A 144,179-nucleotide genomic window follows, 5' to 3' on the forward strand; every position below is an offset into this window, starting at 1 on the left:
GGAAATTTTTTTTTCAGTACCCTCAGAGGTTTTGATTTGTTATAGGAACATGGACGACTTTGCAACTCGATAGATTTAACTTGCATCAGTCACCATTTACTACACGGGCAGTCTTCGTCCGGCTGTGGATGAACTCACGAACTCTTGGGCATGGGTTCAGTGCCCTACTATCCAGGCCTATAATAGATAGATTTTATTTTATTTTATATCCGTCGTAGAACAGCTGATCCAATTTTTGGGTTTACGACCACTAATGTTCAACTCCGTAGTTTTGTAATTTTATAATTAAAAACTGGAAAGTTCCGCCCCTTGTTTACGTTGCTGATCAACCCTCATGGTTGCTTCTCATTAATCATTGCGGATTAAGAGAAAAAAACCGTTTATTTCCTTAAATTACGATCGAATTGCTATCTACATTTTGAAGATGACTAAATTTAGACAAAACAATAAAATTGGTACCAATCAATAAAATTGGAACATCCTGTAGAGTTAATACTCAGTGAAGATGGAACCAAGGGAAAGAGTATTCGCCTCCGAATGAGGTGAACCAGATTCGAATCCCAATAATGGCTGGTCGATACGAATTCCGCACCCGGCTTGCACCTACTACAGTGCTGATGCAAAATATCCTCCACGGTAGACGGATTATAGGATTTCGTGGTTTTTTTCTTCGTGTAACGCAAACGCGGGTTAGTTTCAATAAAAAAAATTTCCCAACACTTGATCCAAGAGTTCCCTTGTCTTCTGGATTGGGTACAAAATTACAAGGCGACGTTGTTGAACATTGGTAACAGTAAACCCAAAATTGGGTTGGCTGTTGAACGACGATTATGAAATAAAATAAAAACCACGCGCTCCAATCACAATATTTTTCAGTAATATCCCGATTTTTTTTTTTTTTTGAGAGTCAGATTTAAAGCTCTTAAATATCATTACTTAAACTGCATAACATATTTGAGTTTGGATGGAGTTGGATGACTGCATTCAAATCATCCTATTACAATCATTGTTGTCGAAACTGGTTGTCGTAATAATTTCATTTAAAAACAATAAAAGGTTTCAACTTAAACAGGGCATTTCATAAAGTTCAACCTTAATGTATATTTTTAAAATCCTTGATGAAATTTAAGTAAAAAAACGAGTACACACATTAAGGGTCATAAATTAATATTTAGGCAAGGAAAAAAAATCAAAATTTAATGAATCACGACTGATGAAGGTGGGATTGACTAGAAACTTGTGATTACTAGAGAAAACAAAACTTAGAAGGCGATTAAAACTTAACACGTTCGTGTGTCATCGGCCATTCAAACTGGTTTTCTATTTTTCATACCGCCTATTTACCAATTAATTTAACTGATACGATGAAGTTGTCATTTTTTCTCCTCTATGAAATATCAATTTGCAGCTTTCACAACGTGTTAGATGTAATTACAGAACACCCTGTATGATATACAGTATTTTACGTGATTATTAATTAGGTAATTTTCACAATCAAATTTAAATTTTAATAAGATAAATAGCTTTTCTAATACCTAAAATTTAAAAATATCATTTTTTAACTTCTTGTAATTACTACGTCTCTTCAAAATTATGTTGAAAAATTATGATGTTAAAATGTTTCATACCTTTTAAAATACACTTCTTTTTATAATCATTAATGAATAAAATACAAATAATCTTTAATTCTTAAAGGAACTTCAACATTAGTTTTGGCCAAATAAATTTTACTGTAATGTGAAAATATTTTTAAATTCTTGAATTTAACTTCATAGATACGACGGAAATGCGAATTGCCATAGCATTTGTGCTCATATTTTCGACCGCTCTTTAGAATGAGCTATTGTAAAAAGTTGCATAGATTTTACGAAAAAAAGAACAACTTAGTGTTCAAACGATATTGAGGAGCATTTAGAATGTCGAAGGCACTCTGGAAAAAAAAAAGTAAATAAATAAAATTCTGCTGCTTTTATCCTTGTGTTTCATACTAGGTTTATCAGGCATGTTGCAAATATTGATGAGCTTTCTTTAATATCATTGATGTTTGGAACAGTGTAGTCGATTCTGGTAATGCTGTCATTAAACTATAACTGAAATTTCATCTAGAAAGAGTCAGTCCAGTTTGAGCTTTATCCTAAGCACACTTCTCTTCAAATACAATTAATCCATATATAAAACGTAGCAAATCAAAATTGAAACATTATTTATTGATTACCAGTTAACCTCACTATTTTCCTTAGTAATAAGCAATGAAAACTCACCACTCATGCTCTAAGGAAAATCTTTTTCAATGGTGCATTAGAGTTAAAACAGCGATTTTACAAATAAACAATTAAAAATAAATAATAAAAAGTACTGTTAAATTAATGGGGTATGCCTTTTTATTCTATACATGAATCATGGGGATAAGTATAGGCTTACTGTTTGCGGGTTGCAGCCCAAGGATAGTCAAAGGGTCATCTAAGAAATGACAAAAATAAATAAAATAAAAAAAGCTATATTCAATAATTTTTTTGAAAAAAATGTCAAAATTCCAAAACTGCTAAACAGTATGAGAAAGAGCCTTAGTGCAGATTATACATAAAAGGCCAATTCTATACATGCAAATAAAATAAAAATTATATATATATATATTTTTCATGAGTAAAAAATTAACTAAATATTTAACAAATCTCATTTTCTGTATTAAATTTATGAAAATTTATTTTAGCCATGATAAAAAAATGAAAAAAAAAATATATATATATATGTGTAACATGTTATGAAAAAATGAAACTTTACTTGTAGCTTTTTTTTAAGACTATGTACAAAAGCAGCTTCTTTTTTATATTAGGTTTTATTTCATACCAAACTTTGAGTACATTAACATTGATACAAATGGTAAATAAATTAAGAATTAAATATACTTTTTATGACCATTTAAACTGTAGTTGATTTAGACTAAGAAGAAATAATACACTTCTCCATTTGATTACAAAACAAGAAATTATTATTTTAGGCTATAAAGTAGCAGTAACCATGTAAGCATAAACAAATACTGTTAATTCAAATAATAAAAAACAATTTAATTCTATTTACTTAAGCTGATTTGAAATGAGATCCACAATCCCTTAAGATGTTCTTTGGTCTCTTTATGTTTCTAAACAAAGCATAAAAAATAAATGCCCTTTTAACATAAAACGATAGTTGTACTGTAAAAAAAATTTCTTCCTTCATGTTTCAGCATTCATACATAACTTTTTCAGAAAAAAAATCTCTCTCTCTCTCTCTCTCTCTCTCTATATATATATATATATATATATATATATATATATATATATATATATATATATATATATATATATATATATATATATATATATATATATATATATATATATATATATTCTAGCAACATTTAGACCAATTTAAATTAGATATTCATTCAACACAAAACAATCCTATAAAAATTTTTAAAAAGAACTTTGATGAAATAAAAATTAGAGTAAATTATTTACACTTTTTAATATTGTGTTCAATAAACAAATTTTGTGTATTATAAAATCATATTATAATTGTGAGAAATAGAGACACTTTTTTGAAAAGCCACACAATCTCCGGTACACAAAAAAATATATGAAAACAGACACGAAAGCCACACATCAATTAAAACGAAAATGTATTAAAATTCATCTGAAAGTAAGATCCAGTCAGTGGTGTTACATCCTTTAGAACTGCTCTTAGAAGATATTAGAGGGTATGTTGTAATTTTGCAGTACAGCCAATGGTGGATACGATGTATTTTAGATGTAAATATAAACTACGAAGAAGTTAAGATACGTTTTCTACAGCCTCATGGACCCTCACTGTCATACTCGTACCCACAGAAGCCTTTGATATTGAAAGTAAATAAATCACAGATCATTTAGAAGGTTGAAGTACTAACAACAACAGGTTAAGATTTTTTCATACCGTCTAATGAGATAAAAATAATTAACAAAAAAATAGCACTACATCATTCCTAACTATTTCATAAAATTTTATAATGCTTATATGTTTAAAAAATTACTAATTCTGTTCATAACATATTGTAACAGAGTTAATAATCATAATTTTAAAAAATATTTTCTATGAAATAAATGTTATTCATATCTTGTAACTATTTCACATATTTTTTGCATATCAAAAGGTAAACCATTTTTTAATAAGAAAAATATAATACACTTGCTAAAAATAAAAATGTTATTTTCGATACATTTTAGGAGACAAAAGTATGGGATAAATACTACTTTTGGTATGAATGATCATTGATTTATATATTGGTTTAAGAATTTTAGGCTTTTTACTCAGTTTTCCATGTATATTGTATGAAATGTCTTAAAGGGGAAAAAAGTTGTACAGCATACCACTTTCAATTAATAAAAATTTTAGTTTGCAATAATTAATGTTTTTTTTTTTTTTTTTTTTTTTTTTAAATTTCTATGCTACAAATTTGAAAGGCGTAGAAGAATGTTGTAGCTAAAAAAAAATATTTCTTTCATAATTCTTTGAGACCACATATCACAGGTCAAATCAGGTTGCTTTGAAAGTTGACCTAGCCTCAGAAAGTCATAAAGTCATATAAGGTATCAAATGAAAGGTTTATTGCAATGGTGTTTCAAATCTTTTTTTAAACACCATTTACTTTCTTCTAAAGTAAAAAAAAAGTAACTTATAAAATAAAAGTTCTTAAAGTAACTTTTTTTAAGTAAAAAAAAAAATACAGTTATTTATATGTATGCAAGTTAGTGGTTTTTTCAGTGAAAATTTTATTTTTTCAAGTGTTTATAACTTGGACAAATTTCAAATTAAAAATTATTCGAATTGTTTACTTTATCATGTGTGCATGTTCCACCAAATTTCATTAAAATAGTAGGAGGGTCAGTTCAAAAGTGATTGATATATTGTTCAATGACTCATTATGAAATTTTTCCTTTGCTAATATTTCTTTCTACTTATTATATAAATATAATTCAAATTTTAAAGGATCTTTTTGATTGATAGTTTCTAAATCAAAAAATAAAAATTTTTACTCTTATATGCTTCAAATATAGATTTTTATATATTTATTATTTGATTGTTACAAAATTGTTTTTCTAATAAAGCAGTGGTAAGTTTAAAAAAAGCAACATTTTTATACTGCCACTTGATGCACATTTGACCTAACTCTTAATACACAGCAGTAAATAATATGTAATCAAAAATCTAATCTATCATCATGAAAGTAAGTAGTCAACTATTCGAAAATAAATTTCATGTAACATGAATTTTTTTCATTTCCAATATTATTGTTATTTCCACAGAATTTTTATCATTTCAATATTATTGCTTATCATGATGTGCTTAGATTCACAAATATATTATTACTTTTCATTACTTCCAAATAAATATATAATAATTGATAACCACATAAAAATTTTACCGATAATTTTTCTCTTGCCATAGTTTTATTAACTAGCGATAATTTTATTTTATTAAAACTGCGGGTTACAAATTCATTTATAAAATGTTAGAAGTAGAAACACTTTTAATGTCGAATAAACATAATATATAAACACTTAAACATCAATTTGAACTTTACTCCAGAATTATTTTTTATGTTACAATTATAATGCTTAATAATTAAGTACAAATGTTAGGAAATATGCATAGGATGATTAGACATTACATGGCATAATTATTCTTTTAATTTAGATCCGAATTTTCTTTTCCTTACAACAGAATGTAAGAAAATTATATAAATATTGCAGCTAAGCTTTTATAAGAGAATACTTAATTTAAAAGTATTAAGAGCAAAGTATTAAGAACATACTCTTAATATCAAAATGACATACTTTTATTTAAAAACAAATAATAAACATAGCAAAGAAAACATTCATTTTTATTGTTACATTTATAAATATCTAAAAATTCGAAAACATTTTCGCCTAATTTCTTTTTTAAACACAAATCTCCTCTTTTCCAGTGTCTGTTTACGAAATAAATGTAAACACAATCCATCAATGAACCAATTGTTTCATCAACTAGCCCTTGATTCCCACATTGACTCTGATTGAGACTGGATCATTCCATTTATTTCAAAGGTGGGAAAAGTAGAAATTGCTGCGCATCATTTCGGCGCACGTGCTATACAGTAAATCCGATTGCAATATCTTCTTTGAAGACACATAGGCTCCTATTCTTTCTGTAAGCAGATTTTTAAAATTAAAATGACGGCGCCATTTACCAATTTCGGACTTAAATATATATTAACTTATACATTTCTGATAAGTTTTAAATTAATCTGATGTTTTTAAATATCATATTTTTTACACTCTGATTACATTTTTTAAAATCGTAACTAATTTTATATAGTGTCTGAAATATTATTTTATATATCTTCTTGTATTTTTATGAAGTTGAGGTAAGAAAATCTAAGTAAAATATAGAAAGAGCTTAATGAAATTAAAGATTCATCATAATATAGAATTTTTTAAAAATAAAGATGATAAAAACGCATGGGCGGAAATTATTTTATTTTATAAGCATATTTGTATATTTCTCTGTTTGCAAAAGATGTATTTTATTTTTTTATATATATTCCAATCTCTATGAATGGATAATCGTGACTATTCTACAAAAAATAAATAAATAATCAAAATTTATTCTTTAAAATTTAATTTCTTATGCAATTAACAGATATATTTAATTACATAAAAATGCTAAATTAAACGTTATTTCTATCTTCATTTTGTTCAAAAGAAGTTTTAAATACATATTATTGCATTGCCATGTGCTAATAATGTAGAGAACCACCAACAGGAATAAGATGAATAAAACATGAAATCCCATTATCCTTATGCGCATACAAAGTGTAAAGCCCAAAAGTGATTTTGGTACTAATTGATTTTAGGAGCTATGTGTTGGCGACTTTTTTTTCACATATTTAATTACATATATATATATATATATATATATATATATATATATATATATATATATATATATATATATATATATATATATATATATATATATATATATATATATATATATATATATATATATATATATATATATATATATATATATATATATATATATATATATTATATATATATATATATATATATGGAAAACATCACAGCTGTTCAGTTTGTGAGGAAACAAAAATTTAAAAATGCAGAATAGTTCTTGTTCTTTAATTTTAAGAATAAAAAAATTATTTTTCCCACCTTCTATTAAATATCTGCTAAAATATTATTTTTTAAAAACACCTTTTAGTTAGCTATTAAATATCCCAATTTCTATTTAGAGGGAAATAAAACCACACACACCGTGATGGCGAACATGGCTACATGGTCCCTTTAATTGATAAGTACCTTTATAAAATAATAATTTTATCTTATGAAAGAAATTATACTTTTATATTATAATTTTATTTTATGAAAGAAAAATATCAAAAGAGTTCAAATACATTTATTTAGTGAGATTACCTCAAGAAAATGAAAATAACGCCACAAAAGTTTATAAATGGATAATTTTCACCAACAATCTGAAATGATATAGTAAATATGAAGAATATTATAATTTTCCAATAGAAACAATAAGTAATTTGTTTGACACACAGATTAAAGATGGCACTATCACATTAAATTATGAATTTGAAGCGTAAGTAAAATAAATATTTTTACTTGTAACTAAAATACATAACATATACCTTTCTTATCTAAGTTTTAAAATTTGAAGTTTTCACTTAATTATTCTAATGCACCAAGTTTTGAAAAAAAAGATCAGGAAAAAAAATCATCACCATTCATGGAATATCTGAGTTTTAAAACCTATTAAAATTATTTCACCAGCAGCAAAAAAGAGCCATAATTACTTTTATGCATTATCCGCCTACGATTTTCGCCAATTTAAAAAAATAATTTTGTCTGTCGTTCAAATTTAAATATTTTCTCATTTTTTGTATGAATAAGTTATATTTGTATTTTCTTTATGATCAATTACTATGAAAAATAAATTTGAAAGATACCAAATAACTTAACGAAATAATGGCGAATAAGTATCTTTTTTTGACAGAATTCCCCCAATAGCACTGATACTAAAATGGCTGGCTGTTTCCTATTGTCAACAGCTGAACCGTGTCATGTTAGAAACTAAAAAAATAATCACAAAAATTGGTTAACTTAAAGCCTACAAGGAGGAAACAGCTATTTTTTATTTTTAAATTAATTGCCAGTACAAAAACCGTGCAGTTTCGCTTGGTTATTGGCCAATTTCACTGACTTACTGAAATAGATACTGAAATTATATATTTCATATTATATGAATGAAAATCATAAATACCGAAATGAAAATATTCTCATCTTTTGTTTGAAAGATGAAAGTAATAGGCTATGTGCTAAATGAAAAAAAAAAATTATTGCAAGAAATAAGCCAAGAATAAAAAAGATTAAGCATGAATGCTACTTTAAATTTGCATAAAAAATTTCGAACCAAAATATTTACTTCAAAAATTGAGAAATTTGTGTAATGATTTCATTTCTTTTTACTATCATAAGAAAATAGCCTATTTGCAGAAAATTCGGGGAGAGTTTCATCAGGATACAAGCTTGAAGAAATTAAGGTTTAAGATTAAGGTCATACAATTGTTTAATGATGAGTATTATAAAAGTAGTTTAAATGTATGCAAATAAAATTAAGCATATAGTAGAAAGGAATTGCGTTAAAAATATTGAATTCTGAGTTCATTTATCCTTTTATCTATTTTTTTTTTTGTTGTTGTTTTCTTTTGGGAATTTTGAATTTCCTTTGAGGATATATTTTTTTATTGGAAGGAATAGCTTTCCATTCTTCAGAAGTGGGCAATTCTGAATTGTTAAACGCTTGCATTAGAGCACGAATATTTTTTAAACCATCTTCAATTTGCTGTAAATTTTCAAATGACTGAATGGATTGGGCATCACTAGATATATCCTTGCAATATTGTTCTATAGCTAATTTTTTCTCATTCATGTCTTTCCGAGGTTTTTTATTCATCTGCTTTAAAATAATGTTCTTTTCAGTATTCTTAGAAATTTCGTCATCGTCAATAACCAGCATATTCTCCTCGGATGTAGTAGGGCAAATATCCTCTTCGACTTTTTTACACACGTTTTTAAATTTTTGTCATACAAAGTGAATATGCTTGCAGATTACGTATCTTATACTAAAGTCTACACAGCTGCACGACATGGTGTGAATGCATATATTGCAATCTATGCATGCAGTAGTGCAACTACAGCTACTGCTCTCTTTTTCGACTTCATATGTAAAAATTTTTCCATCTTCCTCTTTTGATACGATATATTGTCCCTCATTCATCTGCATAGCTGAATACATACTGGCATCCATTTTAGTGCTTTCCAAATGGCGTTTCATTATAAGTTTGACGCGATTCGTCAGCTTACCGCGTTCAATGGCGATAACCCTAAGTTTTTTTGCCATTGCCTTCATTACTGTCTGTAAGGATTTGTCCAGTCTTTTCATAACTACACCGCCAGATTCCTCATATTTGATTTGGCGGTGCCACCGTTCTAACTTCATATTCGTATTTATTTTTAAACCCTTTCTGAAGCAATATGCCCATTTTTCTGCTCTGGACATGTAATACTCCTGAAAATAGCTGAGAAAAGATTCTTCCTCTTTGTATTGTACAAAGAAGTTTTCAGCTAACTTTGAAAAAGTAATTTCATCCAATTCATGTATTATCAGCTTCATGTCTTTTTTCATGTTTTCTCGAACCACTTCATTTTTTACTTTGGAGTTGAGGTTTTTATTTAAACTTTTCATAACATGCCAGGAACATAGCAAATGTCGCGGTTCATCTTTGAAAGATTTCACCCAGGCATTCAAAAATGTTGTGTCATCGGTCATCATGACACGGGTTACAAAACTTGACAATCTTTGTTTAATAGCATCAAAAAATGGTTCTAAACTCTCAGAAGCAATTCTCTTAGAGAAGAAAATTGCTACTGGCAAACCCTCGTGGTTTTCATCATGGACTAAAATTGTAGTTAGGTGAAACCCATACTGGTTAGTGCCATGGGTGTCATCTAACATGATGCACTCTTTTCCATAAAAATCCATTAACTCAATTTGAGATTCAGTGGCTATTCCTAGCAAAAATTCTTCTTCTTCAATTCCTGGATATTGATTTAGTTTTTCACCGATCGGCTTGTATATTAGAACAGGATTACTTTCTTCCTGCATCATTTTCTTCACAGTTATATCAACTGCCATAGCATCATCGTTATGCATAATATTGCTAACATTAAAACCTTGAGCAACATTGTAAATATCCTGACGTGTAGTAAGTCCTAATCGCTTCGTTGGCGAGAACTTGGCTTGAATTTTGTCCATCACAACACTTATTGGTATCCCAACACCAAGCATATTAGCCAACGTTGCACGGTCTTCTTTTTGCAAGGGAAGTTTTCCTACTTCGCATTTATGACCTGCATGAGTTGATTGATATTGCACAGTAATTTGAGTAGCTTCGTGAACAGTTTCTTTAGTAGCAGTGATCATTGCTGGACAAGTGATGCTAGTTTTTATAGATCCTGTATATTTCGAACGTCTTTTCCTTTCTATTTCACAAGGTTTGTAAATACCACTTCTGTGACATCTGTAATACCGAGTTTCTGAATTTTCCTTTAGTAATGAGTTTTTTAAGATAAAAGAAGAGACAGTTTGCTGCTCGATGTCACTTTTCCACTGTTCAAAATCAGATTGACAAAAAAATACCTTATCATGAAAAGTTAATTTAATTTCAGGATGTTCCGTTTTTATATGATTATGGAGATCTATAATTGTTCGGGTTTTTAAACTGCATAGACCGCAAACTTGGTTGCAAGTTGCATTGCTTATAGAGTGAACATTTCTTTCATGCCGGCGTAGATTACTGTTTTTGGAAAAAGTTTGAACACAATGTGCACAGGAAAATTTATTCACTTTTTGCGAGTTCATGTTGTCAATATTATTTTCGGAAGGCAATATTTTATCTTTATCCATGTGATCATTAACCAAGTTCTGTTCCGAGTCGTCAACATTATTTTCCAAAATCAATACTTTATCCTTATCCATGTTATCATTAACCAAGTTCTGTTCCGAGTCGTCAACATTATTTTCCAAAATCAATACTTTATCCGTATCCATAAATTCATTACCTAAGTTCTGTTCCGTGTCGTCAACATAGTTTTCCGAAGGTGGCCCTAAAAAGAGCCTTTTTGTTTTAAAATCATTGGACATAGCACAATGTTAGCAATCAAACCAACGCGTTATGTATAAACTTGATAGCCAAGGATGAGAACATGAGAGTCAGGGTTGCCAGACTTTGAAATTAAAAAGTACTACAACTTTATCTGAAAAAATACCATAAAATACTACATATTTTTGAACGCCATCTGCTGCAGTAATTTGGAAGTATAAATAATATTAAAAGGATAAAATGCTATTAAATTGATAATAATACTATTAGAAAGATAAAATAAAAGGATATATTACTAAGAATAAAATAATTTTAAAATAGAAAAACAATTATATTTTCCCTTTTGTGCACTTTAACTTCAGGTGAACGCGTAGTAACAAAGATTCAAATCAACAATTTTGTCTAAAAATAATTGTGTGTATCATAAATGTCTCTTGTGCATTGTAAATGATTTATAACAAATTTATAGAAAATCAAACATTAAAAAAAAATCCCATTTTCATAACATATTCTACATAGGAAGAAAAAGCGTAAAGTCTGTTTTGGTTGCACAAAAAGCAAGTTATATTACATTATAATCTACAAACTAGGAATAAATCAACTTTTATTTCTTACAATCATCACTAGATAAAGTGACTAGTACAAAACGAACGGTTAGTGGTACAGCTTGATTTCCACGGCGACTGCTATTTAAAACATCGCCAGGCTTGAATAATTTGCATTTAGTTTGTGGCTTCCATATCTAACAGTTTATCATGGTCACTGTAAAAATCGAGATGTATCCAGTAGTCTTATTTCAAAAAACTAGAGTGGCACTTCTCTTTGATATAAAAATTAATTAAAAAAAAAAACATTTGTACAACACTTTTTAAAAAAAATACTATATAGAAATGTTATTTTATATTTTATTATTAAAATTATTTATCTTTAATTTTTAGTGAAACAATACTTACCATACGTATTATTGAAAATACTACTTATGGCAACCCTGGTGAGAGTAAATCCGGCGCATGCGCAGCAATTTCTACTTTTCCCACCTTTGAAATAAATGGAATGATCCAGTCTCAATCAGAGTCAATGTGGGAATCAAGGGCTAGTGTTTCATCACACCAAATACGAGATTACGCGAGAACACAGACAGGCGTGCACAAAATTATTGAAATTTTTATTTTAATTCACAATAAACGCGATAACTCCCAAATTCTTGCAACCATGAGTGATAGTCAACAGCCAATCACAATGCGAAAAGCCCATTGATCCGACGTTATCATTTCCTTGTTGCCATTCTGTAGTAGAAACTATGGTTTAAAATTAGTTACCAATTCCTTAAAAGATAGAGACCCGCCACACCCAGACTCTTTTTGTATAACGTAAATAATTTTTGAGTCAAATACTCTTAAATATCTATTACCAAAAGTGTGCACTTTCTCAAAACTCTAAATAAATTATCGTTTCCTTCAGACAATAAAAGAAATTAAAAGTTAAATGAGTCCGTTCGAACATAACGATATTTGGTCAATTTAGGAATTGGTAACTGGGCGGAGTGAGCTTGACGCTAGCTTTTATCCATCAATCTTCTTATAACCCTATATTGATTGTGTGACCAAACTTTTTCGCCAAAGCAATTGGCGTTGTTTAAACAAAAGCTATTGTTAGAGGAAGCCATTTTCTGTATTTGGCTGCGCGGGATTTCATATTTTATCATCATGAAAGTTTTAATTACAGGTAATTCTTATTAATTAAAGATTTATAATATTAGTGTACGTTTCATAGCAGTATATAAAAAAATTACATGAAATTTTTAAAAAGATTAATGAATTTTATTAAATATCTGTGAATACCACGCGTTAGATTTTAAAGTAAATAGTTTGTAAAATGTATGTATTTTAAGAAAATCGTTATAAAAATTCATTTATCAAAGTTTTTCTCTGCTTCCTTAGAAATCCTTTGTTTGATCTGCCGAAATTGTGTGAAGCAGTTTAGTAATGAAATTTCATTTAGTTGAATTACTTGATTTATGTTTATTTTAGTGACATAATATAGAGGTATCTTTTTTTTCTATGAAATATATTGCTAATTAAAATTTATTATATATAGAAAGATTAATATTGAATTTTCTTAAAAATAGTGAAGAGGGTTTTGATCATGTCTAAAATAATTTGTTTCAATTTTATTGTAAACTAATCTAAAAAAAAATTCTGAGAGAAATGGAACAAATTTAGATAATATTTATCATTTTCATTCACAGTTACTGCATTCATTATTATTCTTTTAGGTTGTCTTAACTATTGAATAAATTATGAGCATGCATACTTTCAAAAAAAAATTTTATTCTATAGGTGTATCACAATTATGTGCAAAACAATTTGTACTCAATAATTTGTTTTATTTAAAATACATAATACAAGTACTATAATAAATTAGAAGATAATTCAGATTAGCAAGTTATCTTAAATTTAAGTTATCTTTATTGGATATTAATATGAAATTGAATTTTTTCAATTATTTAACTTCTCAAACTATATCTATATTTGTATTTTTTTCATTACCCTAAGATTTTTGACAGTTTACGTGGACAATGTAAAGCAAACTTTTCATATTTCTTCTTTCTCTTCATAAAATACTTTTTTACTAGGTGATTCCTTGGAGAAGTATTTGGCTAATTACTTAAATGCTGAATGAAAATGGGATATCGATGTTTGCACACCCTGGAATCGGTGTGGACAAATTAAGTGTGCAGTTGTGAAGGGACGATTGTGTTTTTGTCTTAATTCATGTTGGTAAGTTGAAATGTAATTTATTTACATATTTAATGATTATGTATCTAAACCATTTGTTGGCATTGTTAGTATCTTGTGTAACTATTCTAATTCAGATACTTATTTATTTTTTTATTAATATTACTTATGGTTGTGCTATAAAATAATAATTTATTTTGCTTTTCTTAAAAATAAAGCAACTAATGATGTGCAATTGGGTACAATGCCCAACTTTAAAAAACTGGCTTGTGTGGTTAATAAAATTTGTGGGGTTATTGGGGAGATTTTGTTTGGTTATCTGTGGAAGAATAATTCTGGGTAGCCAGCCGCCAGGAACTAATAAAAAGAGAAGGGAACTCAGAAGGTATAACTCGTAACCACCCCCGGACAACTATCTACATGTGTTTTTTTTTTGTTATAAAATTTACAAGTTTAAAATCTGTTTAGCACCTTGGCGATTGTAGTTGGCACGACAGATCACAATACAGAAATATTTCCGAGTGGTTTTTCTCGAACGAAGAGTTTAGAAATTTCTCTTGCTGAAAGATCAGCGTATGCATCAACATTTTGTTAATCTTGAAAACGTCACTATAAAGCGATTCAATGAAGTAATTAAAACTTTGTGAATTTTACTTGGGCTAATGTTCTGTGAATCAGCTTTATCTGTGGATGAATGTATTGGTTAAGATCACATACATTTAAACTGCCAGGGCCATATTCAACTGGCAAACATCTTTGAAGAATGCATAGCAAAGTTGCTAAAAAAGAAGTGTATTTATACACAACTTTATATACTAATAATATAAAAATATTGTAATCTTGTCTTGACATTTAGCCAGATAACCAGAACTCATCCCATACAAATAAGAAAGAGTAGTCACAGTCAGATATCAGAGATTTGGGTCCGTTAACGAACTATTCACAAAATATCTTTTCATAAAAACGGACATTTCACAAAATAATTTATCCTTTACTCAGACCCTTCACAAATTCGTTTATTTTCATTATTGTTTTGTTAATCGAATAAGCCCTTCCCAGGGGGGGGGGAGAACGACAGATGTAATCTAAATAAATTTTGTCTTCGACAGACACTTCTTCCTTTATTCGTCCGAAATGAATATTCTGCGTTCAGCAGTATAGGCAAAATACCAAATATTTGTATGTAGCATCTCTAATTTAGTAGCAGCTATTGCTGTTTATTTTTTAAATTTTAATTTTTTTAATTATAATTTTACAGTGTTGGACATAATCTTGTAAGTCTTTACAATTTAAAAACTCCTTGAAAAAGTTTTTTTTTTTTTTTTTTTGCAATAACAGACCCTATTTGCACAAATTCACAAAAGCAGGACCCTGGTTGAAAGAATGTGACTTAACGTTTATTTTATATTCACAAATTACAAGTAATTTTTTTCCAATTTTACAAATACGGACCTTTTACAGAATGTCTGGACAGATCCCTGACAGTACTTGAACAGATTTAGTACTATGATGCTGTAAAGAAAAATATTCAGTAGAGAGTGTTTTTTTCTAATATTCTTATCTGTGCTACTTTACACAATGCAGAAAATTTTTTAGATGCAATAGAATATTTTATGACTAGTTCTCTCTCTCAATGATTCTGGTTCTACCCTTAAAGGACAGAGGGAAGATTGTTTAGAGCATTGTACCTGAATTATAAATACTCTTCCACTTTAAATGCCTTTGGTAAAATATACTAAATGAATAATGCTAATAACGCTAATGAATAATGCCAATTGCTATTTCTAAATAGCAATGGGTATATGTTCAACACTAAAAGAGATTATAAAAAATTTTAGATTGCACGGAGATTGATCTAATTCTATTCTTTGTTAGCTTAAATGAGATCTAGACTTAACAGAAGCTAATATGAGTGTCTCAGTTAGTATCTTTCTCTTTTATTACTATAATGTTTTGATTATTCGGAGAATTGTATATTTTTAACAGTGGCATTATACCTTAATCGTTGTGATTCTTTTTTCCCCAACTGTATTGTTATAGTATGGATTGTTTACTGTTAGTACAGCACTGTTTATAAATTATTACAGTATTAATAAAATAATTAAAGTCAGAATGAATTAAATGATCTTTTAATGTTTATCAGTATTTGTCTTTAATCACACCGTGGTTAAGGAAAAGACAGTGCCCTACCAGTTAGTATATTCCTCTTTTATTAATAATATATATTCTTTAACTTTGATTATTTCAAAAATATTTATTACTTTTGTTTTTATCAGTGGCATTTATTGCATTCTAAATAAAAGCTAATTTAATGTTTGATCTAGATACTAAAAAGTTTAGAAAATTAATTTATGATTTTATTTTTTATTCTTGTAAAAGGTTTAGAAAATAATATTCATTAAGGAACTGGTGATGTCGACAGAATTTAGATGATTAGATACTAAAAAACTGAGAACAGTGCAATCAAACCTGAACAATGGACAAACACATCAACATGTACTGGCTCATCATTAAAAGTCAGCGTGGGGATAACACAACATGCACATTCCATGATCCATCATGAACTCGTGCCTTTAAGAAGCCTACGTGGCTGTCTCTAGGGTAAACGGTGACTCAACAGTGCACACACCAACTGAACAATTGGCTGTGGGGTCATTTATGTTGTGTAAAGAAAATATAAAAAAATCTATGCTGTGACTAACTATTAAATGCTGTGATGTAATGTCCTGTGGTTGTCTTGTTCTTAAAGCCATTAGTCTTTATATGTAAACCCTGATTGATGCTGCAATAGAAATATTAAATAATATTAATCAGACACTTTCCCTCTCTTTCAGATGTAAGTAACCTGACTAAATTGGGGATCTGCAAAAAGAAAGAATTGAGCAACAAAGCTAATGTTGCAATAATTTACACTCCTTTTTTATGTCTTGATTTTAAAGTGACAGATGTGTCAAATCCCCGAGTATGAGTTTGAGTGATGCTTCCTCCCAAAAGAGTTGTGAGACCACTCTGAAAGTGTCGCAAGTATGCCATATGCGTGGAGAAAGATGGATATGCCAGATTTAATAATAATAAAAAAATTTCTGTTAATCTGTGCTTATAACTTAAAACTTATACTTCTGTGCTAAAAGTTCTTTCACTCTGTAATTCAAATTGATTCAAACTAATGTATGCAATCCTTTATTAGATTCACAATTTGAAGAGTTGTGCTTTTATCTATATACTTAACCATTGGTTGAAATCTTAACAAGGTATCTTGATTACAATATTAATTTGAAGCAACTTGTTCTCTTCTAGCTTTTGCGTGGATTCTGCTGATGATTCATGTTTGTCCCGGGGAATGGTCTCACAGCATTGTCTGCTTAAAGCTTTTCTGTGAGATATATTTACCAGGACTTGATTTTCTACAATGGTTTATGCAGAGTCTCATTTAGTTTGAAGAATATCTCTGTACCGTAACAAGATAACATTTCAGTCATTGATTTTGCTATATGTATTAAATATAATTGTATATTTTTTAAATTCATAAAAATAATTAAGCTCTTTATTTTCCGGCACGGTTGTCAGTTATTAATATAACTGAAGTCTTTGATTGGATTCTGATCCACTGTAGAATTTTAAAGTAACATGATTTCTATTTTGTTATCTAGAAAAATGCTTTTATTTTACAGCTGACTAAGCAGACAATAGCATAGCTGCCAACTGTTCAGAATTTTTCGGATTTGTTCCTACTTTTTAAATCCAATCTGATATTTTTATAAAAATTCTGAATTTTCATAAAATTTTTGATTTTAAACCAATCCTTTTTTCTGATCGCCACAAGCATGCATCCTGCGATTATTGTGCTAAAGTAATTTTTAGTAGCTTTTTATTGGAAAATATTATTCCAATAGCTGTCTGTTGCTGATTATTTCACTAAATTATTATTTTTGGAAATTTTTTTTTTGTAGTATTTAAACACTTACATCAGAAATATTTGTTTATGATGTAGATTATTATTTACCAGTGTTTTATAATTTGGAGATAAATAATTATATATTAATAGGTAATGTTTGTTTTTAATATATTATACCGGTATTCCTAATTATAAAACATTAATATTATAAGTTTCCCACAAAAGATAGTGTTTATAGTTTTGTTTTACTAATTTACATATTTAAATGTATGTCTATTAATGTTATGATTTAATAATTAAATTTTTATCTTACTCTCGTAATTAGTGCGTATAATTTTGTCGCATATAGTGTTCCTCATTTTTGATTCATAAGGTTGGCAGCTATGCAATAGTTATAAAGAAAGACTTAGCTGCTCTTTTTCTCAGGATGATGCCACTGATAGTGGTCATAGACCTTATATGATTGCATCTGCAAGCACCTTCATAGAGTCAAGCTAGCTACCATACTCTGTCTATTGTGTAAGAACAAAAACAAATATACGTGCTTCAAATTCTCAGATCCAACTTGAATAATTTTTTTTTCTTCCTTTTTTATACTTTTTACATATGTTGTACTCTTACCACTAAAAATAAATATATTCAAAAGAAAATTTATCTCATTTATTTATTCTTTCTTGAAGATGTATATCAAGAGAAAGATACTATTTTATAGTACATATGTATCCAAGGTGCTACTACTATAACACTGCAACTATTTCAGTTTAAATGAATCTCAAGTTAGAATTTAATGCTACTATATTTAATTAAAATTTTGAAAATACGTCCAATAGTACGTTTAGAAGTTATTTGACTAAAATATTGTACAAGGGCTAGCTCTTGACCTGAGAAAAAAACAAGAGTTTCGGGAAACGAAAAGCGTTAGTTAACTTATTTTTAACGAACTGTAATTCAACTTTTTTTTATTTTCAACTAGCTAAATATCCACTCTTCGAACAGGATTAATAAAATCAAAAAAACAATAACTCGTTACTGAACAACCCAATGAAATCGTGGACAAAACTGAACGGTATATACTGACAAAATTAATAAGCAAAAACATAACAAAACCTGTTTTTTGTTGTTCAGCCCATTAAAATTGAGATTAACTGTATTCAACATTACTAGGCATAATATCGAAATTAACCATTAACTTGGAATTTTTGTAAATAAGTAATTTTTTTAATTTATATAATAGGAATTACCCATATTAATTAAGCATCATTGGCGACAATAATAGTATGGCGCTTGTTTACGATTAATCTATACGAATAAGTACCTGAACTCCATAAATGTTGCTTATTACATAATGGCTTACTTTTTAGTATTTCAATATGCATCTATTACATTACTTAAATGAACTGAGCGTCAGCATTAACACTTTGACTCAGAATTTTCATTAAATATATTTTTTTTTCATTATTTCTTTGTATTTATTCATGTCAGGATAGGTGAGAAATAAATTTAGAAGTTTAATAATATTTGGTGAGATGAAATATAACGTGAAACACCATGTCTTTTCCTGCATAAAAAGTCAAATATTTCAAACGCGGTTCACTTCCAAACAATTTAACTAATATGCAGTTATTTAAATCTTAGCGAAACAGTTATTTATAATTGAAACTTCTTTAATTTACAAAATCATTAATACATTTTTGAATATGAATCAAAAAAAGATTTTTCCAAACTAATTATTTTGAATTTTATATTTCAGTAAAATATATAATTCCGTAATCTAACAAATATTTATTATCAGCTGTTTGACTTTTTATTTTTAAAGAGAGAATACCAAAAAAAATATATATATTCTTACTAGGAATTAAAAGGCCAGAGAAAAAGAAAAGAGGGACAGCTGTTAATAAAACTGAAGTAATTTTCTACGTTTTTCCTAAGCAAATTAGTACCACTTTCCCATTAATTTTGCCTTTCATTGCAAAAGAATTTTTTTTTAATTTTAATTACCGCTGTTTTTAAATTATTTACTTATACCGAAACACATTTTGACAGACGTGTAAAATTAAATACGTGATTTCAGATAACTTCAGAGATAATTTGGTGACATAGTGCTACCACGTAAATTTTTTTTTTTTCATTGTTGTTGTTTACGTCGCACTAAAGCTGCTCAATGGGCTATTGGTAACGGTCTGGTAAACATTCCTGACAATCATCTGAAGACATGCCATCACAATTTTGAACTCTGCCGAGGTGAGGCTCCCTTCGCTTCGATAGACAGACGACATGCGCGTGAAGTCAAGTACTTACGTATAACATTTTAACGAGAACCAATACCTCACACCCTCGGTCCCTTCACAGATTGATCCAAGTAGTTTTTCACCCGCACGCTGACAGCAGCCAGTTATGCTCGACTTCGGTGATCTGCTGAGAACGTGTCAACAATCAGTCAATTGCGGAACTGTTGTTGATTGAAATTATGACGTAGCGAGAAGAAAAAACTAAATAAAGTACAAGCAATAACTCTTTTTTATTGTTATTAAATAGAGCTATAAAGTATCAATGTTATGTTTAAGATTTTTGAGGAAACAACGGCTAAGGTTTAACCAGTCAACCCCGCTTAAAGGAATATCATCAGTTCCAGCCAAATCTATGCAATTGAGCGGGTTATTCGATTAAAAGGATAGTGCAATATTCTATCCTAAATTTCTGCGAAATTTTATTTTTAATGGTATTTAATGCAAATTATAGTGTTTTGATTAAATAAACTTAGTTTTATGATCAATAAACAATTTTGATTAATAGTATCTGTGTTAGTATCATAAAATATAAATGTCATTTAAAGTTATATAAAAATAAATCAATATTAGTGAATAGTATAATATATAGGTACTAAAATATTATTTGATCCCTTCCGAAAAAATCTATAATTGAAGACTATTTTTATACCCGTTTAATTTGTCAATTTATCAAAATTAGATTTTCCCTTTCAGTTTCTATTAAGACTTTCATGAATAATTGCGTATTCCTCTCAAACGTATAGTCAGATTATTTATTTTAAATTTTTTTTTTCTAACCTCGTCTTGAGAATTTCCAAATTAATGAGCTGTTTTAGTTTGGAATTTTTTTTAATATATCGTTTCCCAGATTCATTGCCCCCCCCTCTATTAATTCAAATCCATCCTTTTCTCGCTGAACTTGCAATCATTCTCAGAGTTATTCTCTGGATTAAGCAATAATTATTCTTACTTAAGAGAAAGACACACTGTATACTGATTTGTTACGTTTTTGAAATTTTTTCTTATGAAAGCTAATAGCGCACCAGGAGGGGACCACAAATCTTGACTACAAAACAAATCACTCTGTACCTTTTTAAAATTCTAAATGATGTGTAAGTAAGTACAATTTGTCTAAAGTAAGAACTCCCCTATTCGTCTGGACCTGTGGGGGTGACTATGGTAACAAGGTATAACTATTTCAAATAGGGGTGTGGGTCACTATTTAGGATATATTTTGTCTCGGGTGGGGGAGAGAAAGGGAATCATTTTTCTTCATATTGCCCTAAAGCAGTGTTTCCCAAAGTGTGGTACGCGTACCCCCAGGGGTACGGGACCAGTTTAGCGAGGGTACGCGTCCTTATGCGAAATATCTTGCAATAAACGAAAATTTCAAACAAACTTATTTAAAAACAAAGCTAGCCATGAAAATTTACGATTACGTATTTTTCTATTTTCTATTTTTTGCGGAGTTTGCAGTTAATAATTAGTGGTGTCAACAGCCAGTTGTGATTTGTAACTTTTGTGCAATTTTTTTTATAGTAAAAAATACACTCATTTTTTTATTAGTGGTACACAGCATTACGAAAAATTTAGAAAGGGTACACAAAAGTCATAAGTTTGGGAAACACTGCCCTAAAGTAAAGAGAAGCTACCCTCCCTGAAATTCGCTATTCTTGTTTCCTTAGCAGCAGACGGCCTCAGATTTAGTGGCGGGGGGAGTTCTTACCGTAAACAAACTATAATTCAAAGAGGGGTAAAACACTCGTCGCTCACTTCAATGTATAACTAGCAGCAAGATTAGATTTTTTTTTTTCAATTTTACCCCTAAACACCTGTTTAGACCAACTAATGAACAGGACCCTTTTGAAGTGACCACCTATTGTATCCTTATCTTAACTGAAAAACGAAAATTTCATTTTAGTTAGTGAAGCATTTCTCCAAAATAAACAAATTTTTTTCATTTCAGTACCTCTTCTTCATGCAATTAGGCGGGGACAAAAAACAAAGAATGTCAGTTTAAACGGGGAAGTTTAACATTAGTTGCATACAAAATGATTTGGTTCCATTCGTGTAAGCTTGTTATTCGATTATCCGACATGTAATTAAGTGGACATGACGCAAGAAAGTTCCAATCCGTTTTTCGCTCGAACGGTTTGTAATATAATGTTTTAATGTGAACAGTAACCTTCGTGCGACGAACTATTAGTATGCCAAATTTCATTGCCCTCTGTCGGATGGTTTAGTCCAGGGGTGGCAAACCTTTATGTCTCAACGTGCAATTTTTTCTAAAAAAATGTTTAATGAACTAGTTAATGTATAGTTTGTCTAAAGTAAAAACTCGCCTAGCCATTTGTCAAGACCCTTGGCGGTGACTATGGTAACGAGGTCTAAATATTTCAAGGGATGTGGGGTCATTGCTTAGGACAGATTTTAGCTAAGATTCAGCGAGAGTAAGAGGACTTTTTTTCCAGTCTATTGTGTTAGCCCTAGAGTGAAGAGAAGCTACCTTCCCTCCCCCCCAATGCCCTGCTGTGTTAACATTGTTCGTCAATTCGGACATTAACAGGGCAGATTTGTTGGCCTCTCTTACAAGGGCACCATATTAGGTGGGCCAACGTTGCTCCCACAGTAAGGACAGATAGTACAGAGAAGAAAAGAACATCCATGCCTTGCCCGGGATTCGATCCCAGAACCTTTCTGGTGCAAAGGCAGTTCCCTAACCCCTCCACAGGCCGGTCGGCTAGCTACCTTCCCTGGAATACGCTATTCTTGTATCCATAGCAGCAGACGGCCTCAGACCATGTGGCGGGGGGAGTTCTTAGCTTAGACAAACTATAAATACTCTGTTAAATTCTGCATCCATTTATAATTACATTCATGTTTTTAAAATATAGGAAAAAACAAGTGAGTGCGAGCGAAAAGGACACATAGCCTCTAACATAATTGGATATAAATAGGAGAACAGATTTTAAATTATCTTAAGTTAAAGCTAGACGCCCGGTGGCTGAGTGGTAGTGCTTTGCGCTCCCGTGCCACCGGTCCTGGGTTCGATCCTCAGGCCGGGCAAGGTTGACTCAGCCTTTCATCCCTTAAGTGGGTAGACAAATGAGTACCAAGCATGCTTGGGAACTAAACACTTGGGGTTCCGCGTTCGGCTGACCACCTAACTGGAACATCTGCTCCTGTACCCCAGAGCCCAATGTCAAGAAAACTGAGATGGGCCCAGTAGGCCTTGGCCCCCTAGAGGCTGTCGCGCCACTGAGTTTAGTTTAAGTGAAAGCTACATTTTTTTCCTTCGGCTTAATTTAGTTAAGCTAAGATTATAAGAAGTAAAATTATGACCGCGGCAGTAACTATAGAGTGGGGGGAGTCTCTCCCCCCTCCCTATATATATATGTGTGTGTGTAACATAAAGCGCTTCAACTAATCTTTTTATGTTATTCCTTTGTCAAAGTCTTTTTCTTAATTTACTATTCTAAACTAAACGCTCTTGCACTTTAATATTCACATCCTGTCTTGTAATCTACTTTTGGTTACTCGAGTAACAGTTTTGATTTTTCCCCTTATTTGAACTGTGAGAAAGACTTTTTCACTCGTCTTATTTAAAATATAGATTTTGTTTTATAACCATCGTTGAACAGCCGACCCAATTTTAGGTTTACGACTCCTAATGTTCAACTCTGTAACCTTGTAATTTTGAACAAATTCAGAAGACAAGGAAATTTTTGTTTCAGTACCCTCAGAGGTATTGAATTGTTATAGGAACATGGAGGACTTTGCAACTCGATAGATTTAACTTGCATCAGTCACCATTTACTACACGGGCAGTCCTCGGCCGGCTGTGGATGAACCCACGAACTCTTGGGCATGGGTTCAGTGCCCTACTATCCAGGCCTATAATAGATAGATTTTATTTTATTTTATATCCGTCGTAGAACAGCTGATCCAATTTTTGGGTTTACGACCACTAATGTTCAACTCCGTAGTTTTGTAATTTTATAATTAAAAACTGGAAAGTTCCGCCCCTTGTTTACGTTGCTGATCAACCCTCATGGTTGCTTCTCATTAATCATTGCGGATTAAGAGAAAAAAACCGTTTATTTCCTTAAATTACGATCGCATTGCTATTTACATTTTGAAGATGACTAAATTTAGACAAAACAATAAAATTGGTACCAATCAATAAAATTAGAACATCCTGTAGAGTTAATACTCAGTGAAGATGGAACCAAGGGAAAGAGTATTCGCCTCCGAATGAGGTGAACCAGATTCGAATCCCAATAATGGCTGGTCGATACGAATTCCGCACCCGGCTTGCACCTACTACAGTGCTGATGCAAAATATCCTCCACGGTAGACGGATTATAGGATTTCGTGGTTTTTTTCTTCGTGTAACGCAAATGCGGGTTAGTTTCAATAAAAAAAAAATTCCCGACACTTGATCCAAGAGTTCCCTTGTCTTCTGGATTGGGTACAAAATTACAAGGCGACGTTGTTGAACATTGGTAACAGTAAACCCAAAATTGGGTCGGCTGTTGAACGACGATTATGAAGTAAAATAAAAACCACGCGCTCCAATCACAATATTTTTCAGTAATATCCCGATTTTTTTTTTTTTTTTTTGAGAGTAGATTTAAAGCTCTTAAATATCATTACTTAAACTGCATAACATATTTGAGTTTGGATGGAGTTGGATGACTGCATTCAAATCATCCTATTACAATCATTGTTGTCGAAACTGGTTGTCGTAATAATTTCATTTAAAAACAATAAAAGGTTTCAACTTAAACAGGGCATTTCATAAAGTTCAACCTTAATGTATATTTTTAAAATCCTTGATGAAATTTAATTAAAAAAAAGGGGAACACACTATAAGGATCATAAATTAATATTTAGGCAAGGAAAAAAAAATCAAAATTTAATGAATCACGACTGATGAAGGTGGGATTGACTAAAAACTTGTGATTACTAGAGAAAACAAAACTTAGAAGGCGATTAAAACTTAACACGTTCGTGTGTCATCGGCCATTCAAACTGGTTTTCTATTTTTCATACCGCCTATTTACCAATTAATTTAACTGATACGATGAAGTTGTCATTTTTTCTCTTCTATGAAATATCAATTTGCAGCTTTCACAACGTGTTAGATGTAATTACAGAACACCCTGTATGATATACAGTATTTTACGTGATTATTAATTAGGTAATTTTCACAATCAAATTTAAATTTTAATAAGATAAATAGCTTTTCTAATACCTAAAATTTAAAAATATCATTTTTTAACTTCTTGTAATTACTACGTCTCTTCAAAATTATGTTGAAAAATTATGATGTTAAGAATGATATAAAATGTTTCATACCTCTTAAAATACACTTCTTTTTATAATCATTAATGAATAAAATACAAATAATATTTAATTCTTAAAGGAACTTCAACATTAGTTTCGGACAAATAAATTTTACTGTAATGTGAAAATATTTTTAAATTCTTGAATTTAACTTCATAGATACGACGGAAATGCGAATTGCCATAGCATTTGTGCTCATATTTTCGACCGCTCTTTAGAATGAGCTATTGTAAAAAGTTGCATAGATTTTACGAAAAAAAGAACAACTTAGTGTTCAAACGATATTGAGGAGCATTTAGAATGTCGAAGGCACTCTGGGAAAAAAAAAAGTAAATAAATAAAATTCTGCTGCTTTTATCCTTGTGTTTCATACTAGGTTTATCAGGCATGTTGCAAATATTGATGAGCTTTCTTTAATATCATTGATGTTTGGAACAGTGTAGTCGATTCTGGTAATGCTGTCATTAAACTATAACTGAAATTTCATCTAGAAAGAGTCAGTCCAGTTTGAGCTTTATCCTAAGCACACTTCTCTTCAAATACAATTAATCCATATATAAAACGTAGCAAATCAAAATTGAAACATTATTTATTGATTACCAGTTAACATCACTATTTTCCTTAGTAATAATCAATGAAAACTCACCACTCATGCTCTAAGGAAATTCTTTTTCAATGGTGCATTAGAGTTCAAACAGCGATTTTACAAATAAACAATTAAAAATAAATAATAAAAAGTACTGTTAAATTAATGGGGTATGCCTTTTTATTCTATGCATAAATCATGGGGATAAGTATAGGCTTACTGTTTGCGGGTTGCAGCCCAAGGATAGTCAAAGGGTCATCTAAGAAATGACAAAAATAAATAAAATAAAAAAAGCTATATTCAATAATTTTTTTGAAAAAAATGTCAAAATTCCAAAACTGCTAAACAGTATGAGAAAGAGCCTTAGTGCAGATTATACATAAAAGGCCAATTCTATACATGCAAATAAAATAAAAATTATATATATATATTTTTTTCATGAGTAAAAAATTAACTAAATATTTAACAAATCTCATTTTCTGTATTAAATTTATGAAAATTTATTTTAGCCATGATAAAAAATTATATATGTGTAACATGTTATGAAAAAATGAAACTTTACTTTACTTGTAGCTTTTTTTTAAGACTATGTACAAAAGCAGCTTCTTTTTTATATTAGGTTTTATTTCATACCAAACTTTGAGTACATTAACATTGATACAAATGGTAAATAAATTAAGAATTAAATATACTTTTTATGACCATTTAAACTGTAGTTGATTTAGACTAAGAAGAAATAATACACTTCTCCATTTGATTACAAAACAAGAAATTATTATTTTAGGCTATAAAGTAGTAGTAACCATGTAAGCATAAACAAATACTGTTAATTCAAATAATAAAAAACAATTTAATTCTATTTACTTAAGCTGATTTGAAATGAGATCCACAATCCCTTAAGATGTTCTTTGGTCTCTTTATGTTTCTGAACAAAGCATAAAAAATAAATGCCCTTTTAACATAAAACGATAGTTGTACTGTAAAAAAAATTTCTTCCTTCATGTTTCAGCATTCATACATAACTTTTTCAGAAAAAAAAATCTCTATATATATATATTCTAGCAACATTTAGACCAATTTAAATTAGATATTCATTCAACACAAAACAATCCTATAAAAAATTTTAAAAAAAACTAGAGTAAAAATTAAATTAAAATTAGAGTAAATTATTTACACTTTTTAATATTGTGTTCAATAAACAAATTTTGTGTATTATAAAATCATATTATGATTGTGAGAAATAGAGACACTTTTTTGAAAAGCCACACAATCTCCGGTACACAAAAAAATATATGAAAACAGACACGAAAGCCACACATCAATTAAAACGAAAATGTATTAAAATTCATCTGAAAGTAAGATCCAGTCAGTGGTGTTACATCCTTTAGAACTGCTCTTAGAAGATATTAGAGGGTATGTTGTAATTTTGCAGTACAGACAATGGTGGATACGATGTATTTTAGATGTAAATATAAACTACGAAGAAGTTAAGATACGTTTTCTACAGCCTCATGGACCCTCACTGTCATACTCGTACCCACAGAAGCCTTTGATATTGAAAGTAAATAAATCACAGATCATTTAGAAGGTAACAACAACAGGTTAAGATTTTTTCATACCGTCTAATGAGATAAAATAATTAACAAAAAAATAGCACTACATCATTCCTAACTATTTCATAAAATTTTATAATGCTTATATGTTTAAAAAATTACTAATTCTGTTCATAACATATTGTAACAGAGTTAATAATCATAATTTAAAAAAATATTTTCTATGAAATAAATGTTATTCATATCTTGTAACTATTTCACATATTTTTTGCATATCAAAAGGTAAACCATTTTTTAATAAGAAAAATATAATACACTTGCTAAAAATAAAAATGTTATTTTCGATACATTTTAGGAGACAAAAGTATGGGATAAATACTACTTTTGGTATGAATGATCATTGATTTATATATTGGTTTAAGAATTTTAGGCTTTTTACTCAGTTTTCCATGTATATTGTATGAAATGTCTTAAAGGGGAAAAAAGTTGTACAGCATACCACTTTCAATTAATAAAAATTTTGGTTTGCAATAATTAATGTTTTTTTTTTTTTTTAAGTTTCAATTTCTATACTACAAATTTGAAAGGTGTAGAAGAATGTTGTAGTCAAAAAAAAAAATATTTCTTTCATAATTCTTTGAGACCACATATCACAGGTCAAATCAGGTTGCTTTGAAAGTTGACCTAGCCTCAGAAAGTCATATAAGGTATCAAATGAAAGGTTTATTGCAATGGTGTTTCAAATCTTTTTTTAAACACCATTTACTTTCTTCTAAAGTAAAAAAAAAGTAACTTATAAAATAAAAGTTCTTAAAGTAACTTTTTTTAAGTAAAAAAAAAATACAGTTATTTATATGTATGCAAGTTAGTGGTTTTTTCAGTGAAAATTTTATTTTTTCAAGTGTTTATAACTTGGGCAAATTTCAAATTAAAAACTGTTCGAATTGTTTACTTTATCATGTGTGCATGTTCCACCAAATTTCATTAAAATAGTAGGGGGGTCAGTTCAAAAGTGATTGATATATTGTTCAATGACTCATTATGAAATTTTTCCTTTGCTAATATTTCTTTCTACTTATTATATAAATATAATTCAAATTTTAAAGGATCTTTTTGATTGATAGTTTCTAAATCAAAAAATAAAAAATTTTACTCTTATATGCTTCAAATATAGATTTTTATATATTTATTATTTGATTGTTACAAAATTGTTTTTCTAATAAAGCAGTGGTAAGTTTAAAAAAAGCAACATTTTTATACTGCCACTTGATGCACATTTGACCTAACTCTTAATACACAGCAGTAAATAATATGTAATCAAAAATCTAATCTATCATCATGAAAGTAAGTAGTCAACTATTCGAAAATAAATTTCATGTAACATGAATTTTTTTCATTTCCAATATTATTGTTATTTCCACAGAATTTTTATCATTTCAATATTATTGCTTATCATGATGTGCTTAGATTCACAAATATATTATTACTTTTCATTACTTCCAAATAAATATATAATAATTGATAACCACATAAAAATTTTACCGATAATTTTTCTCTTGCCATAGTTTTATTAACTAGCGATAATTTTATTAAAACTGCGAGTTACAAATTCATTTATAAAATGTTAGAAGTAGAAACACTTTTAATGTCGAATAAACATAATATATAAACACTTAAACATCAATTTGAACTTTACTCCAGAATTATTTTTTATGTTACAATTATAATGCTTAATAATTAAGTACAAATGTTAGGAAATATGCATAGGATGATTAGACATTACATGGCATAATTATTCTTTTAATTTAGATCCGAATTTTCTTTTCCTTACAACAGAATGTAAGAAAATTATATAAATATTGCAGCTAAGCTTTTATAAGAGAATACTTAATTTAAAAGTATTAAGAGCAAAGTATTAAGAACATACTCTTAATATCAAAATGACATACTTTTATTTAAAAACAAATAATAAACATAGCAAAGAAAACATTCATTTTTATTGTTACATTTATAAATATCTAAAAATTCGAAAACATTTTCGCCTAATTTCTTTTTTAAACACAAATCTCCTCTTTTCCAGTGTCTGTTTACGAAATAAATGTAAACACAATCCATCAATGAACCAATTGTTTCATCACACCAAATACGAGATTACGCGAGAACACAGACAGGCGTGCACAAAATTAATGAAATTTTTATTTTAATTCACAATAAACGCGATAACTTCCCAAATTCTTGCAACCATGAGTGATAGTCAACAGCCAATCACAATGCGAAAAGCCCATTGATCCGACGTTATCATTTCCTTGTTGCCATTCTGTAGTAGAAACTATGGTTTAAAATTAGTTACCAATTCCTTAAAAGATAGAGACCCGAACATAACGAGCACACAGTGATGGAATTATTTCGTATTTTCGTTTAAACATATTTTAAACTTATAATTTATCTTCTTAAATTTCTTAAATATTTTAAACTTATAATTTATTTCTTAAATATCTACCTCGTAAGTAATTTTTTATATTTATAAAATTTATAATTAATTTAGTTTATAAGTAACATTTCAAATTTTCATGAAGAATTGTAAAATCGTTTTCCATTAAATTTTTTTGTTATCATATAGCTTATATAATTTTAGCTCAAATCACTCATTATTTTTAATCTTGCATGATGAACAATCTTAACATACACATTCCTTTTAAACGCAATCTTATACATTTTGTTCGAGTGAAAAAAAAAATTTAAAACAGATATGTTTTCATTTCAAAGCACTCGTGAGTAGCATTGATTATTTTAACAAATTTGATGATTTTGTTAACAAAATCAATCATCTCTTAGTAAGATAATTATCTTACTAAGAGCTGGTGCACACACTACACATTAATATGCTAAAGGGAAAATAATTTAAAAAATTGCTTCTTTGAAAAAATAAATAATGAAAATTTTTATGTAATAATTTTTAAAACTTATGAAAAAAAATTTAAAAATCCTTGACCTATATTTTTGCACTAAGTCTGCTTAATTTGTTCTTTGTTTACTTTGTGTCATGTAACGGAAGCTTTATGAATTTTATAAAAAATTTTGCACTACAGGATTCATTTTAAATTCATTTGACATGAAAGATGAGCTATTGTATATGTATTCCAGAAACCCAAGTAACACCTAATATTAGGTAACATCAGAAAATCGGTAAAATTTAACGTTATCTTGTACAACTTCTAATCTTAGAAAGATACAAGAGGTCGCTGTTTGCTCTGCCTTACATAATATTAGATTCTATGTAAACTAATATTATCTAGCTTTCACCATAATATTATTTGCATTAGTTTTGATGCTATATAATATTAGAATATATATTTTCTGATATTATCTTGCGGTGCTTTTTATTTTTTGGAGTAAGTAAGAGCAAGATATGGATGGTAGTAGAATAATTGGGCGACATAATTTTACTTAATTTTCTGTATTGCTGCGAAACAGTAAAGCATAGAACAATAGTTTTATAATGTCATTCCAAGCATTATTTTCTTAGCGATACAGAAATACTAAATGAAATTATATTAGTGAATTCTGCAAACCATCCATTTTCCTCCTTCTTACCCCAAAGTATATTTTATGTTCAGCTGATTTTTTTAAATATTTCAAATTTAATTAAGAAATACTATATTGCAACTTTTATTGCTATTAATAATTTTGAAATCATTAATTTAAAAATATATTCTTAATTTTTTTTTAGAAATGAGCCTTTCTTATCAAAATTTTAATTTAACTTGTTTATAAAAGCTGTAACTTAAGCCATTTTTAATTTTACAATTAACATTCATTACTTATATTCTGAAATTATGTAATAAAAACCACACTACATAATTATAAAGTTATATATTTACATTTGAACTGAGTGGAAATTTAAACTTAAATTTTCCTTTCTTATAATATTAAATTAAAATTATTCAATTTTTAAGTGGTCATTTCTTGTAATAATTGACACAATAAAGAATAAAATTTAAAAATATTCAAATTACTTACTTCAACAAATTTACACATTTTCTGCCCCTTATTTTACAGAAATTAAATGTAGAAATACTTACATAGCTTTATTCTTTTAGTATCTGAAATTTTATATAACAAAACGCCTGAAACAAAACCCAAATGCAACGTAGAAATTTTTCCAGGGAGTGAAACCAGGAAAGCAACTAATACTATGAAAATCGTTAATATTTTTTTATAATGTAAAAATAACTTTCATGGGCACATCAGAAATTTTCATCAATTCGATAATTATTTAAAGGTGTCATGTACTAAACCAACAATCTTTGCAAACAATTTACATAACATTTTAATTTCAAAACTGCCAGTAAATATTATATTTTACCTAAATTAAATTACATATACTACATGTAAAAAAATTTTAAAAATATATTTTAGATCAAAACAAGGAAAATCGTGATCATGGCTGTTGTTGACATCGCCATCCATAAAAATGTATTTCAGGATGGTATGTATTTTCATATTAGCCTAAAATAAAATTTTAAAATGCCATTCCTTTACCATGCTTGTCCAGGTTAATGGCAACTAATTTAAAAGTATTCAAAAATTTTAAGTTATTGTAAATTATAATTTTCTGATAAAGTAATTGCAATAATTAATTTGTAAAATTAATTGAATACCGATAAAGTAACTGAAATGATTGTAATTGTGTGGTGTTAGAAAAAAATTCAAAATTTCAAGAAAATTATTTTTAGAAAAGCTTCTTTTCTTATTTTTAATACACATTTATAATTTTTTTTTCTTCCATTTAGCCCGTTTCTAGAGATTTAAAGTACTAATCCATAATTATTGTAACTTTAGGTATTATAATTCAGCAAATTAATCAGCATATTGTTCGATTTTGTGCTTACATTTGTATATTTGTTGGCAGGGGCCTCAGAACCATGGGTGTTCGGTCCTACCAAATAATAGGATAGCCATCATCCATTATTTCACGGAAATATTTTTCTTTTCTTTGTCTTTAGGTTCTATATCTTTTTCTCTCTTTTTTATATCTCTCTCCTTTTTTTTTTTACATAGTGAAATTTATTATATAATAAAAAGAAAATTAATTGAAAATAAAATTCACTGCATAAAAAAATAAAATAAGTGTTTAGAGAACTAAGAATCGTCCCTGTTGCCATTTCCTTCAATAAGTAATAAAACGCTCTTTGCACCATATTTTTTCTCCATGCTCTTAACTGATAACTATTTATACATACTATGAAGCATCCCTTGTTCTTCAACACCATCCACAAAGAACCACAAAAATAGCCGCCTCAGTTTACGCTATGAGAAAATGTCCTTTACATTCAGAAATCGTCTTAATGGTATTCACCATAATTTTTTTTAATATTCACTTGAGTGAATGTGAATACTAGGTGACCCCACTTCTAAGGTCATGTTTTTTCTCTTATAACAAATTTAGAAACTTGTGTAAGAGTTGTTTTTCCGAATTACTTTACTATTCTAGATTTCATCGCAGAAATGAGTTTTTGACAAAGTTAGGAGTCTGTTTTATCTCATTGGAATCACATGAGGACATAACTTCCTCTTTTGGCATCCTTCTTCACCGTTACCATAATTAAGGTTTTCCTCTCCGCGTAATGCAAATGCGGTTAGTTCCATCAAAACGTCCTCCCTGAAGATAAATTTCTCCCAATACTATACTTGATCCAAGAGTTCACTTGTCTTTCGGATTGGGTTATGGAGGTAAACCCCAAAACTGGGTCGGCTATTCAACAATGGTTAAAAAATAAAATCTAATTGGTTTTAAAGTTTTTAATTACATTTGTCTTAAGAGTGATTCTTAAGATTTCAATACCGTTTTTTCCCGCTTTAAAATATTAATTTGCGAATTCCTAACATGTATATAATTTAAACTTAATTCTAAAAGATGATTCTATAATTATATATGAGGACGTAGATTACGGAACACTCTGCATGATATTAAAATGTTTCAGTTTTCATAATTATGTATTGAATGTTAGTAAAAGATATTGTGAAACATAATTATTTCATGTTTTTGTCATACATTAAGTAAAAAGTTATAGATGTATTTCGATTTATATATATATATATATATATATATTGACTTAAGTACGCTCCCCCAAATAAATTTTATCTGACAACACCAATGTCTGGGGGAAAGACTAAGCATATAACTTTGAAAGACTTCTTGCAAGTTCTATTTCAGCTCTTTTTGTTGACTACTATTACAGCAGCCATATTATTTTTATAATTGTAAATAGTTTGTAATATTTTCCGTGAATAAATACAGGGTGCTCCAAAAAATCGAATATACACTTTGAACTATCGTAGGCAATTTATTTCCTGTTCTACAAGGTTAAATTTCTGGTAACTTTCTTTACCAACAGTTTATATTACTTATGCCACTTCACAACCAAAATCACTGTGCAGACACGATTACTTTTGCAATTGCAAGGCTCGAACCAAAGAATATAGAGGGGCTCTCTCGGCTGGACTTGCATAGTTTTACATCACACATTGCCTTCTGAAGCAGTTTTATTAGCAGAACATTATGAACTCCTTCACAAATTCCTTTAATGTGCTCCTTTATAGGAAACTGAGGACCTGGATCAATCTTTACAGATAGTAGTATCCAATAATTGATTTATAGATCTATATAAAAATGTTCCTTCACAAATTCTTTTAATGTGCTCCTTTATAGGAAACTGAGGACCTGGATCGATCTTTGCAGATAGTAGTATCCAATAATTGATTTATAGATCTATATAAAAATGTTCCATTAAACACAAGAGGTTTTAATTACTGAAAGATTTTACTTGCAGAAAATCCGACATCAAAAAGTTGTTTAGCCATCAATCTTTTCTATTCCATCTTTAAATTGATTCCGAATATTTTGCTTTAAAGAAAAATCATCTGCACTTAGAGAAAGTGCCACTCACAGGAATAGTAAGAAAGTTTACAAGACAATTAAAATTAATTCCTATTTTTTGTTTTTTGGAGTGTTACAATATTTAGTAGCCACCCTGTATATAAATATACACATTCTCAATGTACAAGAACGCTTCATAATAATTTTTTTTAAAACCAATACAATTACAAAAATAAAGTTATAATAAGCTCAGTGGGAACATAATATCTAAAAAGAAATGTTATTTCCAAAAAAATATCTACCGAAGATGGATAAAAAAAAGTTAAATGTATTTTGTGCTTAAAAAATAGGCGCATTTTTAGAATCCTTGTAAATAAAAAAAACGGTCAGGTAAATACACACCAAGTCACTAGAATGGAATGAAAAACATCAAAACCACTTTGAATGCCTCATGATTAGAAAATATTACTAATAATCTCCTTAACAACTCCTCTCAGTTTCCTATGAGGATTAAGTATTTTCCCCTCTCCCTTTTCTCAAAATGAATTTCGATAGTATTTTTGTTCTTAACTCACTTCAATATTATTAATTTACGATTTCTTAAAATGCCTACTCTTTCGACTTCATTTTTTAAAAAAAATTCTAAGAACATATATTAGGGGTGATAATTATGGAAAATCGTGTATGAGGAATTCTCGTTTTATTTGGAAAAATAATCTTTTCACTTCTTCAAAATAAAGAGCTAGATCTTAGATGTAAAATCATACAACTCTGGATAAATATTCTTTGTTATTCTTACAACTCTGAATAAATATTCTTTGTGAATTAAAAACGCAAAATCAAAATCTTGATCAGCATACTTTGACACTGATTAATACTAATCATTGTAGAAGCACACTCTAGTTTATCAATTATAATAGTGGGTAGAAATAGTTTTAGAAAATTGAATTTAAATCCTACATACTAAAAATGATATGGATTAATTACAGACACATTGAACACAGATAATCCAAAAAGGTGAATAATACAACAATTCAGTGAGTTATGTAGCCTATGCTTGCTACTGTCTAGAAAAGCAATTAATAGAAATGATCTGATATGGTTGTGAATCTCTTAAATTTAAATGATGCACTGAGTATATTTTTCTTCATTTCACACTGATTTGAAAACACAAAAAAAGCTAATTTAAACTTCAAAACCATATTTTATTTCACCCTCTAACTACGTACATGGAATTGAAAAATTAGATACTATTCTATGTAAAAGGTAAACATATCACAGCAATTAATATCCTTTTACATAGTTGATGGAATCAGGAAATATATGCCACAATAAAATTTATTAGACAAACACTTCCATATAAAAATCATATAACTATCATTCAGACTGGTCACTATCAGATTCACTCAGCTTCAAATCCTCACCTAAGAATTACACAAAAAGAGAAAAAAAATTACTTTTGCTTATGACAACATGGTAATATTTTTTCATGAGAGCATGCAAATTTAATGACAAACTGATTAGAAAATGTTAAGATAAGATTTAAAATCAGTAATATCAATATTTCTCTAATTAAACAACTAAGAAAAAGAATTTCAATGACTTACCAGAAAATATAAAGCGTCAAAATAATTATGGTCCCTTGATTTACCACTTTGATTATTTTATGCTCATTGAATTAATAATTTCAACTGCTTTTAAATAAAATAATAAAAAAATTAATTAAACTTTGAAATCATAAATCTAAATAATATAAGATTTGTAACTGTATATTTAAATTAATAATATGTATTAGATAAGTGACGGGCCATTCACTTAGCAATTTTTTTTATAAATCTTACATTATAGAAAATATTGAATCTTTTTCCCTTCACAAATCAAATAAAGAGAAGGGAAAATTTTTAAAACAGCAAAATCTACTAAGATAAATAGGATGCCTTAGTACTTTGTACAGTTAGAGAACAGTTGAATGTATAGTTTGTGATTTTAGTGATTTTAAGCTATTTCCCCTGATTTTTCCAAAAATAGGAGGAAGTTGGTATCCCTGCATAATAATTACAAAAATGTTTAAAAATTTTCATGAGTTATCAGAAAACAATTATGACAGTAATATTCCCATTTAAAGTAATGAAATTCTTTATTTCTATCCCAATATAGCTGCCAACACAAAAATAAAGTATACTATTGTCACTAAGTATATTATTGTCATAAAATATATCTTATACTTAATTCTCCACAGTGAATTACTTATTTAAATAAGTTAAAAAATTTTGTTTTAAATATTAACAAGTTATATGCATCTTTTGGTCCAGATTACAGTATCATAAGATACTATACCTAATAACTGTTTCAGAAATTTCGTAAGCAACGAGTCTGTTCTTGGTACAAGTAACAGCTTTTATATGAGATTGATTTAAATTAATCCATTAGTAATATTTTCAAAGTAAACAATTTCAAAGTAAACAATAAGCCAAATAAATGCATTTTGATAGAGAAATCCTTCTCAGGAACTTTCTCAATTTCAGCGAATGTTTTTGAAAGACATAAGAGAATTTCCGATTACGCAAAGAGACTGGGAGAAACTGGAAAATTTCATTACAGTGTTAGAAGCTGAGATATATGTTCATCTCATACATTATTCAGAAAAAAAAACTGAAAAAAAATAATGATTTAAAATGTAATAATTTTTGGTAAATTTCATAGAAATACTTACTCAGCAGATTGAACTTTGGCATGCTGGGTAAGGAGTTGGAAGAAGACATACTGGGCATAGAAATACCAGATGGCATACTCTTACTAGGCATGGAATTAGCTGAAGGCATACTAAGAGTGTTGGAAGAAGAATATGCACTCGATCTTTCTTTCTTATGGTGAGATTCAGCAGCACCATTAGATAGATCTAAAAAAATTTCATCATAACCTATGTAACATATTTTTTTGACTTTTTTTAAAACTATAAAATTTAGTTAAATTCACACAAAATATAAAAATGGCTTGGGACAATATAAAAAGCCAAATTTTCATACTGTTCAGGACAGTTTTTATTGTGAAAAACACAACAACTTACATGCAGGTAATAATTTTTTTTTTTCTGTATGGCGATGTTATCAAGTGGAAATTCTACAATTTAGTAATGTGTCTAAAAATAACCTTTAAATAAAATATGCTTTTTAACAAAATCGCTCCAAACCCTTCATGATCAAATAAGACTTTTAAAAAAATAAACACAAACAACTTATTAAAATTCTGCAACTGTATTAAGTTAACATATGCAATAATCAGAAACTTAAACCTCTTAGTAAAATTTACTTTTTGTAATAATTACTGCAGTACAGACCGTAAAAATTTTACACAGTTTTCAGTAGTTTTACAATAAAAAAATGACAAATTTAATTAATTAAACAATATTCTTATTAAACAACACACATCACACACTAAAGACCAAAATATTACTAAAAGAAAATTAAATAAAATAAAATTACAAGAATTCAGCACTTTTTCTTTAATCTTTTTGAAAATTTTTGCAATGGCAGAGTTAGTAGTTAAAAGATAAAAGATAGAAAGGGGAAAAATGGAAATTATATTGTAGGGGAAATCTATCACAATTGATAAGTTTTACTGAACTAAAGTATAAAGAAAATAAAATAGAATTAAAGGGTTATAAAATAAATGAATTGCACTTTAACTAACTTACTTTTTCCTTCAAATCTTAGTATGACTTTTGATGCAAGATTTTAAAAAAAAATGGACAATGAGTGTTGAAGGGAGAAAAATAAGACTTTGCTTTTTAAAAATAATAATAAATACAAATTAAATTTTTTTAATAGATGAAATAAATTCTGCAGAACTCGTATCTTAATTTGTTAAATTCTTTTTACACTTAAAACTTCCATGATATTAAACAAAATTGAATAAATAAGTAAAAATTATAATTCTTATTTATTATCTTTGTAATTAAAATTTTATTACAAGATCAAGGTGAATTTTAAAATGCTTATAATAATCTTGCTTAATAAAGTTTTATTAAAATTTTAAAAAATGCTCTAAATAGTGAGTGGAAAAAACATAACATTAATTAAAATTATTTATTAAAATGGTACTGGTGTAGTATCTGAATATGTAGTAAAATAGTACCTAGCACCACTAGATTAGATTGATTGATTGATTATCTAAATCAGTTTTCATGTCTAATAATGGGTATAAACACACGAGAGTTAAAATTATGCGTGATCATTTTATCAATCGCTAATATTTTTAGAATTTCCAAAGTTGATTGTGATTTTCCCAGAGAATTCTAGGTTTTCCCATGGTATTTTCAAATTCTCTGAGAATTACAGGTTTTTCCTATTTCCCGAGTTAGTGGTCACTCTTTTTTTTGCAGCTGTAATAAAAGAAATGCGGTGGAGGTAGCGATCAATCGTGATGCCTATTAGTTAATTTTTAGTAGAGAAAGATTCAGTATTTTTGTCACATATTACATTAAAATCTGTGAAAAACATCAAAATTAGACTTTTTTCCTAAGACAATAATTTGCATAGCTCATAGCAAGAGGTAAAATCGTGTAGATAATTGTAAAATTGAGAAATAATTGTAATGGTTAGAGTTTTTAAATACTAAAAAAGTAATAAAAAAAATAACGATCATTTTCCTTAAGAATAATTTTAAAAATGAGCAAAAAACATTTAGCAGCATACATGTACAACTAAACATTTTTCTAAAATTTGTAAGAGAATACTTTCAAATTACCATGTTTGTGAGATTTCTGATTCATAGACATCTCTTCATGATCACTAGATTCAGAGTCACTAGATTCCCCACTACTACTTGATTCACTAGAGCTACTAGATGAAAGAACTCCGACTTCTGGAGCATCTGAAAAATAAGTCGACTCAAATTTTTGCTTGGATACTTATATAACCAAAGAGTTTATTAATAAAATTTCAATGGTTCAGAGAAGGGAAAAATTTAAACAAACAAGTATATGGCTTTCTTATGGAAATAGTTTAATTTTAATTAGAACTTATTTATGAGAAAAACTTTATTGAAACACCTTTAGACAACAGCGCAAATAAAAATTTCTGTAACTTTCATATTTTTTTTTATTTAAACATTTAGTTCAGATTCGCTAAAAGAAAGCTATATTAAATACTTTTTGTAATAGCAAAATTGTTACTCGATTTAATGATCAACAGAATTGATAAAATATATGAGCATGATTGTTAAAGAAATTTTGAAAATTAAAATTATGAGAATTAAAATTTTAAGAGCCTGAATACAATCTGGAATTTTACAACTTATTATTAAATATGTGAAATTAGAAAGCATTCAAATCTTATAATTTATGAATTTATATACCTTATTTACATTTAAAAAAATGAAGACATATTTTGTAGAGATAATCATGGACCTTACGGACATATTTAATATTTTTAAATTTAAACTTATAAAATTTGTCCCACCTGAATAGAGCGTCATTGATTTAAATTAATAGTTAGTATAAATCAAGATTTTAACTAGTTGATATGTGGGTACTTACATATTATACTGAGCTTATATTTTTGCCCAAGTCTGAAAATAAATTTAGAAATAATTCATATTTAAAAATTATCTCACTTTTAGCATGTGATAAGTTGCATTTGTATTTTGTCAATTTCTTTATAATCAAAAATTATACTAAAATAAATTTGAAAGATATCAGAATGATTTTGTCATGATGGCAAAAATGGTTGACAGGATAATAGGTAAGTACCTTGATTTTTAGAGAAAACAAAAGGCATTAATTTAAATCATTAAAAAAAATTAAGAAAATTTGTTTTATTTTTTCAGGTATTTAGGGAAGTGAGAGCAAAACTGAAATATTTTTAAAGTGTAAAAGAATTTAATATATTATAAAAGCCTAGCCCTTACACAATTACAAACAAACAAATATATATATATATAATTATAACATTTTGAAACATATCATTATACACTGGTGTGCAAAACTTAAGCAACAAGTGGTTTTTAGGCCACAGCTCCCCAACAAAGTATAAGATAGCCATGAAATTGCAGTTTAATATGCACGTAATTCAGTAGAAAGATTATTTGTATGCAAATTTTAGAAATAAAACGTCGTAGGTGACGTAAGTGTACGTTAACCTTGAGGGTCGGCGCACGCAGGTCAAAACTGTGATAAAAGGATGAAGAGCACCGTAGTTAAAGACATTCGCTGCAAATGCAAGTGATTTGTTTTGTGAAACATGTCTTCAAGAAATCATTTAGACGACTTTACTCGAGGAAGAATGATTGGGAAGCTTGAGAAGGGGCGTAGTGTGACCAGTGTCGCCGAAGAGTTTGGGATCAACAAAAGTGTTGTTTCTCATGCTTGGAATGCCTTTAAAACTACTGGTACAGCTGTTCGGAAGGTTGGTGGTGGCCGTCCAAGGCAAACAACACCAAGATATGACCGTTACATTGTCCTCCAGGCAAAAAGAAACCGTTTTCGGTCAGCGAGCGCCAAATCTCAGCAACTGTGCACAGCCACAGGACGACAAGTATCAAGATTTACAGTGGCCAGACGCCTCCACAAAGGTGGCTTATTTGCGAGACGTCCTGAACGCTGCATACCTTTAAAAGTTAGCCATCGGCGGCACCGTTTAGAGTGGTGCAGAGAACACGAAACCTGGACACCTCATCAATGGAGTCGTGTCCTCTTCACAGATGAGAGTCGTTTTAGTGCTGCAAGCGATTCTCAACGTCAGTTGATCTGGAGAGAGGTTGGAGCTCGATTTCATCCCAATAACATCACGGAAAGAGATCGTTACGGTAGTCCTGGAGTTGTCGTATGGGGTGGCATTATGTTGAACGGGCGGACTGAGCTTCAGATCTTCGACCGAGGTTCTGTAACTGGAGACCGCTACTGCAATGAGGTAATCCTACCCCATGTGCGTTTGTTCCGAGGGGCCATTGGACCAGACTTCATTTTTATGGATGACAATGCCCGGCCACACCGTACTGCTAATGTTCAAGAGCTACTGGAAAGTGAAGATATCACACGAATGGATTGGCCAGCTTGATCTCCAGATCTAAATCCCATAGAGCATGTGTGGGATGCATTAGGGAGATGTCTTGCAACACGACAGTATCCTCCTGGTAACCCCCCATCAGCTGAAAGATGCGTTAAAGGAGGAATGGAGACATTTACCCCAAGAACTCCTGGATAATCTGGTGCTTAGCATGGAGAGACGATGCCAAGCAACAATTACAGTAAGGGGAGGGCATATCCCATACTAGGGAACATCTGCCAGTTGTACTTACGCTTCTTCAGGCAATCATGTGTAATGCCACTATATGTCAAATAAAGCCTTTTTTTGTTCCATACCCTACTTTAAGCTTTATATTCATTTCTGCGCCATTATTCTTTTACCATCGTTTAAGTACAAAATAATGTACATCATATTCAAATTTCATGTCAATCGGATGATTTCTTGTAGAGTTATGACAAAAAAACGCACTTGTTGCTTAAGTTTTGCACACAAGTGTATATAATGAAATATAACATTAACTTATTACATAAAATTTCTAACAAAAAAAATTATAGAATATATTACGAGCAGCAGCAGGTTCTTCGCAGGAAAGAGAATGGCTGGGAACTTCTGGAATGGCTGGTGGCTTATAAGAAGACAGTGCATTCAGGCAAGGCATAGAAGAATTTGAATTTCCGTTTGGACTTGGGTGATTGCCAATTGGGCTTTTAGGAAGAGGTGAGCATTTCTGATTAGGAGATGATCGTCCAAAAGTTGAATTGGGTTTTTGGTGAGGAGATAACTTATGAGAAGGAGGCGACTTCTTACTGACGTAATTGCCTTCTACAGGTGTACTTGATCTTATTTTACTACTTCCTTCAGCCCTAAATAAAAGATATTAAACAATATTAAACATTGCAAAAAATATTAAACAATTTCAGCAATGAATATTATTTTTAAGTTCAGAATAAAGATAAGCAATGAAGGGTTTTAGTTTGAGGATTGGGGTATTTTACCTACCTTATTTGACTACTTTCTTCGGCCTCAATGAATAGTTTTAATTTTACAAAGGGGAATTTTAGATTTACTATTACCTACCTTTATTTATTTTATTTTACTACTTTCTTCAGTCCTAAATAAATTTAAAATAGAAAATGTTAAAAGATATTTTAAAAACTTATTTTTAGGCATAAGGAGATTTAAAAACTTATTTTTAGGCATAAAGATTTCCGAAATAGCGATAATACCCCAACACAAATTAGCAGTAAAGTTGAGAAAAGTGGAATTTTTGAACTTTCTAGACTAGAGTAAGAACAATTATTATTATATTCTTTAAATTAATAAATCTTATGGATTTGTAATCATAAAATCAATAAGATTTTAAAATGTATTTATAGAAAAATTTTTCATGAATCGTAGAGGGTTACTAAATGATAGCATTAAACATTGACAATTTTTAATTTTGATACAATACTTTGAGTATGCAAACAATAAAATGTATTTAAGAGCTTTAAACTTTTATTTTAAAATATCTTTCAGTTTTTCATAAAATTTTAATAATTTATATTATTAATTTTCAAAAGCAATAATTTTAAACAAGATGGATTTTTACAATGCTATTTTATTTTATGAAAGGTGACAACACTAAAAAATGTAAAAGTTAAAGTGTTTTAGTGGTCGGCAACACTGGAGACCCGCTGAAATAACAAATAATTTTTTTTTTCTCCTAAGAAATTATTTTAATGCTGATTTAAATAAATTAATGAAAAAAAAAATATTGTCATGTGGGGAAAAAAAAACACTTGGATGCTTGAAATAGGAAAAAACTATAAGAAAAAGTTTTAAAATTACAAAAATGATTTTGTGAATGGGAGACTGGCAACATAAGTTAGATATATAAAATGAAGAACACATTATAGTTTTCCATGTGTTGGTAATGCGCATGATATTATGAATAAATCTTTAAGATAAAATAAAAAATAATAAACAAAACAAAAAAAAGAAAAATTTAACATAATGTTATGAACGAGCTTTGTTTTTCAGCATTAGTTAAAAATTGTGATTTAAAGTTTTCTTTACATTTTGAGCAAAAGTATTACTCAAAAATATAATATACTTAAAAATAAGCATAATAGGGAATTTAATGAATACATTTCTTTTTTTAAGAAAAAATAAAGCATTGAATGTTTAAATTTTCTTCAATAATTATGAAAAAACAACAATAGTTCATCATTCAGATTTTAATTACAAGAAAATTCTCAACCTTTAACAGAAGTTTAGTAACTTTGATGCAAATATAAATATTTTAGTTAAATAAGTAAAGTATTTTACTGCTTTAAGAAAGAAAATTACTTTTCGAATGAGCAACAGGCCTGTTGGTCATAATTTTTTTTCTTCATAATAATAATAAAAAAACTAGGAAATAAAAAATTAATGCACAGAAATATCATGAAACCTAAATATCTACATCCATATCGATATCAAGCGTCTTTGAAGTGATTGATAATATGAAAGCTCAATTAAAAAATAACAATAAATATTATTATATGTTTTATAGTCTCTTTCCAGTCAGCAGTGTTGAAGAATTTGGTAACTTAGTTTGAAATTTGGTTAGAAAAAAAAGTCCTACTTTTTTTAAAGTGTAGCTTACTCCTTCATTTTTATTTTCTTACATTTTACCTTAATCAAAATCAGTTTCTTAGTGTTTTTTGCTTTTAATATTTATGATCCAAAAAATTATTCAGAGTTAGTTAAATGAAATGTGGTAATAGATTATTATATATTTTGAATACGCTTACCTTGTCTTTTTAAGTTGAACATTATAACTCAACTTTTCAAGAGTTATCTCTCCAGTGGTATGATCAATAATCAGAACACATTCTTTTTGGTAAGGTTTCTTGGAACCTTTAAATACAGTATTGGCAGTACCAGATCCCTATAAATCAAACCATAGTGATAAAAAAACAAGCATAAAAACTATATTTCTAATGAAAGAAATCATAATTCATGGAAAAATTAAAACAAATCATTAAGATTAACAAATAGTAACAGAAAAAAGATAAGAAACTAAGAAATCAGCAAAAGTGAGCCTAAGAAACCATCAAAACGGAATGAAAAGAGAATAAAAAATCAGCAACAAAAATCTACTTTTTAACTACTAACTTTAATCTGATACTGTTGAAGTTATATTGGTTAACAAAAAAATAAATAAATAAATAGATAAAATAAAAATAATAAAAAGTAAATCTAAAAATTTTTGCATCCAATTAAAGAAAGTTTTGTAAATTTTAGCGCAACAAATATAAATCTTCAACAAAAAACTCATCTCCTGATCTAACCAAAAACACAGTAAAATTGATGATTTTATTGATTTCTTATAACATTAAGTAAAAAAAAAAGTCACTTTCTTTTTCCTTTAGCTCTTTTTATCTAGAATTAAAGAAAATATTTCACGTTTTATTTAATTTTATTTTTGCACAAATTTTGCAAAAACTCGAATATAACAAATATTCTAAAACAAATATTTTGAGATGAAAGAGTGGGCTAAATTTTAGAATTTATCACATTCCTGTGCTTTTAGTTACCTTTAAAATGATTTATAACATCAAAAAAAATGTTTTAAAAAGAGCATGACTTAAGAATAAAACTATTTATTCTATTATTATTTAAAATAGAACATAAAAAAAAACATAAATCAAACTGAATGTTTTAACATAATATGCTTAATAAAAATTGTTTAAAATATTGCAAAACTCTTTAAAGTTTGGAGTTATTAAGAGAATAGAAACTTATAAGTAGCAAAATTGATTTCCCCCCCCCCCAAAAAAAAAAAACTTATTAAAATCACCATTATATATTTCTTATTCTTTCGTCTTCAACCTTTGTAGTCAGTATTATCAAAGCACTATAATAAAATAAAGAAAAATCAGATCATTATTTTGCTTCCAATTTTGAAAATCTTGGCTAACAAAATTTCTTCAACCTTATTTATGTTGTACTAGAACTGCACAATGAGCTATTGGCGATGGTCTGGGAGACATCCCTGAGGATGATCCAAAGACATGCCACCACAATTTTCATCCTCTGGAGATGGGATGGCTCCCCCGTCTTGGTTGTCCCTTGACCTGCTCCTAAGTCGAGATAGAACAGTTTAACAAGCACCGATACTATGCCTCTTCTGTCTCTTTGCAGGCTGATCAAAGTCGTCATACACTAGAGATAAGTTTGAGCTCGCTTTTGGAGGTCCGAGCCTGAAGAAATTTAATCTGGTTCGAGATAAATGGGATTACTAAAATCCAGAGTCCGTCAGAGATAAATATCAGATGCAGGCCAAATTTATCAGTCTCACTAGTAGTCTTTTGCTGCCTAAACAAGGAAATAAGTCATTAAAACCTTTTTAATATTTTTTTTTACACTTCATAACTGTCGACCAGACTGTGTAGGGGTCAGGGAACTGGATTTGTATATGCAAGGTTCTGGGTTCGAATACCGGACAAGGCATAGATGTTCTTTTTTTCTCTGTACTATCTGTCCTTACTAAGGGAGCAACCTTGGCCCACCTAATATGGTGCCTCTGAAAGAGTACCCCACAAATCTAACCTAATACGCCTGAATTCACGAATGTCAACCCAGGTGGGAATTGAACAATATTACTTAATAACTGTAACAAATGTTTTTCTTTAAAGTAGTAAAAAAGTTCATGAAAATTTTATCATAAGTCTGTACCCGCCCAAGCCTGAAAACTTTTTCAGTAACGGAGCCCTGAAGCGACCCCGGGTTTTAGGGCTGAGTCCGTCTCATCCATATCATAAATTCGTTCAGTGATGTTCAATTATGGTGATCTACTGGGAATCGAGTCTTACGATCAGTTTAATGCAAAACTGACAACCATTCAATAAAATATTCAGTGCTTACCTCAATGTGAGGAACAGTCACGGTAACCTGATGACCATCACCAATGTCCACTGTTGCTCTTTTAGATGTATCAACAGATGCTGGCATAAAATCATCTAAAATAAAATGTGTTATTGTTTAATAATAAATTCAGTATTTAACACTCTTGAGAACACTCATGAGCAAAGACGTTGATGAATCTTAAAAGAGCGTGACACAGTAAATTAGAAACAAATTAAAGAGATCAAAAAATTAAAAGAAAAAAAAATATCATCAATCATATATGATTTAAATTAATATCTTTAAGAATAAAAAAAACAATTTTTTCCTCTTTAATAAAAAAAAATATTGCAATCATATTTCTAAACAAAAATGGAAGTAATAGGTCTTCGACATTTTTGGTTGATCCTGTGAATTTTGTTCCATTCAATAAAAAGCACAGAGCACTTAAAGTTTAAATTTCAAATAAAATACAGTTTACTTTATTTTTAAATTTAATATCAACATTTTTAATATATCATAACACAAATAATATTTATGCATGGAATAACAAACTAAATTATTTTGATGTCCATTAATGTTCTTTTAATGAAATCGTTAATCACAGTTCCTTGTGTAAAAATCTTAAGTACTATTGATATAAACTTAAAACTTCAAAACGTTAAAAAAATAATAATAATAAATAAACGTTAACTTGGTGGCTAATGGGTTTATTCTTTTAACTTAACAGATGATTACTAAAAAAACATATATCAAACCTTTAGCCTAAAATTCCCACCAAACAGTTACACACAATTAGCAGACTAGTTGATCTGGATGCAAATAACATGATTTTTTATTTTTTAATACGTTTTTTACGATAAAATAAAAATGTTGGTTATACTATCAAAAATAAAAAATCAATAACGTGCGAACAAATGAAATAAAAAAAATAATAAATCAAATAAAAACAATAAATGCATATTGTAAAAAATAATGAATAAAATAAAAACAATAAATAAATGCATATTGAAAAAAAATAATAAATATGTACAATAAAAAATAATAAGTAAAGAATAATAACTATTTAGGATTCTAACTTCCAGCAGAATATTTCATTCAAGATCAAATTTTCGAAATATTTATATCAAACTTTTACAAACAAATAGTTAAATTTTTTTTTTGTATGTATATATACAATTTTAACCAGGATAACTTCACTTTTTTTTCATCGGGGGGGGGGGTAGCCTACCCGAATAAGAGAAAGAACTGCGAGAGGCGGAAGGTAGATCCTATGACGAGAAGAACCAAATATGGAGTATATGAAGGCGGCATGGTCAATGCAGAGCCGTGAAGATAGCAGTTTTTTGAAGGTGAGTCAAAAGAAGCAAGTTTTCCCGAATGTAATTATTAATTTAACATAATGTGAATTAAAACATATCCTAGATTTCAGAAAGTTCATTGAACTTAGTATTGGACACTTGTCATGTCAAAAACCATTTTTTAAGATCAAAAAAGTAATTAATTTTTAATTAAAAAAAATAGTGAAAGGCGAGAGAAAAACGTGATTTCTTGAGTATATTCATTCAGAGATGTTTATTTAGAGGAAGTACGTTTTTGTGTCTGATTTCATAACTTAAAATATCGTCTGCACTTATTAATTAGTATAAATGAGGCCATCACCTCAAACCATGAAGATTGGGTCCCAAAACGTGTAAATCCGATCATTAGATCAAAAGTTATTCAGGGTGATCCATTTTTTTGAGCACTGTACATTACAAATAAGGAATATGTGCAATGTGCAAAATAAAAAACTGAGCACTCTGAATAACTTTTGATCTAATAAGCATATCTTCATATTCTAGGTTTTAGGTCAATCTTAAAAGTTCGAAGGGGTGTTCTCAAATAAGAGCAGATGATATTTTAAGTTACAAAATCAGAAACAAAAACCGAATTTCTCTAAACAAATATTCCTATTTTCGATGGATTCGGATCGTTGACCTCCAATATGTAGGGGGTAGCCGCAATCTGAAAAATATGGTCCCAATAACATACGACTTTTTCAAAATTTAATTTCTCAGAACTATAATACTGATATCGCTTACATTTCGTATTGTCATTGCAGTTTTTACAATAATGCTTAAAAAAAAAAAAAAAAAAAAAAAAAAGTATATTTTATAATCCAAAAGTTTTTCGACTATTATTAAATAAAATTATAAATATTTACTAAAAGTTCTATTTTGTAAGGAATTATCTTTGGATAAACGAATTTTATAATTGTGTGCTAAAATTTTTCCATTCGCTTAATAAGTTTTAGAGTTAAGGAAAAATACGCGAAAAGTAGAGTTAACATTATATGGGGGCCAAACTTTGGGCCGCTCTCCTGACCAAACTATAGGGAACATGTTTCCCAGATAGCAGCTATCCACTATACTTTGGGGAAGGAAATCTTAAATACGCCGGAGAGAAAAAAAAAGTATGTTTATTCAGAAAAAGTGCGTTTTCGTGTCTGATTTCGTAATTTGAAATAACGTCTGCACGAATTTTATCATATTTGAGGTCACCCACTCAAACCATTAAGATAATCCTAGAACGTGAAAATCCGATCATTATACCAAAAGTATTTCAGGGTTGTCCGTTTATTTTTTCACGCTATGTACATTGCATATAACAATATTTATATTTTAATTCATTTTATAAACTTTGAAACTCCTCGAGGAAATTTTTTTAAACATTTTCTTACTTTTTCTGCATTGAAAAATAAAAAATAAGGAAATTACAGGGTACGACATTTGCATGCTCACGCCCCTTCTTTCTCTTGTAACAAAAATAAGCAGGTCACAACCTTCTCCCCTCCCTTTCTTTCAAAGTTTAAGTAATCCTTGCACAACCCCTCTGCAAAACAAAAAAAAATTGCCATTCTAAAAATTTTTTTAAGTGATCGTAATAGTACTTCAATTTTGTTTCATTGAAATAGTTACGTTCGAATCGTAACATTACATAATTAATACTATATTTATTTTATTAAATTATATTATTTTCGTCAAATTACCTTTTAAACGTTTTAAATTTTTCATAATTATAAATGCTTTTGGGGGGTTTAAGAAAAGAAATGACATTGAAAATTTCCTCTAATCACTACTCCGGGCGCTTACGCCTAGGCGCCATGAGCTACATAATTTATACTATATATATTTTATTAAATTATATTATTTTCGTTAAATTACCTTTTAAACGTTTTAAATTTTTCATAATTATAAATGCTTCTTGGGGGCTTAAGAAATGAAATGACATTGAAAATTTCCTCTAATCACTACTCCGGACGCTTACGCCAAAGGCACCATGAGCTACATAATTTATACTATATTTTATTAAATTATATTATTTTTGTAATTACCTTTTAAACGTCTTAAATTTTTCATAATTATAAATGCTTTTCGGGGGCTTAAGAAAAGAAATGACATTGAAAATTTCCTCTAATCACTACTCTGGACGCTTAAGCCTAAGGCGCCATGAGCTATGGATACACTTTAGGTCAGTAGAACTAATAAGGTTTTGATAACGGCCAATTCATCCAGGACGCTGGCGTAATTTCCTGCAACGCTGAAGTTTGATGAAATAGATGTGGGCCATTGATCCACATATATATCTCGAGATAGACCACAAGGAAAACACTTTTCTTTTCCTCCAATCGCGATGAGAATTTTATTGTCATTCAAAAAGGATTCAAGGGAAATAAGATTAGACATTTGTTGAAAGGAAACATTATTATTTTCATTTCAAACAAACGAGATTTTTTTTCCCCCACTAAAAATAAGAGAAGATTTAGTTTCTCATTTTCTTTTTGACGGTTGAGAAAAGTAAAGAGGTTATAATAGTAATGAGAATTTGCACAGGTTTAAAAAAAAAGTTTGAAATTTAGTGCTATTTCTTTTATTAAGAAATGTTTAAAAAATATTCAATATAGGATTTGAGTATCATAATATGTCTAATGTTACATTAAAATCGCTCAGTAAATTAGAAAGTTTAAATTTGAATAACAGGAAAATGCTGTATTTTTTAATGTTACGTCGATTTTTTTTTCTTCCCTTGAATAATGATTAATTTTAATCGGAAAGGTAGATAACATTTCCCATTCTTCGGGAGAAAAAAAAGCAAAAAATCACCATTTTTTTTATTTCATTAATAAATACAAGGAATTAAAACAAAACATGATACACAAGTTTTAAATTGAAATGTTAAAGGAAATGACAGGCTTAAACGACTACTTATTAGAGATGTAACGAATAGTAGTTTGATAGAGAAATAAAAAATATTTGGCCAAATAGTATATAAAAATAGTAGTATGTAAAAAAGAAAAAAACAAAATAATATTTTTTATTTGAAAATAAGTTGCCATTTTAATAAAATATTTAATATAAATAAATTTTTTAAAAAAAACAAGCAACTATTAAATAATAACAAAAAATAAAAAAAAGTTTTGAAGTTGAAAAAATAGAGAAATTAAAAAAAATATTGTTAATTCTTAAAACAAAACTTTAATGCTAAATATAGTATTTTCTGGGAAAAAGCATCCATAAAACATCATTAAAAGAAATATAGTCTGTCAGAAACGCATTTAAAAAAGCTGCGCTATCATAAAAATGTCCATAAAAACATACAAAAGCGAAACAGAAGAAAATAAAAATCACTCTTAATTCTAGAAAGAAAATTTTAAAGTTGGACATTTTAGTTTTCCAATTACCGTATGCCCAAGAAAAAGGGAAGAAAAAAAATCTAATAGAAACTCTCTTAAATGATGCATCATAAAAGAAACGTCAATAAAACTTCAATTTTCTCTTTTCCATGTCTTCCAGGATATAAATTTGCAAGCAGTGTGCAAGTTTCAGAAATTAACAATTGTGTGCAAAAGCTGTTACTAACTATCTAGAGTTAAGAACACGATTTAAGATTATTCTTTATTAAGTCTATTCAAATTCTATATATATATATATAAAAAAAAAAAAGGTCAAAAAATATTTTTATAAGAAATATTTTGCCGAATAATTGATCGAATTTTCGGTAAAAGGGCCGAATACGGAATAAAAGCCAAATATTCGAAAGAAACGGAAGCTAAAAGAACTCCACAAAAAGAAGCATAAGATTGAAAATAAAAAGAAGAGCTAAAAAAAAATCTGTTCACTATCAAAATAATGTAATAGCGTAAAAAAGAAATGACAAGCACATAATTAAAAATTGCAATGTTACTGTCATCGCTTTTGAGTTATCCCGTTCCTTATAGTTTCGACATAATGAAAAAATAAATGAAAATGAAAAAAAGAACCTCAATCTAAATTGATTTTGCACGCTTTCACCAAATCTAACAAACACAAAACGAAATTCCTTTCACTTGTGGTCAATATTACACGTTAATTAGTATATTCTCCATTTTATTCTCGTTTTTAAAAGTGAAAGGTTTAAAAAACAAAAAGTTAAGTAAAAGCTAAAGAGGAAAGAAATGGAGCAAAGCTAGTTCCGTCAAAACATGACCTCTTTTTTATCTAAGTATTACATTCAACCTTCTCTTTTGAGATCTAACTAGCTGGCTGGTCCACACTTACGACCCTTTACGGCTCTACATTGCTACTCGTGGTGGTGCCGCTTCCCGCCCCCTCATCTCAGACTTCTAATTTTTTAAAAATAATAATAATAAACATTACTCATTTAAATTTAAATAAGCGCTTAAGAAGTAACGAAAAAAACCAGAAAACAGAGAAAAATAGTGGAGATACAATTCCAAAATGTAAACTCAATTTAAAAAAAAAAAAGAAGAAAAAAATTAAGTTTTTAGACATAAAATATTTCCAAAACTACCATCACGACGAAGAATTTTGCTACTGAGATGTTGTAACACGTTACTTTAAGAGCAACATTTATTTCATATTTAAAACACAAATATTCAGAAACTAATAAATCGTAGATTTTTCTTTTATTTATTACTACTGGTTGAATTATTTACTACTAGCGTTCTTACTAGCGCAGCGAAGAAAAATAGTAAATGATCAACATGTGTTTAGAAGTTCATTTCTTCAAAATAAAGACTAATAATATCCAGTATCGTTTTGGCATAATGCTGTTGCTTCTGGTTAACTCAAGATAGTAAAAAATTATCATAATCAACACTTTTTCCCCGCACATAGTTCTTTCGGTGGGCCGTAAAAACTTACTTCCACAGAGGTATCTTAGTACTAATATTAGTATCTTTATAACTTATTAAAAACCACTATTTAACACAACACTAGTAGTAACCATTACTAAAAGGAATTAAGCATCATTGGCTTCAATAATAATAAGGTATTTGTTTTTTAAGTTTTCTGGAAGCAGATGTACCCTTACTAAATTACTTTAGCTTTTCAATACAAACTTATTTTTTAATTTCAACTTGTGACTATTACCAAAATTAATTAAACAATTAATTGGCAACAATAACAATATGACAATTTTTTTCGAATAAGTAGATTTTCTCCATTAATTTAGCACTTCAAAACAAAATTTTTTAAATTTCAGTTTGATCCTATTACCAAAATTAATTAATTATAATTCTCGAAAATAATTAATAACGACATTAATATTTTTAAAATCATTTTCAGCGAACAAACTATTAAATATCGAAGGTCGTAAAAATTCGCCTTACTATTATTGACCCCATTAATGTTTAGTTAAATGTAGTATTAAATACTTCTGGTATTGCTGTTTTAAGTACTGCCGTAATGAAAACCTATTGTAATATAGGTACTGCGGAATTACATTCTTTCTGCTCTCCAAAACAAATTAGTACCTTAATATCACCATCCTACACATTCATGGCACCTAACATACAACCTTTATTTATTTATTATTTTTTTAATAATTATTTGTTGCATAATCTATAACCTAGTGATCTTCATACTATTAAACTTACCATAATTTGAGTTGGAATTTCAATTCGCTGCAGATTTTTGAGGCTAGGTCAATCAATTCGTTAGTTGTGCATCCATAAATTGATAGAAACTAAATAAACTCAGAAATTGAAGTTTTTGGGACATATCATCAATGTCTCTTAACCCCTAAGACTCTATTTGTTCCTTCTTTTTCAACTTGCTAAGCTCAACAAGTTATTCATTGTGATAGGGTTAATGAAATCAAAAATTAGATAAAACATTTAATTTTGTATTTGTATTGCATGCTTGTATAAAATGGAATTCTTAGAACAATTAAAGTTTAGCATATAACATACACTACAATAAATTGTGTTTTGTATTTATATACACAAATTATCAAGAAATAAAGCATGCATTATTATTAAAAGTAAAATTAATTTTTTTTTTTATCACAAGCATGATCTTTTTCAGTGAAAGAAAATTTACCAAATCCTTCATTCCAGAAAGATTAGTAGGTTCTTTATTGGTCAATAGCGCAGCTAAATTGAAAGTGATAAAGCAAGACATGAGTTTATTTCAGATTTTACTTTCTTTAATTTTCTTCTCACCAACTCGTTACTGGATCGAAAGACTTCTATTGCCAGTATTTTATGATTTACTGACATCTAGGGACTGGACATTGACATCATATTTCTTTCAGCAATGGACCAAAAATTAACAGAACATTCTAGTTTACTAGTTGCTTGAAAGGCGAGTGTTATGGAGAGCTTTACACGTGCCCATATGGCATTAAAAGGTTTCCTCTAAAGAAGAAGACATGTGCCGTCACCCAGACAGTGTGTTTTAAATCCTCATTAAGATTCAAATTTGAAGACAGTAAAAGATAATTATAAGTTAGAGTGTCTTTTTAGATTATGCATGAGGCTTTATATCTCTAAACATATGCCGAAATTCTGGACAGACAGTGGGAAGTTGGAGGCTTCAGTTAATCAAAATACAGCTGATATCGGGAAATTAATTAAAAGTAAAAATGCAAATCTAGTTTAAATAAATGAGTCATGGTAGTTCAGGGGACAGAGTGCTCTCCTGCCAATGAGGTGAATCGGGTTTGAATCCCAGCAATGACTGGTCTATGCGAATTCTGAACCTGGGTCACACCCACCACAGTGCTAACATAAACTATCGTCAGTGGTAGACAGATCATGGGTCAGAGTCCCCTTGCCGTCAGGCTTACAGTAAGAGGTTTTTCTGTCCATGTAACACAAATGCTATTTAGTTCAATCAAAAAGTCCTCCACGAAAGCAAATTTCTCCCAATACTTGATCCAGGAGTTCCCTTGTCTTCTAGATTGAGTTTAAAATTACAAGACTAGAAAGTTGAAAATTAGTAATCGTAAAGTCAAAACTGTGTCGTCTGTTCAGCGACGGTTATCAGGGGTCTGTCTAGGTTTTTCTGAGAGGTAGGGTGACCTGGGGTAATTCCTGATCAAAAAATGCAAACATCTATTTTGTGAAAAAACTATTCAGGATAGAATTTTAATATTTATTGGAAATTTGAGGCTATATGAGATGAGTCCTATGCTACCTTCTTTTGTTTGAAAATCTAATTAGAATTTAAAAGATTTTAAGTTTTTAGTGATCAGGAATTACCCCTTCTCTTGATCATTCCTGGGGTAATTCCTGATCACTTCTGGGGTAATTACTGATCACCAGTTTTTATTGTAAAGGGGCTGTTTAAAAATAATTATACAATGGTAATTAACAAACAAGACATCAAGATCAAACAAATAAAACAAAAAGATATGTTTAAGCAGCTAATAAAACGATTTATTCAAAAGCAAGAACAAAGATTAACACTTTAAATTTTCCAAAAATTTTTGCATCCTGCCATACATTTTGCCATACCAACTCATTCTCATGTTCTGTTGGAATATAAGAAAAAGTTCCCACATGGGTTGCTTTTGCTAGATTTTTTAACTTCATTAAGTGAGAGTGTAAAGTTAAGTAAGGTATGTCAACAGCTCTGGCAGCAGCTCTCACACTGAAATTTTCATTTTTAATCATTAAAAGAAATTCACTAATTTTGCTTTCTAGAAGCTTAGTATACTTTTTAGGCTTATAATTTCACACCATATTTTTATTAGGCTAATTTATAAACTTAAAAATTATTCTTACACTGTACACACATAAAATTAAGATAGAAGCAAGGTAAGACAAAACAGAAATGGAGCAAATCTGAACACATTTGTCTTGTATACAGTTAAAAACAAATTTTGTAATTACAGTTAAAATATATTTTATAGTTGTTCCACTTAATAAATGTAAACTGTTATTTAGGGGCCGTTCAAAAAGTACGTACACAAAAATGGAGACATTTTAACCCCCTCCGTACGTACATTTTATTAGTCTACCCCCCTATTTTCATAAAAATTAAAATAATTATGTTTTAAATAAAATTAAATATTTATTTAAAATAATTTATTCATTTAAATTATTTAAACAATAACTCCGAACTTTGTCTTTGAATCAATAAATGAAATAATCTTATCTGATCAATATAATAATTTCCTACAATCAATACAATTAATCTACAGTATTTTCCCAAGGACATTCCAAATGCTTCTCGAGAGACACCAATTCAGCGTTACTCTTGTCTGCGACTGATGAAAAAGTTAGATTATCTTCATCAACAAGATCATCTTCGATCTACTCTGCATCATCTTAGTTTTCCTGATTTCGGAGGATAACCAAAAGTTTTTTCTGTCGACGAGCTGCTACACGAACTGGTCTTACTTTGTTGATTTGCAAAGAAAATTTGCATATTTTCTTGTGATCTTTCAAATAAGTTAAAGATGCAAAATATGTACCACAAGAAGGGCAAATTTTGCGTTTAATATCACCTTCTACCGATGGGCATGCTGCATCAAATGGTATTTCTGTGATGGAGTTCAAATCTATTTTGTGATTAACAGCAGCTTTTACAATTGGCACCAACGTTTGAAAAAATACAAGAACAAACATATGTATAATACATGTGCAGGAAAAAGTCAAATTTAAATTTGGTATATGCTTATAATGTACGTACTTTGTATAATGCCTCCCCCCTCCCCATCATACAAAATAGCAAATCCCCCCTCTTTCGAGATGTATGTATCTTTTGAACGGCCCCTTTAAGACAGGACAATTAGCTATTTTTTATACTATTTATAAGAAGAAGTGACAATGATCAGGAAATACCCCAGTGATCAATAATTACCCCATCTGTAGGAGGCAACATTTGATATAGTTTCCTATAATCAATTATAATGTTTACAGTAGATGTGAAACAATTAAACAAAAGCTTACACTATTTTAATATCAATGAAAAAGAAAGTATCTCAAAATATTTATTATTCAGAGAAAGAGGGGGATCTTTGCAGAAATGTGCCCGTTTTGAAACCCATCTTTGAAGTGGAAAATACTGAAAGCAGTTTTAAAAATACTTATTTTGCTAGATTAAACAGAAAACTATTATTAAGTAAATGTAGTTATACTTTAGTAAAGTGTACAAACATTCTTGTCCATGTCTCAAATTTAAAAAAAAAAAAAAAAAATTTTTGAATAAAACTTAGGTGATCATTATTTACCCCTGAAACAGAGTGATCGTGAATTACCCCCGGGTCACCCTACCTATTTTGTGAAAATTTAGACATAATTTGTGAAAATTAAAAATTATACTTAAAAAAAATCAACACAAAAATATGGATTTATCGTTTTTTACGAGACACAAAAATAAAATTTTAAGAAAAAGTATTTTGTGAAACTACTGTTTTTCCTAAATTTAATTTGTGAAGGTACCGCTAAACGGTAGCAAATTTGGCTTGGGCAGACCCCTGGTTATAAAATATAAAATTAAGTTTAAATAAATAAAAAGGAAAAAACTAAGTCGACTTGAACAAGGAAGTTTACTTTTCAGACGTAAAACTATGAAACTGCATTATCACAGTCAAGCTGTCGAAATATTGATGCAAGTGTGATGCAGTAACATCACAGCCACTGTGTTATAGTTAAAATCATATTTAAACAGCTTTTTTTTTCATGTTTGTCGAATTTTCAAACAAATGGCTGACCAGCACCATAACTAATGAAATGTCCTAAAAAATTAATATCAGCATCGCTGATTAAGGATTGTGAGGCTACGATGCTTTTTGTTCTTAGACACTGAACCACAGAATAAACCAGCTGATTATGACTCATAGAAATCGAAGTGTTTTTATTTTATTTTAAAAGATGAATTCTTAATTTATTTTTCTAATTTTGGAAATACAGATAATAAGATTTAACTACAACATTGCATTCTATATATTTAATTTTTAAATGTTCGGTAATTATGGGCTCTTGCAATTTATGTTCAACTTGCTTCAAAACAAACTAAATTTACGCAATTTTTTTAGAGCACAATTTAATTTTAATGTGTGCAGTAGTTAACAGTGTTAATTTAAATATACAAATTAAAATCTGTAACTGATTTTAATACCAAACTTTTCCATTCAGTTAAAACAAAACACGAGACAAATGTTAATTTTACTAATTTAATTATTTTTAATTTTACACAGTAAATTACTAAACAATAATTCATTTTTGGTAGAAATATTTGGGAAGATTCCCGTAGTAGTATTTATATGCTGCATTTTGGGAACAATAGGGCAGTAGGTCATGATAAACAACAACAAAAAAAATCACAAAAGTGTCAAAGGGATTACTGTCAATTGGCTTACCCCTTAGGTAAATCACTTTTAAAACTTTTTGCAAGAACAAGAACTTAAAACACCTTGGTTATGGTGGAAGGTGTAAACAGGTATATATATGTAAATATCCCCAAATTATACTGTTTTATAACAGGTATATCATTCAAAACAACAAAATAAAATGTTGTGAATTGTATCTGCACTAAAACAAAGGAATAGTAACTTATTACTATAAATTTACAAAATCAGAATAACTTTCAAAACATAATTAGACTTAACTAAAACAATATGAAAACAATCACAAAATGTGATTTCAACATTATTTCATATATAAAGTGTGGATTTAATATGACATAAAAAATTTCATAATTTGTTTAATGAGAATAGAATAAAGGAAATTAGAATTAAGGGGAAGAAAATTAAAATTAGTCTTCATAGTCTACTCTTTTTAATAGAGATGATTTAAATTTTTAAGGTAAAATTAATTCTCTCTTCATCTTGACACGACTTTTTGACTTCTTTATACTTACTTTATGTATCAGCTCCGAAGTCAACTTAAAAGTTTTTATGTTGAATAATTTTGTAAAGGTTGTCTTTAAGGGATTTTGTAAGCCCATGAATTGATAGTAAATAAATCTTAATACACATTTTCAAAAAATGAAACTCTGGATAAATAAGCAACTACAGTAGAGTCCCGATAATCCGAGCCCTGGTTATCCGAGTTTCCGCTTTAACCGAGTTATCAAATATTTTAAGTTTTTTTTTTGTTCTAGTTTATTTTTTATTTTTAAAAATACCGCCGAAAAATAAATCTGAATTTTATCTTCCAAATATTCGGGAAAACAAAATTTAACAACTTGATCCCATGAAATGATCATTAATATCGTCAATAATGAAAATGAACCTAGCGAAGATGATGAAGACAGTGACAATGAAAATCCACATATAAAAATCTCTCACACAGATGAACTTAAAGCTGTCGAAAATGCTACTGAATGCATAGAACAAAAAAAAAAAGAGGCAACACCAGCCTTCCTGTTATCCCTAAAAAATGACGAAACATTGCTACAGAAAAGCACCAAACTTATGTAAAACAAAAAACGATTAAGGACTTTTTTCAAATAAAAACTCTTTAATTCTCGCAAAATAGACTTTTTAAGTTTTTTCAAGTAAGCTTTTTAATAATAATAGGAATTGTATGTGGTATACTCGTATAAATTTTATATTTCTTAAATATATTACATTTATACCAACTCTTTTTCTTTCTTTTTTTATACTCTTCGTTTTAACTGAGTTTTTCAGTTATCCGAGTTAGTCGTGGTTCACATTAACTCGGATAATCGGGACTCTACTGTATTTAATAATAATAAAAATCATACTACAGTCAATTCGCTATAACTCGAAGTACGATCACTCGAATTCGAGTTATCGTACTTCGAGGTCCCGACCCTTTTATATTCAATTTCATGTTAATTATTCTTGATTACTCGAATTTTACTCCCTTTAACTGGATTTTTTTTGGATCTTTCAAAGCAAGAAAAAAAAATAGGAGCTGATATCTTTCCCCTTCCTTTGCACACACAATGTCTTTCGCACTTTTCATGGAGAAGCTAAATCTGTCCCTCTAGAAGTATGTGAACAGTGGTTAAATGAAACATTACCAAATTTACTTCAAGGATACAGTTAAAATGATGTTTTTAATATTGATGAAATGGGTTTATTTTTTAAATGTCTTCCAAATAAGACTATGATGTTTAAGGATGAAAACTGCTCAGGGGGTAAAATGAGCAAGGTACGTTTGACTGTCCTAGTTGGAGGAAATGCGTCTGGGACAGAGAAATTGCCCTTACTTGTTATCGGAAAATACCGAAATCCCCGATGTTTCAAGAATGTAAAAACGTATCTGTTGGATTACTAGTCTAACACAAAGTTTTGGATGACATCAGTTTTATTTGAAGACTATGTAAGAAAAAATTCTTCGCTAAAAAAAGAAAAGTGATACTCTTTATGGATAAATGCACAGCGCATAGTGATCTACCTAATTTAAAAGCAGTAAACTTGCAGTTTCTCCCGCCAAACACAACACCAAAGTTGCAGCCGATGGACCAGGGTATCATAAAGTGCTTCAAACAGTCTTATCGTAAAAGGCTTGTCAGAAAATTGATCTTAAATATTGTAAGCATTTAGAAGATTTGTAATTAATAAGCATTAATGAAATAATCCGACAATATTTTGAAAGTCCAAAACCAAAACTAACGGTAAGTCGAACTTTCGATAGGTCAAAGTTTTTCGTCAGTCCTATCAGATTCGAGTAATCGTGAATTCACTGTTACCTAATAGTTTTTTTAAAAAATGAAAAAAAAATCAATATTACATTCAAACAGCTTTGAAATCAATCTCAATTGGGGATATTTCCATATAGTGATCTGTTGAGACAACTACAATCACCAAGGGGCAAAATGGATTATAAACTTGCAAATTGAATTTTTTTTTTTTTTAAACAAAAAAACATGTAGAGGTTTGCTTGAGGAGAAGATTTCCGTATCCTGATCTGTGGCAGAATAATTGCCAAGGCTTGGAAACTTTCGGGCATCGACCCGAGAGAAACTAAAAAAAAAATCACAGAAAGGGACCAACTCGAAAGATATAACTCGTAACCAGCCCCAGGGCCAACATCCACGTTTTTTTTTAAATTTGCAAGTTTAAAATCCATTTGGCACCTTGACGATTGTAGTTGGCGCGACAGATCACGATACAGAAATATCCCCTGCTTGAGGGTGGCTACGAGTTATACCCTTTGAGTTGGTTTCTTTTTGTGTGAATTTTTTTTCTTTTGTTACTTGTAGGTCAAGCCCAGTTGCTGCGAAGACCTGGTGATTATTCTGACGCAGAACATGATATGGAAATCTTCCCTTTTACTCAAACTTAAAAGCACAGGAATGTCTGAATAGGGTTTGGATAAGTGAGAAAAGTCAAGTTTAAAATACTACATATCTTGAAATAATGAGTAACAAATGTGAAATATTGATCATACCCAATATATTCAGACTACATATGTTTGCACATGAACTTTTAATAAAAATAAACAAAATTAATGTGAGAATGGTGACTAAATTAAATGTAAAATGCTCTCACACGTAAACAATCATAATCAAATATCAATCATTTTTCATAATTAATTTATTCAATTAATGAACATTTACCTGATAATAACAAAAATTATAGGCAAAAACCAGCACTTAACCAATCGAGAAAATATGTAAACATCTGAATATACAAAATCAAAGTAAACATTTCCTAGTGTAAAAGAACTGTAAATATTTTGAATGTGTTCGAACTATTAATAGGTTTCAACGATGGGAAGACCAGCAAAAGCATTTATTATCCATATTTATATAAATAAACTAATTATTAAAAAAATTGATGCAATTTATAGCTAAAATAAGCCAATCAACTTACATCTGAAAGTATGGAAATTCTCTCCCTTTCCAAAACTTTTGCCCAGCTTAAGCTCCTTCTTTACATTTGATAATCCTAATTTATTGGCCATAGTTACAGGCAAGGAGAGAAAAACAATATTTAAAACTTCAGAAAACACATATCCACATTACCTACATAATTTTAAAAATAATAATTTTTTTTTATTTTGACACCAGAATTGCCACAAATAATTTTATGATACATATGATTACAATCACAGTGATAATAACTGGAAGAGGAGCAGACAACTTCCGTTTTCGAAATAAAAACTTCTTTAAAAGGCTTAGCATTCAGCTCTATAACATATTTTAATTTGCTTAAAGAAAATTCTCACTGCATTTAATTTTTACGCTTGTGCGTAGTAGATCTGTTCCTTCTTGTCTTGTTCCCCCCCCTTCCCTTCTCATTAATTCCATGGGAATGAACTGCTGTATTTTCTCATTACATATCATTTTTCCGTACTTAATTGCCAAAGGCATTTTCTAAGATTTTCACGAAATTTTTGTAAGAGTGTGTATGGTGTTTTATATGGTGTAGTGTATATTTTGTTTTATATTTGTTTGTTAGTAGGTTTATATTTTGTTTTGTATGGTGTTTTATACACTAGGGAACGCTGCAAGTTCGGTACCGCCTACATTTCCGGGTTACTGTTTCCGTTGTATTTTAAAGCCATTTGGCATCATTGTGTTTTGAGATTCTTGCAAACAATGTATTATTTGATTACTTATGCTTACAATACTTTGTGTTTACAATGCTAAAAGTGTTAACACTAACGTAAGATGGTGCACAGCTTGCAGCAAGAACAAACAGTAATAAACTTATGGAAAGAGGCCATATCAAGACTGTCAAAACAGCGAGTTATTCAAAATCCAGCAACCATGTCCCCTTTTTTAACGATATATCTCTAAGTAACTAAAACAAATTTTTACTTCTAACTCACCAGAATTGCATAATAACATTAATATCTTATGAAATACGGCAGATTTGAGCTCAGAAATTATCTAATTTATTTATTTTATTGAAAACAAAATTATCCGTTTGAAAATATCGCATCGCAGAATAACATGTAGTAAGCAACTGCAAACTTTCTAACCGGAACTAGAGCAGGCAAACAGCTCGAGATTGTTTACATTTCTACTGAAAACACCATCCATAGTTTCCTAACTTAATTTTTTTTTAAAAAATCTATTTGAAAGTTAAGACAGAAACTAGCGTATTTCCTTCTCCTACGACTGGCCAAACACTAATGGTGAAAGCGTGCGAAATATTGCTATAGATAAAGAGTTCTGTTTGGTATCACCCGTAGCACGGATAGTTAACAACTGGAACAGCTTTGTGACAAGAACAGAGTGAAAAAACTTTCTAAATAAGAATCGAAAGAAGCAGAAATACTCCCTAATGTATCACAGCTCCTCAAAAAAAAAATTGCACGTCGTAAAATTCCTAGTCAGTGGCGTGCCAGCCGGGGGGGCAGAAGGGGCAGTCGCCCCCTCTGAAATTTTAGTGAGGGGGCAAACAATATATTTCGCCCCTCCTGAAATTTAAACATTCGAGAAAATAAAATCAAGTAAAATTCCGAGTAAAAAATAGTCAAAAAATAAAATTTTAGAAAAAAGTAACTTTTTAGTTGAACTTTGTAGCTATTTTCCAAGTAAAAAACCTAATTTTCCTCTGAAATTAAAGTAAGAGGTTATAATAAATATGAAGGCAAGAAATAAATTTAGGTAAAATTGGTAATTTTAGGAAAAAACAATTTTTTTTTTTTCAATTTTGAAGCTATTTTTCAAATAGAAAACCTTATTGTCTTCTGAAATTTAATAAAAGGGCCTATATTGCGTTTCGCCCCTTCTGAAATTTAGACATTCACAAAAATAAAGTCAATTTAAATTAGTAAACTTAATGGAAGAAAAAAACTTTTTTCAACTTTGAAGCGATTTTCTAAAGAGAAAACTTTATTTAACTCTGAAATTTAAATGAAGGGTGTGTAATGTACTTCGCCCCTCTTGAAATTTTGCCATTCGTGATAATAATGTCAAGTTAAATTGATAACTTTAGAAAAAAATAACAATTTCTTTTTCTACTTTAAGGTTATTTTCGAAATCAAAAATTACTTATTTTACTGTGAATTTAAATTGAGGGGGCGAATAACGTGCTTCGCCCCTTCTGAAATTTAGTCATTCTTGAAAACATAGTTAAGTTCAATTGGTAATTTCAGAAGACGAAAAAGAACTTTTTCTCAACTTTGAAGTTTTTATAAAAAAAATGTAAGAAAAAAAACACTATTTTCTTTTGAAATTCAATTGAGGGGGCGAATAGTGTGCTTCGCCCCTTCTAAAATTAAGCCATTCGTGAAAATAAAATTAAGTTGGTAATTTGGAAGAAAAAAAAAGAACTTTTTTAAAAAAAAAAAAAAAAAAAAAAAAAAAAAAAACCATTTTTTTTTGTCTTAAATTTAATTGAAGAGGCGAATAGTGTACTTAGCCCTTTATAAAATTTAGATATTAGTGAGAATGAAGTCAAGTTCAATTGGTAACTTTAGAAAAAAAGATCCATTTCTTTTTCTACTTTAAAGCTATTTTCGAAATTAAAGACTTTATTTTACTGTGAATTGAAATTGAGGGGGCGAATAATGTGCTTCACCCCTTCTGAAATTCTGCCATTCGTGAAAATAAAGTTAAGTTAAATTGGCAATTTTAGAAAGAAAAAAAAGAACCCTTTTTCAACTTTAGTTGTTGTTGTTTTTTTTTTTTAAAGCACTATTTTCTTCTGAAGTTTAATTGAGTGATATTTAGACATTAGACCCCTTTTCATATTTAGACATTCATGAGAATGAAGTCAAGTTAAATTGATAACTTTAGGAAAAAAGCACTATTTTTTCCCCTTTAAAGTTATTTTCTAAGTAAAAAACTTTATTTACCTCTGAAATTTAATTGAAGGGAGAAAAATGTGCCTCACCCCTTCTGAAATTTAGCCATTCGTGAAAATAATGTCAAGTTAAATTGATAACTTTAGAAAAAAAGCCCTATTTTTTTTTCTACTTTAAAGTTATTTTCGAAATCAAAAACTTTATTTTACTGGGAATTTAAATTAAGGGAGCGAAAAATGTGCTTCGCCCCTTCTGAAATTTAGCCTTTCGTGAAAATAAAGTTAAATTGGTAATTTTAGAAGAAAAAAAATTTCAACTTTAAAGTTTTTTTTTAAAAAATTTTTTCCTCTGAAATTTAATTGAGGGGGCGAATAGTGTTCTTAGCCACTTCTGAAATTCGGAAATTCGTGAGAATGAAGTCAAGTTAAATTGGTAACTTTTGAAAAAAAGTACTGTTTTTTTTCTACTTAAAAGCTATTTTTGAAATTAAAACTTTTATTTTCCTCAGAAATTTGATTAAAAGGCGAATAATTTGCTTTGCCCTTATTGAAATTTAAACATTCGTGAAAATAAAATTAAGTTAAATTGGTAATTTCAGAAAAAAAAACTGTCTAAAAAAACTTTCTTAAGACAAAGACTTTTTTTTCACGTATAACTTTCTATATAATTAAAAGAAAATCTCATCCCAACTTCATCTCTTTTGCCCTTCCCTGGCGGAAAGAGTAATAAAATGCAACCTTCACTGATAAAAATTGGTTTCAAAGCCACCCCTGACTTTCAACAATTTCCTTTCCACCCACTTTGGCATATAATTCTGGTGGCCAAACCCCCCACAAAGACAGTTATTTGACTCCTCAAACACAGCCACCTCATGTTACACACTGTGGGTAAAAGTACTTTGCTTCTTAAATTTTCATTTTTATGGCCTTTTGCTCCTTTGTCCTCTTTTTAAAATGTAAGATATCCACAGAAACATATCTTATTTGGATATCTCTTCGTAAATCGTCGCAAACTAGCAATTATCTAGATTTTCTGAGAAAACAGGTGTTTTAAGCTTTTAAGGGATCTAAACTGGGGAGGACTTGTTGACATTTTCTCTGGTCTGGTCTTTTTGTGATGAGACATTTCTTAGACTAACGTAAATAAACGCTCTCTGCTAAAAAGATTTTTTAGCTCTTTTAATTACATAATTTAAGTTATCAATTTCAAAAGAAAGCATATTTTTTTATTTTGTTTAATTGTTTTAAATTATTTGGTTGTTTTTTTTGTTGTTGTCGTTATTTTTTTTACACCAGTTTGATAAATTAAATAACAAGGAAACGTAAAATAGATATCGAAGGAGGTAAGCAAATGTTTTCATTTCATTAAATTATTTAATGCTTTAATAATTATGCATTTATGTACTATTTGAATTGTTTCAGATAGTTGTTCGTATATCAAATACATTTAAATAGTACATTAGTTCATGATTTTACCGCTTGTTGTTGGTGTATGGATTAGTTTATGTTACGAATTTAAGTTTTTTTAATTGTTAAATAATATTTTGAATTCTTTTTACTTTTAAAAACTTTGTTTTTATTCGAAAATGAAATTCAACCTTTAATTTTTTAAGAAAATCCTAGTCAATAAAAAAATAATAAATAAAATACCTTGAAATAAAAAATTAGTTTTCGTATTTTCGATTATTCTTTCAACTTTTAGAAGGTACATTTTAATATCGGTTCCTTAAGATCATCAATGTCATTATTTTATTGAAATTAATTTTCTTCTGCTCTTTTGGCACAAAAGTGATATTCATTGCAGATTAATATACTAAAAATAAATAAATAAAAATGACCGAAAAACTATTGATTCTAAAAACAGGAAAATAACACGATTGAGAATGCATCATATCAGCTCTGAAAGGTGTTTTTCTTTTTCCTTCTTCTAATTTTTTAAATTTACTATTTTATTTTTATCTTATATGATAACTATTATTATATTATGTATATCATATGATTACGTACAGCAGAACTCTAACACCAAATCTGTTATACATTTACTCTCTCTCATGTGAAATAAACCAATTAAAAAAAAAACATTATACACCAACAATAATGTATAAATAAGGATAATTCGTTTAAATAATGATAATTTTTATTTTAATACAAACAAATTAACTACCTTTTTTATTTTTAACAATGAAAATGTTGAAAAATTATTCTCTAAGAAAGGTTCATTAAAAATTTTCATAATATTTTATTATTTTCAGTAATAAAAACTTTAATTAAACAAAAAAACTTATTTTTAAGAATGGGGCAATATTGGAGGGTAAAACACATTCCGTAACATTGGAGGGGAAAAAATTATCCGCGTAATTTTTGTAGTCTTTTTTTTTTTTAATCATGATTTCATAGGATGCTAAAATTGTGTTAATTAACTTTGCGAAAGCTTTTTTCATGAATATTTCTTCTGAATTTAAAGTATTAATTTTCAAAAATTTTAATGCTGAAATTATAAATGCTGTTGATGGAGATTAAAAAATTAATGCGATCAATACTATTGTAATTCATCATTTCTTAAAAATGTGAATATTTCTCTTTATCAATTGAATATTTTTATTTTCCGTTTTAAACATGACAATTACGACTTAAATCCAGATAAATTAAACTGGAACAATATGAGAAAAATACTACACATAAAACTACTTAAATTTCATTTATTTTTCCGCATTTTGTGTTATATTATATGTTATATATGTATTATGTGTTATATATGTTATATATATGTTATTGTGTTATATTTTTGTTTATTTTATTTTTCTCTTTAAAAATCCGAAGCAAATAAAATTCATTGTCAAGACAAGCCATTAAAAAGAATTTTTTATTTAGGAAAAAAGCTGTATAACCTTTTTCTTTGGTATTATATTTGCTTTGGAATTTCAAATAAATAAATAGTTCCCTGTCATGATTGTTTACTCATATATGACATCGCGAATATATATATTTGCATGCCTTTCTGATCAGATGTTTCAATAGGCAAATTATTCAAAAAGGAATCTTCTTTAAAATATAGCCATATTTTTAGGTCCCTGTACACACTGGAGTAACGTAACTTTATTTTTAGCTCGATGTTAATTATATAACTGCTGAATATTTTTTTTTATAGTGGCTTTTTAAAAGGAGAGCATATGTGATACATAAAACCGTAAAATTCCATCCAATTTCTATAAAACATGTTGAAAATTTTTAATTTGAAATCAATAAGTAATTTCATTTTTTATAACTATATATTAAACAGATTCAAGAAGTTTTATGAAATTGACACTTCATGACTTGCATTATAATTAGCTTGTTGACTAGTGATACTTTATTTAAGACTTTTTATGATTACTTTATTTATTTAATTTTAAGTTATGAGCTTCCATTGCCCATAAGTGATATATGCGCCAGTTTTAAAAACTTAATTTATACAACAATACAGATATTTACTAAAATTGTCTGAAAAATTAAGTTTAAAAATAATAATAAAGTAATAACTTAGTTAATTAAATTAGCTCCAACTGTTATTATTCTTTTTTTAATTTTACAATATCATTTAATCTAATACATCATATGGTAACCATATTATATATAGACAGAGCTATACTTTCTTCAAAGTTTACATTTTATATTAAATCCACTTTTTGATTTTATAAAACCTTCGAAATACAATTTTCAGTGTCTGACCTGTTAATTCCATAATACCTGTCTTTCTGTATACCGGATAATAATAATAATCTGAATCAAAATATTTTGGTTTTATTTGATGGCCTATAGCCTTAATAGCTTTGTTTAAAAAAAATGTCTTTGATAGACAATATCAATGAAACTTTGGCGTTAAGATTGTTGTTGTTATAAGATTGTTGTTTCATCAATTAACATAAATAACGCACGTCGCATGTCGTTTTTATCATCAGTTCTCAAATTCATTTTATCCAATTTTAAAAGTTCTATAACTAATTTGTTTTTCGTTTAGTTTGCGTAACATAATAAAACTATAACCTATAGTTCAATTAAAAATTAACTTCAGAAATTTTTTTAGAATTTTGAAATTTATGTACAAAAAAAAAGTTATTTCTTATAAAATAATTTCAGAAAGCTAAAAATATGCAAAAATGAATATAGAAGTATGCACCAAAGAAAAAAATGGGATAATTTATTTTAAGATTTCGTCTGAAAGAGAAAAAAGAAGTCCCTGGGCAAAGTAGAAATCGGGAGCCATCACCGATTTTATAGTTAATACCTTGCCCACCTTGGTTTGCCAAGGTTAATACATTCAATGTCAATTTCTCTTCTACTAATCAATTTTCAGGATCTCTTAAAACGAAAATCTTCGCTTAAGTTCCAATTGTTCATGCGATTTCCTGACAATTTTGAGGAATCTCAACTAAAATTATTAATTGTAGCATTTAGAAGAAGCAAACACATATTCATCGTCGACATTGACGCCCAAATCTTAAAAAAAAAGTTTAAAACATTGCTCAATTTTATAAAGAATTATTAAAATAATTGAATATCCATTTAGTAGTAAATTATATTTAGGTTTTTTTGCATCACATTATTTTTACTAGAAAAGCGATAAAAACAAAGATAAAAGAAAGCTATTGTCTTTTCACATTCTAATTGGTCAGTTAAATGTGAAAATTTAAGGAACATGTACAGAAACGGCTAAACCGTGCAAACACAAATTATTATTTTGTTCAAATTTAGAAGTTATTTCGTTACTTTAGTGGTGAGGTTTAGCACTTTCTTGTAATATCTCGCATGCTCACGCACTTTTAATTTTTGATTCTGTGCAGTGCAGGTAATAATTATTTATGTACGTGAACTAGCAAGAGGCTATAAAGTTGTCTATTTTGTAGCAAAATCAAACAATGTATTGAGCGTAAATAAGTAAATAAACAAAGCGAGCACTCTTAGATCAAACAATCGCATTTTCATTGGACTCAATTCGGATAGTTCGGGAATCTGACTTTAAATATGCGAAATAATTAGTGAAAGGGTAGACGATTTTAAGAGTCAAGAAATTTCCCCCACGAAAACGTACTTGCTTTGAATAAACTTTTTCAATCAACGTATGCAGATTCTTGACCCTTAAAATAATGGGATAGCTGTAATCTGGAAGGAAAAAAAACAGTTCGACAATTTAATCAGAGCAGTTAGAGCCTTCTTATGTTTGCGATTTGAATATTTTTGTTATACACAGGGCTGACGATTCTAAGGTTGTTCAGTGATGATCAGTAATCTCTTAATTTATTCCTTTTTTTTGTGAGTCAGACATAGTTTAATGCATTTTTTGCAGGTATCAGTAATTACGATTTTTGTCTCACATTATTTACTTTCTATATTTAGTCATGTATTATTGAAATGCTTTTTCCGAACATTTTAATTTTCAAACTTCGTAGTTTTTGATTATTTGTCAGTTATTTTTAAAAAAAATTTTTTTCGGATTTTTATTTTCTCTATAATAATTTCTATTCCTCTGTCCTTGTTATTTTTCAAACATTTTTAAGCTAAATGGGAATTTTTGTGATTAATTTTGTGACCAGTAACTCTTTATTCTCATTAATAAAATAATAAGTCTTAATAAAAACTATGTTATAATACAACAAATTTTTAATAAGTACAGCAAAATTTTCAGATTTAGTCTTTGTTTAGTTGTAATATTTTTTTTAGATTTCATTTTTATCGGATTTTTGCCTTTACGCTTATGTTAATGATATTTTTGTTAATTGCTTTTCTATATTTTGTTAGAACATTGTAAATTCTTTAAATATATTTCATTCAATTTATACTTGAAAAATTTTAAATATTTTAAAAGTATATAACATAATTTCCCAATATCATTTGGTTTTTCGAAAGATTCTTTTAAATTTCCATTAGTCTTTTTCGCTCTACAATTTTGTTTCGAATAGCTATAATTCAAAAAATGATATTGCATTGTTAAGTTAAAAAAGCACGTAGCCTCTAATATACAATAAAATTTTTGGTTATAATTTTATAATGTGTTTAGATTATACTTCTGTAAATAAGAAACATATTTAAATATGGCGAGCTGGAAATTAATTCCTTCATTTGTTTTAATTTTTTCATCCCTAGTCCTTTATCAGGAAAACTTAATATGATAAAGTTAATTCTACTTCATTAAATTACTGCATATTTATATGTTCAAAATTGTATTTTTTTTTCTTTGTATACATTTTAAGCTTTACCTTGGAATTAACCAGAAAAATCAGAAGACTTGTTACAATTCAAAGTCATTTTAAAATAAGATTTAATTTAAGAAATCAATCTCTTTTACTCCTTCATTTATTTTAATGTTTTTATACCTTGTGCTTATCATTAAAATTATGATAAAGTTAATTTTCCATTTTTTTGTAAACTGAAAATTTATATTCTTGATTAAATTCAAATCTATGCTAGAATCAAAATTTAAATAACAAGTTATTTTTAATTCAATATGTTTTTGAGGAGCGAAAAACCATTCTATGTCATTATGATTAAAATGTATCGACAAAATGTATTGCTCAGCATTAACAAGTTTAAAGGAGTAAAATTACAAAATTCATTAATTAAATTTTTTACATTTTAATACACTTTTTTTCTTTTTAATTAGCTTCGGATTGATAAATCATTTTTTGTTAACTAAATTGGTGTGGATGTAATAGTTAAATCATCGTCGTCATAAACAACGGAAATAGTTTAGATAATTACAATTAGACAAATTACAATATTAAAATAATACAACTAACTTTAAAATATTAAATCAAGCAAAGCTTATGACTTTGCATTGGCTCGCCCCCCCAGTCAAAAAAAAGTTGGCACGCCACTGTTCCTAGTTCTATGTTATATCCTGAGTTCCCGTGGAAAGCAGCTTAAAAACCATTTCTTTAAGAGAATGTTTTGAATTGCAATGCTGCAAAAAACGTTTATTTGTTTTGAAATTGGTTGCATTACTTTAGATTGTTATTACATGATCGATGAATATGAATGCTTTTTGTATGTATTTAAGGCATTAATTTCCCCTTTATTTTGTATTAGGACCAAAATTGTTACGTAACAGTTCTTTACAGATATAACGTATCACGGATATTTCTTCCATATGCTGCCAATTTTTATTTGTGATTAAAAAAAAAAACCTTTACAAAAGGGAAACTGATCTTAAACCCTGGGGCAGAATTCTTTCGAGCTATCTTTCTGCAACATACAATAATAATAACAAACATATACAGTTACCAATTTCTTCAGAGAGCAAAAGCGCTGTGTTTACAAAAAAAAACTTTATAATTATTTTTAATTGATCGTGTAATAATTTTTTATTCTAATATTATGGGTGATGTTCACGAATTTTGTCGGTGGAGAAAACGTACTAATTATTTCTTTTTTCGCAAATTATCATCACAATAAATAAAAAAATTAAAATCCCGAAATCTGTAGTAATTGCCGAAAAAGAAGATCCACCACGAAATCACGCGAATCGGACTTCACAAATGCTCGTTTCATTTCGAGATTAGGTTATTGTAACAAATAAGATCGGATTTAAAAACTATGGAGAAAACAATAGCAATAACTGCCAAAAATTCCATAGTATTATTGCTTAAAATAAATACTCAAATGCACGATTCGAATTTTCCATACTGTTTGAAATATACAGTAGAGTCCAGATTATCCGAGTTAACGTGGACCACGAAGTTGTTAGATTTTGTTTTCCCGAGTGTTTGGAAGATAAAATTCAGATTTATTTTTCGGCGGTATTATTAAAAATTAACTAGAACAAAAAAATCCTTAAAATATTTGATAGCTCGGTTAAAGCGGAAACCCGGATAACCGGGGCTCTACTGTATTAGGATATTTAAAATCCACGGGAAAATCATATCAGTAACTGCCGAAAATACAATCGAAAGATTACATCGATTTACGATATTATCAGCGTAAATTGACAGTGCCAAAAAGTGATTATCTAAATAAATGATTCAAATATTACGTGTAAATTTCTGTAGAAAAGAAAAGTAAAATAAAATCTTTCTGCAAGAACTCTAACGTTCTGCCACGGGGATCTTAAATATTTAACGATATCATAGTTCCTTCATAATTATTGTTGTGATTACTATTAACAAGGCTATTTTCATCATTTATCAAACAATTTTAACGCACTCAAGCAAAAAATCATTATTTTAATCATGGTGGACACAAACACTGTCTTTGAGTTTTCAAAACTGACTACTGAAATACCCCGATTTTTGTAACCAGCATTAAAATTTCATGATTTAAATTACTACTATGCCTCATTCTTACATATAAAATATATCACTAAATACCTCTTGGCATTAAAAGTGGAAATAAATATATATATTTTTTACAAAAAATATCGAACTTATAGATATCTTAAACTAATTCTTTTTTCCCCTATTCTATGAAAACCTTGAAACTATACAAAATTTAGAGCTGCTGATTCAACAGGGAAAATCCAGTAGTGCAGAACTCTAGTAAAGACACAAGTTTCAGCAACATCAGTGTTGGTAGGCAGAATAGAGAACAGAAATATTAAAGAATCAACGAGTTACTGTGTTTTTGTTCTCTGTTAAAGAGACAGCCATTTAATTATTCCAGGTAAAGAAGGACGCAGGCTAGTTTTCTACCTTATTAAACGATGGTTATATTAATTGGAAGAAAAAAAAATTCACAAATGGTTGAATAAAATTTTTACTCAGATAATAAAAATACAGAATATTTAAAAAACCAATTTATTGGAACAAAACAGATTTAGTCTCAAACAAACAGCAGCCTGCCAAATTAAGAAAGCCACTGAAAGTTTAAAATTTTATGTACAACTAAAGCAGACTGTCTTCATAAAGCAGTAAGCTATTTGAAGGAAAATAAAAGTTCTTCCAAAAAATATCAAAAGCTGAACACCAGCATTTGTTTGAGACAAAATAAACTTCTTCCAATTAGATTTTAAGACATTCAGTACATAGCATCTGCATTTGAAGTCCTTGGTTTCTTTATTTTTTCTAAATTCTTTGTAATCATATCATGAAGTGTAGCCTGAAACCAGCAATATCAAAGAATTAAAAAAATAATTGTATGGTAATCTATAAATAAATCTTATAAGCACAGTGAAACCTGTTAAGTTATCTACTTTTGTATGCTGATCACCACTAAAAGCTGCTTATCCACAAGTGGTCAAACTTAAACAGGTTTTACTGTAATAATAGTTTTACAAAATTTTAGAAATTCTAAGTTCTGTTCTTTTAGTAATTTCAAAGTAATTTAACAAGAATTTCAATGAAATATTTCGTTCTTTACATTTCATAGAATACAATAATGTATTCGTGGTTGGTTGTGTAACTTGAGTAATGTTGAACACTTCCGTGACACAGATTGTTAAATGAGGAACACTTCAGGCATCTCAAGTGGCAAAGGATGTAATAGTTTAGCACCAATGGTAAGGGGAAAATAATCCATTAGACATGCATATTTAGAGGAATTGAGATGAGATTCTGATTAAAGTTTAGTTTAAAATTTTTTTAGTGGTTTCCGTCAAGTTAGCGACATAGATGTTTGAGACTGCATGTAAAGTGCACATAAAGATAAACAGACGTTCAAGTTCTAGGTCTCAATCTTAATGTTTTGAGGGGGTAACATCATTTATGCTAATTATATCTGAAATAATGAGAACAAAATTTTTTAAAGTAACCTAATGAAGAACTTAAAGATTCTCTCTTTTACTTTTGTAGACTGACACACACATTGACATTACCACAACAGGTATTATTAGAATCAATGAAACAAATCTGTGTTAACGGCTGAGAGTTTTTTTATTTTATTTTTTTAATAATTATTTTCAATTGTTGTAAGAACTGGTATAAATTAAGCAAAAACTCTTATTTTTGAAATCCAACAGGAGTTTGAAAGAAAAAAAACAAATAACAAGAAATTAAAAATAATTTATTAAAATAAAAAAATATTCAGTCTCAAACAAACATCAGTTTTCACAGCAAAGATGCTGTTGAAATTCCAAAGTTAAAATCAAATATGAATTTGATTGCATTCATAAAAACAAGCTGCTTGAAGCATATAAAATTTTTCCAAGAATAAAATCTTATAAAGATTTGTTTGAGACAAAATAAACTTTCTTCCAACCTCCTTTAGATTTCAGTACATATAATCTGTGTTTGTAGTCCTTGGTTTCACTAGTTTTTCAACATTTTTTAAAATCAAGTCATGAAGAGATGCCTGAAACAAAGATTGAAGTTGTTTTAAAGAATATTATTTTAGTAAAAAAATCGTTATTCAATAACAATTATTTGTAGAACTTGTGTGTATTTCAGGAAAGTTCAAACTTAAGCAATAACTTTATTTATTGTGTTTTAATATTAAATATACGGAAAAAAAATTATCTTTGAGATAATTTTACACATAAATAAATAAATGAAAACAGCTTTATGTGTATTACTTGAACTTGTGTATTAAGTACAAATATGTTATTGCTAGAAGAAATTAACTGAAATTTTTGTTTTCAGAAAAGTTTTTTTTTGTTTTGCTTCTTTTTAAGTGGTAATTCTTTTCTTCATAAATTTTTCTTTTTCACAAAGCAAATGCATTAAAAAAAGACTTTAATTAAATGCAGTATCGAGATTCATGTGTTGTAATTAATATACTATTAAAAATATCAAGAATTTAAAAAATAAACAGAAATTAATAGAGACGTCAGGCCATCACATCACATAATGAATATTCAAGCACAAAATCTGAATTTTCTGTATCATAGTCATTATGGGAATTTTAAAAAAAATATGGGAAAACCAACAGCAATAACTGCCCCCCCCCCAAAACAACCATCTAAACGCTGCATGGATTTAACACAAATCTAGAGTGTCAAAAAGTAATTACACAATTAAACATGCAATTGAAATTTCTTAATAATATGGTATGAAAATATCAGGATTTAAAAAACCATGTGGATATCAAATAGCAATAACTGTGAAAAAGTCTATCGAAAAACAGTGGAGTCGTTGCTTCAAAAACAATAACACTAATTGAATTTTGCGTGTCCGAAATGAAAAAAAAGGGGGAGGGGGCAAATATTTGACACTGGTCAAATAATTCTTGTTACAAACCTGAAGTGTTTTTATGGGCAGTATAAATGTCATGTTAATGAGATTCTGCATAAGTAATGAATTTAAAATATTAAATTGGCAAAACTCCAAAATAATTTTGTAGGAACATAAATTATTAATCTACGAAATTCTGTGAATCAACGGTCTTGAGATTCATGGAATTCTGCGTATTAGCAGAAAAACCACAGGCCAGAAAGTGTATTCCTATGTATACTATGCATTTATTTTTAATTTTACAAATATTGCATCCCACCTAGACTACATTCAGTTGCTTATACATTCTACTGCATAAAGACTTGCGGCTAAATTTTGTAATCTAGACATATGAATGATTTCAGGAGGGCAACTAGTTTGGCTTTTATAAGTAATCTTTATGAATGTTTCATTGATAAAACTAGAGTAAAAAGAGATAAATTAAATCACATTAATGAAATGTTAGGCATTGAATTGAAAATATAAACTAAAGTTCCTTACGTAATGATTTCTCAATTCACAAATGATAAGGCGCATGCTAAGAAATTCCTTTTCGTCAAGTTCTTGCACTGTTCTTCGAAAGTCGTCCTAAAAGATTTTATTTCAAATTAATAAAGTTACCATAAAATTAAAACCAGAATTCAATTCTGGAGAGCAGAGAAATAATAGAATATGCAGCCATGTTAATAAAAAGGCAGAACACACATAACCAAAGCAGTAAGAAAAAAAGTATTTTGCAAGCACAAAAACCTTTACAGATACAATAGATCTAAGTTTTTCTAAAATGTACAGTCTAAAAACTTTTAAAAGAGTTCAGGTATTTGTCACTTATTTTAGTTTTTGATATACTAAATAGGGTTCAAAGTTTCATACTGCAGATTTAATTGTCATGGCTTATATAAAAATATCTAAAATAAACCATCACTAACTCTTAAGTTCTTTTTGTTTCATAAAGTAATTAAATCATGTAATTATTGAAAGAATTGATGTTTCTCAAACTTTATTTTTATATACTTTTTAAAGATACATAAATGGGAATGCGTTTTTCTATTTTCCGTCCAATTTTAAAATCATTGGACTCTCATGGGTTAACAAATTTGTATTGCTTATATGCAGCAAGTTTACATTTATTATTGTAACATTTTGTAACAACTGTTTAAACAAAATTATTTAAAATCTATTAAAAATATTTTTATTCTCCTTAATGTTGCAATAAGTCAATAAAAACATTGTTATATTTTAAGCTCTATTATGTTAAAATAAATAATAAAAAATAAGTCATTCTTTTTCTAACCGTTAGAACTAAACATACCTTACTATTTAATGTGTTGGTATTTATGAAGCCCATTTACCAACTTTACTCCTTTTCATCATTTGGTTAATTTTAAATATTTTTAAATTAAAATACATAGTCTTAATCTCATGGCACATTTATTAAAATTTGAATGGATTCAATAAATAAATAATTAAAGTAAGAAATTTCAATCCGAATAATTACTTGATATAGAAAATAAAAAGGTACAGATTGTATAATACTGCGAAATGGAAATTTTAGTAAATAATGCTGAAATATTAAAATTTTTATACAACGAATATCACATGGAACTTTTTTTTTACACATTACTAAAATAACATCTAGATATTAAATGCTTATATGCATGTTAAGTGAAACTTTGAAGTAATAAACTTAGACAGATAAATGAATGCTTTTTAATGATTTGGTTACTTTTAATTTGGGTCAAAAACATTATTTAACCTCTGTTTGAAATAAACAAAATCAATAAATTTAAACCTGAAAGTTCTATTATAAAAGAAAAAAAAGTTATTAAAACGAAATTAAATAAAATTACAATTACAATGTGTAACATTTAAAATTATGACGGAAAAATACAGACCAGAGATTTGAGATAGAAAAAAAAAAATTACAAAATTGGGAGAAAAAAAAATAGTAGCATTTTATACCTTATTGACCATGATTAGAGCTGCAGGTCTGTCGCGGAGCGAATTTCATCGAAATTATCACATTTTCTCCTAAAATCCACGAATTTCTCAATATGTTTAGATTTGTACGAAAATTGCTTAAAATATGAATTTTTTTTCCATTTTTAATTTATTTAACAGAATTTTTTACTTTCCTGAAGCCTTAAATTGAACATGTAAAATCGATTAGATATTTAGAGGAGTGAATCAAAAGCAAAATGACAAAGAAATAGATAAGAGATAATCATAATCTTGTCAAATAAGGTGGTGTTTCTACACTTAGGGAGGGTAATAGACTGATAGGATTACCTACCTGAAGCCAGTAAGAGTACAAATGCAATTGGAATCACAAAAGAAGGAAAGTGTTATAAATCAAATATTTGACAGAAAAATTGTTATACAGGCTATTGCACTGGGCAATGAAATTTCTACCGCCTTTCTACATATCCAGACAATTTTTCCTGGACGGCTTCTTGTGATTTCTTAAATAGCGATCAGTTTCTTAGATGAGAGGGAGATAAGACTTTTGTAACTAGTAGTTTTGAATGTAGAATGTTTGAGTTTTCACAGCAATTACTTCTTACAAAGCAACGGTCAAGGAATTGCGCACTGATGAAGGAAAATTGATAGAGTTTTGGAAATCAAAGACCGAACGCTATCTAAAATAGGCAAAAAGGGCAATTCCATGTTTGTCGGTACCTAAGAACAGCGTGGACGCAAAAAGTTCTAAGCATAAAAATGTATTAAGTGATGAAAGACGAAGCATAAAGAATAATCTGACAATGTACAGTACTTTGTACCAAAATTCTGTTAATTTTAGTAAAAATATTAATATTGCTTGAAATTAAAAGAAATACTTCTGTTTTTTTTTTTTTTTAAAAAGCTGCTTTTATTACTTGCGCAATTTCTGTCGTTTGCATCATTTATATAGTAAATTTTTTAATGTTTAGAATCTGCATAATTTTCAAAATTTTCCACGAATTTCGGATCTTTTTTCCCGCGACAAACTTGTAGTCCTAACCTTGATTGGTTGCTGGTCGGAGGAATCGCAGATTGTTATTTTATGGTGGTCCTATTCAGACTAAATGGCATAAGATCATAGGACCACCATTAATTTATATTCCTAAATATAAAAACCGTACAAATTATCATTACTTACTACATGAGGGTATTTGGCAACTTTAGAAACTATTTTGCCTCTGGTCAGGAAATACCGTGATATCTGGTCAAAGTATGCAGCAGCTTCACTCTCAACAGTTCGAACTTCCCCAAGTGTATCCTCCTAATTTAATGTATTAAAAGGAAAAAGATTCAATTAATATTGAAGAGTTTTACAAGACATTTAAAATGATAATAGAGATCAACAGGACTAATGAATGAGCTGATGTAATAAATTATATAATTTGCTAAGTTTCTTGCAGGAAAAAGTTTTGAGCTATTGCAGTCTTTTTTCAAAGAGCCTGACTCTTATGCAATGCTGTTATTTCTGTATGATAACGTAGCAGCAGGGCAAAATTAAAACACAGAAATGATACAGTAAAGTCTGACTTGAAAAGTCAAAGAAGGGGGGAAAAACATGGAAAATACAATAAAAATCCCTTCCTTTTGCTCTAATCTTGCTATCAATGATCACAGCAATCATTAAGAACAGGGAAATAAAGAAGTAAATTAAAAACTTTTCACACAAGTAACACAATTGCCTTGATATATAGACAGTTCAATAGCTTTAATGCAGAAGAATAAATGGATCTTTTTCGAAACAGCTTGCTTCTGGCATTATGGATTATTGAGCACCGGACATGAATTTGTAACAAATCATAATGCATATAATAGCAAACTAAAACTAGATAATTTATAAATTTCAAAATAGTGAGATTTTTTTTTTAAATAAAAAAATTTAAAAACTAATAAACTAAAAAAGAGCTACGGCAACTTCTTTTTACCCTAACTACATAATGATTATTATTGATAATAAATAACTCTTTCAATTAAATGAAACAGCAATTTATTAACTAGTTTAAAGCCGCACAATGAAGCAGCTAGATATATTTAGTCTTTTTTTTTTTTTTTTTTTGAAATATTTTGTGTAAAGGTTAATGTATAAATGTCATACATGTTTTCCAGGCTGCTGTAGACCAAGCAGCAATATTCGTGAATCAGTGCCTTAAAGTGAAGAAGGGTGCAGATTTTTAGTCACTTCTTTGGTCCATACATTTGGTTGTTAAGACATTCCTGTAACAAGACATTCTACTTAATAGGGACTATGATGTATTTAAAATCAGAGTCCCTAAAAAACAGAATGTGGTAGATGAACTTATTTTAGGTTTAAGAGAATTGAAAGAACAATACATGTGAAGAAAAATAGGTTTAGTAGTTAAAATTAAGTGAACAAATCTAGCAATGCATAAGAAAGATAAATATTGACCTATCACTATGAGAAGAACTAAACACGAGACACGTTAATGTTGGCTGTTATGGATAGATTATTCCATTTCATGACAGGTACAATGGCTAGCACATTTATGTAGCATAATTAAGACCAACAAACTGAAATTTAAAGTTACTACAAGTGTACAAAAATAAGTTATGTTTTCAAGATCATTTTACTGATAATTATTTACATTTATAAAATGTAACTCCAACTACTCACAAAATAATTTATTAAAAGCTGCAATATTTTTTTATCTGGTTTACTATTAATGAAGATCTCTCCAAAATATTTTAAAAATATGACATTTAAAAATCATACAAATTCTAAGCGGTAGAATAAGAATATTCCATTACATTTGCTTTTAAATTGTAATTCAACGGAAAAAGTTGGAATTTTTTTTATTAAAAAAAAAGTTTAATATTTACAAAATTTATTACCAGTTTATTTGTGTTTAAAAAACATTTCGCTACACTCTTATTTAGGACAAGAGAAAGTATGTGAATAGTTTGAGACATTTCTAACACACGAGATCAACAGACTGCAAAATATATCACTATTGATTACATATTACCAATAATGATTTCACATGAAATGGAAATAAATGAAGGTCATTTTGTGTACTATTCATTAATTAGTAAAGTTTACAAAAAGTGGCTTCGTTTAAAGACTTTTCTGCTTTTATATAAATGTTATAAATAACAAGAATCAATAAATTGTGGTAGTTTGCTGTTTCATATACTTTTTTTAAGATCAAATGTATTTACACCAACTTTTGTCACAACTGCCATGAATTAAAATAACCTGTCCCATGAACTACCAACAAATCAAAGCAGATTTTTTTAAAAATATAGCATGCCAAATTCAAATTAACTAAGCACAGTTGTGTGACAGCCCATGAAAGGCCTATTGTGCAAATCACAATTTTCTAGATCATTGACCCTGGGGTGTAGGAGTAGATTTTCTAGTTAATCCCCAAGCATGCATATTCAAATATATCAGAATAAAAGTAGGGATTTTGTTCCAAGATTTTTCTCCCTCTTACCCAAACAACTGTGTTGAGTTAGCATCTGAAACTAGTATAGGTAATCTAGGACATTTTGTTCTTCTGAAAATTGAACTCAAAGCATTTATATTTGTTAATGATCAAACTCAATTTCTTTCCAATAAAATTTATCTGATTAGAGAAATTTTAAAAATTATTAAGTAAAATTGAAAATATAATAGTAGGACTACCATAATTTATAAAGTAACAATTTCTATAAAAATACTTCAATTCTACTTTCGTAACGAAAATGAGAGCAAGAAAACACATGGGGAAAAGTTTGTTAAAATGTTACTTCTCAATTTCAAAACAAGAAAAAAAAAACTTACATACACTATTAAAAATTATTAGTTACATTGTGAATTGAATCCGTTTACGAAATTGATACAAAAAAAATATTACTAAAGAGCAATTAAAATTCAGGTAAAGACTATTAAAAAAATAATCTGATGTAAAGGAAGAAAAAAATACCGTATATCCCCCTCAATAAGTCGCGGCCTTATCTTTGATAAGGAGAAAGCAAATTCCTGGTTTGTTGGGCGTATAGCTGAAGAAACCAAATATGAAAATCTAATAAAAAGCCTGGAAATTCCAATTCCTTGGTTGGAGTGAAAGCTACTTTTTGCCGGACTCAGCAGGTACGGATGAACTAGAATCTTTTGCATAGTGGGATTTGTATGACTACAATACTAACGTTATTGAATCCTTAACATATGTTCTAGAATATTAGAATTTTTATCCGCACATTATATTTTAAAAGTTTTCACTGTGTTATAATTTTTGAAACGCTTTACAATAAACTACTTAAAAGTAATTTAAAGTTTTAATTATTATTATTTTTTTTAATGTACGCACTGTAAAAAATTTTTAAACACTGAACTTATATTTTCACTAACACTGTCTAGTGTTTTTTAGCAGAAATCTAGCTCACTTTCCATGAGAATGGCTTAATATTAAATAAATTTTTTTAAAAAAACAAACATTTTTCATTCTATTTAACTACTTTTAAAAACAGAAACAAAACAAAAACTGCTTATCTGTTACATCTTATGACACCACCAACTTTTTCTTGGAGTAATTTATATCAACTTATTTTTCACTTCAACATCATTATGTTTTATTCTAGATCTACCATTTAAAAAAATATATATATATACATAAATTTAACTTCGTCCAACATTTCAAAACGTTGGGAAAAGTAGTACTAACTCAAGCAGATGTTCAAGTTCAATCAATCCCATTCTTTTATAATAAAAGATTACAAGAAATTATTGTGGTGTGACATCATTACTTCATCAATTTGCAATAATTCAGAAGTTATTAATTTTGAAAACAAATTTGAAATAAATATTTATAAGAAGTTCATTGATTTTTTCTCGGGACTGAACAATGTTACTCGTGTAAAAAGATATGCGAGAATATGCAAATTTAAGTGTATATAACAATTAAAAAATAGTTTTTGAAAGAAATAACTGATAGTTATTCATAACATTGGATATTCCACAATCTGTGATCGAATGTCAGACTTCTTTATCGATTTTATAACTAGACCCCTTATTTTCATAAAATATCGGAGGTTTGAAAAGTTGACTTACTCTGAGATATATGGTAGTTTAAGCAATGAGATGCTTTTGAGGTTCAAAGTAATCTAAGCAGGTTTCATTTGGCTCCCTCAAGAATACATTCATATACTTATATTGGGTTGTTCAGAAAGTAATTCAGTTTTTTTAAAAAGGAAAGTTAATGACTTTTCCTTATTGTGAATAAATATTATATTGAATTATACACAGTCTATTTTGGTCTCAATACAATCTTCCCAGCAGCAAGATTTCCCACTCAAAAGTTTGGTTCTTGGCTGCAAAAAAACTGGTTCAGGTCATTTCTGAGCTAATTTATCTTTTTTTACTCAATACTCTTTTGCATTTAACATTTTTGAAGATAATCTATTTTGCATCCCTAGAGATGATACGCTTCAAAAAAAAAAAAAAAAAAATTTTGAGAAGCAATTTATAGTTGTCAATGCAGCAACACAAATTTCTTTTTGCAAGAGAACATTCAAACCCATGTCAAACTTTGCGACTTGAATGCAAGCTTCAAATTATCATAAACAGTCGAATTTGATAAATTGAATCTCTTGGCAATCTCACAAGTCTATTACTTGCCAATTTGCATGAATTAATGCCGTTATTGATTCTTTATCAGCTTCAATGTTAAAATTTACAGATTGAAACTTTTCAAACCAGTTTTGGTCCTGATATAATGAAACTACATCTTCTCCAAACAGACTGGTCAATTATTTTTTCTTGCTGAAACAGCAGTTTAACCTTTACAATAGCAAAAGATGCTGTTTTTCACTTTCCATATTTGAAAGGACACCAACCAAAAACCCCTGTATATAGTCAATTAAACTTTTTCTCAAGCAAGCCTTGCTATATCAGTTGCAAAAATATAGTATGATATCCGTTAGGAAAATACGAAATTACTTTCCAAACAACCTAACATATAATTTTTTTACACTAAAACTGTAAGATAACAAAAGAGTATTCCATCAGATTTGAATACAAAGAATTAAAAATAAAACTATCAAAATATTAGAATCATTTTTAAATGTGTGAAATCAATTTAGTAGACTTGGAATTAATTTATTCTGATGAATAACTGTTGAAACATGTATAATTGTTAATTGTAAAATTTTTTTAGCAGAAAGTAGACAAATAAATCAGAATTATTGAATTATGTTTAACATTGTCAAACAATTTTATACTAATTCGGATTTCAAAATTATCAAACACACAAACAATTTAAGAGTAAAAACAGTTTTCAATAGGTAAGCACCTTAAAACTTGCTTACAATTAATTTGTTTGGAGAATTTTCCTTTAAAAAATTAAATAAAGCAAAACAAATTTGAAGCAGGAATGCAGTCTTGCCAACTTCCCCCCTCAAAATCTAAAGTTGGAGACTGTTTAAAATGGAATAACATTAAATAAAAGTGGAAGGAAAAAATATAAGTTACAATTTAATTTTTGATTTAATACAACTGGTCAGCAATGATTTTAATTACAACTTTTTTTATAAAAAATTTAAACAAATATCTAAGATGTGTTGATTCATCAGTGAAGTTTTTCAGCGCTGGCAAAATTTAACAAATTAAGCCTGCCTTAAATTGTTATTTCACTACTACTTTAACAGGAAGGGGAGCTAGGGCTTCTAGCCTGGCATGTATGGTTATTATTCTAGTTATTTTGCTACTACTAAAAACAATGATATAAAAATAAAAATTTTCTGTGACAATAGCCATAACGATAAATGATCAAAAATTTAACTTCTAAAAATATATATATTTAATCTTTAGAAAATACTCCAGCTTATTGATATACTATTTTCACTACACTGGAATATATATATATAAAAAAAAACTTAAATCACCTAGAGCATCGATTCTCAACCTTTTTAACGTTGCCGCCCCCTTAATAAGCAAAAAACATATCAACGCCCCCCTTTGTGATAATCCAGTTATTTAGAGCATGAGGACGGAGGGGGTGTGCTGAATTAAAAGATGAATTTTTAGGCAATTTTTTAAACGTTAAATTTGCTTGTTTTTTTAAAAAAAATTTAATGTGTACGTTAACTCAATAATTTTCTCCAGGCAGGTAATCACAGTCTATTTGTCATAATAAAAATAAATACGGTAATGAAAAAAAATAGTACAACGAAGAAAACTATACTTAAACAGAGTCACCTGTTCTTAATTAGATAATTAAAAAACACCTTAAAATAAAAGTAGTATCAACGAAACAATCAAGTTACTATGTCAGTGGAATGATTGTACTTGAAGGTTCATAGCCAATTTCTTAACGTTCGGCTCAATATTTTTGCTGAGGTGAAGACGCAAGTCCCTTCGTTGCATGATTTCGTGTCTATTTCTCTTTTTTGTGACTTGATCCATAACAGCACTGAATCCACGTTCGACGAAGTAGGAGAAAGTGAAGGAAATTGAAAATAAGAATGAATTTTGACAGTCCAGAGTAGAGGCAACTGATGTTACCTTGAAGCCAAAATTCTGTGAGCTATCACCATTTCAAAGCTTCATTAGTTGAAAGTTTTACCGATTCCTCCTGAATCTGTACCTCTTCTGTTTCAATATTCAAAAAAGGGTTAATAACCCATTGAAGGAAGCCAGAGCCGGATTATACCTTTCGTAGGCCCTAGGCACAGCCGTTTTTGGGCCCTCCTCTCCTCCCCTCTTTTCAAAATATGTGCTAAAATTTTCTTGCATATTTTTTTTTACATTTTTATTAATATGGACTTTAATTTACAAATTTATTTATTGAACTTTATCTGCAATTCGACAGCATAATACAAGATTTCGTTGAATCCAAAAATTGCAAAAAAAGTAATATATTAGATCATAAGATTCTGCAAAATAATTTATTACCGAAAAATATTATATTTTTATTTGTATCTTCATAATTTTGTGCAAAATACTTTTCAAAGCTAAATTATTTTTGTCAACAAATTTTTTTCTCCCACGCTTTTCGTAGGCCTATAGGTTTTCCTATAGGTTAATCCGGCCCTGAAGGAAGCAGAACAAAACATATTTATAACAGTCAGAAAAGTCCATGTGCAAAGGAGTCAAGATGTTTAATATATTCTTGTGTATCATCAGAGGAAATTTCGCCATTCTTTTCAAGATACGATAAGATTTGAAATTGGTTGAACTCATTCCAACCAAATTTCTGCTACCAAAAAATAAATTTTTTTAGAAATGTAGAAATAACTGATTTCGTAGGGATCAAATTGAGTTTGTCTCCTTGAAGTTGCAAATTAACACCATTTAATTTTGCAAGTGAATCCACCAACGTCTATCTTAAATTCTAGCAATCTGTCTCTCAGAGCTACATTTTGTCTTCGAGGAACTCAAGCACATAGTCGAAAATATTCAAGAACCTATTGAGACAAGGCTCCTTTGGAAAGCCAGCGAATCACGGTGTAGTAGCAAGTGATATTCTTCATAGTTTTTCTTAAACAGCTGTCTGAGTAATCAACATTACTGCGAATTTTGTTTGCAGCAGATATAACATATTGCAATGACTGATGCAAACGGTAGCTGAGGTTTTTTCTTATTAAATACTGTCCGTGAATCACGCAGTGAACTGCTAAAATATCTGGTACTACCCTCTTCAAAACGGCGAAAAACCCACCATGTCGACCCACTATTGCAAGAGATATTTTTGATTAAATCGGATTAGGCTGGATAGTGTAAAACTGTTCCTAAAACTTCCTTAACAGCCGGCAGTATCAATTCTTTGCCGATGGTATGACATTTCCCAGATTTAGCAATTAATTTTGATATATTATAAGAACTTATCAAACCATCATCGCATTTTTGTGATTAGGTTGTCAGTAAGCCTGAGGCCAAAGGTGCCTTCAGAAACTTGTCTTTGATATTCAAGAAAAAGGACAAATCTTTATTTTGTTTGTGAGGATAAATATTTTGCAAATGCTTCTGTTAACGAGAAGGCTCCATTGTCTCATTGTATTAAACTTTGTTATAAAATAAATTCATGGGTAGTTGAGAGTTCGAGGGCGATTGAACAAATCTAAACTTCAAGTACGTGACACTGTATTGAATACACTTGTCTATGTTAACCGACATTGTTGGTGGCAGCAAAATACGAATGAAAGAAAATCAATTGTTTTTTCAAATTAATAAATAATTAACGATTAAGAACTAATTCACAAACGTACCTGACCAAATAAACAATGAAATCGATTCGAAACTGGGTAAAAAACTGCTAGGAAACAAACTAAACTTTAATTCTCACCAAATGGCTGAAATGAGTCAGAGGCAAAAACTACTGACTCATGCTCTGCGCTGTGCTTACTTACTTACTTTATTTAAAAACAACTGGGCACCTGGAACACGCAGCGGCCCCTATTCCATTCATCATCAGGGGTGAAAGCGAGACGGAAAAGAGGAAAGGCTGGTAGTAAAACCATTTCAGTTATAGCTAGTTTTGGGGAGGAGTTTACTTATTATGCTTTTAAATTTTTCAACAATATCTACTTTATCTTGGAATATACATATATGCCAGAATTATAAAAGAAATCTTGATAGTTACAGATATTTCATTTTTTTTCGAGAAAAATGCTGGAATGAAAGGTTTTACGTACCAGGTTTTTCTCTTTTCCGTCTTGCTATATAAGGGCTTTCATCCATGTTCATCGTGAAATTACAACAATGAGTTAAAAACATTTTGAATATAAGCTGTCGTTGTGGTAGCTTTACAATAATATTACCATGATTAGAGAAAATACAAACTTGAACAGAGATATTTACAGTAATTGCCTATGCGCTGTACTGATTCGGATCGGAGAATATGTATTGCATAAATTCGTTTTACTGCTGGTACTAATGTTGTATCAGATAATCTAAATTTATTATATTAATTTAATCTTTGTTTTCTTTATTATTAATTTTAGATTAATTTTATTTACTAAATAATTCTTAATTTAATAATTTTATTTGGGAGTATTAAAATTAAATTTGAATAACATAACATGCTCATCGCCCCCTACCGCCCAAAACATACCTAACGCCCCCCTGCCGCCCAAAACAAGTCCACCGCCCCTCGGCATACTCCCAACGCCCCCAGGGGGGCGTTATCGCCCCCGTTGAGAAACACTGACCTAGAGTAACAAACTTAAATTAGCTGAAATTCCTCAAAATGTTGCATATTAAGATTATTTTCAAACTCATTGCAATGCTTGAACTTATTACCATGCATTTTAAAGAGTATCATTTGAACTTAAAGTCAAATAAACATATTTTATATTTTAAACTGTTTGTCCCCCTTTTTACACATACAAGATTTAAAATATTTAGATTCGATTATCGTTAAAATCAGATGAAAGAATTAATAATAGTGACTACAAAATTCTTTCCAACAAGATATGAACATATGCTGAAAATAAATAAGACCTCCAAATAGATCACGATAATTTGATAATGTAAAATTATAGATAGTTTCTTTTTCAGAAAACAATTGAAATTCCAAAAAGTTTAAAATGAATCTTGCAGGTAAGACTATGTGCCCAAAGCATGTATATAATTAGCAGATGGTTCCAATGTTTGAACTATCGAAGTTTGAGACTTTACAAACTTCATAAATTAAAATAAAAAGATGTTGGGCCAAAATTCAAATCTATTATTTTGTAGAAAACTAGAAGTTTTAAAAGGCACATAAAAATCTGGTTGTTACAACATAGCAGAAAGTAAAAAAATAGGAAGCAAAAAGCAGAAAAACTATGAGCCTCGAATTCTATAAACAGTTCTTTCAGAAATTTAGTCATATAATATTGAAAAATCTTTTTAAAAAAAAAAAAAAAAATACCAGTTAAAAATGTGACAAGAGTAAATTTTAAAAATATAAAATCAAGAAAGTGTATTGTATAATAACTATATAATTCGTAGCTTTAAATTTAAGGGAAAAAAATTCAAGTTTCTAAAATAAAGCAATACATTTTAGTTAACACCTTGCTTGAAAGGTATAATGCTATGAAATGATTTTCTATCATCAATAACATTATTAATGGCTATTTTCACTAAATTATGCTAGTGAAGTGCTATTGTTTAGCACAAAGAAAATTTTATCAATAAAAATCAATTATAAAAATATAGAGTCCCCTTTTTAAAATAAGAGAAAAAATCATTCAAGGAAATTAAGCAGTTTAATTTTTTCGTTTTTGAAAATGCACATTTTAAATTCCTAAAAAAGTCTATTTCTTTTAACTTTTCAATTAAAAGACCTAGCTTCAGATCTAACAAAATAATTTACATAACAAATAATTCTAATATTTTGATATAAATAAGGATAAAAGAATTATATAGAATTCTTTCAGGTAGAATAATTCATTTTACCTGTATAGAGACACCAAAGTTGTTACCATCTTCTATTCTAGGAATTAAGAACTGTATCCACATCTTCAGCTAAAGACAATAAAAACATTTCTTAAAAATCAGCATTATATATATAATCCAAAGTGTTCTCATCAAAACATGTATTATATTATGGTACCAACTTCTCCACATGTAATGCAAAATCAGCAAAGAATGAAAACAGATTTGATTAATTTATAATAGGTTACAGACAGCTGAAGTTCCTAAAAATTTTATGTAATCAAATTTCTAACTTATAAGTTACATTTACAAACTAAAATAAAAAAAAACGAATGCCTGTTCAGTGGCTAACAAATACAGAAATTTTTTTCCAAAATTTTCCCGAGTGATTTAATCAATTTCCCCCGATTTAAATAACAGATGGCATAAATTACATTATTAATCCTTCAGGTATGTCTCATTCGTATGAATAAAATATATTATAAAACACTTATACTTGTTATTAATATGTAATGTTGAAATACATAATTTAAAAAAAAAAAATTACTATGAAATCAATATTTTTAGGGACGTTAGACACCCTATCCTGAAATTGAATGCTGGACTTGGGTATATTTTAATTCAATCCCCTGATCTTTCCAGGATTGATAAAATTTTTTTTGACTTTTCCTATTCTGGGGTCAGCCAGGTTTTTGAAAGATTTTCAAAAAAGTTTACATTACAAATAAGATAAAAAATTAAAAAAAAACATTCTTGTTTATTATATTTAAGCACATACATACTATAAAATAAACTTACTACATTCGCATCTTCTACAAGTTGCTGAATTCGAGGCTTTACCAATTCTACCACATCAACTATATGAGTGTTTGAAGGAACAGTGCCATTTGGAAGCAAGAGAACTTTAGTACCTAAGACGGAAGAGAACAGTTAAATAGTTTCTTATGTAAGGCTGGGATCAAAATAAACAAAAAGGTTGAAATTCAACAAAAGTTACAAGAGAAAAATCCTAGCGAAATCCATGTAATTCAGGGCCTGTGCTATGCATTCTCTACCTCGACAAATGCAATAAAATCATAAATTTGGCGAAACAAATTGAGTTTTGGAGAAACTATTGGCAAACGATTTTTCCTACCAAAGAGAAAAATATAGATTCCCTTTGATCCTGAAAATTAAGCCAAAATGAGCTTTTTCTGAACAAATATTGTATTTTTTGTTCAATTACAGTTATTTGAATTAGATATGTCACATAACTAATCACAATTATATTAAGTCCAGATAATCTAAGCAACAAGAGAAATTATGAAAACTTTAAAAGAAAAAAAATCAAACTTTGCTTGAGATTTATCCTTCTATTTCTACTCTAGTCTTATTTATTTTCCTCAAAGACAAAACATCTACATTTTTCATCCTATTTCCGATACATTGCTCATTTACTCCACCTTAACAGTAAAATGATTCCTGATTTGAATCTGCATTTTATACAGTAGTTAAATTTATAGTTCATATTTTATTAAAATAATTCAATTTATAGTAAAATTATATTATTCAATAGGGAAAAAAATAATCATTGAAAACTGCTAAGATTTGCCTTTGGCTAAAACTTCTGTAATTTGGTTAATACTTTACATATTTGGCTAATAATTTGAAGTCCTTAGCTCAGGCCCTGTAATTGTATGATAAAATAAAAATTAAAAGGAAATTGCTTTGCATTTGCGAATAGCAAAATTGAATAAAATATAAAAAAGGAGTTAAAAATCATCTAACATGAAAGTTAAAAAGGTTATCAATTGTGTTTAATAATTTATTAGAATTAATTTAAACAAAATGCAAAAGGTTTGTATCTTAAACACAAAACATGGTATACGCTCAGAAATAGTAAATTTTTAAAAATTATTCAACAGGCTGCTGTTTTGTGTTTACCAACTTCTTACAAATTTCTTTTTGACACGTAAATCATTTAATTCTGGTAAAGGACATTAAAAAGAGTTCCCTTCATTTCGTTTTTTAAAGAAACTAATATGCTAAAATTATCCAATATTCTTTGAGTAAAGTCTAAATCATATTAAAATGAACTGAAAAACCTTTACAGTTTATAAATGTACTTTTGCTAAGTTGTTTCAACTAACTATCTTGATTTGAAGTAAAGAGTCATAAGGTTTTACTTTTAACGTATTCATTATCATCTTATTTATAATATTGAACCCAAAATTTCACACTCGCTAATTTGATCTTAACTATATTATTGTGCATAAAACTTTCTTTAGGATTGTTTGACAGTAATTATAAGACTATAGCCCAAATTAGAAGAATGCAGGAAAAAATACTTCAATGGGCTCATGGAACTAAAAGGATGAAGAAAAAAAAAATATAGTACTTAATATATTTTCTTTAAACAAAATTAAATATAGTAATTATAGAAAGAAAAAAAAACTACCTTGAATGTCAGAGGCATCATTCATGATTCCAAATTTTCGTTTCTTAGATGGTACCTGCAACGAATTAACAAAAATTAAATTTAAAAAACAAATTAAAGTAATTTTATTAAGCTTGTTCTAAATTTTCATATAAAATCATTGCTTAAGTAAAAAGCAAGATAAGGAATTTTGTTTTGTTCAAACCACCAATTATTAAAAAATATTTTTTTTAAAAATACATATATATTCATATATAATACGTACACATTCCGACTAAGACATGTAATTCAATGGGAATGAAAATACTGAATAGTATGGTTAGTATATTTACAAAAAATTAATGAGTTTACAAAAGTTTTCACGTATTTCACTTGAGACGCACCTACTACAAAATGGTTCAATGGCATGTCCCATGGTTTATCAAAAAGCATGAAAATGTAGCTTGAATAGGATAACACACTGCTGAGTATAAGGAGTACATGGTTAATGGCAGAGGCTGGCATCACTGAATATAAATAAAGACTTAAGATACAACGATTCAAACAAGCATTTAAAGATAAACTCCGCAAATGCTCAAGAACATGACAAACATCAAAAAGATAACTTATAAAGTAAATATGATGATGGATGGCAATGACAAAATCCCGATTACAACAGTTCTCCCTAGGATTAAAAAAAGGGCAAGGTATTCATCACTGTTAAAATTTATCAAAATAAGTATTATGTAATAACTGAATTTGATCCTCACTTTTTAAATTAACCTCATATACTATTATATATATTTCACAAAATAATACTTACAATCAAAATAACAGAAAATTTGAAGCCTTAGAAAAATATTTAAAGGAAGCTAAAAAAAAAGATTAATGAACAACTTTGATATTTTAAACTGAACATTATAAAAAAATAAACATTTAAAAAGGTGCAATTTTAAATAAAAGATTTAAAAAAATAACAGTAAAATTCAAATCACTAAAAATTTCATTGATATCCCCCATTCCAAATAAAAGATGTGAATATCTCTGTGGCTGAATATTAGCAGGCAAATTTTAACTATATAACTAGACTACATAAGAAAAATCTTACTAAAATGAAGGAATCAAATTATTAATTAAAAGTTAAATAATTATCAGTAACTAAAAAAAAAATCAGAAGTGGATTTTTTATTAAATGAAGTGGATTTTTCATTTTTTTACAAAAAGGGTAAGGGGGTGCATTTATAGGGATCAAAGGGCAAGCAGTCTTTCAAAAAAACGCTTAAGGAGAACACAGATTATAACATTAGCTACATAATGATGGTATTAGCAAAAGGCCATAAGCAGCGAAGTACAAATGACAGCTCTAATAAACTCACAGATTTTACATAAATGTTGATGCCAACATACCTTTAACAAAAGTAAACTATTATTGCTATTATTAACCCATCTGTTGTTAATTCTAAGTGATGTAAAAGATGCAATATGAGGCAGCCTTTGATAACCCCCATGTGACAGACCATGCATACATTTTTTTAACCAGGTGTTAACAAAATCCTGAATGTAAATAGGAATTTCACTAGTAATGTTAAGTTGATAGGAGCATTTGGAGGTTTTGATCTTCCGAACATTACACACATTACACCCTTAAAAATGCATTGAATTTAAAAAAATAAATAAAAATACAGATGCACATGTTTTTAAATTAAAGTTTAGGAACATACTTCATCAGAATCATGATTAAGTAATGGAGGTTCTGGAACTGGAATGTTAAGATCACAATGAATGGATGATAACTGTGGCTTGGTTAATTTTTCATTCTGCAATATATAAAAATGTTAATTATTTTAAATACTAAAAAATTACAATGGTAGAAAAATAAAATTAAATTAGTCATCTCCAAGTAATAAGAGTGAAAATTTTTCATTTGTGTTAAATGAATATCTGTAAGAAAGATGAATTACATAATTGATAAAATTCTAAATAAGGAAATTGATTTATTTTATCTCAAAAGCTTTATAGAAACCACAGAATTTCTGAAAGAATATTAATTACAATCCTTTGCATAACACAATACATTTAAAAAATTTAATAAATAACTTTAAATTGTGATTAAAAAAATATTCAACTAATGGAATTTTACTAACAAAAACTTGCGATACTTCATGTACCCTTTAAGAATTCTTTTATACCATTCTAAAACACTTTAATGCTACTTATCAAAATGCTAAAATAAATCCTTAACAGATTAAAATCAACTTTAAATTTTACAATATAAAACAAGAATTTTAAATTTCCACTATCTACCCTGAGAGTTACAGGTCAATAATAAAAATCAATAGATGGTCAATAATAAAACTTACCAGTTAAAATTTATATTAAGAAATATATATTTTTTCTATTTACCTGTAAAATTGCTTCAAGTTCTAAAATTTTTTGAGGAAATACATTGATGACTAAGTTTTCTGCCTAAAAAAATATTTAATAACCACATAAATATTATCACAGTATATTTATTTCAGAGAAATTTGTTTCCTTTCATTCATGAAATATTCACTAACATGCTATATTATAAAAACAATTCAGAAATGTGTTTTAGTACTTTGTTCTTACACAGGGGTGATTGGGGCACAAAGTGAAAAACTCTGAAAATTTTTATGTGCGAAAAATCAATTTATAGACTTCATACATAAAATAATTTTTTTGCATTTATAATTAAATTACTTACTAATGCAAAATGTATCATATCTTCAGAGTAACCAATTAAAGAAAAAACTTACTACTCCTTACGAGAATCGCAATATTGGATTTTGAGAACAAATTGCGAAATTGCGTTCAAACAAATCACTGTGCATAATATATAGATCACTTACAAAAACTCAAAAATTTATGTTTGATATTACAAATGTGTGAATACGAATTGCAATAATGGATACTTACATAAAAAAAAAAGTTTTTTTTTTTTTTTTTTTTTTGGAGAAATTTGAGCATATTTGAGGACCTTTATTTAGATTTGAAGACATTATTTGTCCTCAAATAACTAAGTTTTATAGAACAATTATAAAATCAAGACTGTTCCTAAGATTTCAAAATAAGTGAACACCTTATAAAAACAAAAATAAATGGTCGTCAGTTGGCAAATAAATAAAATTAAGTGGTCATCAAAAAAATTACCAACATTATCAAAGAAAAGATATATTTTTTATAACAACAATTCAGGAACAAAATCCCTATTAAGGTACCTTTAATGCAAAAAGTGACCAATGGTTAGAAAAAATTGACCACCAATAAATTTACCTCAAATGGCAACATAGTAAATTTTCTAGTTCTTAGTTTTATCATACCTTAGAAAAAATTCTCATATTCTGTTTTAACTCAACATACTGAAATATTGAAACTTTCAAACCATTATAAATACACATTAACACTTTAAAAATTACTTAAATATATTACTTTCTTAGTGATTAGCAATTATAATATTATCAGAAAATTTTATTATACTGAATTGTTGACAAATTTTAGTTTTATTGGGAAAATCATAAAAATAAATAAGGTAAAGAAAGAGTTATGTATTATTTGTGTGCAATAAGTACAATAACAAAGTTTTGATTTGTGTAATTAACTATTTAAAGAAAATTTCAAATTGAACCTGAATAAATTTTTTCTCTTCAAAAATATTTGAAGTACCATCTACCTAGTTTAATAGCTAGTTAAAATGACAATATTATTATAGAAAATATTTTATTAAGTCAAAAAAACAATTCTAGCAGGACAGCACTTCATCAGGGGACACACTACCTGCTAACCTGCCCTGATGTAGTGCGATCTTGCTAACACACATATCTTAAAATTTTAATAACTTTTGTTTTCTGCTAGAATTGTTTTTTTGACTTAATAAATTAAAATAAAAAAAATTTGGATTTTGCTTTAAGTGCTTTTCTATTTCGGTTTATTATTTTAAATGTTACTTACTTGTTTTTTTTTTCTGAATTTGTAAATCAGTTTCATTTTCTGATGTAGAAAATATTGTAATAGAAATTTGACTGAAGATTGTACCATAAAAAAATTCAGGACAAAAAAGACTTAAAATTTACATTTGCAACTGAATTAATTTTTTGTAGCAGAAGATAAAAAAAAAATTAAAATTATCTGCATACACAAATCAAAAGTATCAACTAATTTATAAGAAGACCACTAAAAAGATAAAATTTATGTAATAATAAAGATTTCTTTTCAAGATATTTTTGCTTTATGTTAAACTGAACTGCACAGAGTTGCCGACTTTTCTTACTGCTATTAGTCATCAGAAATACAAAAACAAAGAATTATTAACAGTTTGCGTTATTCAGATTAGTGCAACTTTAAGGTTCAGATACTACTAACTTTATTTAGGTTTATAATATTAATAAAAATATACACACTTACTATTACATATATAAACAAAAACTTAGATGCACTAAATTAAAAATTTGATACCATGAAAACTTTATGCTTCATTGATTACTTGAAATCAATATTCTAGTTTTTAGATAAATTAGAAATAGCTTTTGTAGCATTAAACGACTAAAAATCTTTGCTCATAGCAATTCAGATCTAAATTTTTTTTTCATTTTTTATATGAACAGAATAATAAAGAATTATCAAAAGAAGGAAAGATAATTTCTCATTGAAAATAAGGAAATATTAGGTTTTTCTTTAAAATTTATTTTTCATCTTTTTTAAGAATGATTTGAGTATGGAAAAAGTTATCATAGAATATTTGCAAAAAAAAAAAAATTAAAAACTCAGGGTAGTTATAGAGAAAAACAATATTAAACAGATTATCACGTAAATTTTCAAAAGTTAATTTTTATTCCTCGATTAAACATATTTTTGACTATTATATCTTGGTAAACTGTGATAGTTAGAACCTTTGAACTGCATTATCAGTGGTCTGTCTAGGTTTTTCTGAAAGGTACCTATCTTGTGAAAATTTTGACATAATTTGTGAAAAATTAAAAATTATTAAAAAGTCAACACAAAAACATGGTAAAAATATAGACTTATCGATTCTTAAGGGATACAAAAATAAAATTTTAAGAAACAGTATTTTGTGAAACTACCGTTTTAACTAAAATTGAATTTGTGAAGGTACCACTAAACGGTAGTAAATTCGGCCTGGACAGATTCCTGACTATGTATTTAATTATTTAACATTAAATATTGTAACTAAAATATGAATATTAGCACAAATACATGGATGAAAATTTGAAGGTTTTTGTTCAGCACCAGTAACCCAGATACAATAAACTAAATTATATAGCATATTATCACATAATGCACGGCCATGTGAAGTTAATGCAAGATTGAGGTGGAAACATATCTACTAAATCAACATTTCTTTTCAATTGAAAAATGTATTTATAAAATTAAGAGAAATATTTTTTACAGAAAGTAAAGATAACTTACTTGAGATTTTACTTTTTCTTTATATTCATTAACCTGTAAAAAAAAAAAAAAAAAAATCTTTATCCAATAGCAAAAAATATTTGAATATTAATATCAGGATTGGGGTTTTGGACAGGAAACGGGTTTTACTGTCTTTAACTGTCCTAAACTGACTAAAACTGTTTTAAAGTGTCCAAAACATTGAACTTTGGTAAAAGGTAAAAATTCTATATGTGTAACCATTGTTACACATAATAATTACATATATCAATAAATATTTGACATTTTTTATACAATTTACTTTAACTTATTAAGGGAAAATAATATAATATAATTGGAAAAGGTTTATAATTTTTAAAGCTCCACAATTTATTGAACAACAAAAGTGAACACCTTATCCTTTAAATATAAATATGCTTTTAATACAGATAAATTATGTTTCTGTATAAGGATAAATAATGCAATATTGAAAATAACAATAATTTAAAAAAATAATAATAATAAATTTGCTTAAAAATTAAACTTTTATTTTTCGCAATATTTTTTTTAAAAAAAGTTATAATTTCTGCATCACAGGAGGTTAAAAAAGACATCTGTTTAAAAAAAATTAAATATAAAATAACTAAAAAATTTATTAACAGTTTCGAAGGGCATAACAACAGTTTCAGTTACTGTCACTGGTGATGTATCACCACTATGCTAAAAGAAGTGCATAAAGAAAGTGCTTGGTCATATTTAACTAACGAATTTCCTGAGTGCATTTCTCTTTTGATTGCCTATGAAGTTGAAGCGACACCATTTCAGAAAACTTACTTCAACAGAGGCTGGGAGTACCATTAAAACAGTGACATGGAGGACGGCTAATGAAAATTAATATCATTTGGGGAAGATTAAAAAGACATTTTTAAATTCATCACTCTTCTACTCTCCTGCTCAGCATCAATTGAAAGGATGTTTTCAAATTTTGGAGTAATTCCCTCAAAACTTTGAAACCGTCTTGGTGTGAATACAGCAGCTAAATTAGTTATGTGCTATCGAATATTAAGAGGATCAATTGAACTTGATTACTGATTAATCTTCCTTTGTTTAATGTTTAAATTGAAGAGTCAAACAATATTAATAAAACATTAGACTTTTAAAACCAAATATTCTCTAGAAGATTTAATTATCTATATGTTATTAGTTCTATGCTTATTTTACCTTTCAAATATTGTTTGGATAAAATTGTGACTTAATTTGAGTAATAACAGTTTTAGACAAAGGGGTTTTAGACAGGAGGGTTTTAAACATTGAATTAATCCATTCTCTCCTAAACATTGCCAACCCTGATTAATATCTGATATTGCAGTTATTGACATACGTAGTATAAAAAAATATTGCTTCGGTATCTTGAATTATAAAAATATTTTTGTATTAATAGCTAACTTTTCACAGAAATTAGTATTTCAAAATTGTATTACACATTTAGTAATACAGTTTTGAGCATTTTAGTACAGTTTTAGACCCATTTAAATAATAAAACATGAAGTCAAAACTAATAGATTAGATATTTAAAACAAGTCAATTTATAATTTAATATAAATTCAAAGAAGTCTTCAGTTTCCCAGAGATCTATCCAGCAATTAACGAAATTAAATAATATTGAAAATTTACGGATATTAACGGAAAAAAATCTTACAATCCATAAAGAGATTTTAAAAGAAAAATTGAAATTATGAGAGTTCAATCTCTAACATTATTTATAAAACAAAGTTTTATACAACTATTGTTCTTAATCCAAAACATTGATTTTCTACGGAAATTTTAGTCTTACGGGCATCTTTTCTAAACTCAATTTTTTATAATCAATACATTAAATCATGCGTATTAATCATTAAAGCACAATAAATCTTAAGCATTATTGAACAATTATAACGCATATATACTGTTTTATTTTTTATAAATTAATATGAAACCGGCAACATGTTATTGAAATAATTTAGCAATAAAAAGGTTAAAATTATTTAGCAACATTTTTATCAGGGGTACAAAAAAATAATTAAGCAAGATTTTAACATTTAACGAATGTAATTTAACGAAAACAAAAGAGCGTGTACAATAAATCCGTAATTTAAATAGGCTTAATTGCACATTTGAAAATGCAATAAAGAAACTACACAGGAGAAGTCATCGTTAACCGGAGCATTTCAATAACGATAGCTTACCTTTTCTAGTGTAGCGTCAGCCATTGAATTTTAATAAATTATGTAATATAATTGAAATAGAACAATATATATAACATTACATTAATAGAAGTAAAATTACAACTTTGCGCGGTTAACAGCGCATGCGCAGTTTGGACCATCAACAGAAACGTAACCAAATTACATTAACTTTTAATTATACAAGTTATTTCATACCATGTCTTTTCCAGCATTAGGCAATTTAAACTTTTCTGCGGTTTTATATAGAGCTTCCATATTTTGATGTCGACAGTTAAAATTTAGTTAAAAGGAACACCAACTTTTCTATTTTGCTATTATTAAGTAACAGGGAAGATTGTATTATGAAATGTAGAAACACAAAAACATGTTGCCAAAGTTATTATATAAACTCCAATTTTCCCTAGCGCAGCGCTGCGGTGTAAATTATAACCGAATAGTTGGTTTGTTCAAGGCTGAACTGGATCCGAAACTTAACAAACCGCTACGACCAAGTTCAGCCGTGTTGGTTTATTACACGAGAGACTGGCGTGCATTAAATGCAGAACTTATAAACACAAGAACTACACACCGACTACACACTTAAACAAGAATTCAGATAGCAACCCAGTATATGCGTTTGCAATTGAATTAAAATATAATAAGCATTTCATTTAAAATAGTAGGCCCTGCTCGATCCGCTTGCCAACCCCGTGATTGCTTAGCATTGTTTTAGTTTTTTCTCTTAAAAGTAAATATTTTTTCAAAAAAAAAATATTTGTAATTTTGTTATTAAAATATAAAATTATTATAATTTTGTGTAAGAACATTTTGTTAATATGTCAATTGTAACAAAATAAACGAGTACTTGGATACACACCCAGAAAGCATGTAACCTTACGACAACGTTGTGTTTTAACTTTATTTTCATTGTCACGAAAAGGTTTGCAGTAAAAACCTTTTTTCAATAAAGCAAAAATATTGCAATTTCCAACCTTTTTTCCTAAAAGGAAAACTAAATGATTTTTAAAGCTTTTTTAAAAAACATTGTTACTTAGGCTAAAAAATAAGCAAATGGCAAACCTTAATATTTTCATTTTTGTTCGTTGTCATGATAAGGTCAGCAGAAATATAAAGCTGAAACCTTTTTCCAAGGAAAGAAAATAAGGCAAATATTAACCTTTCCAGCGAAAATATTAATAAATAATTAGAAAATATTTTGCAAAAAACCTCATTTTAGGGAAAGCAAATAAACGAGTATAAGACCATGTTTTTGGATTGTTTTCTAAGGTCTGCGAAAGTATGCAGCGAAAACCTTTTTTTAAAGTTTTCTTGTAGTCACGGTTTAGATTTAAAAAGTTGGGAAAACATTTCTGTTGAGTCTGAATCATATCAAGTCAAGGGCTTTACCGTCTTCCTGTTATAACGAGAAATACTTTAGCAGTTTTCGAGTTTTGCTTTTTTAAGAAAATGTGAACCCAACAAATAAAAGTTAACGTTAATTTTTCGAAACTTTTCATTCGAATAATCACATTAAAAATGAATAAAATTTAAAAAAATTTCATTTTGATCTTCAATATTTTTTTTCTTCAGAAATTTAAATTCTTTTTAAAAATTGTCTTTAGGGGTCCTATGCGTTGCGGTTCCTTTAAAATGTGTGGCCTATTCTCGTTTATTTTACCTCATTGCAGACCTAATTATGGTATAGCACTAAAATATCCGCACCAAGAGAATTTTATTTAAAATATTCGATACAAAAAATATACAAAAAATTCGCCCAACAGTCCCTTGTGAACTAGATGGTCCACGATTTGTGACTAACGGCGTGATGGTGACTATAAAATCAGCATCGCGCACCTTCCGTTTTTATTTCCACGACAAGCTGGTACCTGCTCTAAAGCTGGGTAGATTCAAAGCCTAGACCCATAGCTTTATTTCATCATATCTTAGGAGTGAATTTAAAAACTTTTTGCGCACAAAACTCACTGTATAGTGTGCAAAATAAGAAACAGACCTCCCTGAATAAATTTTGATCTAATGACCGGATCTTCACGTTTTGTGACTCAATTTTAATGGTTCGAAGGGATGGCATAGGCTAATTAATGCAGACGATATTTTAACTTACGAAATCAGGCGCAAAATTTTACTTTCTCTGAATAAACATACCTTTTTTCAGACGCATTTAGATTTTGAACCCCCAAAATATAGTGGGTTGCCGCAGTCTGGGGAATATGGTCCACATTGTTTGATCAGGAGAGCGATCCAAAGTTTGGATCCCTTAATTGTAATTTTACTTTTTGCGTCTTTCGCGATATATCCAGATCCTTTTAAACAAGTTGAAAAATTTTGAACAGAATTTAAAAATTCGTTATTCTAAAGATAATTACACGCAACAAATTATTTTTCGTAGGCATTTATTATTTTTTATTATGTTATTAAATAATAGCTGGAAAAATTTTGAATTGTAAGGCATACAACTTCTTATTAAATTTTAATGTAGGTAATTTTGCATGGCAAAACACAAAGTTGAGTTAAATCGGTTGAATTGTTCCTGCGTATATTTAAAATTCGATTTCTCAGAAACAATTTAACCGATTTTGCTCAAATTTTATATTTTGCCATGTAAAATTACCTATTACACCCCATAATGTTTTAAATTATGAGGATGTAAAAAAATACATACCTCATAATTTAAAATTTTTCCGACTATTACTTTATAAAATAATAATAAAAATATTTACTAAAATATACTTCTTCCATAACATAATGGATAAACGAATTTCATAATTGTGTGCAAATATTTTTCAATTCGCTTAAAAAGCTCTTGAAATATGGTGAAATACGCAAAAAGTAAAATTAACATTATGGGAATCAACTGTTGGACCGAGCTCCTGGCCAAACTATTTAGACCATATTTCCTTGATTGCGGCTAACCTCTAGATTTTGGGGGTCAGAAATCTAAATCAGTTGGAGAGAAAAAGAAATTATTTAGAGAAAGTACGATTTTTGTCTGATTTCGTAACTTAAAATATCGTCTGCACTAAGTAATAAGCATTTTTGAGGTTATAGTCCTAGAACGTGAAGATCTGATCATTAGATAAAAAGTTATTCAGGATGGTCCGTTAAATTTTTGCACACTGTATAAAATTTCAATAATATCAATTGCAGTTTTTGCGATCAATGTTATAAGGTTGAATTTTTCAACTCTATTTCACTTGGTAGAGTTAAAAATATATTAAGTGCATTAGTGGATGTATCTGTATATTTATAAATCTTATTTTTTATTCATATAGTGTTTTTATTTTTAGTACTTTATTTACAATTTAACCGTGAAATTAAAAAGTTATAAATGCTGATTATTTTATTTTTGAAGAATAAAATTTATTTATGTATAAAATTATATTCAAGAATTTCTTTTCTTTATCGAAAACAAAATAGCTAATTAAATTTTATTAGCATTTTTCTAATGTAATTAATGCTTGTAATCGTTTTTGATTTCTAGTAATTTATTTTTGTTCAATCATTATTTAGAATAAATTACAATTGTAATCGACACCTAATTCTGGACAGCGACTAGTTGAATTGTATATAACTAACTGATGGTCAGCCTCAGTCTACCAGCAGCGACAAAAAATGACGCAAGCGGCCAACTCATTCTGGTGTGAGAGATCCCTTTGACGTCGGGCTAACAGTAAGAGATTTCCTGAACGCAAATGTGGTGAAATTTTATCGAAACAAATTTTCATAAAAGCACAAGATGGTCTTAATACTTGACAAATGTATTCCATTGTCTCCTAGATTGGGTTCAAAATTAAAAGGTTTCAGGCATGAAGAACTGTATTTAATATCATTTATATGAGGTGTAAATAAATAATTGTTTGAATGTTTAGTTTTGGTATTATTCAATTACAATCAAGTCTTGTAGATATGTTATTTGTACGTAGAGTTTTTACATATAATTTTGAAATAAATTTGTCAAACTGACAATCAAACAATTTGCAACTACAGTAAAATGCTTTCTCTAAAAAGTTTATGAGTTAACAGGTACGTAAATGTTTAACCATTGCTGATAATTTGCATCAGTTTTTCAGAGTGAAAATTTTTTTATATGCATTTTCAACAAAACACTGTTGAAAATAAAAAATTAGTATTAAAATGTAAAAGGAAGTGATATAAGAAAAAACACGTTTTTCTAAAGGAGGAGGGGAGGCTAAAAGTCAGCTTAATTAAATTTTACTCAAGTCGTTTAAAAAATCTGGTCTTTTAAATCTCTATTTTTCCTTTTAACGTCTTATTTGTATTAGCTAACAACTATATATCTAAAATACATAAAATGAAAACGGAAAAGCAATAAATAAACTTTGAAAAAAAGTTCTTTAAAAAACTAGAAAAACTTCTATTAGCCCTGCTGTACTGAAACTTTAAGGCAATACTTTATGTTCAAACTTCAAAATTCTCATTCGATTAAAAATAATAATAAAAAGAAAAAAGAAACAATCTCACTAAATTTAACATTAGAAAATTATTGTAAACCTGATTCCCCTCCATCCAATAATACTGTCTTAAAAACTTACGTCATGCGCAACAAAGCACTCATATTACTGCTGGTGATCATTATCACTCTTGGAGTTTGCTTTCGCAATTAAAATTGAAATTGGAGTTTAAGTTTTATTGACATTCTGTTATATTGTTTCAAGTTAAAGATATTCGATTTTCTTTTCAACAAAAAAAGTAGGTACACCGTTAGATTGTATTTCAGTTTCATTATTAAGTATTTAATTTACGTATTGTTATTTTTTTTAAGATTATCAATTAATATTACCATTTAACTTAGAAATCTAAAACTTAAATTTATGCTTGGGACGACACAACCTAAGGGACATTGATTATTATGCTCTCTTCTTAATTTCAATAAATTTTAAGTAAACACTGAAACTATAATTTAAATTTAACTATCAATATTTTAATTTATTACTCTTATTATTATTTGACATTAATTTTTTTTTGGATGTACGCGTTGCCTGAAGATTCATGTAAATAGTTCCAGAGACATTGCAAAAAAAAAGCAAAAAGTACAATTTAAATAACTATTAAAAAATAAATTAATACTAGCGTTAATTAAACTTGCATTAATATGAAAATATAGCTCAACTAATAAAAATTATATTTCCCAAATTGGAGATTCATTCATATTAAAATTTTTATGACGCTTCAGACTACTTATCAGGATTTTAAAATCCAAACTGTGTATTACTGTGTGTGTTTGAATCTGAGTTTTGCCAAACGTAGCATTTATAATGCTTTCTTCGCGCACTTTCGAGTTTATTTAAGGCTAGAAGATTGCAATTTAAATTTCGGTAACTTTCCAATTAGCTTAAGCTCATTAATTTCTAGACAGAATAATATGTGTTTTATTCGTTTTCTAACCACTATAAGTAGAATTTATTGCTTATAGGAATAATCTTCTATCGAAAATGTGACTTTTTTTCCTAGTAGCAGGAATGTTCAATTTAGAATTGGAACTCTGTGCTATATGTCAAAACATATTTTAATCGCTTTCTGTCCACTATTAGCACAATTTATTGCCACATTATTGGCTGATAGGAAGTCATCATAAATCGAAATGTTAACCCCTTCCCGACTAGCTAGTGCGCGAATTCAGACTAAACGTCTTATCGGGATGCATGCACACCGTCGCTTAAATTAATTACTTTTATAATTTTGCGAAAAAAGTTTAGATTTATTTGAACGTGAAATACGCAAAGAATTAAATTGACATTAAAGGTTGACCCAAACTTTCGATCCCTCTCCTACCTAAACTATTGGAACCATATTTTTAATATTGTGACGACAACCAATTTAAAGGCAGGAATTGAAATCCTACTAAAAGGAGGCATGTTTTTTCAACGAAACACTTTTTTATTGTTGTCTGGTTTTATAATTTAAAATGTAGTCTACAATAATAAATTAGGATATTTAAGATAAGGCCCTTGAACCAAGTTTGGGTCACGGTTTAGAACAGCGGTTTCCAACTGGCGGCCCGGGGGCCGCATCCGGCCCGCGAAGCCTTTTTTCGTGGCCCGGGAACTAAAATATATTAGTTGTTATTTTTTTTTTGTGGGAAATTTTCGTACAAAATCTGTATGGGTTTAGAATACTTTTCTCGTTAACAAAAACCTAATTTCTTCGTTTCAATGAAATTTTACATACCAGCGGTGCAAAAATATTTATTTCTCAGGTTTTGCATTCAAGAAAATATTTATTCAAATACAAAAATAATCGTGAATGTTGCTCTTTTTTTTTTTTATTTTTTTTTATTTTTTTTTTTGTATTTTGTGAATATAATTTAGCATGTATATATCAGAAATTTTCTCGAAGAAATTCTCCGTTTTAACTTTTTGAAACCACTCAATTTCGGCGAAAATATTTACGCACACATTTATAAATTTTAAATTTAAAATGCAAATATCTATTATCAGGTGATTGCAGTAGACAAACCTCAATTTTCTCATTGAACATTTTGTGTGCTACTGTATAAGCTTTATGTCTTAACAACTTGATATCTGTTGCACATCAATTGTTTAATACATAGCTGCACATTAAAGTTATTGTAGCCCGAATCATTTAATATGCAGTTTGATATTTTTAAAAATCTACTTCTTATTTTAATTTGTAATTCAATAGTTTTGTTTTGTACAGCTTGGTAAAAATCTGACAGAAATATTTAATGTTCCTTCAAACATAAAAGAGTCCTGTATAAAATTTTGATAAAGTTGCGGCCGCCATTTGTGTTTTTAATTGTGGCCCCCGGCCTCATCTAAGTTGGAAACCCCTGGTTTAGAACAACAGATTTATTATTTTAGGGAACTACCCTTTTTAATCCTGTTTTAAGTGGTTCATAATAATACTCTTTTATTATAAACCACTAATCATTACCGTGTAATAAAATACTCAGTCAGGAACAGTTTCTGCGATCATTAGTAAAATACCACGGATAACCCCAACTGTATCTAAGTATTAGATAGTATTGAATTTGTCTGTAATCTGCAATTTAATGCCCTGTTTTCATATTCATTTAAATACATTAAAATTTTATTTGACCATCTGATTCTGAAAAATTGTCAATTGTTTCCTGTATTTTTGAAGAAAAAACAAAATTTTAAAATAAAACGAGATTTAACGTTATATTTCTACGCTAATTATCTGGTACAATGTTGAATTTTTTTCTAAAATTAAAAAAGTGTCAAAGATTTTCTTTTTTGTAAATTGAAGGGCAATTCTTGAGTCCTCTACCCAACGCTATTCACTTAAGTAATTTTGTTTGAAAAATTGCTTGTTTTTCTATATCAATTAAGAACTTTAAAAATTTTCTTAATCCGACTGAGCGTTTCACATTTTTGTAATTTCGTACGGAAATTTCTACTCAATACACAACTTTTTCATTGAACAAGAAAAAAAAAATTGGATTTCCATCAGAAAATGAAAGAATTAAAAATGTTTTATATTTTTTAGAAAGATTTCATGTTTAGCTGCCGTGGTAAAGACTGTATGGCCTTTGTGGCAAATCTTCTTAGAAGGTTAATAACAGATGAGGTGGCCATCTGCTACAGTTTAACTGGAAAAAGTAAAAGTGGACAATTGAAAAACTCTTTTGAAAAGACTGACATTTACAAGATGATTAGAGGTAACTAATAATATATATATATATATATATATATATATATATACACAGAAGAATTATAAAATTTCATTCGCATTTATTCATTTATTCACTTTTTTTAGATGTTTGCATCCAGTCTTTTGATACATTTAAAGAAAACTATTTTAAAGAAGCCTTAAGTGACTGGCTTTCACAAGCCAAATTTAGAAAAAGGAGAAGGTATGTTTTATTTTGTTTTTAAAATATTATTGAGCAGATAAATTTAATAGTACATTAATATATAATTAATATATAATTTTAGTTCATTAATATATATTTTTCTTTATATATAAAAAGAAACTTGTAGTTGATATTTTAAATTATTGGCAATTATAAATTATGAAAAAAAAATGAAGAGTGTGACAAGTGAGTGAAAAAGAAATGAGATTTGTGTAAAATCTTTTTGTAGTGACGTTTAAAAATATATACTTTTAAGAAATTTTTTTTCATTGTTAATAATTCATTAATGGTAATAAAAATACCTGCTATTATTTATTAATTATGTGTGATATTACATTTAAATTAATATAAAAATTCCAATAACGATTAAATGATAATCTTATAAAAATATTTGAAAATCTTAAATTTACTGTAAAATGAAATCCGATCAAAATTTTAAAAATTACTCTATGAATTTAGCGAATTCATGTGGAAATTTGAAATCAAACTAAATTCTGTAGCTCTGAAATGCTTACAAGTAGGCACGCAAACAAACTCAGGAGTAGACTTATTATTTTATTGTATATGGACAGGATGCGCGAATACTTTTATTTATTTTTATTGATTAGTTTCATGTTTAAATTATTAACGGAGTCACAGTATAACTTCATAGACAGATTCTGGTGCAATTGTTTTTTTTCCTCGTATTTCACTAAAAAAATCTGTTAAAAAAGATTTTTGTAGTTTTCCTATAGATATTTCTTTAAAAAAATTACCTTTTTTTTTTCAAATTACAAAAAAAAAAAATTTACTGTAAAATGTTTTGATCTGAATTATTATGCATATTTATTTGGTTTGTTCAAAGTCTTTACTCTTCGACGACTAAAAACTTTGATATCGAAATAACAACAAACATTATATTCAACAAGTTCAGCTCAAGCCAGAGAACAACGAAACCTGTTTTCCACAACCCTTTACAATGATCAACACACATAATGGGCATGAAGTTCTCTCGCTTCTCATGAGATGACAAGACAACCACAATTCTAATTTCTATGGTAAACACCATCTCTTGATCCACAATCAAAAAAAAAATTTTAGATATCAACTGTACAGACTTTTACCGAACTGTGTATGATCTGATATGCAGGAAGAAAAAATCTTATTTACAAAGATTTTTTTAACAGTTTTTGTTTCAAAAAAATTCATTTACTATTTTTTTTTTCCAGTAGCACGAAGAAATTTTCTACTAATCAGAGATCTTCTATAATATGATTGATACAGGGTTTCTGTTTGTTTTTACAGTGTAGTTTCAATTCCACTGATGTAAATTTTCCCATTTTATTTTTCAGGGAAACGAGAGCTGGAATAACCTCAGTTGCTGAATGTTCTGAATGTTTGACAACTTCATTTTTTATTTTTGCTTCGACATATTTTTTATTTTTATATTGATGTGTAATTTTTTATTTGATACAACAATTATTTATGGAATAAATATTTGTTTAAAAATCTATTTATTGCTATTGTATTTTCTACATTTGAAATCCAATTGTTTTTGAGAAATTTTTAACCTATTTGAGCTACAAAATATAAAAACTGGCTTTTATTTTCTATAGATAATATTTTAAGAAGTGTCCCATTTATCTAGACAAAAAAAAATGCTTTTCCATAATATCAAAGAAAATAATATTAATGCCAGTTGTTAGCACTATGAATTAAATGTTTAAATTTTGTTTTATCCTGTTATATACTTAAAAATTAAGGTAATTTTTCTGTGTGTCCAATTTATTGATTTAAAATATAAGCGTTGCAAAAAAAAAAAAAAATTCAAATATTTTTAACATTCTTATTTTGTTGAACAAAAATTTGAACTATTTTAGCATTTAAATCTTAATTTTTATCATTTTTAATGACTTCCTGGTGATTATCAATTTTAACAGGAACTTTAAAATAAAAATCAGTATTAAAGAAGTGAGTTTAAAATTTAAATATAAAAACAATATTTATAAACTTCATGAACAAGGAAATTTCTTATACGTAGGGAAATATGCAAACATTCTTTTTTAGCTCAAAGAAGAAATATTTGGAATTTTTTCGCTCAGTTCTTACAGCAAAGTAAGTTAGACTGATTAAAAATGACTATTTCCCCCAAAATAATCGAGCAAAATTGATGGAAAGGAGAATTTACCTCGGACTGAGAAGCTATAAGAAGAAAAATATAAAACAAATAATAAAACGCGCTGTCATACAATCGTGGGAGAGATGACATCACGTTCAGAATGACGTTTTAGCTGACGTACACTAGCAATAGTATTAAATTGCATTGTCAATGAAAATCTCATGACAAGGTAGATTTTAGCTGAGCATACGAAACGCTGCAAACGAAAACCTTATAATTACGTAGATTTAAGATGATTTTCATCTTAGAACTAGCTTTATTCAAGGTTTTTTTTCCGCTTGAAAACCTTAAGACAACCTCGTTTTATGGTTGTTATGTAGAAGGTTTTTTTCCAAGGTTTTGGATTAGGGTAATGTGCGTAGAATAGAGCAGATTGTCGCAGACCTCGTTTTAAGGTTAGAGGGTTTACATGTAAACCGTATAAAAACCCTTTTTAGGTTTACATGAAAAGGTTTTTGTTGGGTGAAACAAAACTTATATTGCTATCTGGGACAGTGGACTGATCGTTAAGACACGATTCCCAGTAGATCACCGAAGTCAAGCATCACTGGCTGCTGTCAGTGTGCGGGTGGGGGACCACTTGGATTAGTCTGCGTAAGGACAGAGGGTGTGCGGTATTGGTCCTCGTTAAACTGTGTGGAAATAAGTAATTTCAAGTTATAAACTTTAGTGTTTTAGTCTTTTGCAGATTCGTCTCCAGGATGGAAGTGAAGGGAAGTCAAGTAATAATCAGTTAATCAATGTGACGTAAGACATCGTGTTCTATACAAGAACGAACAATTCTTTTCATAATGTATGAACAGCCCGCCCTTCTTTTGAGTCTTTGGCCGATGGCCTGATATCCGTCTTAGGATTAAGATTGATGATGATGATTCTTTATATATTTGTTCGACATTACGATTTTTTGATTTAAGTTAAACATTTACAGTATTAATAAATGTATTCTCCAGTTTACTTGTGTTTTCATCAATTTTAGCGTACTCTGCTTTGGGAGTTAAACCCACAAACTGTTCTACCGTAAAGTGCTAGACTTTGGGTGCAGCTCATCGGGCTATCGAAGAGGGGGTGCCATTCCTTCTGCAGAGGATCAAAATTGTGATGGCATGTCTTCGGATCATCCTCGGGGTTGCTTCCCAGACCGTCACCAATAGCCCATTGTCCAGCTCTAGTGCGACGTAAATGAACTACAACAACAGCAACTTGAATACGTAAAATATGACAAAAAAAGAAGGTTTAAATTTAGGAATACACAATATGTGAGACAATAAAAAAATGAAAAGTGATTTTACGTGTTAACAATGGATGATGTTTTCTGCACGAGGGAGTGCTGCTAACTCTTTTTTGTCTATACTTTCGGGTTATTGCTTTTGTTGTGTTTCGAAGCCATTTGGCCAGCAACGTGATCATTGTGTTTTGAGACTTTCTTGGGTAGTATTTCTTGTATATGTGTATTTGTTACCTGATTTGTCACTTGTGTTTAAAAAAAGAATCATTATGAGAATCGTCACTTGAAGACCTGACATTTCAAGACGTAAGAAATATCATTTGAAAAAAAAAAATCGTTATAAAACGCTTATCACTTTATTTACAATATACCATCTTCAAAATTTAAACCTAAATGATAATTTGTAGAATAAACATAATTTCGTTGCTCGAGTTCGAACAACATGATAACACTAATGTATGATGGTGCACGGCTTGCACCAAGAACAAACAATAATAAACAAGTAAAAAGAGGCCAAATCAGAACTGCCAAAAAAGCGAGTTCTTTCTACATCTAGCAACCATGTCATCCTTTTTAACAATGCATCGTTAAATAACTAAAACAAATTTTCACTTCAAACTCACTGGAATTACTGAATATCATTAATATCTTATGAAATACAGCAGATTTGAGGTAAAAAATTACGTAACTTTTTTCTTCTATTAAAAAAAATATTATCTGTTTGAAAATATCTCGCCTAGCAGAATAAGCTCCAAAAAGTAGCTGTATACTTTCTTACCGCAGGTAGAGCAGGTTACGAGCTCGAAATTGTTGCTGTTTACTTTTGTAGCAGAAAACACGATCCATATGTAAGGATGGTTTACCGTGTAAAGCTAAGCACAGATGGAGCTCGGGGTTAAAATTCGTCGTAAGACTTCTGGGTTATTACTTCCGATTGATTTTTACGCATATGCTTGTAAAAAGGCACCATGAAATATTATTATACTTGTAGTATTTACAATATAACGCGTACTTTCAGTTTAAATTTCAACGAAATAAGTAGCATACTAATTTGGAAGACTCCGCAACTATGCTATGCCCTGTAAGATGCAACAACAAAAAAAAAAGAAAGAAAGAAAACTAACGATCATATTTTACACAAGTATAGCCAAATGAGGGATAACACTCAAAACATGGCAAAGCTTACACTTTACTTATGTTGTGATATTAATTATCTTCAATTTGTTTAGCAACCAGTTAGAATTTATAAGTTATGGATGGGTGGTCTAATGTAAACAATAACAAGCGTCCTTAAACCGGATGAAATTTAGAAAATTTCCGGTGTATCCCTCCGCTTATGTTATGACTACGTGGCGATGTGTGAACAAGCCTAATATTCTATGCAGTTTTGTTATTGTAATTTGGTTCAAATCTAAACATAATTGTACCATTCATAAGAGCTTTCAGTAATGTATTGATTCTCAGAGGTCGTAAGGCCAAAAAAAATTTTGGAAAGTTAATATCTCATTGTGAATAATTCTTAAGGTTTGCCATGTTTTGTATTTTATCCCTTATTTGGCTACATTTGAATAAAATGTCGCCAAAAATATCTTTAAAAATATATTTTTAAGATAGCCTAATTAGAAAATATTCTAATGATTATAATATTAATATGATAATGCTGAAGTTTAAAGGCTGAAAGAAAGAACTCGGTACATGTGAAATACTGCAAAAGATATGATGCAATAATATGATGGCGCGTTTTTTCAATCTGCGGCGTAAAAATATATCGGAAGCAGTAACCCGGAAGTCTTGAAAGAGCAATTTTACCACTAGCGCCACCACCCTTAGCTTTACACGATCTCCCATCCATGGGAAACTCTTATAAATGGTAAAATTAAGCGTAAATTTAAACATAATTCACGTTAACAAAACTTCTTAGAATATTAAGCCTGTTCACACATCACCTCGTATCGTAAGCGTAACATAAGCGGATGATTACACCGGAAGTTTTCTAACTTTCTTCCGGTTTTAGAAAGCTTGTTATTGTTTACATTCTGTCAACCATCCATGATAGTTGAAATTAGAAGCAGTTCTTCTTGAGTATTTTTAAAATTTTTTTAAATATAAATGCTAGGATTTATATCTGGCAGCATTTTTCTCTCATTTTTTTCAAACTTTATTTTATTTATTCAATTTTTTTGTTCCTTTGACATCAAGATACGCGCGAGCTTATCAAATGAATTCGAGAGAAATAAACATATTTTTCTAAAACAATTAATAAATAATTATTGATTATCTTTTATCTCTTTTAGAATAAAATTTACGTAATTCATTTGATTGGCGTTCACATATTTTTTAATTATTAGCTGTTTGTTAAGTATTTATACATTTTTTAGAAGTATTGAAAAAAAAATGGCCAGGGATTGAATTTTGTTCGATAGTTTTTATTTCACTAATACCATTGCTGGAACTAGGTGATGAATTGTGAAATACCGATCATTTTTTTTTTTTTTTTAAGTGTTAAAATTTTAAGCGGATGCTGACCATGCATTTAACATGTTTCGAATGATGCTGTCGAATAGAGCAAGTATCAATTTGTTTGGGAAAATTAAATAAATAGGAACAAAATTTAATAAATAATGTTTTCCCTCCCTTTTGACGATCGAGTTTTTTAGGAAGAAGAAAGGCCTATTCTGGATTCGAAAGACATTTCTTGCAAAATTAAGACAATAATTTTTTTTTTTTTTTTTTTAACTCTACAAGGATTTTTAAGGATTGACTAATCAAAGTTATAGATTTCAGGACTTTTTCACAAATATTACAGAGTAAAAGTTAAAAATATTAGGTCATGCATACAATATAGGTCATTTTGTATCGAAGTTTCAATATTCAGAAAGTAATGACCTCATTAGAATAATTTTTTTTTTAATATAACGGTTGCGCATCTTGAAACTGCTCACTGATTGTAATATCTTGAAAAGTCTTCGATTAGTAACATAATACTTATTAATACTTTTGATTATAGTATGATTACAAACCCCTTTTTCAGAGAAATCAACTGTCCGTTGTTTATGGAAAGAGGACCTTAGATTTAATTTTTTAACCTACTCAGAATTTTCTTAGGTGTAAATAAAAAATATAAAAATTAATTAAGTAAATAAATAAGAATTATGAAAATAATTAAAAATTGAATACATAATTAAAAATTTAGTAGATAAATAAAATGTAAATAAATAATGATTACAACATTGCTCTTTAATTTTATTTTAAATCTAAAAAGCTGTTTTTAAGGAACGATTACGATTTAATGATGAACAAAACTCATCATTACATTAAAGGATACTGCACTTTATGAAAATTAAATTAGGTAGAACGTAAAATAACCTTTAACTTAAAACCTTACATTTTTAAGTATTACCCTAAATATGATGCCTTAAAAATCATTGATTAAACTGTTAAAATATTTATAAAAATTTTTGTTTCAACTTTACAGGCTTTAACTATTAAGAATCAAACAGAAATATTTAAACAATAATACTAAGTGTTTCAAAATGAAATTTTGTTTTGAAGAAGGCATTCGTAAAATAATCGTATCGTATCGTTCCTCAGACAAATTTGCATAGAGGAGAATGTTTTAAAATATATTTCATTCGTAAGCAGGTGGCCTTTTCTCTATACGTATGTGTTGTTTGATTTATAATAATATTTTTTTTAAATTTTTTTATTTTGTTTTTATTTTGATAGCATGCAATTTCGGATTCTATGAGAGTGTTATTAAAAATGAATAAAAAAAAAAAAAAAAAAAAAAAAATGACGATTTTTGTTTTATCTTTAGGGTTTTAATTAATACTCATTAAATGGCAATATTTAAACAATATTAAATAAGTAATTACTATGCGTTTCTAATTAACCAAAAAAAAAAAAATAAAAAGAAAATATCGCATGATTGAATTTTTCGAATTGAACGCATAAAACTAAAAAAATAACTCCATTTTATTTCAGAAGAGTTTTGCAACCTAATTAATTTTAGTAGTGACTGATTTGCAGACAACTTCACATAAGAGGAAATGCTCTAAAATATATTTCATTGTTAAGAAAGTTGCCTTTTCGCTATACGTATGTGTTGTTTAATTTTGAGTTAATAATATTTTTTTAAATTTCTGTTTTTTTGATATTGCTTAACCTCTTGCTAGCATGCCATTTCTTATTATGTGAAAGTGTTATTGTTTAAAAAATAAATAAAATAAAATAAATATAACAAAATGAAAATATTTATGATTTTTGCATTTTCTCTAAAGACTTTAATAATAATAATTATAATAAATAGCTAATAATAAGCTAATTTTTGTTATTATATCTCATTAATTCTTGTTATTTTCTTTGCTTCTGTGTAAAAATGATATAATTTACTCATTTTTTCGAGGTTTTAAAAATATCTCAGTAATTTTTTTCCATTCTTCAGATTTTACATCTGAGTTTTATAAATTATTTTTTAGTAAATTAAGTTACTGAAATATAATCCTTGTATTCTCACTAAAAAAATTGGAAATATATATTAAATTAAAAGTCATTGCTTGCATTTTTATCAGTTTAAAAAAACTTCTGCAGATGGCGTAACTAAGACAAATATTCTTATAGAATATTATTTCCTTATACAGATAAAATCTTTAGTGACGACATCTACATTTAAAACATTGTACTATCCAAGAACGTTTGGATTTGGTGGTGCTGCTATCTATGTCTCAACAATATATTTTTTTAGAGAAAATATTATCAATTCGTGAACTAATTTTTAGTTAATTACCCATATATATTTATATTTATTAAAGCAAATTCTAAATACAAAATAAAAAATACTTATTTCGTCTTAATTAGCTTAATCAGTGGAACAGATGAGTGATAATTATCATTAACGATTATTCTACTTATTAGTTTGTAGAAGGAAAAAAATTCTAAATTACCTAAATTTTTTTAAAGATTCATATTAAATTTAGTTTATCTTGAAAAGCACTTTTTAAGGGGTCTCTTTCTTCGCCATCTTTAGATTTTAGAGTTTTTGCTTTCTCTTGAGATGTTTTTTTTTTTTTTTTTGGTACTTAACAAACTTTTGATCGCATAATTTTATTAGGAGAGATAGCGCTTTATAATTCTTAGCACTTCCATGGATTTTTCCTCAAAAGTTCAAAGCGATAAAATTACGTGATTTGTAGTTTTGAGTAAGTAATTTAAAACTACACATTTGTCAATTTTTAGATTTTTAATAATTTAATTTTATTGTAGTTTAAACTAATGAAAGCCGATTGGGACGATGCTGAAAAATTCTTTTCACGTTAATTACGCAAAAACAAAGATACTTATCAACGGGTTGAGTTGTAGAAATTCTACATATGCCTTCAATTCTCTTTACTTAATTTCCCCCAATAAACTGACGGGGGATATTTACTCTATTCCACTATATATATATTCCGATACTAGTAAAATGTAAGGCCGTCACCCAATCAGAAATTGAAATGTAAAGCGTACGGTATTTTAGATCCTATATTAATTTTTTTTCTGACAAAATTATTCAAATACAAATCTGCAAGTAGCATTTTTTGAAAGATAGTTAAATAGAATACAGTTGTCTGATTTTAGAGCTCTGATAATTACCTTTTATTGTATAATTAACACGAAAAGAATTTTTTAACATCATCGAAATCGGTTTTTATCAGTTTAAACTGCAATGAAATTAAATCATTAAAAATTGACAAATGTGTAGTTATAAATTAATGACTCAAACAAAACCACAAATCGCATTATTTTATTGCTTTGAAGTTTCGAGAAAAAACCCATTGAAGTTCTAAAAATTATGAAACGCTACTTCTCCTAATCAAATAAAGCAACCCCTTTATTTAAATTTGGATTTTTTTTTCCTCTTCAAATATTGTGATGCCGAATAACATACAAAAAGGTTATTAAGAACGCAAATCAAAAATTTAATCTAAAATTCAGGATGGTCGTTTTTTCACTTGCCAATTTACGGATTTGCAAATTTGTTTCTTTAGAATACATTCATTGATTTATTGACTTGTTATATCAAAAATCTTTCATAGTAAATAAAAAAAATTATTAAAAAAAAAACTCTGATGAAACTCTGATGAAAAGATTAATGAGATTTTTAACAATTTTTTGGTGGAAAGAATTTTTTTCCCCCGTGCTTATCCTTAAAAAGTATATATTTTTTTAAAAAAAATTATTTTTATTTACTTTGTTTTTTACTTTTTTTGCTATTTATATAATTTTTACACGTATCATATAACTGACTGAGATGCTGAAAAATGATTTTCAATCCACTAATTATAGAAAAATAAAAGAAAAAAAAAAAAAAACTAAATAAGTAAATTAAATAAATAAAATAAAATAAAATAAAATAAAATAAAATAAAATAAAATAAAATAAAATAAAATAAAATAAAATAAAATAATGTATGTTTACCCCTTGGGATACGGGCGTGATTTGCGGGTGTGATTATATGGAAGTGATTGAATTTTTTTCTAGACATGAAAGTAAGGCATTGTTTCCGGTGTATTTTTTTTCACGCTTAATTTATTGAAACTCAGACGAATACAATCGGACTAATAGTCTAGAAGTTATAAAAGGCTTCAAGCAAAAAGGAAAAAAAATTGCGTATTTGTACCTAATGATGTAGCTGACATTGCTTACTATACAAGTGAGATATTGTTTCCTATTTGCATTTTTACGTTTAATATTCACAAGTCAATAAAACGAATTGTTTAAAAGTTTTATGTATTTTCACGCAAACGCAGAAAAAACATATTTTTGCAAGAGAAAAAAAAAAGGCCAGAGTATTAACTTTACTGAATAAAAGTCTATATTTAAGTCTATATATAAAGTCTAATTTTAAATTTTACTGGACTATCTATACTCTGTTGTTGAATGTTTTATGTCTTATTTGTTGTTTTATGTTGATTTATGCTATAAAATGATTGAACTACTGAAAAACTAACCCAACTGAACGTATAAAAAATATCAGCAAAATCATATATAATTAATTTTTACATTCACATCTTTGTTTTCTGAATTTCTGCTGAAATGTTTGAATTAATTAAAGAAAATTTTAACTTTTCTTATCTGCAGATATTAATCAATTCCTGTAATCCCATGTGCAGTGTTTGCATTTTTTGCAAAAATCTATTATTTGTTTTATTCTTTTCTGCATGTATGCAACACATATGAACTTAAATTATCAATGTTTGAATTAATTAAAGAAAATTTTAACTTTTCTTATCTGCAGATATTAATCAATTCCTGTAATCCCATGTGCAGTGTTTGCAAAAATCTATTATTTGTTTTATTCTTTTCTGCATGTATGCAACACATATAAACTTAAATTATCAAAATTTTTTGTCATTTTACTTTATAATTATAAAAAAGGTTTTCAACCTCAAGAAAATCATTTTATCATAGACTAATCCCTCAATCAATTTATCATAAAAAGTCTATCAAACATATTAAATAACTGACTCAAGAAAATAGCTTTATCATAATTGAAAAATCCTATAATATTTTCATATATTTTCCACTGTATATATTAACATAAGTATTTTTTACGCTGTCACAAAATTAGAGAAAAATTTACATTTATAATAAGTTCTGACAAATGAAAGATAATTCTTGCTTCCATATTGACGAACGAAATTTTTAAAAGGATCTTAGCAAGATAATTAAATTGAGAAATATAGCAGAATGCCTATAAAAAAGAATGGAGTATTAAAAATATTATTCATTTCTATAAAAATATGATTCATATCTAATTCGTCTACTGACTAATTCATCCATTCACTAATATGTCATTTTACGGTTGGTCATTCAATTATTTACAAATTTGCCTGACTCTTCAACACGCCAATTCACTGATTCACTAATTAATTGATTCACAAATTCGCTGATGTACTAATTACCTTATTTATCCATTTGCATTTGCTTGTTATGCCAAGGACCATTCTAAAAACAATTTTCATAGTTACTCAAATCTATGCCCGAATGTTTTCGAAATTAAAAGTTAGCAATCTTAAAAATAATCATGTGTAAAATACAAGAAAACAAACAAACACGTTAAAAATGATCTTACAAGAAGAAAAAATCTTGCAAAAAAATGAACAAAAAAAAAAGATGCCATAGTAAATTAAAATATTAATCATTTTTTCAGAACTATATGACGATTAGAATAGTCAAAATTCTTCCTTCATATAAAAACATAGATAATAACATAAATAAATAAATAAAAAATAATAATAATTACAAAAAACACATAAACACTATTTTTGTTGAAAAGGAAGAAATATGCAACAAAATTTTGCCCAAATTGCTTTAAAACATTAATTAATTTCATATTTAAAATAAATACGTACAGCCCTTTAAGAATGTGAAGTATTTATTGATTATTAATACGCTTATTTTGCCTTTTTTAATCGAATTAAAATTTTTTTACACGCAATGATTAAATTCGTTTATCCAAAGATAATTCCATACAAAAAATAAATTTAATAATTATTTACTATTGTTTTGTTTCATAATAGTCAAAAAAATTTTGAATTGCAAGGATACAAATTTTTACATCATGTTAAAGAATGTAATTTTATATGACAAAATAATAGTCTTAATGAAACCGGTTGAACAGTTCCGGAGAAATTGCATTTCAAATATCAGTCTTTATGAAAAACATATTTCATATTCAGCTAAATAATGAGAATATTGATCATTGTAAAAAAATGCAATGAGCAAAATTTTAAAATGTAACGAAATATGGGGCCTAACAGGGCTTGAAAAACAGCCCGTCCGCCCGTCCTCGGCGGTCAAAAATTCCCCGCGGACAACAAATTTCTAGAATCCGACGTCCGCGCGGACGGCCATTTTCCCGTTAATGTTCGTGATACATTTTCAATTTTTGTTATCTTACAAGAGTCTAGCGCCTCACTTCTAAAATGACCCTCTAATCTAGAAATACAGCAACATACTGCTCATGGTGGAATTGATGTTTTCTCTGTCTGGGAGTACTGCAGCGGTTGAAAGAGGATTTTTAGCAATGAGCTTACAAAAAAAAAAAAAAAAACATATTACGTACTGATCTTAAACAAGAAGCGTTTAACGCAGTTATGAACATCTACCTAAATGGAAAACCCCTTTCAGATTTCTATGCAGAAACCTCTGTAAATCATTGGCTTGATTGTGGAACTGGCAAACGTCATATTTGATTCATTTAAAAAACGCAGTACCCTCGGATAAATTGACATTCCAGATAACTTGACCCTTGTCATTTAAATTATTTCATAAAGGAAATACTAGGTTAATATTAGTAACCTAGTATACTATATAATGTAATGCGTATTATTGCATAATGTAATCCTAGTATTTGTAATCCTAGTAACTACTAATTCATTGTGCAATTTATATAAATGTTTGCAATAAATAAGAGAAATTATATTTCTATTTATTTCGAAGCGACGGGTTAGTTTCAAAGGAGGACGGGTACATTGTTGGACAAGCCGTCCTTGGGGACGGGTAAAATTTCTGGGTTTTTTCGAGCCGGAAACGGGTTCGAACTCCGCCTCAGCCCCGGATGCATCTGTTTGATAAATGTTTTTAATCTGTGCTCTCTAATCTTCAACTAGAGAAGAGCTTATCAGTCGCCTTTTAAAATTGAGCCCACATTCCTGTATATGTTTGTGTAATAATAACAGTATTGAGATGTATTGTTAAAAATCGATATTTCATGACAATATATCGCGATAATGAAATTCTATATCACCTGCGATTAATACTAAGAGAGTCGTGGTGGATGAGGGGGTAGAGCGTTCGCTTTCCAATCAGGTGAACCGGGTTCGAATCCCAGTGATAGCTGATCGATAGGAATTCCGCATTCGACTCGCATCGAGCACAGTGCTGACGTAAAATATCCTCAGTGGTAGACGAATCATGCGTTATGAGTCCCCTTGCCATCAGGCTAACTATAAGAGGTTTTCGTGGTTCTCCTCTCCATGTAACGAAATGTGGTTTAGTTCCATCAAAAAGTCCTCCACGTAAGCAAATTTATCCCAATATTTGATATAAGAGTCCCCTTGTCTTCTGGATTGGTTTAAAATTACAAGGCTACGGAGTTGAACATTAGTAGTAGTTGTGTAAACCCAAAAAATTGGGTTGGCTATTCAACGACTGTTATAAAATTATAAAATGAATACTAAGACAAAGTTTTAGACACAATTACTTTAAGCAAAATTTTAGTTTTTTTTTCATACCTATAACATGTTTAAGAGGCATATACCCATATCATCTTGGATTTCAGCATAAATTTTTGATTCGCATTTTCTTGATATTTTTTTATAATTTAACAAAATTTTGATTACGACAGCACAATACCTAAAAAAAAAAAAAAAAAAAAAAAGCTAAGTGTCGCTTTATTGGATTAGAAGATATATCGCTTGTTTATTTTCAGAACTTCAATGAAATTTTCCTCAAAACTTTGAATCAACAATTTAAAACAGTGCTCCCAAATCTTTTTATCACCGGTTAATGTTTTATGACTTTACCGCTGCCCACCGAGGAAAAACGGAAAGTTGATAGTTTGTAATTTAAATTGTTTTGATTTCATAATTTTAATTTAATTATTTAATTGTATTCAACCATGCCTTCAATATAAAATACAATAGCATGTGCGGTATTGGTGCGGGTTTCGGTGACGCCTTTTAATTATTGGTTAACCTCTCGTTCATAGAAAGTCGTACAAACCAGAGAGAAATTCATCAAAGTAATTAAAATGGAAATAATTTACTGTTCCTTGAGGGGACCTTTACCAGTTGATCCACAAGCTGGTACCGTTCTGCGGCTCGTGGGTAGGAGATTTAAAACTACACATTCGTCAGTTTTTAAATTTTTAATAATTTAGTTTTCTTTTACAGTTTAAACTGATAAAAATAGTTTTTGGATGATGCCAGAAAATTTTCTTTTCCCGTTAATTGCACAAACCAAGGATATTAAAAAAAAAAAAAAAAAAAAAAAAAAAAAAAAAAAAAACTGAAAACAGACCACAGTGCTGATTGCAGAATTGAATTTGCATAATTTTGTCAGGAAAAATGAATATAGAATCTAAAAATCCGCACGCTTTATATCTCAAACTGTGATTGGGTGACGGCTTTTTGTGTTTTACATGTATTGAAAGATACTACAGAGTAGAGTAAGTATCCACGTGATAACTGTGATTCAGTTTCCATGGGTTGATTAAAAAAAACAACAACATTAAAATTAAACTTAACAATCTTATATTAAAAAAAAAATCGTGCAATAAGAAAACTATCTTAGATCGGCTAAACTCACTCGTTGCCGGTAGAACAAAAGTTAACTCCTCCGCGAATGGGGCGGAGCTTTTTAACTGTTTTGGTTTGAATGTTTTTTTATTTATTTCCAATGCAGCAGGCGATACGGACATTATCCTAACGCCGTACAGAGATCAAAATGAAACAAAAATACAAATACAGAAGGAGATGAAATATACAAAATACAAAAAAAAGCAAAACATCAAACACAAAAATTAATTCAAGAACTTAAATTGAACAAAAGTTCTCTGGCCTCCCAGTATCGGGAGTAGATGCAGTTTATGTTTGTATCCTAAGTACAGTGATCTCCGAAGCAAGGCAAGAGGTTCAAGTGATTCTATTGCTTAACAAGATCTCTTTTGTGTATGTTTAAAAAAGGGAAAACCTCTTCGCATGCTACAGAATCGGTTTTTGTTTAAATTTAGAAATTAAAGATGTGTTCTTTATGAGGAAAGTATTAACGTTTCGGTCTTAAGATCGGTTAACAGTCAACATAGCTACGTCATAAAATAAAATTTGAATAGTTGTCCTATCCCAAAATAGAGCTACCTGAATTGAAAAAAATTCTAAACAAGATGATAAATTCTGATATTACATTTTCCCCTAGGTTATGAGTTATAATGCTCCAAAGGGGCTGCAATTATAGCTCTCCTTTTAGGAGCGCCATCACTGAATTAAAAACAAATAATATAATGGAAATATGAAACAAATAGTGCTGTTTTATTAGATAAAAAAGGACAGAATCACATTAAAATTTCGAAAATATATTTTTCAGATGCCATATTCTTAGACTTCACAAAAAAAAAAAAAAATTAAAATTTTCGGAAGAATAATACTTTAAAAATATGGATAGTTAGACTCACAAATTTTTTAGATAAATTTTATAGATCATTTTGCAGATTATTTTTATAAGATACTTATATTTTCCAATCTAAAATTAGAAAATGATTTCGAAAAAAAAAAAAAATATTTATAAAATCGTTTGCTTAAAAATTGCGTAAAAAAAAGAAAAAAAAAACGAAAAATCATTTTGACAGACTTGTTATAAAAAATGTGAACGCAGAGATTTCGTAAATATAAACAATAGTGATAACAGTCTTAATTAATAATTAATTTTACTCTTTTAATTAAATTTTATATATTATTCATCAGATTATTTATATAAGAAAATAATAATCTATAATTGAAACTCATGAAAACGATTTTGGAGGGGAAAAAAAAACATTCATAAGACCGTTTGCTGTAAAAACTGTGTTCAAGAATTAAAAACTGGTTATAACAAATTTTTTATAGAAAATATAAATGCAGAATTTTCGCATAAATAAACATTGGAGGCAACAGCCTTAACAGATTATGAGTTTTTCGCTTTTATTAGAATTTTACATATTATTCGTAGGATTATTATCATAAGAGAGTTATTTATCGAAATTGATTAAAATGTATTGCAGTGGTCAGCGAGGGAAAACGTAATTACTCAAACTTTTCAGATCCGGGTCATCTAGTTCTTCATTGAAAAGAGCGTGACGTTGTTTGACTCTGTGTTGCCACCGTCAACTGATTAATTGCTATTTTTAAACCATTATTCTATTAAATTTCTATTGTTCTGTCTTTGATCAATGAACATTTTGTTCTACCTTTCACTTTTAAGTCGTTAAAATTTTTTCACACATTGAATTAGTTCAACTACTTGACACGTAATTTGACCATCATTATTAACATGCAATTACGTATTGATAACTTTGAAATTACCTCATAGACTCAGCGAAAGAAACTGTAATTATAAAACAATTAATATTTTACTATAACTTTTAATTTCGCTACACTAAAATCATTCCAAACGAAAATTAAGTGTTCATTTAATTTGACTGATGGATTCCGAAATTGGGTTTGAGTAATGATGGATACCTTATAAAATAATTATTTTGAAAGAATGAAAATATTAGCACATTTTAAGAATACTCCAAACAAAAATGACTATTCTAAATACTATTATATTTAATAATTTCTATGACTATGTACTATATACTATTTTATATCATTCCAGTAATGTTCGATACACTATAAAAATAATTCCTGCTCAAACTGCGGTAAAAAATACTGGCACTTTGCGTGCAGTATGTGCAAGATCCATTTTTATCGTAAAATTTCATACCGTAATTTTTAAGGTAATATTTATCTAATTACAGTGATTCAGTGATTTCGCAGTAAATATTACTATAAAAAAAAAAACAATATATAGAATTTTTTTGATCCGTAAAATTTTACGGTAAAAATGGCCCCTACGGTCAAAAGTACATGCACTTTGAGTGCCAGTACTTTATATCAATATTTGATCCAAAATTTTTTACGGTGTAAATGACTATAAGTATATGATGATTTTTTACCTACTTTAGAAATTTTTTTAACTTTATTTTATTATAATCTCACATTAATTGCTTTAAATTTGAAACGACAATAAATTTCTGTATTGCTCTAGCCGTAGATCAGTACACATTATTTTGAATCAGTACCATTCACTCTAAAGTCTTTAAACTTTATTTGAATCATTGATTATTTCAACTACTGTCCAGATTATTGGTATGATTATTATTTCAACATAATTTGTCTAGATTATTGGCATTAAATCATGTTAGGTTCAACCTCGAAATTATTTGACGCATTGAGTGAAAGGAAGTTGCTATAGTTGGAAAAAAAATATTTGGGGGACCTCATCTCTTAATAGAGTATATGTCATAGGTGACTGATTTTTGTTAAGCCAATAAACGACCAATTTAAATTACTTGGCCAGCTTTAATTAAATAATAAGCAGATATTTATTAAAAAAAAAGCTCATTGTCAGTTTGCAATATTTTTATCTTTGGCGTTTTTATCTTAAAAGATATTGATGAAATAATTGTATAATAAAATTAACTATACAAATTTCTATTAAATATTAGTGAGTACACCATTCTTCATTAGCACTTGAAAAATACTATGCACTACATATTTGTTAAACACATTGCATTGATCGCTAGAAAATATAATGCATATACTAAAAAAAAAGATACAGATTTGTTTTGTTAGAGTTTAACAGCAAGAGAAGTTTATATTTCTATAATAACATACGTAACTTACTTTAAAAGAGTCTTTATTCAAATAAAAAGTGAGTTATCTTCATAAACCCCTGTTTTCTTTATAGCTTGAACACAATTATTTGCTCTTAATCAAGTTTCCTTGCTTACGACATTATAAAATATGTAAAACTGATTATAAAAAAATAATCTCATTTAATATTAATAATTTTACGAACCACATGAAATAAACTAAAAGCAACTTCGTATAAAGATTTTGTTCTCATTAAATACTGGTAAATGCAATTTAAATATTTACTTTGATTACTTAGTCTTTTGGGTACACTAAGCACTATAAACATTTCCGAGCTTAATATTTTTTAAATTTTTTTAAACAGGACTATTCTTACATTCTTATTGCGTCAGCTTACAAACGTGTCCAACACGTCACTCGTATCACCAATCACATTTAAAAGCTCACTTACGCTTTCGAACATGATAAGCACAATCGGAACGGCACTTTTGTCAGAGTACAAAAATTTTCACCCAGAACCATTCAGAAATGGTTTCACTTCGTAAAAAAAATAATAATAGTAAATAAAAAGAATGAAAAGAAAAAAAATTTTTTCGAAATTTCTTCAAATATTTTAAAATTTTTTACTGCAGCAAACCAAATATTTCGGTGCGTCCCCCCCCCCCGCAACTACAGCACTGGAAAACTGTAATTAAAAACGCATTGATTTATTATTATTACTTCGAATTTTGCTATATAGACATTTTTACAACTGAATTAAAGAATTTCCAAATTAGGCTATTTTTATAATGATTTATACATTAAAATTATTTTGAAAGGAAGAAAGTAGAATAGTTTTTAAGAAAAATTCAAACAAATATGGCTAATTTTTAAAAAATGCTTTTGGCAACTTCTATTTTAATGAATCACTTTATAAACGCAAACTCGTTTTTAATTAAAGCTTATCTTCAAAGGATCTATCGTTCTATGTATTAACACTTTTTTGCAAAAAAGCATGTTATTTTTTTTAACTGTTGTGAATTTGTAAATGCTATTCATGACTGTAGAGTTGAGTTTAGTCCATCTTTAAGCCATACTCGTAACAAAAACGTGGAAAAAACTGAAATTATTACGAAATCTGTACTAATGTATGAGATTTTTGAAAAATTCGTTAAATATTAATTTATTTAATTGTAATTTTGACTTACTCAACCAAACCAGTGAAATAACCATGAAAAAAAAAATAGTGCGTGGAGTCCCTCCACGCGGAAGAAGTTAAACTTCGCAACCTGCGACGTTAATTGTAGAAGAATCAGCAGTCGTAGAAGGATCACTAGTTCTATTCAACGACTCTTTTTCCAGCTCCTCTCGGTTCCGTGCTCTGTAATCACGGTAATATTGTGCATTTTTCCCTCGTGGACCTCTTGAACCAGTGGAAGTGCTTGTGGTTGCCTCATCGTCTCGCCCTGGAAAATGTATTTGTATTAATAATGTATGTGAATGCGTCATAATGTAATTTCAAAAGAGAAAACCTAACAATCAATTGATATTCACAAGAGACGTACCTTGACATAACCTTAAATCCGTCGCATTGTCCGTGGGATTGTTTTCACTCATTTTTTACAATTTTTATCCACTAAGTTTGAAAATAAAAAATACTACCCTATTAAATTATATATGTATCAAAACAAACTAAAAGAGTATTTATAGAAAAACAATGCTTATATGACTTTTATTATTTTTATGCTAGTGAGAACCAAAACAATATGGAAATGAATGAAGGAAAACTGGATCCTACCACGTGATTTCCCGGCCAATAAAAATGTAGCGTTAAACGTTTAACGCAACCTTGTTGGAAGTCGCTTAAGAAGTATAACTTCAAAAAAAGGTATTCAAACAGTAAACTGTGAGAAAATCGTTAATTTCAAAAAAAGGTATTCAAACAGTAAACTGTGAGAAAATCGTTAATTAATTCGTTTCAATTAAGTAAGGTTCAACAACCAGAACTTTATCCGTGTCAGAAAAGACAACCTTATGTAGCCATTTAGTTTCTTGCAGCTAGCTACATACTTTACTTTAGCCGAAAGTTTTAATTTGTCAATCTCTTGAGCGCACCTAATTCAAAGTGTAAATTCAATAGGTAAAGACTAATATTAACATGACGGAAACCAAAGTGTCGATCGTTCTCCTGACTATAAATAAGAATATTTTGAAAGTCACGAATCGGAATAAGTCGAAGAAAGGTTTAGTTTATTTAGACAAGATGGGTTTTGTGATAATATCGAAACTTTTGATAATCGATTAAAACGAAGCAGATATAATAGATACAGACATCGCAAAATATCATCAGTATTAAGTAATTTACATATTCAAGTTTATCGATTAAGTTATCATTAAAATTGCTTGTCAGTTAGTGATAATATATCAGATCAAAAACTATTTAGGTATTTTAGTTTAGTTCTTTTGCAACAACTTGATAAAAGAGCCGATTTCATTGACTTCGCACATGTTGTATTTCAGCAGAAAGCAATTGAAATACAGACTGGATTTTATTTGAGATGATATTGGCCAGAAAGGGAAAGGGGTCTTTTTAACTGATGATGTATCGTGTCCATCAATAATTTATTTCTTTTCTCTATCATCAGAATTCAAAAAGGGTAAAAGTAATTCTAAGAGTACATTTTGGTTGCCATGGAGAGGAAACTGAAAAAGGGAATACGCACGCAAGATGACTTATTATCTAATTTTAGATGAATCTTATTCATGATGATGGAACATTTTTAATAAAAGGATACTTTTTTTTACTACACAATGCAACCCCTTCTTAATTACTGGCTGTGCTAGATGACCTACTGAACTTCGATTTAAAACTGTAGCATGAAGTCAGAACCCGTCTAATATTCGAAGCTGTTATGAACTTAACCATTAAAAAAAAAAAAGAAGAAAAAAAAAAAAAACAGTTTTGGGTGTTACTAAGGCAGAGTGATTCATAATAACCGCCCTTAATATATACCTTTAGAATCCTTGTCAAAAAGGAAGACAAAAAAGTAAACACAAAAATCTCGCAAATGCACTCTCAGAAATGAAACTCTCACTTTTGACGATTCAGTAATCCTTGACGATTCCGCAATTATTAGGTGCATCTTTTGATCAGTATTTCGTTAATTTTGAGAATCATTAATCACTAAATGACGTGATTCTTGACGAAACGCGAGCTCTCATATATGTGACGAAAATGTTTCCCAAACTCGGAACCTCATCTTTACCCGTTGCAGGAGATTGTTGGCTAGAATGAAGACCAGACGGTTGAAAATAAAGTGATGAAACAGGCCGACTGGCCTATATGGTCGTCAAGAGGTTGGCATCGTATCAGAAAGATACCGGATCCGAAACCTGCTTCTGGCATAGGTGTAATTTATCTCTCTGTTCTATCTGTCCTCTTAGATTTTTTCCACCTATATAGTGCCCAAGATAAAGTGAGAACATACATTAGACGCAAATTTTTTTTTGGAAAAAAGTAGAATGATGAAATATTTCCTTAATTTTGACGAAATACATTTCTTTGTAGAAGTGATGATAGTATTTCACGTCACGTTGATGAAATTTTTGCTCAGAGAAAAATGCAAGGAAACGGTTTCATCAAAAACAAGGAAAGTTTCGTGATATTTGAGTTTCCATTTTTTATAGTGTGTAATATATAGCAGGGAAGAAACAAAAATAACATCGAGATCGGTTGAAGGAAATTGGCACAAAAAACAGCAAAACCAGTTTAATTGCCTTATGAAACTTGAAAATGATTCTATTAATCGTATTTCAACTTTTCTTTGTTTCAACAGGAAAATCAAGGAGAATCTTAAACCCTTTTATTTGCGCAACTTTTAGAAAATCATTTTAAAAAGTATACACATTAATAGTCTCAAACTAATGTTTAAGCAGAAAAAAAAAGATTTAAGAAATCAAAAAAATCACTACTGATAAAAGTGGGACTGAAAACAACCAAATCCGTTTGATTGACGCAAGAAACAGAATCGAGATGAAGGGCTTTAATTTTTTTACTGTTAAATTAACTTCACTTATGACACAAATCTTCATATTAAAAGCATTATTTGTTGATTTCGATATGAAAAATCAACCAACAGTTAAATTTTGAGTATGAAGCAGTATGTCTGAAAAAAAGGAAAAATCTATAATTCTTGAAAAGGTTCAAACATTTTACTAGGATTTTGTTTTTGAAAAAATTATTTTTATTTTTGCTATTTTTGTTTGTTAAAACCTAACAAAAAAAACCAATCTAAATATCGATGTTAATATAATTAAATTATAATAAAAAGTAATATATGGATCATGGGTGGCCAAGCTCCTTGATAGTCGAGCCATTTTTCAAAATTTAAAATTTTCCGCGAGCCGCAATTAAATACGTATTCAAAAGGTATGCAAAAAAGGTCTTAAATTTTTCTTTTTACATAAATTATATTTATTAAGAACATATAAGCAAAAGTACAAAATATGTGTATTGAATTTAAATATTAAAAATTAAACATATTTATTTTACTTGATAATTCTTTAAAATTTGGTGAATAATTGGTGGCAGCACTTCTTAGTAATTCTTTCAGATGCTAGTTAGTCAATACTGATCGGTTTTTGGATTTCACGAATTTTAAAGTGGAATAAAATGATTCACATAAGTACGTTGTTCCGAATATTGAAATAATTCTACAATCAGCCTTTTTTAATTCAGGATACTTCGATTCTGGTTCAAATTTCCAAAATTCAGTAATCGACGTCGACTTATATCTTAATTGTAAAGCTTGATCTTCTTGCATCTCTATTAATTCTAATTCTCCAGATGCTTTTTGTGTCATAATTATATTGGAAATGGAAAACTCACCTTGAATTGAACAACGTTGCACTTAGTCTTTCATATTTGTTCTCAGTAATTTAAAAGACATTTTGAAATACATACGGAGCGATAATAACTTTTTAAAATATAATATCACAGAAATTGAAAGGGAACTCGGGTACATTTATCGAGAGCCACAAATAATCCATCAAAGAGCCGCAGGTTGGCTACCTCTGATATAGATATTAAAAAACAATAAATTATAAAAAGTTAGTAATAAAAAAATTAAAACTTATAATCTCAATTTTTTGCAGAATTTTTAACTTTTGAAAGGAGAAAAGTATATATTTGTGTTTTTGAAGACAGAAAACATCTCAAGGAAAAAAAATCGAGTTGTAAAAAAACTTAACATTGTAATAGAAAAAATAATTCAAAACTAACCAGACAAAGGCTTCACCCACGTAATATCTTTTGTACAGTGTCTGCCTTATGCAAGGTTAACTTTTTTTCTACCCTTAAGCAATAGTGTGATTTGTTAAGAAATTTTCGCACATGCGTTGGGAAGCTCAAATAGCATTAAAATTGACCCTTCACTGTACCCCTTTGCATATTTGCCAAACTAAGTTTGAACTAGATTTTCTCTGCTGTCTTCTATAGTTTACTGAAACACTGAAAACTGCTTTGCATAGGTGCTTGTCTTATACTACAAGAATTCCCCTTCTTTTTACAGACTTTCTCTGTATATTTGACTGCTTAAAACAGTTTTGTTGACAATACGGTTTTTCTCTGCTTTTCCTCCTAATTCATAAACGGATTAAAATCTTCAGCTCAAATTCTACCTTTTGCCGTACAGTGTTGATTATTATACGATATATTCTACTTCTATTCAATTCATTTTACGATTATTTTCTATTCTTCTTATTTTCATTCTTCTTCTTATTTTTATTATTCTTGTTATTTTCATTCTTCTTCTTTTTCCTCAACTATTTTATGGTTTTGAACATCGCATAAATAAACCCGCGATTCTATTTTATTTTATTGTATATTCAACTTTATTATTTCATTTCTTTAGATATAAGTTTCTGGTAAGTTAAGTTGCCAAACATTTTTATACGGGTGGGCCACTGTAGTTTTAATAGAGCTGTAGTTCATGATTAGACAATAGAGCTGCTGTAGCACAGGGGTCAGAGCACTCACCACCTGATGAGGTTTCCGGATTCGAATCCCATCATGGACTGATGGACTGGTCGTACGGATGCTGGGAAAGCTGGCGAAGTAATATTATAAATTTTTTCCGTTAAAATAACGGTACTTATCTGTTTAAAAAACAAGCGTTTGTTTTCAAATAATAGTATTTTTACTGGCACACCAGCTGACAGTTTTTTTTAAATTTTTTTTTACGTAAATTAAACAGATATTTCTTTTACAGCGTAGTATGGGGAAAAAAACTGACCACCACAAGTCAAATTTAGTTTCAACTTTGACGGGTTGTTTTTTTTGCGTGAAGCTTAGAGTTAGTTTGATGCCTACAGCCATTTCGGCCAGAGATACCAATTTAGCACTGATTTGGTGTTTAGAATTGCAATTTGAAGCTTCAGTTATTTCATTTTTTTTATTTTTTTGTTTTCATGTGATTTTTGATGATTTTATGTATACTCCGTTTTGCTGATATGCTAAGTGACAAAAATTCCCCCACCCCTTCAAAAAATTGTAATTGCTTTTCTCTGTATTCTTCCTGTATTTCTCGACCAATCCTGTATAACATTTCATTCTTCTTCATTTTTAAATTTTCAGTTCAGTTATCCATCATTTTGACTTGCAAAATCTCTCTATTAACTAGCTGGCTACAGCTAACCATATGGGTGACTTATCGGGTCGTGTTAGAATTGCACAATTCTTAAAATTAGACAAAATGTCAGATAATTTATTATTGTTTAGATCTAGTTATACATTAATGTAACTAATCATTTGAAAATTATTCGAAATTTTTGACAAAAATATATGCTTGTGATAAGCAAACATAAGACAATCACTTGGATACAGACTAACTAACAACAGCAACAACCACAAGGGTTCTTTTTAAAATAAATAAATTAGTGTTATATTATAAACTGCAACTGAAGCAAGCTTTTCAATTAATGAAAATTCTGATATTTTATAAGTTATCTTTGGAACAGATTTCTGTTAAAGAAAATGAAAACGCGAATAATAATTCCTCTTGTTTAGTTTTTTAATTTACCTTTAAAGCGATAAGGTTGTTCCTCCGATTTAGTAATAAACATATATGGCAACGTTACTTTTAAAAAGTAACGAGTAAAAGTACAAGTATTTTTAAAAAAAGTAACGAGTAAAAAGTAAAAAGTTCTTATTTTAAAAAGTAACGAGTAAAAAGTACAAGTAAAAGTACAAGTACTAAACAAAAAAAGTAACGATTTAAAAGTACATTTTCAGGAAATCGAAAATTCAAAGTTACCTGAAATTTCATTGAATAATATTCTTATGTTCTTTAATGTTTTTGCAAAATTGTTGTTATTTATTTAATTATTTTTAATTTTGAAAGTTATGGATATTAATTTATTTTTAAATTCGCAAGAATATTATAATATAATTTTATAATGTAATCGTATAATATAATTTTAAAATCAAATATAATTTTAATATCAAACTTTTTATGGATTTGCACGAAAAAGAAATTTTATCTATTGACTTTAATTTTTAGTTTATTATTTTTATTTAATTAAATTACCATTGATTTAAAATTGTTTTACTCTTTAGAAACGCGTTTTAAAAACACAAACATAAACAAAGCAAACAGATATCTTTGTGATCTTTGAGCTAGTAAAAAATAATTGAATGTGTAGTATAAGTTGAAACAGAAGGTATTTAAACACGAAGTTAGCTGTGAATGCATATATATTGCATTCACAGCTTTTTTTTTTTTTTAGGAAAGCTTACCGAGTTTTAGAAAAAAGTAACGATTTCATTCGATATTTCCGTTACAAATACTTTTACTTTTTCCCTAAAAAAGTAACGAAAGTACAAGTAAAAGTACTAAATTTAAAAAGTAACGAAGTACAAGTAAAAGTACGTACTTTTTACTTGTACCGGCGGTACAAGTAACGAAAGTAAAAGTACTGCCATGTATGGTAATAAAACATAAGGTTATTACCAGTTCAAACCACATTATTATTTTGTCCTTTTGGACCAAGGCTGAAAGTAAAAAGCAATTTCACTTATTGTAATTAATTTGACTAATATACCGCTGTTTCTTTCAATCATGAATTATGTTTGAAATATTATTTTAGATCCCACAAAGTGAGAATCATATCGAAAGAATGATTTCATTACATTAAAAAAAAGTAAATTAGCACTGCAATTGAAACTAAAATTGCAACTATTTAAATATCTAAAAGAAAGGTTCAGAAATTATTATCCTTTGTAAGGATTTTCATTAAAAAAAATAAGAACAATAATTGTTCTCATTTAATAACTTTAATAAAATTTTGAATCAATAAGGTTATTTTATCAATTTTGCCACGAAACATGAATGAAAAATGAGATATTACTCGTTTTTGACATCGAAAATCGAACCACATTTTCTATTAAAGCTTTTAAAGCAAAGCTTAAAATGGAAAGTAATTTTTCCCGACTTTATTTTTATTAAAATGACGTGTTTTTGTTAATCATAAATTTTTAAAATAAATATTGTTTTAGACATCTCAAAGTAAAAAATTATGCAGAAATAAAAACGATTTTATAACGTTCAGAGACAGTAAATTAATATTAGAATACATTACAATTGAAATTAACATTTTAACAACCTTAAAAATTCTAAAATGAATTTCCATAAATTGTTGTCTTAGGGAAATATTTCCATTAAAGAAATTAAAATGAGGATAATAATTCCTGTTATTTAATGTATTAACTTAACTTTGAACAACTAAGATTATTTCACTTGATCTTGTCATAAATTAATAGATGTTACCCGCTTTTGTTATCGAAAATCAAACCATAATATTATTTTGTCCTTACAGAGCAAGGCTTAAAATAAAAAGTCATTTCTATAGATTGTAGTTACTTTTATTAACATGCCGTGTTTTTAAAAATTGGGGATTATTATTATTATAATTGTTAATAATTTTTTTTTGTTGAAAATATTATTTTAGTCACCATAAAGTGTAAAATTATTTAGAAAGAACGATTTTGTAACCTTTAAAAAATAGTAAATTAACGTAACAATACATTATAGTTGAAACAATTATTTCAACAATCGAAGAACGTAAAATAAATTTCCATATAAATTATTACATTATTAATTTTTCCTTATACAGCAAGGCTTAAAACAAAAAGTTATTTTTATCGATATTAGTTATTTTCATCCTGTTTTTTAATTCCGGAATTATTATTATAATTTTTTTTTGAAAATATTATTTCAGATACCATAAAGTGTAAAATTATTTGGAAAAAATGATTTTGTAACCTTTGGAACATAGTAAATTAACATAACAATACATTATAATTGAAACAATTATTTCAACAATCGAAAAACGTAAAATAAATTTCGATATAAATTATTACATTATTACTTTGTCCTTATAGATCAAGACTTAAAACAAAAAGTCATTTTTATCGATTGTAGTTATTTTCATTAACACGCCGTGCTTTTTTAATTCCGGAATTATTATTACACATTTTATTTTGGAGAATATTATTTTAGCCACCATAAAGTGTAAAATTATTTAGAAAAAATATTTTTGTAACATTTAAAGAGTAGTAAATTAACATAACAATACATTAAAGAATTATTTCAACAATCGAAAAACGCAAAATAAATTTCTGTATAAAATATTATATTATTATTTTGTACTTATAGAGCAAGGCTTAAAGCAATAAAAAGTCATTTTTATCGACTGTAGTTATTTTCATTAACGCGCCGTGTTTTTTTAATTCCGGAATTATTATTCTTGACTTTTTTTCTTGGAAAATATTATTTTAGATACCATAAAGTGCAAAATTATTTAGAAAAAATGACTTTGTAACCTTTAAAACATAGAAAATTAACAATAGTTGAAACAATTATTTCAACAATCGAAAAACGCAAAATAAGTTTCTATATAAATTTTTATCAAAGAGAATAATATCTATTAATGAAATTAGAATAAAGATAATAATTCCTTTTATTTAATATATTAATTTAATTTTCAGCCAATAAGATTATTTCACTTATCTTGTCATAAATCATAAGATGTTACCCGCTTTTGTCATCGAAAATCAAACCACATTATCATTTTGGCCTTTTAGAGCAAGGCTAAAAATGAAAAGTAATTTCTCCCGATTGTAATTATTTTCATTAATATGTCGTGTTTCTGCCAATCAGAGATTATTAATCTCTTTTCTAGAGCGTTCGAAATGTACGAATTCTGACCCCGCCTCCCCTCCACCTGAAAACGGGATTTAATTAAAATGGCGATACCGTCGACAAAAATAAGGAATTAAAAGAACATGCCATTCCTTCCTCTGCCCTCACCCCACGAATAGGAAATTTGTCAGATTGGTTAATTAGAAATGAAAATGGAAATCTTTTCATCAGAATTTCTAATAGTTGGATTTCATAGTTAACCAGCTATTCAATGGAGGATATTAAATAAAACTTAATTCTTTCTTTAATGGAAGTAAGAGAAAATTGAGTGTTAATGAATGATAATAAGGAACATTATTAAGAACTGTAATTGCAGGGAAAAAGGGATTTTGCTCCGCTATTATTGAAATTACTCGCATTTTAGTAAAAGAAAGAAAAAAATAGAGGGGAAAGGAATTTCTTCAGTTAATACTACTACGAATGCATAAATATATTTCTACTTAACTTAACTTCAATTTTAACTGTCAGGACAGATTTGAATAAATTTTCGAGAAAAATTTCATGAAAAGTGGAAGGAAAATAGTTTAGGTTTTTATTTTCAATCTTTTGATAAATGGGGAAAAAAAGAAGAAAAAAAAAGAACGAATTCGGAGTAATTAGACCTTTACATTTCGCTAATATAAAACTATTCTATTATAGTTTAGTCTAAATTAAAAGCAGCAAAATCGCGAAATTATAAATTTGTATAAATTTTTGGAGAGGAGATATTTATTTAAAACACCACTTGTTTAGATAAGTTTCAAAGGCGTTTTCTCATCAAAAAAATATCTCATATTTTTTGGAGAGGAATATTCATGTAAGGCCCATAAGTCTCACATAAAAAAATTCACGCATAGACAATTTTGATTAATGTATTTACCAATTCAATAATTATAAGTAATATTAATAAACATATAAGAGACTGACGATTTTTTTGAAATGGCTAATGAAAATCTGTTATTCGAACTTTATTTGGTGCAGTTAAAACTTGATTTTGTATTCATTAAAAATAAATAAATAAATTAAAAAAGTACTTGACCAAATTTTTAGGAAAATTTTGCTTAAAATAAAGATAAAATAAGAATAAAAGGTATATTTTCTAATTTTAGTTACCCGAAAAAAAATAATCTGTAATAATTAGTTGAAATTAAAAGTAATTTTTTTTCTTAGAGGGAGGGCACACATGTGTTACACACGTAGTCCCTCGAAGAGAAATGTTACTTCATAACATTTCCAAGATTATATATATATATATATATATATATATATATATATATACACCGAATATACACACCGAAGAGCCATTACATTATGACCACCCTGCTAATAACATGTAGGACGACCCCTAGCCCTCAAAACTGGTAGCATCCGCCGTGGCATTGATTCCACAAGGTGCAGGTAGTCTGAGGTATCTGGTAGCAAGAGCTCACCAACTGGTCCTGCAATTCCCTCACATTGCCAGAGGGTAGCATGGCAACACGAGTTTGGTTTTCCAAGTAGGACCACAAATGCTCTATTGGATTAAGGTCAGGTGAATTTGGGGGCCAAGACATGACGTGAAAGTCACTGGAATGTTCCTCGAACCAATCCATGACGATTCGACCCTTATGACTTGATGCATTATCCTGTTGGTAAACACCATCCCAGCAGAAAAAACTGTTGCCATGAATGGGTGATCCTGGTCTGCAACTATGTTCAAGTAGCTTACAGACGTCAGGGCTTGTTCTATTAGAACTATGGGTCCTAATGTGCCCCATGAAAACATTGTTCCTGGGGTCAGTATATGCATTAGGGTGACAAAACGTTATCAAATTCTGATAATATTTACAAGAAATTCAATTTATTACAGAAGAAAAGGGAAAAGATAAAAGATGAATAAATACCTGTTATGGTGTGGGGGCAAACTAGAAAAGAAATAAAACAAATTTATTAGGAACCTCTCCATGCAAGTTCGAAACGGTTATCAATCTGGTTTTGCTGGTTTTAATACCGCTTTCTTGAATAGTGATTCTTCAGATTCTAATGAAACTTTCGTTTCCTTTCTGAAATTCGAGGCCTTTAATATGCAAACTTTTCTTTAAAGGTTCTAATAATATATAATATATATATTAAGAATATTATATATATTATTACGAAGCAACCTGCATAGATTCTTTTTTTGCCTATATCCTACTTTATTTATTTTTTAATGTTTTTCAAAACTTTCATTGTGAATTTCAATGTGATCTAAGATAAGTCTGCGCTTTTATTTTATTATTTTTGAAAGCTTTTCGACAATTTTTTTAATTGTTGCTATTGATACTTTCTAGTATAAATAAGACTTCGAACTTTTAAAAGAAGCATAAATGAACTGGTATATTATATCTTTTTGGGCAATTGCTCGTGCATAAAATCCTGCACAATAAATTATTTATTTTGTCTGAGTAAGAAATAAAATATGATAACTACTCAAACTTTAATTTCTACATTAAATTCAAATTTAATTCTAATTTATCTATTTTTTAGAGGGGTAGTGGTCCTTATTGTAGTATTTTGCTTATCATAACGGCATTCAAATCTCTCTTGATTTCTTTCTCTTTTCTGAATCTAGGTTCATTGCTAGTTTCATGGCGAAGTATTATTGTTATTTAGGGTATTTTAAATTATTTTAAAAATTTATTAAGAACGTAACAAATTTATTTGGTAATTTTTGATGCCAATTTTATATGAATTAGCAATTTTTTTGGATTATTCTAATTATAAATACGCAATAGAATAAAAAAAAAGAATTAATTTTATAGGATGGGAAAAACTGAAAACTTTAAACATCTCCCTGATTAAATTTTGGGATAAAATTCAGGGATTTATAAAAAGAAATGTCAACATATTATTTTTGCTGTTCTTATAGTCATTATTATCTATTTCTAATTACTGTCAATATTATATGTTTTATTACCAACAATATGTATAAAAAAATTTAATGGATTTGAAAACACTGAGAATATATGCTTGCTATTTTTGCTGACAATTGGAAAGAGGGGTGAAAACAATACTTACTTAAGCATTAAAATCCAATTATCTTCAAAATTTTCTTAGAAAGTTAAATATAATGTGACAAAAAACTACACTTGGAAAAATTTCAATTGGATTAGTGGTTGGCTTATTTTTTCTGACAAGAAGGAAAACGGAGTTCAAAATTGCCAAAATATGCTTAAATTGAACGAGTCTTATTAAGATTTTAACAAATGCGAGCGATATTATGGTTTAACATTCAATGCCGTGACGCTTGATTATTTAGAATTGTTTTTAAAATATATACTTTGTTTTGCGGCAAACTTTAATATAATACAATTTAAATATATATATGTGAGCCGTGATGGCTCAGGCGATAGAGCATTCGCTTCCCAATGAGGTGTCCCGGGTTCGAATCCCAACGAATTCTGCACCTGACTCGCAACGAACAGTGATGATGTAAAATATCCCTAGCAGTAGACAGATCATGGGTTAGAGTCCCCTTGTTGCTGGATTAACCACGAGAGGTTTTCATAGTTTTTCTCTAAATGCAAAGCAAATGTGAGTTAGTTCCATCAAAATCTCATCCACGAAGGCAAATTTCCTCCAATACTTGATCCAGGAGTTCCCTTGTCTTCTGGATTGGGTACAAAATTACATGGCTACAGAGGTGAGCAGTGGTAGTCGTACATTCGAAAATTAGGTCAGCTGTTCCAAGCCAGTTATATATATAAAAAGTAAATATATGCTGCCTTATATCTATAAGCTAAATATCAAATATGTTACGAAAAGGAAATCCGTTTTCCCTTAACACTAGAAAGACTGAAATACCTATATTGCCCAAAAGCAGTCAAAATGACTGCATTGTGAAAGAATAACTAATTTATAAGGAAATTTGTTTAAAATTAATTTTTAACATTTTTGATATTATTTTCAGTCATATAACAAGTTATTAGTAAATATTAACAATTAAAAAAAATTATATGTTGTACAAAAAGTCACTAAATTCTAAGAGATTGTGTCATCATTGTTTTCCTAATTGAAATTAAAAAGCAGTCAAAATGACTTCCTTGGGCAATCTAGTGCTAATTACGCTACTGATAGTAAAAATGTGAAAATTCTATGTTAAATAAGATTAAATTAAAATTCTATGTATTAAAAAAATAAATAAAAAGATGAAGGAAATAATGAGGCGAAAAACATCCCAATATACATTTTTAAGCGCCCGCTTGACGCAGATTAGCTATCTTCCTTCCCCGTCAAACCTCTCGGTCCAGTTGGTCGGAAGAAATGATGTTGAGGCAATCCGGCGAGATAGTCCGCATCTTTTAAATGCTCGTTGCCTACTTTTACGGAGGCTGAAACACAATTTACACGCGTTTCGTCGAGGAACCTTTTCACGTGTTGCCCAGTCCCCGCCCGTTATCACATGGAAACAGCCGAATCCCTGTTTGATCGTGACGTCACATCGCTGGTGGTCCCGCGTAATTATACGGGGGGAAAAGGCCGTAATCACAGGCTTCACCTTTCACAGTCACTACAGTCAGGCCCTAATTGCTTGATAGAATAGGTTGCCACGTGCTCTGCTTGGGTGGTCTTGGGCCACCCGGCTTTTCTCGTTTCATTAGGCTTTTTCTCATTTTCAGTCATTGCTTCCCGTTATAACGTTCAGCTTTGCTCATCTGTACCATTAATGATTGCATTATGACTCAGTCTTTGGATTCGGGCCCTGTAATATTCTCGGAATGCTAAGTTCCAATGGTTTTCTGTTGTTTTATCCATAGGTTCTGCCATGGTCAAAAGCACGAAGAGGATGTCTGACGCTTAAATAGGCAAGCGAAACGGACCAATCGCAGAGAACTTTTTTGGAATTTGAGAAAGAAATTAACTCGTATTGTGGAGGATGCGTCGAAACTAGTCATCACCTCGGCTATAGTGTTAAATTATGGGTCTTAACCACGATGTTGTGTTATTTTATGTTTTTTTTTCTTCCCTCTCCCAAATTTTTGCAGAATTCCCAATTGTTTGTTCGCTGGTATACCTATAGTGTCTTCCGTGGATATAGCTAATTTATCACAAGGTTAGCGAGTAAGGATTCATAAAAGAAGTTATTATATGGGTCAGGACCATAGAAGTTAAACCTACATTATATGTTCTAAGCTATTAATGGTTTTTTAGATTATTTTTTATATTTTCAAATTACTTTTTCTCCTTCATTTTCTTTTCTTTCTTTCTTTTATTATCACTTTGGTTATTGCTGTCAAATTTAAGATGAAAATGTCTGTAAGTGCACCAATTTAAAGCTAAAAGAAAAAATGTATAATGCGAAATAAAAGCAAAAGAAAGTGGACACCTTAATGATTTTTGATCTAAAGATCGTATTTTCATGCACTGTAAAAAAATTCCGAATCAAATTACGGTAAAAAGTATCGACATATTGGATGCCAGTGCTTTTTATTGTAAAATTTTACGGAGCAAAGAGGCTGATAAACCATATTTTTACAATAATATTTAGAATGAAATCACTGCAGTTAAGTAAGTTTTTCTGTGAAAATTACGGTGAAATGGATTTTACGGATGATGCACGCGGTTATGATGTAATATTTTTTTCACCTTGATCGAGAATTTTTTTAGTGTAAGACTCAAAGGTTCGAAGACTTTACAAATATGCTAATTAAATAGTGCAGACGATATCTAAGTAAGTAAGTATCTGTCACAAAAATGTACTTACTCTGAATAAGCATAATTTTATTATTATTTTTTTTACTTATTTTATTTGTTTTTTGTTGACGAATTAAGATTTTTGACTCTCAAAATAGCCACAATGTGGAAAATATGGTCCCTCTTGTTTAAACGGGAGAGTGGTTGAACGTTTGCTCATTGTTCCAGATCACTCGAACAATTTTAGTGAACAAGAACTTTTTGCTCGCAATTTTTTAACTCTTTTTTTTTTCTTTAAAAAAAATAATTCCAAGCAAAATTTAAGTTTTTACTATTTTTACAAGAGATGCTCCGCTTTTTTATTTTGTACACTGCTAAGAAAATTTATTTTCAAATATCGGCAAACAATACGTCAATTCCTCACCTCAATTTAGTTTCATAACTTTTAAGTAGAAGACCATGAACCTATTTAATAAGAGTGCAGAACCAATTTTCTTTAATCAGACTTCTCTTCTGATTTGATAGAACACATTTTTTTCTAGTTTTTATATTCGTTATGCCTAGTTTCATATTAGGTTATGTATTTTTTTTTCCGTCCAAAAATAGGAAAGATGATTGAACACATTCAAAGAGCCGTGGCAATATTTGAGTCAAACCTTGGCGTAATATTTTCCGCCACACGTAATGGATAGCCCAATGGAAAGGTTTACTCAAGTGAGGGAAAGAGAGGGAAGAAAAAATTGGTTTATAAATAAGTATCGTTAATTCATTTCTCAGTAACTTCTTTTCGAATATGATACTTAATAACTCAATAAAAGGTTACTATTTCTGGTTTGTATTTCTGTTACTATTTCTATTGCGGCTGTAAAAATAACAATGAATTTTTTTTCCCCGATAATGTTTCGAATAATTCCTAAAATGAGAGTTTCTAAAAAATTGGGCCCTTGAATTTTTAATTCGAATAAGAATATTAATTGTTCGTAATATCCTTAGATAATAAGGTTTGGTCTGTAAAACTTCCATTCTTCATATGGAGATAAAAATTCTGGTCAAATTACCGTACTATACAATAATGACAATTAGGGTAAAAAAAACAACATTATTTTTGTAATAATTTGGTATTTGAACCATTTATTTGGAACCGTTCATATCGTAACAGTTTACTGGAAATTCCAGTTTTCAAAATTATTGTTTGAACTATTGTTTCACATCCAATGAAAAATACAAAACTGAAATGTAAATTTAACCGAATAAATGGTTTTTATACCATGCTCTAAGGTATCATGATAAAATTATCACATTTATCACATATTATAAAATCACATTTTGTTGTTTATTTTACAAAAATCATTACCAAAGCGCTTCGATAAAAATTATAGACTATTTTGGTGTTCCCATAGAGCCAGAAAAACTATAAATTTTACTATATTCTGACAGTCTATACGTAACTTTTTTTTTTCATTGCAAGTTTCTTGTGAAGTATGAATATAAAATATTATTGTAAACAAAATATTTAAATATTAGACTAATAACATTCGAGCAAATTAGTACTATTTTTCGAATGCTTCCTAAAACGAGAGTTCTTAAGGTTTCGATGATTGGATTTTTATCTTGAATGCATTCATTTATCAAATTGTATAGATGATAATGTTATGTGGGTGAACTTTTCCCGCTCCTTAGGTTGCTTATAAAAACTGAGTATAGAATACTATAAAAATATTGTAGACATTGGACAATTATTATTCCGAATATTTTTAAACTTGAGAGTTTTCAGGGATTTGATGCTTGAATGTGAACATGAATATTATATTATTTGTTGGTACATTTATCAAATTATTCAGAAAGTAAGGTAATGTGTGTAAAACTTTCATTCGCCAGGTTGTTCGTAAACAATGGAAATAGAGTATTAAACATTGGACTATTTAAACATTGGACATTAGATTTTTTCTCATATTGCGAGTTTTGGAGGATTTGATGCTAAAATTTTTAATTTGAATGTAATTATTTTTATTGATACATTTATTTAACTCTACACATTATAAGACTGCGTGTGTAAAACTGTCACTCTCCAAATTGCTTGTAAACACTAGGCATAAAATACTAAACTTTAATATAATGGAACATTAGATTTCGAACTATTAAAAATACTAGAATTTATCTGTTATTTTCCCGCACATTTCTTACAATGAGAATTTTGATGGATTTCATGCTTAAATTTTTAATCTGACAATAATTTTTTGTTGATACATGTATCGAATTCAACAGATAATGAGGCTAAGTGTAAAACTTTCACTCTTCAGGTTGTTTGTAAACACTGGACACAGAACATTAGACTTCATGTCATTGAGAATTAGACTTTAGACTATTTAAAAAGTAGGCTTTAAGCTATTATTCCAAAATTTCGTTTCTGAAATGAGAATTTTGGCGGATCTAATGCTTGAATTTCTAATTTGAATGTAATTATAATTTTTGATACATTTGTTAAACTCTAATTACAGATTATAAGACTGTGTGTAAAACTGTCACTGTATAGATTGCTTGCAAACACTAAGCATAAAATGTTAAATTTTAATATAATGGAACATAAAGTTTTGAACCATTTAATTTTATTTGTTATTTTTCCACATATTTCTTACAATGAAAGTGTTGATGCATCTAATGCTTAAATTTCAGATCTGAATGCAATTATTTTTGACGGTTCATTTATCGAATTCTACAGATAATGAGACCAAGTGTAAAACTCCCTCTCCAGGTTGCTTATAAACACTAGACACAGAGTATTAGAATTTATGTCATTGAGGATTAGACTTTAAACTATTATAAACATTAAATTTTAGATTATTATTTTTCCAAATGTTTCTTAAAATTATAGTTTTGAGGGATTTAGTGCTTGAATTTTTAATTTGGAAGCAATTATTTTTGTCCATGCAATTATCAAATTTTACAGAAGGCAAAATGTAAAACTTTCATTCTTCAGGTTGCATACAAAGAATGTACATAGAATATTAGATTTACGACCATTAGATTTTTTATGACTCTTAAGTTAATTTACATTTTTTGATTAATTTGCCCATGTTTTAAAATACAATTTTAATAAACTTAGGATTATGGAATGTCTACGAAAGAAAAACAATAAAAAATTAGCTCTGATTCTTTGCATTAAAAAACGCATTTCTTGAAAACTAAGTTTTGAGATAGACTTTTCATAATTTAAAACTACGTTTAAAGAAGCTGTTAAATGTCTGTTTACCTAAATTTACTAATTAGCTAGTCAACATTGATTTATATTTTGAATTCATTTTCTTGTAGAGATTGTCTTCCTTTTAAAAGCATTGTTCAATTAAAAACAGTCGAAAAGCATTGTTTCCTATGATAACAATGCTTTTCTTTTAACTTCATGGGACCGTGGTAGCCCACAGGCTTGAGAATCGAACTCCGATCTGGAAGGGCTGGGGTTCGATTCTCGATCCAGCTAAGACCCACTGAGTGAGATATACGAGCTCGTAAAATTTGTGGAATCGAAAAATCCTGTGGTCAGTCGTTGAGCAGGGAGGGATCAGGATCTATGTGTACAGGGATCAGGAGAAAATTTTCTTCCCTTCAGATTTATGTCTAAATTAAGGAAGTGGCCTCACAAAAATTGTGCTGGCATGTCTTCGGATCATTCTCAGGGATGTTTCCCTGATAGTCCATTCTACAACTCTAGTGCGGCATAAATAAAGTACCTAACTTTTGGTTTCTTAGTTCATTCTCTACCCGAGTCACCCCTAAGTCGTGAAAT

General features: G+C 28.6%; 3 protein-coding genes and 2 long non-coding RNA genes across 9 annotated transcripts; 3 read left to right on the forward strand and 2 right to left on the reverse strand.

The window, feature by feature from the left end:
* The first annotated feature begins 12,760 nt into the window (after window positions 1–12,760).
* Window positions 12,761–18,534, forward strand: LOC147803039 (uncharacterized). Of its 2 annotated transcripts, none has more exons than XR_015429662.1 (3): window positions 12,761–12,976; window positions 13,887–14,031; window positions 16,369–16,690. It is a non-coding gene; the product is annotated as an uncharacterized LOC147803039 (long non-coding RNA). The 2 variants fall into 2 exon arrangements; XR_015429661.1 differs by lacking the exon at window positions 16,369–16,690 and adding an exon at window positions 16,824–18,534 and having other exon boundaries at window positions 12,763–12,976.
* Window positions 18,535–29,838: 11,304 nt separating this feature from the next.
* On the forward strand, window positions 29,839–61,101 carry LOC139426212 (uncharacterized). The gene is made up of 3 exons (XR_011637416.2): window positions 29,839–30,142; window positions 32,059–32,128; window positions 60,867–61,101. It is a non-coding gene; the product is annotated as an uncharacterized LOC139426212 (long non-coding RNA).
* Eaf (ELL-associated factor) lies at window positions 35,704–61,737 on the reverse strand. Its single transcript, XM_016047983.4, has 7 exons — window positions 61,480–61,737; window positions 46,438–46,532; window positions 44,322–44,458; window positions 42,109–42,407; window positions 39,266–39,391; window positions 37,233–37,418; window positions 35,704–35,943 (listed from the first exon to the last, which is right to left on the reverse strand). The coding sequence occupies exons 1-7, from the start codon at window positions 61,568–61,570 to the stop codon at window positions 35,897–35,899; spliced, it is 981 nt and encodes a 326-aa protein (XP_015903469.1). The 5' UTR covers window positions 61,571–61,737; the 3' UTR covers window positions 35,704–35,896.
* Window positions 61,738–73,073: 11,336 nt separating this feature from the next.
* REG (proteasome regulator gamma) lies at window positions 73,074–99,243 on the reverse strand. 4 transcript variants are annotated; one of them, XM_043047014.3, is made up of 11 exons: window positions 99,052–99,231; window positions 96,674–96,706; window positions 93,632–93,694; window positions 92,950–93,045; window positions 91,271–91,325; window positions 89,632–89,744; window positions 88,855–88,923; window positions 78,619–78,741; window positions 75,981–76,067; window positions 74,530–74,622; window positions 73,074–73,431 (listed from the first exon to the last, which is right to left on the reverse strand). In XM_043047014.3, the coding sequence occupies exons 1-10, from the start codon at window positions 99,109–99,111 to the stop codon at window positions 74,542–74,544; spliced, it is 780 nt and encodes a 259-aa protein (XP_042902948.2). In that variant the 5' UTR covers window positions 99,112–99,231; the 3' UTR covers window positions 73,074–73,431; window positions 74,530–74,541. The 4 variants fall into 4 exon arrangements, with proteins under 4 accessions (XP_042902948.2, XP_071040256.2, XP_042902944.2 ...); XM_071184155.2 differs by having other exon boundaries at window positions 98,857–99,191; XM_043047010.3 differs by lacking the exon at window positions 74,530–74,622 and having other exon boundaries at window positions 99,052–99,243.
* A 4,189-nt stretch (window positions 99,244–103,432) lies between these two features.
* LOC147803040 (uncharacterized) lies at window positions 103,433–108,203 on the forward strand. Its single transcript, XM_087153087.1, has 4 exons — window positions 103,433–103,563; window positions 106,345–106,516; window positions 106,615–106,711; window positions 108,043–108,203. The coding sequence occupies exons 2-4, from the start codon at window positions 106,354–106,356 to the stop codon at window positions 108,140–108,142; spliced, it is 360 nt and encodes a 119-aa protein (XP_087009213.1). The 5' UTR covers window positions 103,433–103,563; window positions 106,345–106,353; the 3' UTR covers window positions 108,143–108,203.
* Window positions 108,204–144,179: the final 35,976 nt, after the last annotated feature.

This window comes from Parasteatoda tepidariorum, chromosome 10 (genome assembly GCF_982258835.1).
Source record: "Parasteatoda tepidariorum strain Cologne lab strain chromosome 10, Ptep-v5.0, whole genome shotgun sequence".
NCBI lineage: Eukaryota > Metazoa > Arthropoda > Arachnida > Araneae > Theridiidae > Parasteatoda > Parasteatoda tepidariorum.

What these genes read in the sequence shown, in the direction of transcription:
- Eaf (XM_016047983.4), bottom strand. Translation starts at nt 61,570, where the DNA reads ATGGCCAATAAATTAGGATTATCAAATGTAAAGAAGGAGCTTAAGCTG. An exon ending in GAATTTCCATACTTTCAGAT is followed by an intron (nt 46,533 to 61,479) that starts GTAAGTTGATTG and finishes ATTTTATTTTAG; the next exon opens with ATGATTTTATGCCAGCATCT. An exon ending in TCAGAAATCTCACAAACATG is followed by an intron (nt 37,419 to 39,265) that starts GTAATTTGAAAG and finishes AAATTTTTTTAG; the next exon opens with ATCTATCTAATGGTGCTGCT.
- REG (XM_043047010.3), bottom strand. Translation starts at nt 99,111, where the DNA reads ATGGAAGCTCTATATAAAACCGCAGAAAAGTTTAAATTGCCTAATGCT. An exon ending in AACTTGAAGCAATTTTACAG is followed by an intron (nt 93,046 to 93,631) that starts GTAAATAGAAAA and finishes TATATATTGCAG; the next exon opens with AATGAAAAATTAACCAAGCC. An exon ending in TTAATCATGATTCTGATGAA is followed by an intron (nt 91,326 to 92,949) that starts GTATGTTCCTAA and finishes AATTCGTTGCAG; the next exon opens with GTACCATCTAAGAAACGAAA.
- LOC147803040 (XM_087153087.1), top strand. Translation starts at nt 106,354, where the DNA reads ATGTTTAGCTGCCGTGGTAAAGACTGTATGGCCTTTGTGGCAAATCTT. An exon ending in CATTTACAAGATGATTAGAG is followed by an intron (nt 106,517 to 106,614) that starts GTAACTAATAAT and finishes CACTTTTTTTAG; the next exon opens with ATGTTTGCATCCAGTCTTTT. An exon ending in AAATTTAGAAAAAGGAGAAG is followed by an intron (nt 106,712 to 108,042) that starts GTATGTTTTATT and finishes TTTATTTTTCAG; the next exon opens with GGAAACGAGAGCTGGAATAA.